This window comes from Vombatus ursinus, unplaced genomic scaffold (assembly GCF_900497805.2).
Source record: "Vombatus ursinus unplaced genomic scaffold, bare-nosed wombat genome assembly UNPS02014807.1, whole genome shotgun sequence".
In the NCBI taxonomy this organism is placed as follows: domain Eukaryota; kingdom Metazoa; phylum Chordata; class Mammalia; order Diprotodontia; family Vombatidae; genus Vombatus; species Vombatus ursinus.
This window is the reverse complement of record NW_020954585.1, coordinates 10,268,273-10,412,451: the sequence shown is the minus strand read 5'-3', so window position 1 is coordinate 10,412,451 and position 144,179 is coordinate 10,268,273. Positions and strand designations below refer to the sequence as shown.

The window sequence follows — 144,179 nt, the reverse complement described above, 5'->3', positions numbered from 1 at the left end:
CTGACTCAAACTCCAAGGCTCTATCCACTGCTCTACCTTTTGGCCTCAAAAGCCAAAGTGAAAGGTGATGAGAACTTGCACTAAGGCTATATGAGTGGAGAGAAGGATATGGATGAGAGACAGAGAAGGAAAATAATACATCAGAGAAGCAGATGTCCCAGATTCCCAATTCCCATTCACAATGGCCTGAACCAAAAATCTCATAAGGCTGCCTCTCAATCCGGAAGGGACACTGGTGGTGGGGCTATCTAATCAATCCCCTCATCTTATAGACAAAGAAACTGAGGTCCAGAGCAATGAAATTCTTTGCCAAATTATTTATCATGCAAATTAGAACCCAGATTATTTGAATCTAATTCCTCTGACTCCAAAGCTATCATGCTGTATGCTCAACTAGGATGACTATGAGCTTTTCCGTTAAGACTATATGAGCTCCTTGAGAGCAAGGACTGTCTTTTACCTCTCTTTGTATACCCTTCGCTTAGCACAGTGCCTGGCACACAGTAGATGCTTAATAAATGCTTAGTGAATAACCTATACCAAATTACTTGCCTTCTCAATAAGGAGGAAGAAGAGGGAAGGAGGGATAAAATTTGGAATTAAAAAATTTTTTAAATATATAAAAATTCTTTTTACATTTAATTGGGAATTTTTTTAAATGCTTACTGATTGACTGGCCTGAATTAAATAGGAGTAAACATACTGACCTCACTGACTGGCTCTGGCCAGAAGTTCTAAGCTGAGTTCTAAGTTCTTGGTCACTCAAGTAGTAGTGGTCAGGGAAAAAATATCTTTCTTCTGGGTAGGAGCTTAGGGAGATTGTTAGCTGTAGGTGAAGTTGCTTTCTAAATCCAGATTGTTAGGAGGATCAAATGAGCCTGCATTTGTAAATTGCTTTGGAAGTCATAAAGTAATACTTAAATGCAAGCAAGTGTTATTAAACTATGGCTAGTTTTTCTGCCATGTTTACAAAAGGGGACCCAAACTGTGTGGCCTTTGGCCAGATGTTATGCATTGAGTCACCCACAGATTTCACCTGTTGTGTTTGAATTCAAACTTGTGAATTCAAATTTGTGAGAGGAATTTTGCTGTTTTTGTTTGTTTGTTTTTTTAAAGAAAAAATTTGTCAGCTTCCCACTCAATCTAACCACTTGCTACAGAAGGTCAAGTACTGCTTCAGGAATGGGATGCTGCTTCCCACTGAGATCAGTCACAGCAACAGAAGAGAAAAGAAGGTGGTAGGAGAAGATTCAATTTCCATAGTTGTCTCTGCCTTGCTGGGACTTCATTTGGAGCCAGTTCTGGGCTAAACTTATAGCTGAGTCATAAGACCCTGGTCACTCAGTAGCATTGATTAGGAAAGAGTTTCTTTGTCTTCTGGGCATGGGGATGGGGCCTTTGCCCAAATCTGACCCTGTCCCCTTATTTTTTTATACATGGCACGATGAATAGAGAGTCAGCCTTGAAACCAGGAGCGCTTGGATGCTAGTCTGGCCTCTGATACATGATGGCCCATGACCCTGGAATGTCACAACCTCTCAGTGGGCTAGGCAACTCTGAGACTATAAATCACAGAGATGTTGACCTGCTCTGGTAGAGGGAGTTTCTTCACTCTGGAGTTCTCTATACCATTTTAAATCACAGGTTCAGTCCCCAATCCCATCCCACATTCTCTGGTGAGAAGGAAGGAAGAAAGGAATGAGGGAGGGAAGGAGAGAGGGAGAGAGGGAAGGAAGGAAGGTAGTAAGGGAGGGAGAGAGGAAGAAAGGAAAGAAGGAAGAAGGGAAGAAAAGAAGGAAGAAAGGAGGGAGGGAGGGAGGAAGAAGGAAGGAAGGAAAGAAAGAAGGGAGGAAGGAAGAAAAGGGAAGAAAAAAAGGAAGGGGAGGAAAGAAGGAAGGGAGGGAGGGAGGAAAGAAAGAAGGAAACAAGCATTTATTAAGTGTCTATTGTGTGCCAGGCACTTTAAGCGCTTTACAAGTATTATCTCATATGACCCTCCCACCAACCCTGTAAGGTAGGTATTATTATTTTCATTTTACAGTTTAGGAAACTGAGGCAAACAGAGGTTAAGTGACTTGTCTAAGACTGCCTGAGACTGAATTTAACCTCAGGTCTTCTAGACCCAGTGCCCTATCTACAGCATCACTTAGCTGCCTTCAGGACCTACCATCACCTCAGGGGTCATAAATACTTCCACTGTGGGCTTTCTAAGAAGACTACTCCTTGCCCCCAGCTGTGGACAAGAAGAGAAAACCAGGGCTGGTCTTCTCTCAGAGATAAAGAACATTTGGTGGGTCCATCTCCCTCTGCTGTCCTAGAGATTCCTCAAAGACAACTAGGATAGGAGTACTGGACTTCAGTTTTAAAAAAGCCCCCAGACAGCAGCCTGCCTCCCTTCCTTTGTTGAAATGTTTTCCTCTAGGGAATCTGTACAGATAGGAGTCTTCTGGGCCTTCTGAGACTAGGCAAATCTGGGCTGCTGCCAAACACATCATGCTTCTTTTCTGTTCTCCTCCTTTGTTCTCACAATAAATTCTCCAAATTATCTTTCATTCACTCATCCATCAAACACTTATTAAGCACCTACTAGATACTGTTCATTATGCCAGGAGCTGGAGGAGATAAAGACAGATGTTCTGTCCATTGGGATGAAATAAGAATGATAATAATAATACCTAGCATTTCTATAATACTTTTGAAGGCATTCTTACAAACATTACTTTATTTGATCCTCACAACAACTCTAGGAGGTAGGTACTATTTTTATCCACATTTTACAGATAAGGAAACTGAGTCAGAGAGAGAGTAAGTGACTTGCCAAGGGTCACATAGCTAGTGACATCTAAGATGTGATTTGAACTCAGGTTTTCTTGATCTTAAGTTCATGCTCTATCCATTGCACCACCTGGTTGCTTCAATGAAAAAATCCTATTTCCATCCTGACCATTCCCCTCCTTAAGCTGCTTCCTCTTCCATTATGTTTAATGGCTTCCCAAACAACAAGCCCTACCCATAGGGCAAAAGCTGATAGGATACCAGCTGTAGAGCTGAGAAGGACCTCCAAAGCCATCTAGTCTAACACCTCCATTTTATAGATGAAGAAACTGAGCTCAAGGACATATAGGTAATAAATATCAAAGGTGGGATTTGAACCCAGGTCCTCTAACTCTAGTGCTTTCCCATTGAGCTCCTTGGTAGTTGTTCTACCACAGTAGGATAGTGGAAAGAGAATTGGAGTTTGGATCATAAAATGGAGATTCACACATTCTGGCTCTACCACTAGAGATACTTATTGGTCATGTGACCTTTGGGTTCTCAGTTTTCTCCTCGTAAAATGGGAATGATAATAACATTAGCACTGCCTACCTCACAGAGTTGTTGCCAAGGACCACATGAGTAATGCACATTAAGTGCTTCGTAAATTCTGAGGGCAGATTTGTTATTTTCTTACATCAATAGGTCAAGGATTTGCCATTGCCACGTGTAGACATTCCCTCCACAAAGACAGATCACCCTTCTAGGAATAAGATGGTCTCTAAGAGTTGCTGTGATTGAAAAATTCATCACCTCATAGTTAACCTGATGATAAACTTCTTAGAACTTAGCCAGGCTGGTCCTCAGACAACAGACATATAGTCTCTTCTTTACTTTAAACCTGCCCACCTACCTACAGCAGGAAGGTGGTGCAGTGGATAGAGCATTCAGCATGAAGTTTAACTTCAGGCACTTAACTGTGTGACCCTGGGAAAGTTGCTTAACCTTACTTTCCTCAACTGTAAAATGTGGATAATAACAGCAGAGGGTTGTTATGAGCTGTGTGACCCTGGACAAGTCACTTTGTCTTTCCACAACTGTAAAAATGGTGATAATAACACCACTTACCTCACAGGATTATTGTGAGGACCACTTAAAGAAATAATATTTATAAAAGCACTTAGGATATAGTAGGCACTATATAAATGCTTATTCCCTTTCCCTTCCCAGCTTGGTATTATCCTGCCCTCTGCACCATAGCCTTTGAGAACCCAGATTTGTATCAATATATCAAATAATAGTTTGGTGAGGTGCAAGTTTTAATTTGATTTTAATGGAATTTACCATAAATCCTCTTCATAAAAGTGAACAGTAAGTCCAGTAAACAGAATTATTATTATTAATATTATTACTACTACTATTCCTACTACTACTACTCCTACTACTACTACTAGTCCTATCATTTCATTGGTGGAGTAACTCCCCCTACCAATGTAGAAATTTGTAATCTGAGAGAATTGCCGGAGGATACTGAGTTCAGTGACTTGCCCAGGGTCGTACAGCCAATATGTATCAGAAGTAGGTCTTGAACCCACATCCTTCTGACTGAGGCCACCTCACTATGCAATACTGCTTCAATAAACCATAGGTGATAATAAATAATAGGTCGTAGTTGTAGAGTACGTTAAGGTTTCCTCACAACAACCCAATAAGGTAACTAATACAAGTTGTATCATCCTTATTTTGCAGGTAAAGACAGTGAGGCAAGATTGGAACCCATATCTTTCCTGATGCCAAGTCTAGTATTCTTTCCACTAAATTGCATTATCTCTTGATTTGAAACTTCTTGTTGCTTTAAATTGTGACAAAATAGTTAAACAAATGTACTACAGATCATCAGCTGCTAGAACTCTCTCCTCAGGAAGCCTGGTAGCCCTCAATTCTCAGGAACATCTGGTGATGCCCCTCAGTCTGTGAGGTCTCGCCACACTGCAATCACCCTACAATAGCAAAACTAGCACTTCCCCTACACCACCTGGGTTTAGATGGCCTACTCATTCATTCAGTTTATGCCCCTGTGGCTAGCATCTGGAATATGTCACTGGGCTCTAGGAATGGGCTGACCTGTGTCCAGAATAATCCCTATGAATGGGAGCTGCCACAGAGCTGAGTAAGCCCAGTCCTGACTTCGGCATTAAAAGCCACTGAGAAAGAACAGGAGCACTCTCTGAAAGACAAGAAGTTCTGGTTGATCTAATTTGCATCCATCTGACCTTTGCAAAATGCCCTGAAAGGAAGAGCTGAGATTTATCCCCTCTGCAAACCTCCCAGTCCACACTCACCTGGGCTGATTTTAATGTCCGTCTGTGGAAATGCTTGGATAGAGAGGAAAACCAAAGAGACAGCAGCAACCCACAGCTCCCACCTCACCATCTTCCCTGACCCTGGAGAAAGGAGTCAACAGAATGAAAGAGAAGCCAATTCAGTGGCAGACCCTTCTTAGAGATCCCCTGCTCTGGGCCTCAGACTGAGCGAGCTGGTTGGACAGCAGCCCCTCTCCCCTCCCCTCCCCTCCCTTCACTGAAACTGCAACCTGCCAGAGTGACAAGTTGGGAAGGCAGGGGGAAGGGAGAAGAAGGGAGGGGAAAGGAAGGAAAGGGAGAGGAGGGGAACAAAAGAGTAGGGGGATCCTGCCTTGTAATACTATGCATTAGATATCAACTTAGACAGCAAAATATTTTGTTTTACCAGCAGCAGTGGCCCCCATTCTTTTTCTCTGGAGTTGGGATATCACTGCATATACATATAAAACACACATACATATAAAACGAAATCTTATTTTTGCAAGCCATAAAGTGCTATATAAATGCTGCTAAAAATAAAAATCTGCTATTAACAACAATAATAAGCATTAATATATAGGGTATCCCAAAAATTTTAGTGCAGTTTTAAGCTTCAATAGCTTAAAATTGCACTAAGACTTTTGGAATACCCCGTATACGCAATGTATGGTATAGTTGAAATGAATGCTGGACTGGAGGTTAGAAATACCAAGGTTCAAATCCTGCCACAGGAACTGTGTGACCATAGGCATGTCTCTGAGGCTCAGTTTCCCCATCTGTAAAATGGGGATAACAAGAGCACCTACTTCATAGAATTGTTGTGAGGATCAAATCAGAGATTGTATATATGTGTCCGCCAACCTTATTTCACTATATAAATGTCAGCTATGGCTATATAAAATAGGTCTCAGCTCCTGCTGAATTGTCACTTTCTTGGGCCTCAGTTTCCTCATATGAAAATGGTAAGATTGGGCCAAATGATCTCTGAGACATCTGCTGGGATGTGTGTAAAATTTTACAAGATGATTTCTAAAGTCTCCTTCAGCTCCAAAATTTATAATTCTAAACTGGTGGCTATATCCAAGACAGGAAGAGACCCAGGTTGTTTTTTTTTAAAGAGCATTCTCTTTAAATCTTAGGGGAGTATAACAGGCTTTAAAGTTATTTCCAAAGTAGTAGTAGCCTGATATTAGTTAGGCACTATGGTACAATGGAAAGAGTACTGGATTTGGTATCAAAGGACCTGGGTTCAAATTGTGATTCTTATTAGTTACTCCTCATCCATAAAATGAGAGGGAGAGAGATTCATTGACCTCTTAGGTTCTTTCCAGTTCTAAATCTATGTTTTCCTAGTGGAACCTGGGAGCCCTCAAAACTATTTATGAGATTTATTATTCAAATTATAAAATTTCAGAGCTGCAAGAAAGCTCTCTATACTGAGGATTTACAAGGCCCAGGTTTTCCATTAACTAATGATATAACCTCAGACAGGGCAAAAGGACACTGCCCAACTCTCTGCCTTCATTTTCTTTATCTGGAGCATGAAGGAGTTGGATTCATGGTATTTAAGGCTTCTTACAACTCTATAAGATTTATAATCTATGACTAGATTTTTATCTAGGCTACCTAGGGGCAGTTAAGTGGCAAAGTTGATAGAACACTGGACTTAAAGTCAGGAAGACATGAGTTCAAATCTAGCCTCAGATATACATTAGCTGTGTGACCTGGGCAAGTCACTTAACCTCTGTCTGCCTTAGTTTCCCAATCTGTAAAATGGGAATCGTAATAGCACCTACCTCCCAAGGTTGTTAGAAGGCAGCTAGATGGCTCAATGGATACAGCCTGGAATCAAGAGGACCTGAGTTCAAATCCAGCCTCAGACATTTACTAGTTATGTAACCCTGGGCAAGTCACTTAACCTCTTCCTTAATCCACTGGAAAAGGAAATGGCAAACCACTCCAGTAACCAAGAAAACCCCATGAATGGAATGGCCCACAAATGGTCACGAAGAGTTGGACATTACTGAACGAATGAACAGCAAACAACCCAGGGTTGTTGAGAGAATCAAATGAGATAATTTTTGTAAAGTGCTTAGAATAGTGTCTGGTACATAGTAGGTGCTATATAAATGCTTATTCCCTTCCCCAATCTCTTTAGGTTTAAGGGAATTGACTCATCAAAGGTTTTACAATTACGGTCTCCTGCCTTGTAGTTCAGGGATCTGTAGCCCACTAAGTCTTCTGCTAGAAAGAGAGCAGGGACTGTTTCATTTTTTGCATTGTTATCTCTAGTAACTAGCACTGTGCTAGTAGGTGCTCCGCAAATGCTTGTTGATTGATTCTGCAGACTGAAATGCATCCTGGGAGATTGCTCTGGGTCCAGTTTGGGCTTTTGGAAGAAGGTCTTTGCCTTTTACTTGGGTGGTGGGAAGGTTAGGATGAGGAAGTGGTTGATTCACGTAGGTTGTTTTCCCTTAACCGTGGAATGGGTATGGATGGTGTTGGGGAGCCTATGGGAATCAGAGGGATTCTATCACAACGTCCTGACTCATAGCAGATGGTTTTCAGGTATGTGTGATAAAAAGGGGAGGGGAACAGAAGAAGGAAAATAAGACCCCAAAATCTCTTGTCCCAATATCAGCTCTTTCTCCCGTGGCATAATGGAAAGGGCACTGAATTTGGAGTCAGAAGTCCTAAGTCTGAATCCCAGTTCTGCCCCTTATTACCTTCATGACTTTGGACAAATCACTTCACCTCATCTATAAAATGAGAGGGTTGGGGGCCTGATAATTTTCAAAGGTCCCTTCCAGTTCTAAATCTACAATTTTAGGATTCTTCCACACATCTTCCTCTTCCTGCTAAAAAGTCCAATCTAAGAATCTTTCTGGTCCTCCTAACAACCAACCCTTCTACCTGGTGTTCATGCCTTGTAAATCTGGCACTAAAGTCACTAGCTATGTCTGTGAAATATGCCAACTTCATTTATGGAAGTTCAGTTCACTTCTGCCCACACAACCTGCTCTCTTTACTAAGACTAGTGTTGAAAATAAGCCAAGGATTGAATCAGGCTGTGAACACTAGCTCCTGTTCCAATCTCAGACTGAGGGTATACCTCACTTTACACAATGCACATGTTATTGAAAAGCCGTACATACATCAAATTTCTCTAAATCAAATCTCATATTAAATACACTGGGGAAATGTGTGAGAAAACTTTTTTTACAGTATTTAAATCTAACCCTGGTGGCTGAGAGACCAGTTTGTTGCTCAGAGACCAGATTTGTTGAATGCTTAACTTAAGACTACAGGTTATGGGGATCCCAAAAAAACTTCCAGGGGAGCCAATGCCAAAGAACAAGATGATTCCTTGAATTCTGGATATTAGTTTTCTGTAAAATTTTCTTGTCCTCCACCCTTGACAAGTGAAGAAAAGGAGCACATTTGTCAATTCTGGCCCATCCTAAAGTTAAAAGATTCACCCTCCCCCCTCTTGCAGCACTGCTCAAGTTTCAGACCCAAAAGAGTTGCTTCTGAAGGCCTGGGAACCATCAGCAAAGGCTCACTTCAGGAGAGTCCTGGTAATCTAAATTAAGATAACATCAAAGCTGATAGAGCTGATAAGGGGTATTGGCAAACTTTTCTTTAGGTCCCAGATAGAGAGCAAAAGGCCAGGGATGAATAGTTTAGGGTGGTGGTCCCTGAAATTCCAGAGTTTCATGAAAGTTGGAACTAGGAAGAAGTTCCTTGGATCAATCAGGCCCCCAACTTAGCAAAACCCATTGCTCCATAGGACTCCATGTCAGGTACATGCAGGGAGGAACTCTGAGCCCATAGATGAATTAAATGTTTCTTAAATTGAATTAAGGAAGGTGGGGAGTGGGGGTGGGGATGGGGATAGAAAGAGGGCTCTTTGAACACTGAGGCAGTGAGGAAGCTCAAGCACCTTCTTCCAACCATCAAAACTGCGGTAAATACAGAAATTACTTCAAAAACCTCTCACCACAGTCCCTAACACTCTCCCTTTGCATTGAACTCCTCTTCACCTTAGTCATTCCACTTCTCCCTGGTCACCATGGTCTTCTCCCACTGGCAGTATTGCAAAAGTGCTTGGATTTTGCTAATTACAAATTAGTGGGACCATGAGGCTGAGCACCTTGGGCCATAGTTTCCGTGGAAGCCAATTCATTTTCCCTGCACCTTGCCAGTGTCTCTCTCATCTCTGACAGGTTCTCTTCCTTCTAGAATACACTTTGTATTTGTATATGGGTAATTAGTCATTCTGATCTTCCATAAAGAGATTAAAATATCCATCGCACAAAGGATGACAGATTTAAACCTGGAAGCAAACTTAAATGTCACCTAGCCTAAGCTCCTCATTTTACTGATGAAGAAACTGAGGCCCAGAGGCTTGCCCAAAGTCAAACACAGAAGGGCAAGGATAGCTGAGACTCCTGAGGAAGGGGTCTTATCTAAGCTTAGCTGTCCTCTATCATCTCAGAATAGCAAGGAATGTGACAAGTAAAGCAAAAGACCAACACCAAACACCAAGGAAGGGAAAGAGCTCATCATGAGGAAATCCTCTCAGAAAAAGCAGTGGAGATTGAAAAAAAAATGAGTAAAAAAAAAAAGAGGCTTCAACACAATGAATAAATGTTCTAGCATAAAACAAACCATGCAAAACCCCTAGATCAGAGGGAATAATAATAATGAACATTTATGAAACACATACTATATGCCAGGCACTGTGCTAAGTGCTTTATAATTATTATTTCATTTGATCCCCACAACAACTGTGAGAGGTACTTAGTATTATCCCCATTTTACAGTGGAAGAAATTGAGGCAAACAGAGGTTAATGACTTGTCTGGGCCACACAGCTAGTAAGTGTCTAAGACCATATTTGAACTCAAATCTTTTTGACTCCAAACCCTGAACTCTAACCACTGTACCATCTAGCTAACAACCAAAAGAGATGCACTCTCCATCCATGGAGTCCTCAGTGGGGCAAGTCACAGTGTAAAGATGGCCATGTTTGAGTCATGCCATCCACAACTAGTCCCAAAAATGGCACCAAAATGGCTGTCAAGATACCTAGGTGACCATGATATAAATCTCTGAAAGGGACTGACTCCATGTTACTGAGGAACAAGTGATTTGATAAGAAGGAATGGAAGAAGATGCAGGCCAACACTACCAAAACAATTAGCATCTGGGGAGAGGCCATCGCTGCCACCAGCACCTAGACCTCTAAGGCCAACAAGAAGAACTCACTTTGATGTAGTATCAGAAGAAGAATGGTGTAGTAGATAGGTAGTTGGCCTCACACTCAGGAAGCCTTAAACTCAAATCCTGCCTCTGACAAATACCAGTTGTATGACCCTGGATAAGCCCTTTAACTTTTCAACGCTCTAGGCAATTCTCTAATGCCATGAGCATATGGAAGTATATTGAGCTGCATCCATAGAGAGAGTTTTCTCAGGAATTCCCTACATCAGTGAAATCTCAGATCCAGGACCCATTTGTGCTTTGAAATTTACAAATTACATCAATTCATTTGATCTATACAACCACTTTATGATGTTGTTGTTCAGTTGTTTCAGTCATGTTCATCTTCATGACTCCATTTGGGGCTTTCTTGGCAAAGATATTGGAATGGTTTGCCATTTCTTTTTCCAGCTCCTTTTCCAGATAAGGAAACTGAGGCAAATAGGGTTAAGTGACTTGCCTAGGATCACACAGCTAGTAAGTATCTGAGGCCAAATTTGAACTCAGGTCTTCCTAACTCCAGGCCTGGCACTCTACTACTCCACCTAGATACATGGGATATTATTATTGTAGCAGTACAGAACTATGGAACAAAGTCAGTCCTGAGGTAACCTGGTCTCTGAAGAGAGAGGCTTGGGCCTAGCCACTAGGCTCTTCTCCCTCCCCCAACTCTCCAGTACCCTCCTGCCCTGCAGCCTCAGGGAAAAACACTTTAACATTTAGATTTGCCTCATGTCTAAGGTGTCCCCAAAAGGAAATAGAAAGGCATTCAATGTACACTATAGATCAGGTATAGGACAGCTATTTACATACTTCACATAAAAGAAATGCCTAAAATAAAAAACTCAAAAGCAAACATGAAGCAGTAATGTATCTCACATATTGTAGGACGTCGAGATGGAAAACATCAAGACATGAATATTTAGTGGCACTGATGATTAAGCATTTCACCTTCTTCCCTCCCCCAACCCCCTCCCCCAGCTTAGCACTACCCAAAATTCTCCCTCAAGGTAGATGCCTTCTGGTTAACCAGGCCAGGGGTTGGGCTCTTCTCGGTGGTCATCTTCTCTTTTAAATGTTGTAGGAGCTACAGGTGGGGGGAGAGGAAGGGGGGAGGGGGAGGGAAAATCAGAGTAGAGCTGGGACCACCTAAGGAACCCAGGAACTGCTAAACTTTTGACACAGCCATTCCAGAAAAGTCCATCTATCAGGATCAATGTTTGGGCACCTATGCTTATGGCAAGAAACACAAAGCAGAAGAGACATATCCCTGAAGGCTCAAGATCTCACCATTTCTGAGAGAGACAGACGGATGGAGAAAGAGAGAGAAGAGAGAAAAGAGAGAGACACAGAGACACAGAAACATCTAGAAAGGGAAAGACAGAGAAAGAAACAGTGACACATAGAGACAGAGAAAGAGAGACAGCCAGAGAGAGAGAGAGACAGAGACAGAGAGAGAGATGGAGAGAGAGACACAGGGAAAGAAAGAGGGGGATGAAGAGAGGAAGAGGGACAGAGAGGACAGAGACATTCAGACAGATTTATATGTGATGTGTTACGGAACTAATACTGCTATTATGGAGGGGAGGGAACCAAGGTTTACTGAGTCATCCCATGGAACTAAGTACTTCAGTGTTGAGTCAAAACATTGGAAGTGGCCCCAAAATCCACCAAATGTGATGTGCGTGTGTATGAGTTGGGGGGGAATGGAGATGCTTTCCTGTTTGCCTCCATATATTATCATCCTCTATTATGTTATCATCCTCATTTTATAGATGAGGAAGCTTGGGCTCTGAGATTTGCTGAGAGGTGTCCACCTACTAAGGCTCTGAGGTTGGATTTGAACCCAGATTTTCCTTGATTCCAAGTCTAGTACTATGAAGGTCCTCAGGCCCAAGATCTCTAAACTTAAGAGTCACTTAGGGGCCTATCAAATACGCTGGCCCTAAAGTCACCACCAAATGTATAATTGCCAAGACTACCAAGTTTACCAGTCTCAAGGTTGCCAGAACTACTGACCCTACTCTTACCAAAGCTACTAGCTCTAAAGTGGCAAATCCAAGATTACTGGTGCTAAATCCCAGATTACTGGTGCTAAATCCCCAAGGGAGAAAGGCTGCCCGTTCCAAGCCTACAAAATACAAAATTTTGTCCTTCAGGACAAAAGCCCTTGTTTGAACCTGAAACTAGTTTTTTCTTGCCATTTTTTTTTGTACAAATAAAAGAATGAAAATGGTGGAGCATGAAAAAAGGAAGTAGTAACCAGGACTTCCTCCTTCCTCTCTCCATAATGGAACAACCACAAACATTTCCCAAATGGTTTAGAAGATCAGTCAGAGAAATAGTGAAAAATAAGGTTGGAAATGGGAGCTCTTAAAGATGAATTAAAAAAAAAGGCAAATAGGAAAACAGAACTCTTAGAATGTGAGATGATAGATTTCTCTGAGAGAGGGGTTTCTCCAAAGTCTCATAGGCATGATTCAAACCCAGACCTTCTGACTTGAGTGTTTGGTCCCACTGCCTCATGCTTCCTTTTTCGATCTGATGTCATCCTTGATGAGCTCTCCAGGAATCCTCCCTGCTTCCTTGCCTCATTTCTCACAGAAGCCTGCCATCACCTCCAAGTTAACCTGCTGGTTAAGCCCTCCTCCTGAATCAGAAGCTGAAAACATGAATTTAAAAACACAGAGATGGTGGGTGAAATAGGTACCACCCTTCAGAGAAAAGAGCAGCCTCTGAGGGTGGGGAGGTGCTTCTCCCAACATTAAAGGATGTGGTCAGCAGAGGGCAACGGTACTATCTTAACTCAGGCCCCCTCCAAGCTGGTTTACCCTTGAACACTCAAAAGGGGCAGGTTAATTTCTTCTAAAGTTAGTTTAGATCTGAGTATGTCCTTAAACAACTTCCAGTGACAGTTTCCTCATCTGTAAAATGAGGATAATAATATCACCTACCTCCCAGGATTGTTAGAAGGATCAAATGAGACAATAATTCTTAACCACTTAGCACAGTGCCTGGCCCATAATAAGTGCTAATAGAAATATTAGCTATTATTCTTATTGTCACTATTATCACAGATTATCAGGCCTAGCCTTGTCAATTCAATTAGCATTTTTTATTTTAATTTTTATTGATATCTTTTGTTTTTACATCACATCCTTTCCCTTCTCCTTTCCCCATCTAGCAAGCTATCCCATGTAACCAAAATCCAGAAAGAGGGAGACAGAGACAGAGAGAAATACAAAGAGAGAGAGAGAGAGAGAGAAAGGAGTCAACCCCATTACATAGTTTCTACTTCTATCCTTCACATAAACTCCTAAATTTTACAAAGGTAAAATTATTCTCTTCTTGACATTATAGTAATCCTGCCACCATTTTTATTTTATGGAGCAGCAGTGTGAAACAGACTGGGTCATCTAGGATCTTAAGGAATACTGCCTTTATGTTTTTAAAATCTTTTCATTCCATGATCCAACCTTCCTGCAAGTGTAGCTAAAATAATGTTTGGCCATTTTCATGTAAATGTGATACCTAATTCAAAAGAAAAAAGAAACCAGCAGTTTACCATCCCAAGGAGTGGAAAATTGAATTTGGCTTCCATTGATTACTTCCATAATGCCTTACTTGGGAGCCATGAAGTAAAGCAGCAAAACTGGACTCTGTCTCAGGTTACTTTCATAAATGGAGGCTGAAGATGCCACTAAGGAACCAGTTTAAGACCTTAGGAAATCTAGGCATAGAATCACAGAATTTTGCAACGGAATGGATTTTAGAGATAATCTAGACACTACCCTGGTGCTTTAGGACCTCTGTATCTCCTAAATTCCCTGTCTTTCTCATGCTATTGAGTCTTAATCTCACAGGAGGGATTAACTTCTTATTCCAGTGAAGACTTGAAGCTCCTTTGGCAAAAGATTCTATTCTGAAGAAGCAGACCCAGGATAAATGAAAAATAGTATTTAAAAAATTAGAAATCAGATGAAATGAAAAGACCAATCTTGTTTCCAAGGGACTGATGATGAAATATATTTCCCTCCTCTCAGTAAAGTGATGGTTACCTATCAATACAGGATGGTATTAACATTATTGGGTTGTTTTGTTGTATTGGTTAACATTACTTAACTTCTTTTGTATCACAGGAGATTTCTATGAGTGAGTTTTGTTGAGAAGTCATTGTGGTATAAAAAACATAACACATCAATAAAATATTTTAAAAGGTGCTGCATATCATCCAAAGAGTCAACAGCCGGCACAATGAAACCACTGGGCCTCAATTTCTTTATCTGTAAAAGTAATTCTGAGTTTCCTTCCTTAGGAATGAGGAGCAGTGGATGGAGAGCCTTAGAGTTAGGAACAAGTGGACCAAAGTCCTACTTCTGATCTTTACTGCCTAGATAAGTCATTTAATCAGTGTGCCAGGCAATTCCCTGAGACTATAAATTGAACAAAGGGCAGCTAGGTAGAGCAGTGGATAGAGTGCCAGGCCTGGAGTCAGAATCTTCCTGAGTTCAAATCTGGCTTCAGACACTTGCTAGCTGTGTGGCCCTGGGCAAGTCATTTAACCCTGTTTGCCTCAGTTTCCTCATCTGTAAAATGAGCTGGAGAAGGAAATGGTAAACAATTCCAGTTTCTCTGCCAAGAAAATCTCAGATGGGATCATGAAGAGTCATACATGACTGCCACAACTGAACAACAACAAAAATAAACTGAACAATGGTTGCTGACCTGTATTGACAGAGGCAGTTTTTTAAACCACAGATCACAGATCTGGACCAAAACAAAACAAAAATGTTCCTTTCAGTCCTGAGATTCCATATCACTCACAATCATCTGCATTCTGAAAGAACTAGGAATAAAGACAGTATACATGAACAGAATATTGGACTATAGAATCTTTTTTTATTTATGGAATAAAACAAGCATTTTCATAACATAGTATAATAAAAATGATTGCACATGAAGCTGCAAATCTACTGCGTACAAGTTGCTACTCCTTTTAAATATATAATAAAGTTATCATATAAATTTTTTTCTTTTTTTCTTCCCTTTGCCCCCCACCCTAGTGATGGCTACCATTAGACACAAATATGCATATATATGTAAAATCATTCTATGCATAATTCTTTTTATCAGTTCTTTCTCTGATGCAGATATCATCATCCTTCGTATGTCTTTTGTAATTAATATTTATAATAGTCAAAATTACTTATTCACTCAAAGTTGCTCTTAAGACAATACTGCTGTTACTGTATACAGCGTTCTCTTGGTTCTGCTTATTTTGCTTTTCACCATTTCATACAAGTTTATCCACATTTTTCTAAGATCATCGAGCTCATCATTCCTTGTAGCACAGTAATATTCCACTGCAATCATATACTACAACTTGTTCAGCCATTCTCCAATTGAGAGGCATCCCCAAAACGTCCAGTTCTTTGCCACCACAAAGAGAGTTGCTGTAAATATTTCAGAAGATGTAAGTTCTTTTCCTTTTTCCCTAATCATTTTGGGAAATAGATCTAGTGGTTTTGCTGGGTCAAAGGCAGTTTAATAACTCTTTGGCCGTAGTTCCAGATTGCTCTCCAAAATGGTTGGATCAATTCACAATTCCACCAACAATGAATTAGTGTCCCAATTTTTCCACATCCCCTCCAACATTTGTTGACTATAGAATCTGGACTATAGAATCTTAAAGATGGAGAGATCTTAGAGGCCATCAAGCCAACCACTCACTCCCACATAGGAATACCCTTTATAAACATGGTAAGTGGTCATTCATCTTATGCTGGAATACTTTCAGGGATGAAAATTCATTATGTCATGAAGTAGTCCATTCCATTGGGAATAATTATTAGAAAGTTTGTGTTTATAAGTGAGTCCAAAATTTGATCCCCTATAATCAACCCATTGATTCTAGTTTGGCTTTGCAAAAACCTGAAGATGATTACTCTGTCTACTCTTGGTCTTCTCTTCTCTAGATTCAACATTTCCTGTTCCTCCAACCCTTCTTCATATGATAGAATTTCAAGACCCCTCTCCATTCCAATTATCTGACTCTGAACATAACCCAATTTCACCACATCCAGGGCTGTTGTGGAGACAACTTGAACCAGCTCATGAGTGCTGATGGTTAAATTTTCAATGTGAGAACTTACACTTTGGATATGAGTGAACACTACCAGTCAAGATATGATTTATTATCTTGTTGACTGTCTAGCCTTAAAAAAGTGATGGAGAAAATGCTAATAATGCAAATGAAACTTATTAGTGTATCATATATATATGTATATATATATTTCCCCACAGAAAACTGGTTGTTAAACATTTGTCAGCACATCCCTGATCACATCTCTCTTAAAATATTGTACTAAGAACTAAACAAACCTCAAGTGTGGTCTGAGCATTTTAAAATATAGTAAGTTGACTGTCTCCCTTGTTTTAGACATTGCATTTTATTTACAAATTGTTATATTTTATTAACATAGCCTAAGATCACATTTTATTGGCAAGTGAACTCCCTTCACTGAAGCCAATCACAACCCACTTGTAATGAATAGAAATTTGCTCCCCACATCCTAGCTAGATCATGAGTAGAATAATTGTCCAGGTTGCACTGCAACAGATAGAATAGAGTAAGGTGATACTAAAGGTAGAGAGACCTATTAAAAACTATTACAATAGTGAAAGTGATGAAAACTGAACTTGGGTAGTTTTGGAATGAAAAGGGAAGGATGAATACGAGTAATATTGAAAAGGTGGGAGTGATGTGACTTGGAAACTGATTGGATGAGGGGGTGACATACAGAGTAGAATCCAAGATGACTGAGGTTTCAAACTTAGGTGTCCAGAACAAAAGTGGTACCATCAAAAGAAACTGGGAAGTTAGGGAGAGAAGCAAGTTTAGAGAATTACACTTAGGGCACATTGGGTTTGAGGGACTAGCGAGATACCCAGGTAAAGCTATCTTTAAAAATCATTTATTTATTTATTTTTAGTTTTCAACGCTCACTTTTACAAGATTTTGAGTTTTAAATTTTCCCCCTCCCTCCATACCCTTCTCCTCAAGGCAGCATGCAATCTGATATAGGCTATGTGTGTACAATCATATTAAACATATTTCCACATTAGTCATGTTGTTGAAAGAAGAATCAGAACAAAAGGGAAAAACCATGAGGAAGAAAAAAAGAGAGAGAAAATAGTATGCTTCAACCTGCATTCAGACTCCATAGTACTTTCTCTGAATGTGGATAGCATTTTTCATCATGAGTCTCTTGGAATTGTTTTAGATCATTGCACTGCTGTGAAGAGCTAAGTCTATCAAAGTTGGTCATCACACTTCACTCAGTATTGGTAAAGCTATAAGAAATTCAAAATGCAGTTCTAGAGAGAGGACAGAACTAGAAATATACATACACACACATACATACACACATATATATATATGTGTGTGAGTGTGTATGTACACACACATATATATCTGTGGACGACCTATGTAGAAGTCATAACCAAAGCCATGGAATTAGATGAGATTTTCAAGGGAAGAAGTGGAAAGGGAAGAGAAGAGGGTCAAGGACAGAGCAAAGACTTGGGCAATGTCCACCTTGAAGGAGGCAGAAAAGTAATAAGAGAGGTAGGAAGAGAACCATGAAGTGTAGTATCTTAGAAACCAAGGAATGTGAATGTATGACACGGAATTCTTAAGAGTGTCAAGTGCTACAGAAAGATCAAGCAGAATGAGGACTGAAAAAAGGCCACTGGATCTAGCATTAAGTATTAGAGTGACCTTTGGGAGAGCAGCTTCAATATAGTGGTGAAATAGATAGATAGATAGATAGATAGATAGATAGATAGATAGATAGATAGATAGATAGATAGATAGATAGACTGACAGAGTATTTAGTCAGTCAACAAGAATTTCTTAAGAGTCTCTGGTCCCTGCCTCAAAGAAGCTCACGGTCTAATGGGAGAGACTATGCAAAGAACTATACACATACAAGACGTATAGTTGTTGTTGTTCATCCTTCATTTTCGAAGAGAAAGATCATCACAGGATGATGTCTTTACTTGTGTGGGAATTGGATTTAAGTGAGTTACACAAGACATCAGCTTCACTCTCTCTTCCAGAGCCACCTAAGTCCAGTGGCAAAACAAAAGTCAAGATAACTGGAGGGATACAGTGGATGACCTTGGTGTCTTTGATGTCTGACCAAGCTCTAAGTGCTCCACAGCGCCTACTTCAGCCACCTTCATGACCATTAAAACAAATTGTTCTCATCTGCCCATTCCACTGGGGTGAAGTCTTCACATGCTTGGGGGTAGATATTCCCCTAACTCACCAATAAGTTTGAGGTCCATTAGTTTCTCTCAACCTGGTTTAGCCCATCTACCAAGATGGCTACATCTTCTTGGAGCCACAGGTGAGAGTTCAGTGCCAGGTGGACACCAAAGGTGGATGAGCAGCCCTGAAAAGGGTTCATCAAGCCCTCACACCAAAAGTGTCAGTCCTCTTTGAAACCCCATACACCGTACAAGACATATACAGAGTATATGGGAGATAATGTCACATGGAAGGCACCAGCAGTAGGATAGAATAAGAAAGACCTCCTCCAGGAGATGGGATTTGAGCTGAGTCTTGAAGGAATGTAGGGAAGACAGGAGACAGAGACAAGGAGAGAGAGCACTCCAGGCATGGGGGACAGTGACAGAAAAGGCAGAATTGAAGTGTTGTGTGGGAGGAATAGCATGCAGAACACTTGTTCAATCACAGAGTACTTGGAGTACTCTTGTACTGTGTACAGTAGTAAGAAAACTTGAAAGGTAGAAGAGGGCTAGTTATAAAGGACTTTAAACACCAAGTAGGATTTTATAGTTGATCCTGGAAATAATAGGAAGTTACTGGAATGCATTGAATGTGGGATGTGACTGATGCGACTGAAGGGACCTATATTTTAGGAAGATCATTTTGGCATCTTAATTAAGAATGGACTGGAGTGGAGAAAATCTTGAAATAGCTAACTAACCAGCAACCAGCAAGTTATTGTAATGGGCCAGGTGTGAGGTGATTAGGGCTTGCACCAGAGTAGTAGCCATATCAGAGAAGAGAAAGCATCTGTGAATGATGTTTATGAAGACCAAAACAGTAGGACTTAGCAACAGATTGGATATATTAAGTGATAGGTGAGTGAAGAGTCAAGGATAACATCCAGGTTGAAAGCCTGGATGACAGAGACGATAACGGTGCCTTTGATAACAGAGAAAGTCTGGAAGAAGAGAAAGTTTGGAGAAAAGATAATGAGTTTTGTTTTGGATATATTGAGTTTAAGATGTCCATAGGACAGCCAGTTCAAGATGTCTAAAAGGCAATTAGTATTTCGAGCTTGGAGGTCAGAAGAGAGGTGGATAAATAGATTAGAGAAACATCTATGTATCATTATTTCTCTTTTCATATTGAGGTTAAAAACAAATGAGGGTTTTTTCTCAAATTTGTACTGGATATTTTTAGGGCCTGCCACCCTAAACGAGATGATGGTTAAACTTCTGGGCTCTAAGCTAAAAAAGAGATAATAGAGCCTCTTATATAAGTCTCTTATGAGGAAGACACATAATCAGTCAAAGACCTTTCCAAATTCAGAAGGAGAAAGCTGAGAAAAGCTCCATAATCAAATGTCCAACAAAGCCATACCTAACAGTGACTATGAAACCAATGGGGCACCATCCAGAGATATCATGCAAGAGCACAGAAAAGCAAGCCCAGAGAGAACAGTATGATGACATCATCAAAAGATAACAGTGGCCCTAGAACATGAGAATTGCCTCTCCAAATGTGCACTCTGGCCACGGGCTCCCTACATGTGTGTCCCTCCAAATACTTTCCTTTGGTATGTCCATTCTTCCCACTGATGGTATATGTATTTGTGAGAGAGGGTGACCCAAGTCATATGAGGAAAATGTTCTAATGCTACTTTTCTTCATTAAATGCCTTTTCTTTGAACTTGTTCTCTAACTAGTTGGTTGGATGTTGTCCTTCATTCTCAAAGAGGACCAAAATAATATCACCACATTGGGGTCAAGGTACAGTGTGTCTGACTGTGGCTGATCAGACCACTACAAGCTCAGAAGGCTCTACCACAAGTTGGGTGCAAACAGTCCATATGAATATTTGGCATGGAGATGTCTCTAAATTTGTGCATCTCGTGTTTCTTTTGATCTACTGCAATTCTGCTTTGCTCATATTACGGGGCATTGGAACATATTATGGCTGTTAGAACAAATTGTTCTCTCATCTGTCCATTTTATCTTCACAAGCTTGAGGTAAACACCCTCCTAACTCACCTACAGGTTTGAGACCTGTTGGGGTGTGGCCACTGTGCATGCTACAGTTTCTTGGAGCCACAGGCAAAAGATGAGTATCAGATAGACACCAACGGTGGATTGGCAAGCCAGAGGTGCTAGATCTCCTTGAACACTCCATATACTTCAAGGAGTGGCTTAATGATTAGAGTGCCTGACTTAGAGTTAGGAAGACTTGAGTTTGAATCCTGCCTCAAATACTTTCTAGCTGTGTGACCCTGGGTAAGTCACTTGTCCTCTCTCAGCCTTAGTTTCTTCACCTGTAAAATAATCACTGGAAGGATCAAATGAGATAATTTAAGTGGAGTGCTTAATAAATCTTAAAGTGTTATATAAATGCTATCATTATTATCATTATTATCTATGCAACACGGACCATGCCTTGAAGCTTACAATCTAACAGAGTAGTGGGAAAATGCATACACAAATAGCTGTGAAACAAGAGAGTAAAATAGATGTAAAGGAGAGATCTAGGCAAAGTGGTGTGATAAATTCAAAAGGAGAGATCACTTTTACCTGGGATGGTAAGGGAAGTGGCACCTAAGTTGGACCTCAAAGGTAAGGATTTCAACAGAGAGGAGTGTAAGGTCCATTTTAGCTTGGGAGATAGGATGAGAAAAGCTACATTCTCAAAGTCAGGACAAGAATAGGAAGTAGAGAGAGGTAGAGAACATTCCATTTTAGCTACAACATTGAGTACGTGAAGGGAAATAGTTATAACAAGGCAGAAAAGGTAAATTCGAGCCAGACTGTGAGGGACTTTGAATACCAGCATCAGGCATTGATACAATATTCAATTGTTGTTATTTTTCTGTCGTGTCTGACTCTTCATGATCCCATTTGGGGTTTTCTTGGCCAAGATACTACAGTGGTTTGCCATTTCCTGCTCCAGCTCATTTTACACATGAGGGAACTGAGGCAAACAGGGCTGTTATCCGTCATAGAGCTAATAAGTGTTTGAGGCTGGATTTGAACTCAAGTAGATGAATCTTCTTGACTTCAGGCCCAACACTCTATTCACTGTGCCACCTAGCTGACCCACAAAATTTAATAGGCAATGACAAACCACTGGTGGAAGCTTTTTGAGTAAAGGAGTGACAAGAAGAGAGAAATTTGTTAGGAGGATTGATCAGGCAGAATTATGGAGGACAGACTGGAGAAGGGAGAGAACAGAGGCAGTTAAATTGGTGAGGAAGTAATTCCAAAAGTGAAGAAAAGATGAAGACCTGACCAAGAGTAGTTGTATTACAAGTTGAAAGGAAGGAACCTAGCTCGATATTTCTTTTCAGGCTTCTTCTCATTTTTATAAAATTGTTACCAATGATCAGGTGAACTTTGCTGTATCCCTAGATACTCCCACCACCAACTCCCCTAAACCCCAAAGAAAGCAACAACTTTGAGTGCATGGCACAAATAAATAGATTTTTAATTTCAACAAACATACACTCTCCATACTACCAGACAATATGTTCTGAAAAATGTACAGAAACATTCAAAAGAGTAAACTCTTATATATAGAGAGTTCTACTCCATAACTAGGCTACCTAACAGAGGGTCTGTTGGGGAAGAATGACTTTGATTCACACACAAACACAGAAAGACCCACAAGAGTCTGTCAGGGAAAGAGATTGAGTCCAATGGAGGTTTGGGAACATTTCAATCCATGACATTTCAGTCCTTGGAAACTCTAAACATTTCTTCATTGGTTTTCTCTGGATCACTCTATGAGTCCACTCCAAAGAATTATTTTGCTATATCATATTCCACATACTTTACATATAGATATGTGAATATTAGATGAGTATGTCTCTGACAAACAGCATGTAGATGTGTGACAATTCATTCAGAGAAGGCAAGAGATCTGAGGCCCAGCATGCCATCTTCCACACAAGAAGATTTAGGTGCACACATTCACACATGTGTGCATTTAGACAAGAACATAAGCATACATACCAAGAGTTCCAGGGTAATAAGCTAACACAAGGACAGATCCATTAAGCCAGAAGTTATTTTACCACATTATATATATATTGGATTTTTTTCCCCAAACAGTCTAATCTACTCATCACATTCACCAAGAGAACACATAGAATTGGGTGTGCACTCACTGTCAACAGACAGTGACTATGATAAAAGTTTCCCATTGGACAATAGCCTTACCACACTCTTACCTAACACCAAGCAAACCAGTCAGGCAGAGGTTGGGCAGCCTTCTTCTTATTAATTCAAAAGTGCCCTTGGCATTGAAAATGAAGTCATGGGGCAAAGGTTAGAGGGGGTAGCAACATCAGAGGGTGTGTGCAATAGGTCCCAGAGAAGAAACAATGGACACAGTTCACATCATCTGGAAATGGGACACAGGAATGTCTTTTGAGGCATCTTATCAAAGGTAGTCATTTTGAGACCAGTAGTTATGTCCATTACTCTTAATTCCCCAGTGATTATATATGCGTGTGTCTACTCATATGTATAGTATGTGCATGTGTATATGCCAGCCTTTTTTCCCTCTCAATTTTTGGGGGGGAAAATAAAATACCCAGGAACTTTCACGTCACCTCAAGAGAGGCAGGGGAGACCCGGTCACACTCGGCTCGGGACCGTAGGCTATGCCACTGTTCCACTGCTGTCCGGTGGGTGTTCAGCATCCGCCGCCAATGGTTGGATTCTGAGGAACCAGTAGAGTACTGGCCAATGACAATTCGCCCAATAAAGTCATTGCTGCTCTTCATATTGTGGCCATACACTGGAAAGACAGAATGGGGGAAAGGAGGGATATAAAGGTTGTGAGGAAGGGACAGCAAGCCAAGGGCAAGGGAAAGAGAGTGTTGGGGAGGAAGTGGAAAGTTTGGTAGGATAAGGATAAGATTTAAAAAAAAGATTAAAAAATAGAAATAAGATATCAGTGAGAAGACTATATTTCCCTTAAAATCAGGAACTATCCTCTCCTTCAAATTCAATATTTTTTATCTTTTTTTTAGGTTATGCATGTACAATCATGTTAAACGTATTTCTACATTAGTCATGTTGTGAAAGAAGAATCAGAACAAAGGGGAAAAACAATGAGGAGGAAAAAACAAAAACAAAAAAAGAGAAATAGTATGCTTTGATCTACATTCAGACTCCATAGTTTTTTCTCTGGATGTGGATAGCATTTTCCATCATAAGTTCTTTGGAACTATCTTAGATCATTGTATTGGTGAGAAGAGCCAAGTCTATTAAAGTTAGTCACCTTACAATGTTGTTGTTACTATGTACAACATAGGTTTGGCTCACCTCACTCAGCATCAATTCATGTAAGCCTATCCAGGTTTTTCTGAAATCTACCTGCTCATCATTTCTCATAGCACAATTGTATTCCATTACATTCATATATTAAAACTTGTTCTGCCATTCCCCTATTGATGGGCATCCCCTCAATTTCCAATTCTTTGCCACGACAAAAAGAGCTGCTATAAACATTTCGGTACATGTGGAGTCATTTTCCCTTTTTTTGTGATCTCTTTAGGATACAGACCTAGTAGCGGTATTGCTGGATCAAAGGGTATGCACAGTTTTATAACCCTTTGGGCATAGTTCCAAATTATTCTCCATAATGGTTGGCTCCATTCACAACACCTAACTCAATTTTTTAAATGATAATTTGATAACAATACTGTATTTTAAAAATCAAATCCAAGAATTCTTAACCAGGGTCAGTGAATGTTTTTTAAAACATATTTTGATAACAGCATTTTGATATAATTGGATATTATAATCACATGTATTTTATTTTATGCATTGAAAAACACTACTCTGAGAAGGGGTCCATAGACTCTACTAGACTGTCAAAGGCTCTACCAGACAAAAAAGGTTAGGTACTCTCAATCTAATCTATGTCATTGTTTCATCTATAAAGGTTTCTGTTGTCCCACATTATTCCATCAGACTATAACCTTCTTGAAGGTAAGGTCCCAAGTCTATTTAACTCATGTTGACAATGTGTGAGATGCAGCAAGTTCCTAATAATTCATTTTTGACCATGAAGAATCACAAAATCATGGAATTTTAGAGCTGGAAGGAAATATCTTGGTGTAGGAGAATGAGTGCTGATTCTGCAGTCAAAGGAACTCGATTCAAAAGCAAGCTCTGCCACTTATGTGGCCAGGTCTCTTACTCTCTCTGGGACTCAGTTTCCTCATATATAAAATTAGATGACTTCCAAGATTTTTTTCACCTCTAAAGCTAAAATCTTATAACCTCAGTGATCATAGGGTTCAGCTCATATCTACTGTAACAAATTATCAGCATTTCTATATATTACTAACAAAGCTCAATAGCAAGAGAAAGAAAGAGAAATTCCATTTAAAATTACTGTATTTGGCAGTCTACCTGTCAAAACAAAACCAGGAACTATCTATGTGAACATAATTATAAAACGCTTTTCATACAAATAAAATCAGATCTAAATAACTGGAAAAATATCAGTTGCTCATGGGTAGGCTGAGCTAATATAATAAAAATGGTAATTCTACTTAAATTAATTTACTTATTCAGCACCATGCCAATCAAACTACCAAAAATTATTTTGTAGAGCTAGAAAAAAGAACAACAAAATTCATCTGGAAGAACAAAAAGTCCAGAATATCAAAAAAACTAATGAAAAGAAATGCAAGGGAAGGTAGCCTAGCTGTACCAGATCTTAAATTGTATAATAAAGCAGCAATCATCAAAACTACTTGGTACTACTGGCTAAGAAATACAGTGGTGGATCAGTGGAACAGGTTAGGTATGCAAGACACAATAGTCAATGACTATACTAATCTACTATTTGATAAATCCAAAGACTCCAGCTTCTGGGATAAGAAATCACTATTTAACAAAAACTGCTGGGAAAATTGGAAAAATGTATGGCAAAAAACTGGGCATAGACCAACATTTTATACCCTATACCAAGATAAAGTCAAAATGGGTACAAGATTTAGATATAAAGACTGATACTATAAGCAAACTAGAAGAGCAAGAAATAGTTTACCTTTTAGATCAATGGAGAAGGGAAGAATTTATGACCAAACAAGAGAACACTATGAAATGCAAAATGGATAATGTTGATTATATTAAATTGAAAAGTTTTAGCATAGACAAAGTCAATGCATCCAAGATTAGGAGGGAAGCAGAAAAGTGGGAAAGAATTTTTACAACCAGTGTCTCTGATAAAGGCCTCATTTCTAAAATATATAGAGAACTGAGTCAAATTTATAAGAATACAAGTCATTCCCCAATTGATAAATGGTAAAAGGATATGAACAGGCAGTTCTCAGAGGTAGAAACTAAAGCTATCTATAGTCATAAGAAAAAATATCCTAAATCACTACTGATTAGAGAAATGCAAATCTAAACAATTCTGAGGTACCACATCACACCTATTATGACAAAATAGGACAATGATAAATATTGGAGAAGACGTGAGAAAATTGGAACACTAATGCATTGTTAGTGGAGTTGTGAAATGATCAAACCATTTTGGAGAGCAATTTGAAAATATACCCAAAGAGCTATAAAATTGTGCATACCTTTTGACCCAGCAATACCACTTCTAGGTTTGTATTCCAAAGTGATCATAAAAATGGGAAAAGGACCCGCATGTACAAAAATATTTATAACAGCTCTTTTTGTGTTGGCCAAGAATTGGAAAGTGAAGGCATGCCCATCAATTGGGAAATACAAGTTGTGGTATATGAATGTAATAGAATACTATTGTGCTATAAGAAATGATGAGCAAGCAGACTTCAAAAAGAAAAAAACCTGGAAAGACTTATATGAACTGATGCTGAATGAAAATGAGCAGAACCAGGAGAACATTGTACACAGTAACAGCCACATTGTGCAATGACTGACTTTGATAGACTTGGTCTTCACAGCAATGCAAGAATCTAAGACAACTCCAAAAGACTCAGGATGGAAATTGGTATCTACATCTAGAGACATAATTATGGAGTCTAAATGCAGATGGAAGCTTACTATTTGCTCTCCTTTTCCTTTGTTGTTTTGTTTTATTGCTTCATTCTTGTGGTTCCTCCCATTAGTTCTAATTATTCTTTACATCATGACTAATGGGAAAATATGCTTAATATGAATGTATAAATAGAGCCTATATCAGATTGCATGCTATCTTGGCTGGGGGGAGAGGAGTAGGAGGAGGAGAAAATTTAAAAGTCAAAATCTTACGGAAGTGAATGTTGAAAACTAAAAATAAATAAATTATCAAAAAAAGTAAAAAAAAAAACCCACATATATTTAGTAGTTTCCTGTTAGGAGCTACTACCATTTCTCCAACCTTTTGAAGGGAGGCCAGCACAAGACATTTTCATAGGAAGATTTTCACTGTTAATATCCACAGACATTTAATTTTCATCTTGACCGCCTAATGAGATCATTAGCTTGATTTATCCTTGGAGTCATGTTAGCCCATTCTCTCTCTGTACTGTGGCATTCCTCATGATCTGCTACTCTCATGGGCACCCAGACTGTCTGGGTTATTAATGAGGGGCCATAGAATGTGATGTATCACGGATTTACCCAGCATGAGCCAGGCAAGTGCAGGATTGATCCCAGGAGGAATTCTGATGATCAAATAAGCCAGTCAAAATATGCAAAAAAAAAAACCCCAGAGCTCAGATAGTAATGAAACCCTAGCCTCCCCTTGAGATCCACATCAAGTCTATGAAATTATAAAAACAGAGAAATGAAAATAACTAAAAACCAAACCCACCACCCACTTCCACCCCCACCAAGAGGTTTATAAAATAATCAAAACAAACAAAAAATAAATATCTGAAGCTAATCCCACAAAAATCATTAGCATGGTTTTGTTATGATCTTCTCAATTAGAGCAGTGGACTGAAATTATTGACTGCCCATCTCCTGGAGAACATTAGATCACAGGAGTCTAGACTTACAGCTAGAAGGAACCTCAGAGGTCATCAAATCCAATCCCCTCTATTTGTGAATGGGGAAACCAAGGCCCTGGCATTTAAATGCCTTGTCCAAAGCCAAATAGCTAGTGAGTGGTTTGAGGTCACATGTGAACCCAGGTCTTCCTAAGTCCAAGTCCAGGGCATTACCCACTACATTACAATATGTTGTTGTAGGTCATCAGAAAATATGAATGAGCTTTATTTTTTTAAAGAAAATATACTGTACAAAAATCCAAACTTATACAATAGATTTGGTGGGGAGGGGGCAACAAGGAGAAGGGAGAGATTTGGAGGATGAGGGAAGAGATATGATTTCATTAGTATTAGGAATTCACAGTAAGGAAACTCCCTCTGCCAGTGTAGATGGGCCTCAAGGCTCTGTGTCAGTAGCAGGATTTGAAATCAGGTCTTTCTGACTCTAGAGAGAGCTTTCCATCCACAACCATAGTCTGCCTCTCAACAAGGGAGATATTGTTGTTCGTCCTTCATAGTTGAAGAGGATACCATGATGTTGGAGTCTAGGTACAGTGTGTCCAACTGTGGTTGATCAGACCAATAAGGCTCTACCATAGGTTGGGCACAAATATTCCATTTGAACATTTGGGATGGAGATGTCTCTAAATTTGCACATCTCATGTTTCTTTTGAACTACTGCAGTTCTGCTTTACTCATAGAGCACAGCACCTTTTTTGATGCAGGCATGCCATGCTGAGTGGTCATGTGCCAGCATCTCCCATGTCTCTCAATTGTTACTAAAGTTCTTTAGAGAGACGTTGAGAGTGTCCTTGAACCACTTCTTCTGATCTCAGTGTGAGTACTTGCCTTCTGTGAGTTCTCCATAAAATGGCTTAAGAATGCATTGCTTTACTACAGGTATTGTATAAACAGCCTCCCTACTGCCTTGAGGAGAAAATTATTCCATTTACAAAAATTCTATTTTCACAGAGCTTTTTGCTAACAAATCTATCACATAAAATGAGGTAGGATTTTACAGCTGTTGGTTGGTAATTCTAGAAAGCAATTGTTTTGGAAACAATCTGGAAATACCAGTGGACTACAAGCTGAACACAAGTCAGTGTGATATGGCAGCCAAAAACTCACACCATCTTGGGCTGTGTTGATAGGCAAAGCTTTCAGGAATAGGGAAGTAATCCTGTCACTGTATTCTACCTCCTTTAGACCTCCTCTTGAATAATGTGTTCAATTATGGATATCACAGTTTAAGAAGGACATTGGTTATCTGGAATTATACCCAAAGAGTTACTAAATTGCCCATACCCTTTGACTCAGCAACATCACTATTAAGTCTGTTTCCCAAGAAGATAAGGGAAAAAGGAAAAGAACTTCTATGCCCTAAAATATTTATAGCAGCTCTCTTTGTGGCGGCAAAGAACTAGAAATTGCCGGGAAACCTGTCAATTGGAGAATGGCTAAACAAATTGTGGTATATGATTATGATGAATCCCACTGTGCTATAAGAAATGACGTGCTCGATGATTTCAGAAAAACATGGAAAGACTTGCACAAAATAATGAAGAGTGAAATGAGCAGAACCAAGAGAATGTTTTATATAGTAACTGCAATATTGTTTTAAGCACAACTGTGAGTGACTAAGTCATTTTTGCTATTTACTATTATATATTTTACTATTTACTATTATAAATAGCCAAATTATCTACAAAGGATCTATGAAGGAAGACACTATCTGCATCCAGAGAAAGAACTGATAAATAGAAGCATGTATAGTATGGTGTTATGTGTGTGTGTGTGTGTAATGGTAACCATCTACAGTGAAGGGAGGGAAGAAAAAAAAGAAAATTATAGGATAACTATTATATACTTAAAAAAAGAGGCAAGTTGTACATAATAGACATGCAGTTTCATGTGCAATTCTTTTTTCTATTCTACTTTGTTACAGAAATGCTTGTTTTATTTCTTAAGTTCAGAATTTTTTTTAAAAAAAGAACATTGGCAAACTGAGTGTCATGAGTAGCTCAGCTAGAATGATGAAGGGCCTTGAGTCCATGAGGATAAAGTGGAGGATGTGGGAATAGAGAAGATCTGGGGGGAGGGGTGCGACTTGAGAGCTGTCTTCAAGTATTTAAAAAGCTCTGATGTGAAGAAAGGATTAGACTTACTCTGTTTGGCCTCAGAGGGCAGAACCAGTAACAATGGTGAGTGGGAGTTGAAAAGAGGTAAATTTAGGCTAGAATGCCAAGAGAAACTTCCTAATAGCTTGAGCTGCCCAAACATTGAAGGGGCTGCCTCAAAATGTGAGGATTCCCTCTCCTTGGAGTTTTTCATGCTGAGACTGCACAATGATTCATCAGGCATGTTACAGCAGGGATTCCTTTTGAGTATGAGTTGATTAGACAGATGTCTAGGTAGGTCCAACTCTAAAATTCTGTGATTCTGTAACATCAAAGTAATCCCTCCTTATCCTCCTCTTCATATCACTTTCCTACCACTGATCTTGAATCCAAAATCAAATTCTGTACCCAGTCTTAGATTCTTTGAGATTTTTCTCTTCTCTTTGGGCAAACTCCCCAAGTTCCTCTGGGTTTCCAAAGCTCAAGAGGTAGCCTGGTATAGTGGATAGAGTGGAGGAGGCCTGGAGTCAGGAAGACCAGAACTCAAATCCTGCCTCAGATGTGTACTAGCTGTGTTACCCTGGACGAGTCACTTAAAAGCTGCTTGTCTTAGTTTCTTCAACTGTAACATGGGGATAAGGGCAGCTAGGTGACATAGTGAATACATGCTGGGTCTGGAGTCAGGAAGACTCATCTTGCTGAATTCAAATCCAGCCTCAGACACTTACTGTATGGCCTTGGGCAAGTCACTTAACCCTCTTTGCCTCACTTTCTTCATCTGGAAAATAAGCTGGAAAAAGAAATGGCAAACCACCCACTGCAGTATCTTTGCCAAGACAACCCCATATGGGGTCACAAAGAGTTGGACACAACTGAAATGACTGAACAACAACAAAAATGGGGATAATAATAGCAGCTATTTCCCAGGGTTGTTACGAGGATCATAGGAGATAATATTTGTAAAGCACACATAACACTTACAATCCTGGATCATAGTAGGTGCTATATAAATGATGATGAATGTGAAGACCTGTACCTAAAATAAGGCCAAGGGTTTTTATATCCTATAGGTCTTGGAAATTGGGCTACAAGAAATGCAGTCCATGGTTTTCCTTCTTCCATCAAAAACTACAATTTAATAGCCTATGAAAGAGTGAATGCTGGATGACTTATACACTCACTAACTGGCTTCAAACTAGGAGTCTGCTGAGCTATGTCTAGGTGAATTACAGTTCATTGGTAGGCATACAGGCAAATATACACACTCACACATTCCTCTCCCAATAACTTAAAATATAAACTGTAATGAGCTGAAATCGACTAATATGAACAGTTTTCCATTCTAATGGCTTGCCTGGAAGAATACTGCCATTAGCAAATCACTAAATTGAAAGAGGGCAGTAATAATGATTGGCCACTCTCAAATGTGTTATCTCATTTCATTTTTTCAACAAATCTGTGAGCTGAGTAGTTATTAAGCTCTCTTAAAAAGGGAAAGAAACTGCACTTTCTACTACAACTTCTATCCTTCTGCTAGTCTGGACAATCTGCCATCACCTATACATACCACATACATTCTCATTTCGGTGCCTTTCCTCATGCTGTTCCTATGCTTTTAATACCCTCCCTAACTCTCTGGCTGTTGAAAGTTTTTTACCCATATTTTAAAATCCAGCTCCAATGCTGCTTACTATAAGAAACCTTTCCTGATTCCTTCAGGTATTACTTTTTCCTATTCCTTGAAATCAGTGAAGGAGACAGACGTACCTGAGTATTTTAAGTTCTGAGGAAACATATTTTCTTCAGATAAACATACGTCTGAGAGCGAGGAAAACAGTTGAGTAGGGAGAGTTATACTTTTCTTCTCTCCCAATTGGCAACAACAATATAAATAAGAGAGATTCTACTTTAAAGAGGGGTTACCACAATCTTAGATATCTCTTGACAATACAGAGAATTCTGATAAGACTGAGAAATGCATTTCCCATTGGAACATACCTGGCCTTTAGTAACATCTCTGATCCCAAGGATTGCAAGCTTCCCAACTTCCTTTCTACTATGGCAGGCCACTGATTGTCTATGCACTCTAAACAAGCTTAAAAAGCTATAAAAAGCCAATCTCTACCCTAAGAAGCTGAAGCTGCTATCAGCCCAAGCAATCTTCCTCAGTGCACTAATAAATTTCCTTCCAGTCTGGCTTCTTGCTTTTTGACTCCCCTCATCCCCCAGACTTACAGACCTCATGGCAGGGAGATTTTCCCCCTCCATGGAAATTTCCACAACAAATCTCACATCTTTCTGATGCACATATCATGCACTGATTAGTATTCTAGTTATTGGTGTCAATGCTGTATCTCCCTATTAGACAATATGGGAAGGCAGGATCTTATCTAACCTTTGTTGCTCCCATAACTTTCGGCACAGTGCTCTGCAATTAACAGCCAACATGTATGTTTAAAGCCCCTACAAAGTGCCAGACACTATGGTACAGGCACTGGGAATACAAAAATTAAACAATCTCTGCCCTCAAGGAGTTTACAATCAAGAGAGACAACATATACATAAACAAGTACATATAGAATGCATAAAAATAAGGTAATTTTGGGAGGGAGGGAAGTAGCAAATGAGAAGGGATCAGAGAAGGTTTCCTGGAGAAGGTGATGCTTGTATTGAACTTTGAAAAAAGAGAAGGAGGCCAGGAGATAGTGTATCCCAAGCATACAGGCCATCAGATACAAAGGCAGAGAGATGGTAGATAGAACAGCAAGAACAGTTTGGAAGGACCACAGAGTGTGGGAATGAGAGTAATCATATAATAAGGTTGGAAAAATAAATTGGGAGTAGGTTGTAAAGGGCTTTAAATGCCAACCAAAGAGTTGATATTTTCTCCATGTAATAAGAAGCTACTGAAGTCTGTAGAGTCAGAGAATGACATGGTCCAACTAATGCTTTAGGAAAATTATTTTTTTCTTTCTTTTTCTTTCTAAAATTTTTTAAAATGTTATTTATTTATTTATAGTTTTCAACATTCACTTTATAAGATTTTGAGTTCTAAATTTTCTCCCCCTCCACTCCCACCTCCCCAAGATGGCATGCAATCTGAAATAGGCTATACATATAAGATCATATTAAACATATTTAGGAAAATAATTTAGCACACCGTTTATGTGTGGACCTAGATGGACCTAGAGCCAGGATAATCTGAGTTCAAACTCAGCCTCAGACATTTACTAGCTGTGTGACCTTAGGCAAGTTACTTACAAATTACTGTCTACTTCAGTTTCCTCATCTGTATAATGAGGATAATAACAGCACTTACCTCATGGGATTGTTGTGCAGATCAAATGAGATAATATTTGTAAAGTTCTTGGCATATCTTAAAATTTGTTATGAATCCTAGGTTTTATTTCTATATGGACCTTAGACAACATTGAGTACAACCCCCCTCCTCATCTTATAGGTGATGAAATGCTCAGGATATTTTCTCTGGCTGTACCCCATTCCTGGAATGTTCTCCTCATTTCAATCTACTGGCTTTCCTGGTTTCTTTTAAGTCCCAAATAAGATGCCTTCTCCAACCTCTCTTAATTCTAGTACCTTCCTTCTTTTAACTATTTCCTACTTATCCTGCATATTGTTTTATATATTTGTTCGCTTGTTGTTACCCCCAATAGATTGTGAGTTCTGCCTTTTACCTTTTTGTATCCCTAGCATTAAGTACAATGCCTAGCACCTTGCTGTTGTTGTTCAGTCATGTCTGATTTTTCATGACTCCATTTGGGGCAGTCATTTAATGTTGATTGTCCTTACAATATTACTGTTACCATATACAGTGTTCTCCTGGTTCTGCTCATTTCACTTTTCATCAGTTCATATAAGTTTTCCCAGGTTTTTCTGAAACTATCCTGCTCATTGTTTCTTATAGCACAATCGTATTCCGTCATAATCAAGACACCACAACTTGTTCAACCATTCCCCAATTGATGGACATCCCCTCAATTTCCAATTCTTTGCCACAATAAAATGAACTGCTATAAATATTTTCGTACTAATAGGTCCTTTTTCCTTTCCTTTGATGTCTTTGGGATATAGAACTATTAGTGGTATTGCTAGATCAAAGGATATGCACAGTTTGATTGTCCTTTGGGCATAGTTCCAAATTGTTCTCCAGAATGGTTTGACTAGTTTACAACTCCACCAACAGTGCATTAGTGTCCCAATTTTTCCACATCCCCTCTAGTATTTGTTATTTTCCATTTCTGTCACGTTAGGCAATTTGATAGGTGTCAGGTGGGTACCTCAAGAGTTGTTTTAATTTGGGGGCAGCTAGGTGGCACAGTGGATAGAGTACCGGCCCTGAAGTCAGGAAGACCTGAGTTCAAATCTGGCCTCAGACCAAATACTTGACACTTACTGGCTGTGTGACCCTGGGCAAGTCACTTAACCCCAATTGCCTAAAAAATTTAAAAAAAAAGAGTTGTTTTAATTTGCATTCCAATTATAATCAGTAGTGATTTAGAGCATCTTTTCATGTGACTATTAATAGCTTTGATTTCTTCTTCTTCTGAAACCTGACTGTTCATAACCTTTGACCATTTATCAACTGGGGAGTAGCTTTTATTTTTACAAATTTTGCTCTGTTCTATCACATTATTTAGACATAATGATCACAAACTTGGTCATTAGGTTTCCCAAGCCATAGAACCTGGAGTAGTATTTACAGATTAAAGGAGATTGCTATAGATTGGGAAAATGACAGCCAAATAGTAAGGAAAGAAACAGAAAAGCTATTAAAAAAAACTAGAACTAAAAAAGTCTGAAAGCCATGGTAGCCGGGAGTACCAAGTAAGAGAGTTGCAAAATCCTCTATAAATTTGAATGGTTCCTAAGGGCAATATTACTGTATAATAATTGATTTTTACATGATGATCATAAGGCAAGAAAGGATAAATTATGCTCAAGATATTCTATTTAAGAAGTCAGGGAAAAGTCTCTGCCTGATGAGGAACCCATTGCTGCCAGCCAGAGATACTATCTATATGTATTATCTCCTCCAATAGAAGGAATGTTCTACCTTAGGTAAACAGGATGCAACTGTTTGATTTTTGTCTTTGTATCACATAATAGGCACTGAATAAATTCTTGTTGATTGATTTTTTAAAAGGCAGAAAATTAGTCATAATTTAAAGTGATTTCCATAAAAACATTTAAGATTTTATGTTTTTGGGCTCGAAGAGGAAAACATCAGTTATATGGAAAGTTAATTTGAATGGAATAACTAATTAGAATGGAAGTACCTTATAGAAAGGGACTGTGTTACTCTCTGTATCTTGTAGCATCATAGGTACTTAATAATTGCTTGTTGGGTTGAATTGAATTTCTATAATGGTGTGAATTAAATGAGGAATGATTATTGAATGAAAAAGGAAAAGATTAGTTTTATTTTATAAAAATGTAAAGAGAAATTATATTACTTAGTAATGTCAATGATTTCCCATCATCCCAAAGGCTACCTCCTCAGAACCTAACATTCATCTAAGTCCATGTGGATATGCTTCCACAAGTCCTTTTCAATCCTTATTCTTGCTTTGGAAGAAAGAATATAAATGCTGAGGGGGGTTGACCCAGCTGAGTTGGTATGGATGGGATGCAATCTGCATTGTTGGAGGGGATACACATATTGATAAGACTGATAGTCTCCTTCTGATGACGGTGACGTCTTCAGCAATTGCCACACAAACTATCAACAGTGTTCAAGAAAAAAAAAAGTTTTTGATTTTTGGTCTCTAACCAAGTTGCCACTTAAGAATTATATCATGTATCTGTTTCTATGGTGCTCATCACCATGGCATTTCAGAGCTCAGACAAACATTCTTGGCAAAACAAATGCAAACACATGAAGAAAATGTTTCCCTGGATTCTTGGCCCTAGAAACCGACATTTGAGAGAACTTTTCTAATCACAGATTCTATATTCCATGAGCAAGAGTCATAAGAGAATTGAAGCTTTCACAGATTTAAATGTGTTTTTAAAAAAAAAAAAGCCAGTTCTTGAATGTAACGGCTGAACTGCTTTTGGTTGCTAATTGACAGTTAAGGAAATAAAATTAGAAGAGTTGGAATGTGGGTGTAATAAACATTCCAAATAAATCTAAGACCTTCGAAGACTTCAGCAGATTGTACTGGTTACACATATCTTATGTTTCATTCACTGTGTGATATTCTATACTCAGATATGCCTTTAAATGCCCACTCCCTAAGCCAGCTTCTTTTTTGAACTTTATCCAGCAGTGACAGTCAGCTTCAAAGATACAATGTGGGATACAGATTTGCCATAAACTACTTCTAAAATCTCTCTTCTTATGTGTTATTTTGGGCTAGTATCGGTCTTCCTCTAGTTTAGACCCAAAGCTACTTCAGAAATCAAATGAAAGAATGAATGCATATACAGTTTGCACCACCTGATCATGGACAGTTAATGGCAAATTGCAGCAGAAGTACACCCAGCAATACCACTAGTAGGTCCAGACCCCATGAGAGATCAAAGTGAAGAAGAAAAGTCCTCATATATATAAAATTATTTATAGTATTTCTTTTTCTAATGGCAAAGAATTGGAAACTGAAGGGGTTGCCCATCAATTATAGAAAGGCTGAACAAGTTATGGTATGTGAATGTGATGGAATACTATGGTGCTATAAGAAATAGGAATGGCTTCAGAAAAACCTGGGAAGAGTTTTATTAACCGTTACAAACTGAAAGGAAGAGAACCAGGAGAACAATGTATATTATAACAGCAACATTGTAAAGATAACTTTGAATGACTTGGTGACTCTGAGCAAAACAATGACTAACCACAGTTCCAAAGGACTCATGCTGAAAAATGCTATCCACCTCCAGATAGAGAGTTAATGGACTCAAGAGTGCAGATTGAAGCATATTTTCTTTTCTTTCTTTTTTTTGGACATGATTAATGCAGAGTTTTATTTTGCATGACTATACATATTTGTAACAAATTTTGTTTTTCTTGCCTTCTCAATGAGTAGGGAAGTGGGAAGGGGGGCAGAGAGTTCACAACTAAAAATAAAATAAAACTGAATTTTAAAAATACATGTCAAATTAGATGTGCTTGCAGATAGCCCAAGAGGTCAGTTTAGGGACCCTGAACTCCCCAACTTCTTATGTAGAAGAGTGGAGATTTTTAATTCCTCGGGCAGTAGGGTCCCAGAATCTTAGTCTTTGAGCCAGAGAAGCTTTGGGAGTTGCCTCATGGGTAATTTCAAGTTCAGGAATTCCAGGACTAGAACTTCTTGAAAGAAGGAGGGTATGGGTGAGAAAGGCAGACAGACAGACAGACACAAAGAGAGATAGAGACAGAGACAGAGACAGAGAGAGAAGAGAAGAGAGGTGGGAAGGAGGGAGGAAGGGAGAGAGAGAGAGACAGACAGAGAAAGAGAGACAGAGAGAGAGAGAGACACAGAGAGAGAGAGAATCTTGATTCATTATTCTTGGACACTGTTTTCTCTTAATTTTCTTCCTACCTGTCTGAATGGTCCTTCTCAGTCACCTTTGCTGACAAGTCATCCAGGTTACATCTTCTAACCGTGGGTGTCTACCAAGATTTGGTCCTGGGTTCCCTCGTCTTCTTCCTCTATACCATTTTGCTTGGTGATCTCATCAGTTCCCATAGATTCAATTATCATTTCTATGTAGGTGATTCTCAGATATACTTGTCCAGCCCTAACCTCTCTCCTGACCTCCAGTCTCATATTACCAACCACCTATTGGACATCTTAAATTGGATGTTTCAGATATTTCAAACTTGATATGTCTAAGACTGAATTCATCTTCCACCTCAAATCCTCCCCTCTTTCTAACTTCTCCATTACCTTCAAGAGTACCTCCACCCTGCCAGTTACCCAAGTTCACAATCTAGGTGTCATCCTCAACTCCATACATCTTTCACCTCTTATATCCAATCTGTTGCCAAATCCTGTTGTTTCTACATCTCTTATGTGACATAGCACACATATGCTATGATACTGTTGATATCATAGCACTGAATTAACTCCAGTCTTTCCCCACTCCAAGAGCAGGTCTGACCACCTCATTCCTTCAAATTCAACAAACTCCAGTGACTTCCTATTACCTCCAGGGTATAATATAAAATCCTCTGTTTGGATTTTAAAGCCCTTCATAACCTGGCACCTTCCTACCTTTCCAATCTTCTTACATCTTACTCCCCCCTCCACAGACTCTATGATCTGGTGACATTGGCCCTATCGCTGCTCTTGTCACTCCATCTCCAACCCTAAGCATTTTCACTGGCTATCCTCCAAGCATGGAAGTCTGTCTCTCTTCATTTCTGCCTCCTGGCTTCTGGGGCTTCCTTCTGAGTCTCAAGTAAAGTCCCACTTTCTGCAAGAAGCTTTTTGTATTCCTTCTTAATTATAGTTCTCACCCTCTGAGATGATTTTCAGTTTATCCTTCATTCTCAAGGAGACCAATGACATCATGAGGGTGATATAATGACTTGTGCATGAATCAGATTTAATTGAAGTGAGGCAGAGTTGCACAAAGTTGTAAGCCTCACTGTCTCCTCCAGAGTCACTGAAGTCCAGTGGCAAGACAAAGGTCAAGATGACTGGCGATGGCCCAGGAGGTAGTGGGTGACCTGTTTATATCTTGTTTATCCATAATTGATTGCACGTTGTCTCCCCCATTAGACTATGAGCTCCTTAAGGACATGGACTGGCTTTTGCCTTTTTTTGTATTCCCAGTACTTAGCACACTGGCTAGCACATAGTAGACACTTAACACTCAAAGGACTGACTGTTCTATGAGATTAAAAAGGCAGATACTACCCCCATTTTACAGATAATAAAACTAGATTCAAAGAGATTAAATTACTTGCTAAATGTTTTATGGCTGTAGATGGCATATTTAAGTAGAATCCAATCCTTGGCTCTGCCCACTGCATGATGCTACTTTATACATACCATCTCCCTTCCTTCTTCCTCTCCCCTTCTACCATTCTTCCCAATTCCTTTCTACACTCTGCTCCAAACTCCCTCCCTCCAGGATGATCTCTTGATGAATAATTATTTCCCACCACAAAATATGATCAGTCCTTTATTCATCTCAGCATTCTTGTCCCTGATTTTTAATCTATTTGTGGGAAAATATTCCCTTTTTCTAACCAGAGTATAAGTGTAGCAGGGACACTATGTCTTCTCCTTCCTGGCATGCAGTAACACTGGTAAAGTACTTGGCTCCCTGATACTCCCTACACTATCTTGTCATTTCTAACTTCACACTATCTCTTATATATGTTCTCTTTTCTCTGCTAACACAGCCATTAATGCTAATTTACATTCTCATCACCTTTGTTGGAACTCTTGCAATAACCTTCTAACTGAACTCTCTGCCTCAAGCCTCTCTCCATTCCAATTCATCCTGCCTGGGTGGTTTTGCTAAAGCTTAGATCAGACCACTGAGCAACAGTACCTCCAACTCAAGAAATTCTAAGCAGAGGCTCCCAAACTTATTTGGCCTACCGTCTCCTTAAAAAAAAAAAAATTATTCAGTGCCCCACCTGGATATCTACTTTCTTCAATCCTTTAACTTTTTTTTTAATTGTGTCATTTCAAACTACTACAGGCCCCTGGATTGTTCCAGCACCCCCCAGGAGGCAGTTTCCACTTTGGGAACCTATGTAATCTAATGGCTCTCTTATTACCTCCAAGGTCAAACACAAAGTGCTTTGTTTGGCATTTAAAACTCATCACAATCTGACTCCTTTTTAGTCTTTTTTGGGGGGGAGGTGAGGAAATTGGGGTTAAGTGACTTGCCCTGAGTCACACAACTAGTAAGTGTTATGTGTCTGAGGTGGGATTTGAACTCAGGTTCTCCTGACTTCAAGGCCGGTGCTCTATCCACTGTGCCACCTAGCTGCCCCTCTAATCTTTTTATATTTACTATTCGAATGCAATAATCCTGCTAGACTGGCCTTCTTTCAGTTCCTCAAATACAACATGCTGTCTCCTGTGCCCATGCCTTTGTAAATGGCTGCTCCACCATGGCTGGGATGTTCTCCCTCCTAATAAAAAGCCATTCTGAGTCTTCCTTCAAGACTCAGTTCAAATCTCATCTTCTTTAGGAGGACTTTCCCAATATTCCTGGTTGCTAGTGCCTTTCCTCTGAGATTACTTTCATACATACATACATACATACAAACATGCATGCATACATGCATAGATTGGGCAGCTAGATGGCACAGTGGATAGAGCACTGGCCTTGGAGTCAGGAGGACCTGAGTTCAAATCCCACCTCAGACACATAACACTTACTAGTTGTGTGACTCTGGGCAAGTCACTTAACCCTAGTTGCCTCAGGTTTCCATCTGTAAAATAAACTAGAAAAGGAAATGGCAAACCATTCTAGTATCTTTGCCAAGAAAACCCCAAATAAATCAAGAAGGGTTGGACACAACTGAAATGACTAAACAACAACAAATATATATATATATATATATATGCACACACATATATGTACATATGCATATGTATGTATAAACACAGACATATATAAATGTATATCTTATATACATACTTTATATATACACAGATATATTCCTATTTATGTATATGCTGTCTCCCCATTAGAATGTGAATGCCTTGAAGGCACGCTTTTCTTTGTATCCCCAGTGTTTGCAAAGTACATCTGGACATGCTCCAAACCCCCAGAACACATGGAATATAGTGTGGGAATTGGGTAAACCAGACTGACTCCATCTTGTGACTCAAATTTGGGTCTAGCTCAGTTCCCTTTCTATTCAATTATGCGTCTAGTCTAATTTCTATCTCGTGAGAAAATTTTATTCAATTTTGGGAATTGTGAGAAAACTTTATTGCATTGTTTGAACCTAGCCCGGCATGGCTACAAGGTTGGACCACCTCTACCTGCTGCTTAGAGACCCTTAACTAAGGACTTAAGTAATGCTGACCAGAAACTCAGTCAGTCCTAAATATTAATGCAAGGAATTTTCACACAATTATATATCTCAAGCAACCCATATGCCTTAACTGAAAACTGGCCCCAGGCTGGTCAATTGCTTATTGTTTCCATGTTCCTTTGATTATTCACAGACACTTGGGAAGAGCAAGATACCTCTTTTTCTGATTTCAGAGAATTGTACCTGTTCACTCTCCCCCTCTCAACTCAGAAAGTTCTTAATCTTTCCTCCAATTAGAAATCAGATTACCTAATCTTGCATCCTGGTTTTTCAGTAGTTTTTCGGTGGCATCTGACTCTTTGTGACCCTATTTAGGGTTTTCTTTGCAAAGATACTGGAGTGGTTTGCCATTTCCTTCTCTATCTCATTTTACAGATGAGGAAACTGAGACAAACAGGATAAAATGACTTGCCTAGGGTCACACAGCTAGTAAGTATTGAAGTCTGGATTTGAACTCAGGTCTTCCTGACTGCAGGCCCAGTGTTCTATCCATTAAACCACCTAGGTGCCTTCTGGTTTATATCCAGTTAACTGTCTGCTTTTAATTGACAATGTGGCCAGCTGGCCTCCTTTGTATTCCATACAAAAGGGGACTCAGCATAAACGTCTTTCTGCTATCTCTTGTAATAAAAATAAGTTACTACTCAAATCTTTTGGAATCATGACTGCTAGTTGACATAATGCATGAAAATCTGTCTCCTTCTGAATCCAGTGAGAAGCTTGAGGAAGCCTGGTCCTGATTTGTTATGTAACTAGTATGCATTGCTTAATAATATGCTCAGAAGCTTGAATTTTTGTTTCCTCAGTTAATTTCAGATGTCACCTGTCACAACAGTATTTAATAAATGTCGACAGACTATACTGGGTGTCAAGGAGAGCAGCTCCAGATAATTTTAATAACCACACCCAAACGGCCCAAAGAAGCACAGGGGACCCAAGGTACCACTGAGAGTAAAAACTAGAGGCTATTCTGTAGAGGATGCTGATGGAGGAAAGCACAAAACTCAAGTACAGAGGTGGGGAGAGGGAAATAGATTTACCCCAACCCAACCAGATATTGAGAACTAAAACCTGACTAGAAGATGAGACGGACAACGTGCTTCTTGAGCAAGCTTCCATGTGGTCAGAAATCAATTGAAACTGTAGTGGCAGAGAGTAACCCTCATACAGTGCTGTGTTAAAGCTGGACACAAAGAAGCTCCATGTCTCCAGTCAAGACAAGTGACTTCTTGAATATTCTCCTGCCCCATCCCCAGTCTCCTATAGTCTCGATAGACCTCTGAAGACTGAAGAGCTAGTCTTTGAGACACTGCTTGCTAGGCACCATGAAAAATGATAATTCATAATGAAATAATCTTTCATTCTTTTCAAAACATTTTCCCCACTAAATTGTGAGAGATGGCCTGTCTTTCATCTTTCTCTGTATCTCCAATGCCTGACACGTCATAGGTTCTTAATAAATGTTTCTTTATTGATGGATTGATTAATGTTTATTGACTGACTGACTTCTCATGTAAAAGGAAAGTGTAAGGGATGTTATTATCCTCCTTTGGCAGAAAGGAATCTAATATAGAGAGCTGCAGTGTATTAGCTGCCCAAGGTCACATAGCCAAGACAACAGCAAAATGTCAGTCAGTCAACAAGCATTTATTAAGCACCTACTATATGCCAGGCACTGTGCTAAGCACTAAGGATACAAAAAAATGCAAAAGACAATACCTAATACAGTATACTGCATAAAATACATAGGGAGGAGAAACTAAGCAGAACCACCTCACCTAAATAATTGGCTTTCCTTTATGAAGGTCACATTTGCCAAGAAAAACAAAACAAAACAAAAAGCCACAGAAAGAACTACGGAAAAGCTGATTTTTCAAACCTCCTAAGAGTCTCATCCAGTGAGCACTTTAAGGCCTTCTTAGTCCATTAAGCTCATGTGTTCTAGCTGTGTACCCCGGATATCCTGAAAACCAGACTCTGCTCAAAGAGCAACATATTTTTGTTTGAACAAGTCTTTATGGCAGAGCCATTTGGACAGCGAGCAGAACTGTCAGGATTTTTTTTCTTTTTTTTTTCTATCCCATTTTCAAGATCAAACAGCCATCTCCGGCTCCTAAAGTACCCATACAAAAGCCAGAGCGCAGGTGTTGAAATAATAGGCAAGATAAAACAAAGACCTTTTGAAGACAATTATGGCATCATGATGTGGGGCTAAATATAAGTAACCAAGAACGTGGCTGCCCTCAGCAGGTTGAGAAAAGCTAAATCTGAAATAGGATTAGAGGTCGTTAACAGGACCATCTTATGTTCCTATTATCACTTAAACTGCATTTGAGATGCATGTTGGCCACACTCACAGGTTATTGAAACACATTTACAGTGTAAAGCAAAGTCCACTGTGATAATTTCCAAAGGACTGTATGAATCCTTTGTTATGCTGAGCAGCAGCACATGCCACAGTGAAAAGAGCCAAGGAGACCTGTTTATGCACCAGCTTTGACAGTGACTCCTGGCTCAGTCAACTGTTTCCAGGTGTGAACGTGGCCAAGTCAGTTTCCTCCTCTGAGGGGATGGATTAATTGATCTCCAAGATCCTTTCTACTTACTAAGCTATTACAGCAATATTAGATAAATCTATATTAATGAAATTTTAATTAAATTTCTAATTTCTCTATCTTCTCTCTTGTATGTCCTCTCTTATCTCTATGTTTCTTGCGTGTACTCTCCATTCACACAGCCACAATCCTTGTTCAGGTTCCCATGGACTATTTAAAGAGACTCAATTGATTGTCCTGCCTCAAGTCTCACCTCACACTAATACATCCCCTATTCAGCCATCAAAATTATTTTCCTAAAGCATGAATTCCCCCCCCAAGTCAATAAACCCTAATTCTTCCTATTGCCTCTAGAATCAAATATAAACTCCTGTGTTAGCATTTAAAGCTCCTTATGACCTGACCCCTTCTTACCTTCTCAATCTTCTCTTTATACTTTACTCCTCTCCTTCACACTTCCCTGTCCAGCTACACTGGCCCTTTTGCTATTCCTCACATACAACACTGCATTGCTTGCTCCTATGTTTTCTTCCTACCCCATGCCTGGAAGGCTTCCCCCACTTTACTCCTACCTCTCAGATTCCCTGGCTTCCTTTAAGACTCAGCTCAAATCCCAACTTTTCTAAGGGGCCTTTCCCACTATCCTGCTAATGCCTTCCCTTCTCATACCTTCCACACCAAGACTTTCCCCATAAGAAATTAAATAGGAATTTGGGGGGGAGTTTTGCAGAAGCCACAAATGACATGTGCAGGCCAGCAGATGACACAGAGACTATGACCAAACAATTAACTCAAATTTTACAATAAGGTATTATAAACACCTCATAAAAGAAAAAGGAAAAATTCAGACTTCTCTGATATTAAGGGAGGGCTAAAAAGTTCTACACAGATTTCCCAGATGGTGGTGGGGACAGAGGTAGGGTACCATGATGTGGAAGGGGAAACTGTATATATCTTAGTCATTTATATGTTGACTTTTCTATTAGAACGAGAGCTCCTTGAGAGCAGGGACTGTTTTTGCTGTTCTTCATACTTGAAGCACTTAGCAAAGTGCCTGGCTATAATAAGAATGAAATTGGGCAATGCTGATACAATCTCTCACCTAGAAGAGACTAGGGAGCCTACTTTAAAAAAGTCATTTTGATGCACAGTGGAAGTGCCTTGGGGAGATAAGGAGCATGCAGAGACATCCTACAACTTGTCATTGTCTTCTAGCCATATATGAAGAGGAATCTTTTAGATTAGATGCATAGCCAGAACAAGAAGCATTCAAAAGCTAGTCACCCAGAACCCATTCCTCTTTTTGGGCTGATATCTTCCTATCTGGCAGCATTTAGGTGAAAGAAGAGAATCAATACTTAAAAAAAGAGGCCCTCCCCATCAGGAGCCACAGGCAGGAGGCCTGAATATGGGCCTCCATTCTTTGTTTTTCTTGTTTTAGATAAAGGAGAATGGCAATTGAGATCTGGGTGTGGAGCTCAGGCCAGGTTTTGAAGCCAGTTCAGCATAGGAATGAACAGGAACCTAAAGCATCCAGCCTATTGCTAGCTAATATAGGTGCTCATCCAGCAGGGATGCTGAACTGGGTCATGAACTTCATGGAACCAATGCTATATAGTCTACACTCCTCAAAGAAGGAATGGTATAGAGGAGAGTGTGCCTCCCTGGTGTTGGGAGACAGGAAGAATGTTTATACTTCTGTTCTTGCTAACTCCTAGAATTCTTTTTGTAAAAACTAATCAAGGCTAACTGACTAAATGAAACTGGAACACTAGTCACTGATGGTTAATTGTAGTGGGAACACACCAGAATGAGGATTAAGCTGATACCTCAACCCCTCAGGGTTGCCTTAGAACCCTGTGGGGGTGATACATAGCTGGGCCTTGCTCTAAGAGTGTGGGGCCAGAGGATTTCCTACACACACATTTAATAAATGCCTCTTACAGACTAACTAGAAATGAAGAGATTTTCTGTTACAGTTAAAACTGTCCCTAGATTATGAAGAATCTGGTCAGTTATCTCAAGTCCCACACCTAGGAAGCAATATCTAAAGAAGAATCAGGTAATAGTAATAGTTGACATTTATATACATATTAAATTCACTGAGGTACCAAAGTGATTTTTCCTAAAACTCAGGTCTATGTCATTCCCTTGCTCTACTAGGTCCCATAGCTCCCTATTACCTCTAGAATCAAATAGAAGATATTCTGTTTGGCATTTTAAGCTTTTCACAACCTGGTCTCAACCTCCCTTGGCAGCCTTAGTATATATTACTGCCCTTTATGAATTCTATGCCCCAACCAAATGGCTCTTCTTGCTGTACACCTCACATGACACTATAAATCTCCCATTTCCATGCCTTTGCACAAACTGTTCCTCATGTATTAAACTACTCCCTCATCACATACGTGTTCAAGTCAATAAACCTTTATTCAGCACCTGCTACATGCCAGGCACTATGTCAAGCACTGGGGATACAAAGAAATGCAAAAAAAAAAAAAAAAAGTCCCTGCTCTCAAGAAGCTCCTAGCCTAATAAATAAGGGGAAATATATCTAAACAACTGTAGGCAAAGAAGGGATAGCTAGGTGGCACAATGGATACAGTGCCCAGCCTGGAGTCAGGAAGATTCATCTTAGTAAGTTCAAATCTGGCCTCAGACACTAGCTGTGTGACCCTGGGCAAGTCACTTAACCCGCTTTGCCTCAGTTTCCTCATCTGGAAAATGAACTGGAGAAGGAAATGGCAACCCACTCTAGCATCTTTGCCAAGAAAACCCCAAATTGGGTCATGAAGAGTTGGACATATCTGAAACGACCAAACAACAACAAAAATGGACAAACAAGATACAGACAGGATAAATTGAAGATAATCAGCAGAGGGAAGGTACTATAATCAAGAAGGATTGGGAATATTGTTCAGTGGATAGAGCTCTGGGCCTGAAGTTCAAATACAGTCTAGGACACTTACTACTTGTGTGTGACCCTGGGCAAGTCACCAAACCTCAGTTTCTTCATCTGTAAAATGGCACCTACTTCCCAGGGTTGTTTTGAGGATTGAATGAGATAATGTAAAGCACAAAGCACAGCACCTGGCACGTAGTAAATACTATATAATTGTTAACTATTGTTATAAAGTCTAGATTTTCTAGTTTCTTTCAAACCTCAGCTCAAGTAGCACTTCTTATCTGAGGCCTTTTCTGGTCCCTTCAGATGCTAAGGTCTCTTCCTACTGGAAATTAATAATGAGAGCAAATAATGATGATTGTTAGCATTTATACAGCATGTTAAGGTTTGTAAATCACTTTACAAATATTTCATTACATCTCCACCACAAGCCTGGGAGGTAAATGTTATTATTATCCTAATTTTATAGATAAGGTAACTGAGGCAGAGGTTAAGTAACTTCCAAGGTTATATAGCTAGTAAATATCTGAGGCCAGATTCTGGACTCCAGGTCTGGTGTTCTATCTACTTCACCTAACTAAAAATTACCTTGTATTTATGTTGTATATATACATACATACACACACATATACATATATACATATACATATACACATATACATAGATTGTTGTTGTTCAGTTATGTCTGACTCATCATGATCCCATTTGGGGTTTTCTTGGCAAAGATGCTAGAATGGTTTGCCATTCCCTTCCCCAGCTCATTTTACAGATCAGGAAACTGAGGTAAACAGGGTTAAGTGACTTGCCCAGGGACACACAGCTAATAATAATCTGTCTGAGGCCAGATATGAACTCATGAAGAGGAGCCTTTCTGACTCCAGGCACAACACTTTATTCACTGCGCCACCTAGCTGCCCATCATTTTATATGTGTATGTATGTGTGTATGTATGTATATGTGTGTATATGTATATATGTGGATGTATATGTGTGTGCATATGTATGTGTGTATGTATTATATACATACATATATACACGTATATACACACATTTTATGGATGAGGAAAAAGAACAGAAAGGTTAAGTGACCCAGGTCACAGAGCCACTGAACTCACCACTTATGACTCTAAAATTCCTTTTCCATTATGCTACAATAGACTCTCAGTAGTTGAGCCAATTTAATCCAATTCTCTTTTTTAAAAAATCATATATTAAGGACCTTCTCAGGCTAAGACGTTCTACTTGGTTGTTATTGTTCATTCTTCCTTTTTGAAGACCAGTGATATCATGGGTGATGTCTTGACTCAATTTGCACATGATATGGATTTAAGTGAGGCAGAGTTGCACAAAGTCTCTCTTTCTCAGTCTTACTCTCTCTCCTTGAGTCATTGAAGTTCAGTGGTAGAACAAAAGTCAGCATGACTGGAGATGACCTGGAATTCAGTGGATGACTCTGGTGTCTTTGATGTCTGATCAAGCTCTAAGTACTCCACAGTACCTGCTTTAGCTTCCTTCACGGCCATTGGAACAAACTGTTCTGATCTGCCCATTCTTACGGAGAAAATCTTCACATGCTTGGAGTAGACATCCCCCTAACTCACTGATGGGTTTGAAGCCTGTCAGTTACCCTCAAACTAGTTTAGCCCATCTGCTGAGATGGATGATTTTACCAAGATATGGCATACTACAGGTTCTTAGAGCCATAGGTAATAATTAGGTGAATCAGGCAGACACCAAAGGTGGATGAGCAACCCTGAAAAGTGCTCAGCAGCTCTCACACCAGAGGTGTTAGTCCTCCTGAAACACCTCATACATCCCATTGTTCTAGGTTCTGAACATGAAAAGATATGAACAAAATAGTTCCTGCCCTCAAGAAGTTTACATTCTATTGGGGGAAAATAATAAACCAAATGTATATAGTATTTTAAGGTATTTTCCTGAAAACAACACTATTTGCAAGGGGTTAAGGGGAGCACTAGATCTATGATGCAATGATTTCTTCAGTAGAGGAAACTCTTGAGAGAAAATTTTATCTACCAATGCAAATAAGCAATTTCCCTGTAATTTATATAGTCTCACAGAGTTGCTAGTGGACACTAAAAAGTTGTGATTTGCCCAGGGCATCACAGCCAATAGGTGCCAGAGACTGGATTTAAATCCAGGTATTTCTGATTCCAAAGCCTGTCTCTATCCCATGTGACCACACTATCTCTCCACTGCAAGTAGAGTAATCTCCTTCTTTTTCAGACAAGGACACTGTAGATCAAAGAAGTCAGATCACACAATCACTAATGTTCAATTAATTCTTTAGAAAAAAATTTGACTCTTACATTTATAGTCAATTTACAAACCCCCTATCTCCCTGCCCCAAACCCAAGGAATTCCCCACCTTCCCCTCCCTCAATTCCAAGTTCCATGTTATCTTTTTTTTATAATGTTCTTTTCCTTCCAAAATGGTTAATATGCATTTTAACCTCTTTTCCCCTGGATGATATGTTTTAGGATCAGATACATAGTATGACCTGTTCTAGAGCCCAATTCCTCCAGAGGAGGCCCTTATTCTAGATTTCTAGAGAATCTTACTCCAATAAGACTTGACTAACATTTTTACTTTACTATTTTATGAGTCTGAATCAACCTATCTATATCAATGAAAAGGACATCAAAACCAAAATGGAAGATTATGGGGCATCAGCTCAATCTGCCCACAAAGCTCCATAAAGGAACTTAATAAATGAGTGAGGAAAGGTTCCTCTTCATGAGTTCATGTATCTTCATGAGTTCAGTATGCTATTTCCTGGTAAAACCATCCATCTCAGCAGATGGCTAAACTAGTTTGAGGGTAACTGATAGACCTAATTTCCAGAAATTGACCATGTTAACAAATAAAGGTCATGAGGCAGCAGGGTTCTGCATAGTAGAAAGAGTACTAATTAAGCTCAAATACTGTTTCTGCTACTTATTCCCTTACATTATTTTGGTCAAGTGACTTAGCCTTCATGAGTCTTGATTTCCTCATCTGTAAAATGAGAAGGTTGAACTGGGATTCGTTCCAGCTCTGGGTGAAGCAGTGAATGCTAGACTTAGAGTCAGGAAGATGTGAGTTCAAATCTAGCTTCAGACATTTACTAGCTGGTGACCCTGGGCAAGCCCCTCAACCTCTCTCAGCCTCACTTTCCTCATTTGTAAAATGAAGGTTGTAAGGATAAAATAAGATATCTTTGCAAAGTACTTTGCAAACCTGAAAGTGCTAATATAAATATTATTATTATAAATGTTATTATTATTATTTTTATAATACCATAATAAGAGCAAAGATAGAGAATAGACACAATTATTCCATTCATGCAGCTCATATGCTGTTGTTGTTTTTAAACTAGTAAATAATATATTTCTTGAACTTTCACCAAAAGCTACATGCTATGCAAATTAATTATATTCTATCCTGGCTAAAAGAAGGGACCAGATCCTGTTTCAGGGTTTTCTACAGGCCTGAATTTTATTGAGTTGGCACCAGCTAGGCCCCAACATTTAAGGATTGAGCCTTCCGGGCCATGAATTTCAGCTACCCTGCTTGTGTAAAGTCAAGTCTGTCAGGACAACAGCCAGAAGGGAAGAGAAGATGCTTTCAGGCGATTGTTTTGTTTCAAACTGATGAAATCTCAGCTGCGCCCTTTATCTGCAACCAACTGTATAACAAGAGGTGACGTGGGCAGCTCAATACAAAGTCTGTTTCCTCTTTAGCCAGACTTAAAAGGCTGTCTCTTCTGGTTCTATTTTTTCCATTTAAAAATACTGGTTGCAGGACATGTGTTTAACAAATCCTTAACTTTCCACCTGTATCTCCCAGGGGAAACCTTCCCTGAATATCCTTTGGTTCAAATCCATTGAAAGCATTAATCAGACATTCACATGGAAGGAAAAGCCCCAGGAGAACCTCAGTCAGTTGGCTGGGGCTCACCCAAAGCTCAGTAAGACTCAGCATTGCCAATTTTAACCAGAAGCATCTTTTAAAATTGATGCTTCTCACTTCTTAAAGCTTCTGGTTGCCACAAGGAGCCACTTAGAAAGCAGGTTTGAAGGTGCCTAGGGGATTAGGCACTCCAATACTCTATCTCTGGTCTAGTCTTTTCTCCTGGGTGGTTTCCTTCTGCTTAAGCAACATGGTACAGTTTGGGGAGGGTGGGAGTGAGTGGAATTGGGTTTGAATCCAGATATACACCCCAGATAACCTAAGACATTTAACCTCTCTGGGTTTCAATTTTCTACCTGGAAAGTGAATGGGGCTGGATTAGATAGGTCATAACTAGATTGAATATAACAACTTCTGGCAAGGTATTGGTTGCCACAAATTCCAGGGTCTTTGTGGACAGCCAACATCATTCCAGAGGTTGTTAACACCCATATTGATAAGTCATAGGATTTAGAGATGAAAGGGCCCTTAGAAATAGTTCTACTTCAACATCCTCCTTTTTACAACTGATGAAACAGAAAGCCAGAGAGAAATGACTCACCTGGGGCCACATAGGAATTAAGAAAAATTCATTACTAAAACCCAGGTCTTTTGCTTGCAGATTTAGAACATGCTTTTGCAAGGGAACCATATTGCTGCTCTCCCCATTGTACCCTGCTGCAGGTACCAACATAACAAAAGAAAGAAAATGTAGGGACCAAATTCATGTAATTCCTTGCTAGTATTGTGAGCCATTAAATCACATCCTTCCCTTGACCCCAATTCTGCCAAAGGCCCTTATGCTTCTTACATTAGCACACATGTGAAATCATTAAATTCCACCTCCTCTAAGAAGCTTTCACTGATCACCTAACCCAGAAGTTTCATGGAATTTCCATCTAGAAAGGATTTCACAAATCAGATCATCCAACCCCCTCATTCCACCAGTGAATAAGCTAAGGTCTAGAAAGGTGAATTAACTCCTCTTTACCCCTCTTTTAGAGTCTTCATCTGCTTGAGCAAAAATCCCTTCTCCATAAGCATCTCTTCCCACATTCTCATTCCTAGCCGAATTCTTCTCTAGTTGCTAGCCTCCTCTAACCTCACCCTTCCCACTATGACCACTGGAACAAACACTCCATCTTCCAAATCACCCTCTTTCCACCATCTGGAAGTCAACAAAGCCTCCCCATCTCCTGAAGACATCCTGTGCCAGCCACCCTCTTTAGTGCTGACTGCCCCTTCTCTAATGCCATCCCTAACCCCACTCCCATCCTCCAACACACAATGCCAAGAGGAGTTCATATACTTCTTTCCCAGTAAATGTTGGCTGTTTGATTATAAGTTCAAGATCACAGAGGTAGAATAGTTTGGGATGAGATAAGTTCTAAAGTGTGAACATCTCCCAGTGCCACTTCCAGACCCTCCCTCTGTTCATAATCTGGCAACCTTCAGAGAAGTAAAAGTATAAAAAGACTAGAAGGGTGTTTTCACTACCTTCAACCTACTCTAAGATCTATATTGTTCCTCCCACATGATCCACTGCATCCGTGGCCAATCCTAGTCATCCTGACTTTTGTCTTGCCATTAGACTAAATACAGTGGGTGTCAAGGAGAATAGCTCCAGATAATTTTAATAACCCCACCTAAATGGCCCCAAAGAAGCACAGGGGGCCCAAGGTACCACTGAGAGTAAAAACTAGAGGCTCTTCTGTAGGGGGTGCTGATGAAAGAGGAAAACACAAGACTCAAGTATAGAGGTAGGGAGAGGGAAACAGATTTACCCCAACCCAACCAGATATTAAAAACTGAAACCTGACTGGAAGATGAGAAGGGCAACATGCTTCTTGAGCAAGCTTCCATGAGGTCAGAAATCAATTGAAACTGTAGTGGCAGGGAGTAACCCTTATACAGTGCTGTGTTAAAGCTGGATACAAAGAGGCTCCATGTCTCCAGTCAAGACAAGTGATCTCTAGAGTATCTTCCTGCCCCGTTCCCAATCTCCTATAGTCTTGATAGGTCTCTGAAGAAAGACTGAGGAGCTTGACTTTGAGACACTGTTTTCTAGGCGCTGCAAAAAAATGATAACTTATAGTTAGACACTTTCATCCTTTCCAAAATATTTTCCCCATTAAATTGTGATTTCCTGGATAATATGACCAGTTTTTCACCTTTTTTTGTATCTCTAGTCCTTAACACAGTGCTTAATGTATCATAAATGCTTAATAAATGTTTTTGATTGATTGACTGATTAAGATTTATTGACGGTGGAGCAATTAGAGTGTGGTAAAACATTGAAGAAGCCAAAGTCATCCGTTGCATCTCGGGCCACTGAATTTCAATGACTGGAGACTTTGTGCAACTCTGCTTCACCTAAATCCAATTCACAAGCAAGTCAAGACATCACCCCATGATGTCATCAGTCCCTCTTTGAAAATGAAGGATGAACAACAACAACACAACACTCCATCTTCCAACTTTGTGCCTTTTCAATAGCACATGCTAGGAATGCTTTCTCTCTTCATTTCCTCCTGGCTTCCCTAGTTTCCTTCAAGACAGCTTAACTTTCCTGGTTCTTTCTGCTGTTAATATCTCTTATCTAAGATTACCTTCTGTCTATATCTTGTACACATAGAGTTGTTTATATGTGAACTCCTTAAGAACAGGAACCATGTTTTTGCCTTTCTTTCTATCTTTAGTACTTAACATAGTGCCTGGTACATATTAAATAAATGCTTATTGAAACAAACACCTCAAACTCAACATATCCAAAACTTAATTTATCATTTCTACCCTGATAACTGCTTTATTTTTGATGAGGGCACCACTAACATCCAAGTCATTCAACCTTAAATTCTCAGATTCATATTCCCTGTTCCTCACCCCACCCCCATTCCAGGAAGTTGCCAAGTATCAAATCTTCCACAATATTTCTTGCATTCATCTCTTCCTTTCTAATCAACTACAATCATTCTAGTTTAGGCCTTCATCTCTTCACCTCCAAACTGTTGTAATAGTCCATAAACCAGTCTTGTCACCCATCTATTTACCCTTTCCAAACATTTCATGCTCCACACCATTGCCTAAGAAAACTTCTTAATATATTTATTGCTATTATGATGCCACTTCTTTACTCAAAAACTATCAGTGGCTCCCCATTCCTGCTGCCATTCAAGTTCTCCACAATCTGGCTCCAAGCCTGCAATTCCAGTGTTATTTCATGGTACTCAATTCATCCAAACTGATGTCTCCATTCGCTGGCTCCAACCTCTCCAAAATCCGGAGCTTTGCTCATGCTATTTTCCCTATTTGTAATGGACTCTACATTCATGCACACATACACACAGACACAATGCATACCTCTATACCTACCTCAATCTAGTAAATTCCTTCCTTTATTTCCAAGGCCCAACTCAGGGACCATTTTCTTCCCAAAGCTTTCTCTGAGCTCTGTACTCCACATGAAATTGAATTGTCCTCAAATCTCACAAGTCCTATGCATTCATTATTCAATCTCCCTTACATCTTATTTGTACACACATCTTTCCCCCACTAGAATCCAGGATAGCAGGATTGGTAATATATCTCTCTTCATATTCTCGAGCATAGTACACATAAAATGTTTGTCAAATTGAAGCACATTGAGAAAGCTAAAGGAATAGGAAAGGTAAAACTATAAAGATATCCTGGTGAAGCTTGGGGACGGAGAAAAAGTACAGGCTGTGGCTGAGGTTGCTCCTTCACACCTAGAAACTCCACCCACAGCTCCAAAAAGTGCTCTAGCATCATGTAAAAACAAGAAAAAATAATTATCTTTCTACTCAATGGATTTTTATCTCTCTGCAATATACTAGGGTTGGGTATCATTTTTTTTTTTAATCTTGAATCCTACAAATCCTTTATATCCTCACCTTTAAAAAAAAGAGATTAAACTAAATTAAAAAACTCCATGGCCCCACTCAACCTCTGTGGGTCCCACCTACTTGACCCTTGTTGTCTTCTTCCCAAGTCACAGCTTCTGTTGCTGCTGACTTCCCTCCCCCCCCACCCCGTCTTACTCAACCTTTGTGCCTCCCTTCTCCTCTCCTTGCTCCAACAAAACAATGTACAATACTTGCCTCTCAGTTCACAGCTGTTGCTAGTCCCCATTTACTCCCTTTACGCCTTCCTCTCTCCATGAACTACTTCTTCCCTGTGCCTCCCTCCCAGGCCACAGATGATGTTGTAGCCCACCCACTCTCATCTTCCATGCCCCTATTCAACCCCTGTGCCTCCCTCTTAGGTCATAGTTATGCAGTTACTGTGAGGGACTGTCTGATGTTAGCTACTGCCAAGTGGAGGTTGTGGAAAGATTGGGTAGAAACAAGATATTAGGAAGTAACCGGAGCTCACGCTCCCGAGGCAGGGGCTATGCTAGGCGGAGTTGTGGTGAACTGGGATGGGAACTGGATATGGAGAAGTAACCGGAGCTCACGCTCCTGAGGCAGTGGGCAGTGCTATGTGGAGCTGTGATAAGCTAGGGAAGGAACAGAATACAAGGAAGTAGCTGGAGCACAGTGCTCCTGAGGCAGGGGGCTGTGCCACGTGGGAGTAGGACGGCAGAGAATGAGTTCCTTTGTCTAGTCCTCTTCCCTAGGTGCAACATTAACCCCAGACGTCTCCTTCCTGACTTCCTGGGTCACGTACTTTCCCTTTGTATAGCACTAACCCCAGACACCTCCTTCCAAATATCTAGGCCCCACTTGCTGTGCCACGTATGCTCCCTTTGTCTGGGCACTATGCTAGACATCCTCTTCTGATATATGATCTTCGACGAGTCACTATAGGCGGGCTGAGGAGGAGGGAGGGACGAAGTAGGTACTTAAAAGAACTGTAGGGATCAGGGCGGGGTCGGCTTTTGCTCCTGCTCGTGCACGGTACTTTCCTGCCTGGCTTTGCTGTGATGATTATTGAATAAAGTTCAGGTTTTTGCACCTTCTGATAGGCTCGTCTCTGGTAAATCTGGGTGACCCCGAGGACCGGTGAGTATGACCCTGGTTGCCTGATCTGGCTGTAAGAGAGTGTGCGGTTTGGACCGGCACAAGTTACTACTGCTGCTCACCTGGTATACTTTTTCTCCCTTCCTGCCCCACTTCAACCCATGTGTCTTCCCTTGTGCCTCCATCTCAGGCCACTGCTGCCCACCTATTCTCTTCTTCTATGCCCCCACTAAGCCCCTTCTAATCCCTCCCCAGGCCACCATTGGTGATGCTGCCCACCCACTCTCTTATTCCATGCTCCTGTTTTCCCTTGCTGTCTTCAATACTCGATTCAGGCTGCAGTTACTATGTCAATCTGGTACATATTCTCTCATTCCTGTCCCACTCAAGCCATGTGTCTCCCTTCTAGACCATGACAGCTGCTGATGCTACTGGTCTCCTCCTCACTTCCTCCTTCCTTCCCTCACTGTAGTTACCTTGCTTCTTTCTTGTTTTTGTAGCTTGTCTTACCAGAAAATCTAATCAACCAATTTAGTTCTGATCCTGCAGAAGGCCAAGTAATAATGGAAAACAGAGCAAGTGGCCTTCCTTGCTCCCACTACAGATGCTTGTGAGACCTCTGAATACCCCAGTAAGACTGAGAAGCCTATGAAGTCTAGAGACTGATGCAGAATTCTTGTTGAAATGCAAAGTAATGGTGCCTTACTGACTGTTTCTTCTCAGTCTCCTTTGCCTGATAATCATCCATATCCCATTCCCTAGCTGTGGGTGTACCCCTAATCTGTCACAGACCCTCCCCTAGCTTCTCTCTGTATTCTCTCACTTGGAGATCCTGAAAGCTCCCATGGGTTTAATTATCATCTCTATACAGATGGTTCCCAGAACTACATATCTCTGAGCTCCAATCCTGCTTCACCAATTGCCTACCGGGTATTTCAAATCAAATTCCCAGAGGCACCTCAAATTCAATGTCTAAATCAGAGCTCGTTATCTTTTCACACTTCTGAATTTCTTTTAATGGTGCCACCATTTTTCTCTTCACCCTGTCATCTCTGACCTCTCATTCCTCTGTACTCCATATACCCAATCAATTGTCAAATTTCATGTCATTTCTACCCCTACAATATCTATTGCATCCATCCCCTTCTCTCTACTTACATAGTCATCACCTTTGTTCAAGTAGATCTTCATCAGCTCTCACTTGTATTATTAAAAAGCCATCTCTACTAGTGAAGTGAGAAGAACCAGCAGAACATTGTACACAGTAACAGTAATATTGTAATGATGATCAACTATAAAAGAGACAACTACTGTAATCAATACAATGATCCAAGACAATTCCAAAGGACTCATGATGCTATCCACCTCCAGAGAAAGAACTGATGAAGTCTGAGTGCAGATTAAAGCATAATTTTTGTGCTTTCTTTATTTTTCTTGTTGTTTTGTTTGTTTGTTTGCAACATGGCTAATATGGAAATAAGTTTTGCATGATTTCACATGTATAATTGATATCTCATTGCTTGGCTTCTCAATGTGTGAGGGAAGGGTGGACAAGAGGGAGAGAATTCAGAACTCAAACATTTTTAAAAATAAATGTTAAAAATAGTTTTTTTTAAAAAAGGAAAGAAAAGCCCCTATACTGTGCCTCAAGTCTCTCCTCTCTCCAATCCAACATCCACATAGCTGCCAAACTGGCATTCCTGAATTACACATCTGACCATGTCATTCTCCTGCTCAATTACTTTAGTAATTGAGTGCCCAATTAGCTCTAGGATCAAATATTGTCTGGTATTTAAAACCTTTCATAACCTGGCTCCAACCTATCTTTCCCACCTTATGTATACTTCCCCTCTGCGGAAAGGGCAATATCTACTAGGGTTCTAGTCAGAGAGATTGAGCTTGCTTCTCCTAAGGTCCCACCCCATGTTAGCTAAGATGGATGAGGTTTGAACTTTAAAAGGTATTAAAACCACCCTCAAGATGCAGTTCCCAGGACACTAAGGCTTGAATTACTGACATAGCTTCCCAGTGGTCTAAGTAAAAAAGCCAGCAGAGTCAGGAGTTCTTCCCTTGGCACCTTCCTGTCACCATGGTGAATGCTGAGTCAAGGAAGCTTTGACCAACTGATTCAATGCTGTCACCTTTGCTGAATTCCCTTTTCATGCTATGGTTAAGTAAATTTCCTTTTGTTAGCTATTAGATGGTCTGTGAATATCTCATGTTATTCCAATCTCAAAACTGAATTACAACCAGAGCAGCCTGAATTGGGCCTTACCTTTATAAAACTCTTTGCAGACTGACCAATTTGGTCTTCTTCCTGTCCCTCACACACAACATTCTATGTCTAGTACCAGCATTTTTACCCAGGCTGGTCCCCATGTTTGGAATGCACACACTTCTCACCTCTGCCTCTTTAAATCCCCTAGTTTTCTGGCTCAGCTCAAGCATCACCTTCCACATGAAGCCTTTCCTGATCCCCCACATGCTAGGAACCTCCCTCCCACATAAATGTCCCACCTTCCACTCCCTCCAATTACCTTGCATTTATTTTGTTAAAATTATTTACATAAATGTTCTCTAGGCAATTTTTGTCTTTGTACCCAGGACCAAGGACAGTGCCTGGCACTTAGAGGCACTCAGATGTTTATCCACAGATTATTTACATACATTATCTCATTTGTGTGGTACAAGAATTATTTTGAAAATGAGGAAACTGAGGCCCAAGAAGGTCTAAGAGTAGGGACAATATTCAGGTCTGGAAATCGTTTTATGCTCAGAATGGGTTCAGATATTGAAGTAATTCCATAGTGTGACTGCAGCATTCATTGCTAGGCACTTCCTCTGGATGATTTTGTCTCTAATTAACTCAAATTTCATTCTTTTTACCTACTTACCAGTAATAACCATCCCTGCCTTCAATTTCTTTTGATAGAATAAAGCTCCACTGAATTTCCCTCATGGCTTCTGGGCTAAGAATTTGATATTTTAGGTGTTGAATTTTTTTCCTTCCCTACCTTCTTTTGACTCTAGCTATAGACATCACCTGACTGAAAATTACAAGAAAAGGAATCTTCTTCACACATAAAAGGAAATATTCAGGAAACCAGGAATACCAACCACAGCTTAATTACAACCTTTTACCAAGGAATCTCTATGCCAAAAATTTAAATTGCGGTTCAACCTTACTTTTCTGGTGAAATGTTTGGAAACAAGATAATGGGTTAGATTTCAGCATTTCAGATGGGAGTTTTTTCTGTTATTTAAGAATGAAAAGCCCCAAAATTCTGTGGGTTTGAGTCCAGTAGTAATGTAGATTTGCTCAGATACCCACCAATTCACTCAATTTTTCCCAGACCATACCCCATACCTTTAATATTCTGGCTTTGTCCCAGGGGACTGACAAGCTTCTCTATCACCAGTCATAGGAGATCCTGAAACCCTGACTCTTCTTGTACTAAAAAAGTTCATAGCACTTAGTGTGTGACCACTGAATGGAATGAGGGGAGGGTGTGGACAGAGAAAGGCAACATAGTTAAGGTGATGTCACTGTTAGAGAGGTCACCAGGGTTGAGCGAGGCCCAGCCACAGAGGAGCTCACCAGGGGCACAACCAAGAAATAGGATTGGCTAGGAAGTTCCCAAGGAGTTCATAACCTTTTTGTGTGTCCTCGACCTCTTTGGCAGTCCAGTAAACCCTATAGACCCAATAACGTTTTTAGATGCAAAAATAAAATACGTGGGATTACAAATGAAACCAATTATACTGAAAAACAGTTATTGAAATATTTTTTAAAATCAGTTCATGGATTCTATGGATTCCAGGTTGAGAAACCCTGCTCTAGGAGTATCCCTATTTTAACTAATTTTTCTGGCTATCTAGGTACTCTGTAAGAAGCTAAACCAGTAACTCAGTTGTTCCTAAACTGCTAAAGGAATACAAGTGAAATCAGTTCCTGAGACAAAGCCCTTGTCACCCCATCCTAGTTTTATTTATCTTCTTCTATTTAAATACTCAATAGCCATGATCCATAATGGGTTCACAGGATTCTGAGACAGGAGGTATACTAGAGATCACCTAGCCTAACCCCTTTCATTTTACATTTTACTGAGACTCAGAGGTATTAAATATTTCCCCTCCAAGCACTTATAACTTGCACATAGCCCTTTACTTATATTTACAAGTCTATTTTTCCATGCATTTAGTCCCTATAACTTTCCAACGTTTTGTCCTATCACCCTCATATCCTTTTTTAGGTTCATTCACATGATATCTTTTTGTCAGTCTGAAAGTTTGTTTTTTTTTCAGGGACCTCTTCTTCTTAACTTGATCTATATGGCACAGGGCCTGCAGCAAAAGCTTACTAAATGCTTGTGGCTGACTGGTTCATTCATTAGCTAAAGACCTCTTGGGTGGTAGGCACAGAGGCCAACCAGTACATAAAATAATACCTGATATTTATATATGCTTTACAGTTTGCAAAGCTTTTAGTATACATTCTATCACCTGAGCTTTACAAGAATTTTGTGACATCGGAAGGTACTGCAGATATCATCATTATTCCTTTTTTACAGATGTGGAAACTTAGGCTGAGAGAGGTGCAGTGACTGACTAACCCGTGGTAACATAGTAAGAGATAGAAATGCATATCTTCTCAAAGTCCAGGACTTCATCCACTATGGCACAAGCATCTTAGCGATGCAACTGTGCTCTCAAAAAAAAAAAAAAAAGGTTTACTTGCTTTCCAGGTTCCTTCCATTCGCTGATGGAGTAGCACCGGCCTAAGACTCAGAACACTTATGGGCTTGAATCCCAGCTCCATCTGTGTTCTTGTCATTTGGGATTGTTCTGAGCCTCTAGTGAGGAAATGCATAGGAAAGGCTCTACAAACTTAAGACATTATATCAAGCCAGGGATGATGATGATAAAATTTCCATGTGACTTCTATATGTGCCCCACAAGGGTCTCAAATCAATGCACTAGTTGCTTTATGATCTTATCTGATCCACAGATGGGGGAAGGGACAAACAAATTGTAGGAATGAATGTAATGGACTCTTACTAGTCCATAAAAGACAATGGATTAGAAGAATTAATTCAGAGAAGCACTGGAAGATTTATATGAACTGATACAGTATAGAACAAGTAGAACCAGGTAAACAATATATGCAATCTCTACAACAACATAAGTAGGAAACACTATGACAACAATAAAGCCTAAACACTGTGTCATTATAATGACAAAACAAACCAAAAAACCCAGAAGTTGAATGCTGTATAAATTTTGTTCCCGAAAAAGAGATGAAGGGAAAAGTACTTTCCTTCCTTCATTAGAGAAGAAGGGGACTGTGGGTATAGAAAGCTGCAAATACTGTCAAATGTAGTTGATGAGTTAGTTAGTTTTGTTGAGTTGTTTTCTTTTTTTTTTAATTTCCCTTTCTTTTCATATTTTTTTTTACAAGAGATAACTCAATGAGTACAATATATTTGGAAATGGAGCTGGTTGGTTTTGTTGAATTGCTTTCTTTTTTTAATTTCTTTTTCTTTTTATATTTTGTTACAAGAGATGACTCAATGGGTATGATATGTTTGGAAATGGAAGTGATATAAAAATAAACAATATTACTACAAATTTTTTTAAAAATTAAGATCTTATTTAGGTAGGCCCTGGTCTGGTAGCTGTTAATCAGTTGATTAACAGATCAAGTTAATCTGAAGAGGTCCCTGTTGCCCTGACAGTACTTTCAGATTTATTTTTCTAAAAATTGGCACAGATGAACATGTAAAGGTCATGCAATGGAACAAGACAAACGCTGAATAGCTACCAGAATTAAATGCATGATAAATGGACTTGTAAATACAAGCAAAGTATATATTGTAAATACTACTGTTGAAGCATCATATTCAATAATATAATTTAAAAGAAGCTTATTTGGACAAATAAAAGGTTGGTAGGCCTGGTCTCTTAGCTTAGTTCCTTTTCAAGCTTGGCCCTGCTTAGAAGGAAGGAAATCAGCATTTATTAAATACTTACTACATAGCCAAGCATTGTGCTAAGCATTTTACAAATATTAATTCATTTGATCCTCATAGCAACCCAGGGAGAGAGGTGTTATTATTATTATCCTATTTTACAGTTGAGGAAACTGAGACAAACAGAGGTCAAGTGACTTGCCCAGGTTTAAACAGCTAGCAAGTATCTGAGGCTAGATTTGGACTCAAGTCTCCTGACTCCAGGCCCAGCACTCTATCCACTACATCACCTACCTGCCTCTACTTGAGCAGCATGGCTTCAATATAGGCACAAAATAATATGCAGGAGCATTGGAGTTTGACAAACTGTCCGTGGCTTTTTACAAGGGTGTTTTGGGGCTGACGGCATGCCCATATTCCCATAGGTAAGTAGTAACAACAGCAGCAATAGCTCATGTTCATATGGCCTAGCATTTTTCAGGTTACACACATTGTCCTCTTGATTCTACACACATTGTCCTCTCGATTCTCACAATAATCCTGTGAGGTAAGTCCATTTTACAGATGAGAAAACGGAGGCTTTCAGCAGTTAAATGACTTGTCCAAGGTCACATAGCCACGAGGCAAAATATCATGGCTCGGTGTAAAGGGTACAGAACTAGGGATCATAAGACCCAAGTTCTAATCGTATTATGCCTCTGTCACTCACTGTCTGTGTGACCTTGGGCAAGTATCTGGACCTTATCGCCCTTATTTGTAAAAGGAGGAGGTATGACTTCTAAGGTCTCTTCCACATAAAACCCACGTCTTTTTTTTCTCAATGTTGTAGTTGTTTGACTCCAACTACATCAATATTTTGTAACAGCTTTCTATATAAGCTGTAGCAGCATGTGAAAATGGTAAGATATGCCAGAATGATTTTTCTCTGGGCAGTGAGGCAGGTCAAGGTTTGTGAGGCTGCTCTACCACATCACAGGGAGAATGGATCCTTATATGTCGAGCCCCATCACACATGGTACAGTGGAAAAAACACTGGGTCTGGACTTAGAGGCACTGAGTTCAAATCCTATCTCAGATACTATCTGCATGACCTCAGGCAATTCATTAAACCTTCCTGGGCCTCAATTTTCCTCATCTGTGAAATGGATGGATTGGGCTAGACAGCTCCTGAGGTGTCCTCCAGCTCAGAAGCTATGATCTTGTGATCTCCAAGCTAGAAGCTGGCTCCCACTGAAAACACTGTCCCTGAGCAAGGGCAAAAGTGAAAATGGTGACCTAGGACTCAATCAGAGTCTGAGATAAGGACACCTACCTGTAAATACTAGGCTGGCATTTTCAAGTTCTTCCTGTGGGACCTTGAAACTGAAAGATTCATTGTAGAAAGGATCGATTGTCCCTCTCATAAAGGAAGTCTTCTTGGTCTTCACAAGTTTGAGCCCGTGTACCAACTGGATCTTCACAAAGGGGTCTGGGGAAAGAGGTACAAAGAAGACACAGAAAGTCAGAGCCACAGGGACCCGGGGCGGGGTGTCCTTGAGCCCAACCTTCTCATTTTATGGAGGAGAAAAGGAGAGATGGAGTGAATTGCCTAAGACAGTAATTGCAAAGCCCTTAACACAGTGGTGTTTAATAATAGGTGCTTAGTAAATATTCCTTCTCCCTCCTTTCCTCACCTTCTTCCCAAAATAATTTTGTGTTCAGTCATGTGCAATTCTTCATGAACTCATTTGGGGTTTTCTTGGCAACTGGAATGGTTTGCCATTTCTTTCTCCAGTTCCTTTTTACAGACTTGCCCAGGGTCACACAACTGCTAAGTGTCTGAGGCCAGATATGAACTCATGAGTATGAATCTTCCTGATTTTAAGCCCAGTGCTCTGCCCACTATACCACCTTGCAGCCCAGCTTAATAACAGGAGCTTAATAAATGTTTCTCCTACCTCCTCTCTCTATCCTCTTCCCAAGGTCATGCAGTCAAGACTAGAACTGGGTCTCAGAACTCCCAATTCAGGCTCTTTTGCCAATGGCATAAACTGGGCCTTGGGGTGGAAATGGGATTTGAATAGGTAGAGATGGAAATGGAATACCTTGAGAATGCAGGGGCAGGAGGGAGCAAGTCAATCCTGGGAAACATTTGAGCTGTATTTCATTTCAGCTGAAATACAGCATGCATAGGGAGTAGGGCTAGTGGATTAATCTGATTGGTAGGAGGAATTCGCAAGTGAGAAAACTCATTCTACTGAGGGAGGTTAGGGCTTTGTCTGCAAACTGATAGTCTTGGAGAGTGTGCCTGTAGCACTGAATAGTTAAGTGACTGGTCCAGAGTCATGTCAGCCTGTGTAAGAGGCAAGATTTTAATTTAGCTCTCCATCCACTACCCCTGTCTATCTCTCTAGTAATGAGCAGCAGTACGAAATAAGGTTAGAAAGGTGGGTTGAAGCTAGACTATGCAGGATTTTAAACGCCAGACTAAGGAGTTTGTATTTTATCCCTGAGGCAATAGGGGGCCCCTAAAAGTTTTTGAATAAGGGAATTACATAGTCAGACACATGCTATAGGGAAGTTACTTGGGTAGCTGTGTAGAAGATGGATTGAAGAGAGGAAAGGGAAGAGACTAATATCATAAAACCTAAGTATTAAAATTATCCTGGTGAGAGGTGAAGAGGGGCCAGATCAGAGTGCTGAAAGGGTGAGGAGACAGGAAAAGACTGATATAAGATATATTGTGGAGGTAGAACTGACAAGAGTAATAATTGATTGGATTGGGAAAAGGAAGTAAAGGAAGGAGAAAATTCCAAGATAACTGAGTTTTTGGAGGATGGATTAATTAGGATGATAGTGGCCCCATCCACAAAAATAGGGAGATTAGACGGAAGAGTAAGTTTTGGAGGGAAGATTAGTTCTGATAAAACCCATTATCTCATTTGACCCTGACAGCACTCTGTGAAGTAGGTAGAGCAGGTATTACCCCCATTTTACAGATAAGAAAACCTACCTCCACTGAAGTGAAATGACTTGCCCAAAGTCATATAACTACTTGGAACTGGCTAAGAAGTAGAGTGGTGGATCAGCGGAATAGGTTCCAAGTAGTTTTGATGATTGCTGCTTTATAATACAACTTAAGATTTGGTATGGCTAGGCTACCTTCCCTTGCATTTCTTTTCATTAATTCCCTTGATATTCTGGACCTTTTGTTCCTCCAGGTGAATTTTGTTATTATTTTTTCTAGTTCTATAAAATAATTTTTGGTATTTTGATTGGCACTGAATAAATAAATTAATTTAGGTAGAATTGTCATTTTTATTATATTAGCTTGGCCTACTCTTGAGCTACTGATGTTTTTCCAATTATTTACATCTGACTTTAGTTGTGTGAAAAGTGTTTGGTAATTGTGTTCATATAGTTGCTGGGTTTGTTTTGGCAGGCAGACTCCCAAATATTTTATACTACAATAACTTTAAATGGAATTTCTCTTTCTATCTCTTGCTATTGAACTTTGTTAGTAATATATAGAAATGCTGATGATTTATGTGGGTTTATTTTACATCCTACAACTTTGCTAAAGTTGTTTATTGTTTCAAATAGTTTTTTACTTGATTCTCTAAATATATCATCATATCATCTGCAAAGAGTGATACCTTTGTTCCAGACAGTACTTTTTATGAGGTAGCTGGACTTGAAGCCGAGGAAGATGTGAGTTCACATCCCACTTCAGATGTTTACTAGCTGTGTTACTATGGGTTTCCTCATCTGTACAGTGAAAGTATTGGATTCATGTAACTTTAAGGTCCCATCCAATTCCAAATTCATTTGCCTATGTAACCTACGACTCAGGTTCAAATCCTGCCTGAGGCACTTACTAGATGTTACCCAGAGCAAGAGGGCAGCTTAGTGGTGCAATGGATAGATTGCTGGACTTAGAATCAGTAAGATTCATTCTCACAAGTTCAAATATGGCTTCAGACACTCAGGAGCTATGTGACCCTAGGCAAGTCACTTAACTCTGTTCACCTCAGTTCTCTCATCTGGAAAATGAGCTGAAGAAGGAAATGACAAGCCATTTCAATATCTTTGCCAAGAAAACCCCCAATGGGGTCACAAAGAGTCAGACATGGCTGAAATAACTCAACAACAACCCGGTGCAAGATATTTAAACCCTCTGAGCTTGAGAGAAGAATAATAACACCTATTCCAACAGATTAGAACTGGAAGGGAGCTTAAGAGATCATTGAGCTCAGCCAAACATGCCCATTTTACAGATGAAGAAATTAAAGCTCAGAGAGGTACAATGGCTGCTCAATCTCACAGAGATAAGTAAGCAACAGGAATAGGATTTAAATGGAGGTCCTTTGACTCTAATCTAGCATTCTTTATTTAAGGGTTAGCTCTTAATATTTCCACTATATTACATTAAGAGAAGAGAAAGGGGAAAAAAAGCACTTATATAGCACCTACTATGTAGCAGGCACTGTGCTAAACACTTTACAAATATAACTTAATTTGATCCTCACAACAATCCTGAAAGACAGGCACTATCATCATACCAATTTTACAGTTAAGGAAACTGAGGCAGACAGAAGAGACTTGCCCAGGGTCACACAGCTAATAAATATCTGAAGTTGAATTTGAACTCAGGTCTTCCTGACTAAAGGCCCAGCACTCTATCCACCTAGCAGCTAACTACATTAGAGTCAGTATTAAAGGCAAAGATAAGTTTGGGTATTGCCACTTTTGCCTGAAGAGCCAATGCCCTCAGTGCTTTACAAGGGATGGATACCTCAATTATACCATTTCTGCTCACATAGAAAAAGCCATTTCCTGATGAAATGAAACTAGGTTATATATCCATTCAAACTGCAAAGTTTGCTCTAAAATATGATCTCTGATATGATTTTTAAAGTTAAATATTATAAAATATAAATATCAAAAAGAGGTTTATTTTTGACAACCAAGGAGGGAAAAAATTAATTCTCAAGTTTTAGAGACTGAACTGAGAAGATGTCCTTAGGTTATTTGGCATAGCAGAAAGAGCTGTGGATTTTAGGGTAGATGAAGTGAGTTTAAATTTAAGTGGCATTAATTCTTATTCTCAGAGAGGTGCCATGGGAAGAATAATGGATCTGGATTCAGAAAACCTGGATTTGAATCCCAGCTCTGTTACTTGCCACATGTGTGACTTTAGGCAAGTTATTTAACACTCTGGGTCTCAGTTTCCTCATTTAAAAAAGGGAAGAGATTAACTTAGATGACCTCCAAGGTCTCTTGCAAAAGAAGACCCCAAACAGGGTCACAAAGAGACACAACTGAAAATGAGTAAACAAAACTATATAGTTGTAAATTATCATCATTATTAATGAAAATGATATATCTGCAAACTGTAAAGTTCCATATAAATCCCAATAATGATGATGATGATAATGATTGTAATTCAAGATATGTATTCCCTACTGTTCAAATTTCCTGGGTTTTGAACATGATTGCCCCCTGCTGTCATTATTCCTAAATTGCAAAAGTAGCATTTTGAGATATCAATCTATAAGCATTTATTAAGTGTCTACTATATGCTAGACACTGTGCTAGTCAATGAATTCACAAATACAAAATTCCTTTAGAAGTTAAATGTACATATGGAAATGTTTTATATGGTTACACATGTATAACCTATACCAGATTACTTATCATCTCAGGGAGAGGGTGGGGAGGGAGGGAGGGATAGAATTCTGAACTCAAAAACTTTTAAAAAATGTTAAAAATTGTTTTTACATGTAATTTGGGAAAAAATAAAATATTATTAAAAAATAAGGTGAGACATGGCACTTATAAAAAGAAGAAGACTGGAAAGGTAGGAGAGAGCTAGGTTATAAAGGGCTTTAAAATCCAAAGAGAATAGAAATATGCATAATATGCTTTTACACACATACCTACATGCCTACACACACAACACAGACATATATACATATATACACATACACACATATGTACATATATGTCAAATGGTAGACTTCTCTAGTTGCAGAGAAGGGAGGGAAAAATTTGGAACTTAAAATGTAACAAAAAAAAATTTAAAAAGAAGTTGAATCATCAAAATCATATGGGTATAGAGGTAGAGCATTGGACCTGGAGTTAACAAGACCTGAGTCCAAATCCTGCTTCTGTGACCCTGGATAAGTCACTTAACTTTTGTCTGCCTTAGTTCCCTAAACTGTAAAATGGGGATGATTATAGAACCTACCTCACAGGATTGTTGTATCAAATGAGATAATATTTGTAAAGCACTTAGCACAGTGCCTGACATATAATAGGTGTTTAATAAATCTTTTTTCCTTTCTTCATGAACTGACAGCATTTGTCAAATGTGGTCTCAGACATATTTCTAGTAATAGGTCTCCAGTTGGGTCACCAAGATAGTATTCACTAGCTTCCCTAAGTGAGAGAAATATGAGGGGAAAAAAGTTCCCTCTACCATTCAACATTTTGTAAACATTTATTGTTGACAAAGCTCTTTGCCAGATGTGAAGATTAAACAAAACAAAGATTCTGGGTCCATTTCCCTGACCTGCCACTCTCCCCGAGTATTTTGAAAAACCCTCCTTGACCAACCAAGGAGAAGTGAACCTGTAGCCTCCCACTCCCAGGTACTCCCTTCACCTGAGGAAAACTCTGCACTTTGTCAACAGACTTATCTTTACCTGAGCCTTGGCTCATGTCAGTCTGAAGAAGCTGCTTGGCTCTTATCACATCAACATTCAATCTTCCAGCACTTGGGAGATAATTCAGTGACAGCAACAGCTCTCCCAGCTCCACTTCATTCTACGGAGAAAGAAGATGGTAAGGAGTTAAAAAATGACAGCCACAGTGCTTTCTGAAAGTGAATAAGTCAGCAATCTCAGCCACATTTTTTAGAGTCAAAAAAATCCACCAAACTACAATAATACTATATTTTATCCTGGAAGAAGAGAAATTGTAATCATGTCTTACATTGTTAGGACGGATCAGGTATTTGGAGTTGGTAGGGACCTTAGATCATCTAACTCAGCCTACTCATTTTGTAGATAGGATTTGCCCAATATCTCCCAGCTAGTAAAAGACAGAACTAGGATTCAAACTCTGGTTTCAAACTCCAAAACTCAACCTCTTTCTACTGCACTTTCCCACTTTCTCTCTTTCATTGGGTCCTCCTAACAGGTCTAAGAGGCATCATAAAATCACAGAATTTTGGACGGCAGTGGCCAATTAGTCTAAAACACAATAAAAAAGAAATCCCCTTGACTAATATGATGGAAAAGGAAAATAATAAATGTTGGAGAGGATGCAGGAAAATTGGGACACTAATGTACTGTTGGCAGAGTCATGAGCCGACCCAACCATTCTGGAGAGCAAATTGGAACTATGTCCAAAGGGCTATAAGACCATGCATACCCTTTCACCCAGCAATACCACTATTAGGTCTATATCCCAAAGAGATCAAAGAAAGGTGAAAAGGATGTATTTGCACAAAAATATTTATAGCAGCTCTTTTTGTGGTGGCAAAGAATTGGCAATTGAGGGGATGCCCATCAAATGGGGAATGGCTGAACAAGTCGTGGTATATGAATGTAACAGAATATTACTGTGCTATAAGAAATGATGAGCAGGCAAATTTCAGAAAAACTTGGAAAGATTTATATGAATGGCAAGTCATTTAACCTCCATCTGACTCAGTTTCTTCAATTGTAAAATGTAGGTAACAACACTACCTGCTCCCCAGGGTTGTTGTGAGGATCAAATAAGATAATATTTGTAAAGTGATTAGCACTGTCCCTGCACATAGTAGGCACTTAAATCCTTGATCTCTCTCACCTCTGGCACAATGCTTAGCACACACTAGATACCTAACACATACCTGCTGAACTAATAAATGTAAAGGTATTTCTTTGTAAAGGAAAAAGAAAATCATAGACCAGTTTCCCAAACTGTTTCCAACACTCCCTCAGCAGAAGCAGTGACTCAGAGGCTTAAAAATACATAAATAAATTGATCATGCCCAGGAGACCACCAAGTCACTCCTCTGATTCTAATAGCAAAAAGGAGAAATGGTTTCCTTTTTCACTCAGCAGATAATAACATCCTGTGTCTGGAAGGACCATCAGTGGGTTCACAGCCTGAACACAGTGTAGCATAGATAAGAGGTATCCTAAAGGGGAGACAGCTGTGGTTTAAATCAGTAGGCTTTTTCCAAAGCCCTTGGCTTCTCAAAGTTCTTTTCTACCACCCCCCCTTTGCCCTGCCAACCCATGCACTCCCAGTCTTGGAAGCTTTAAATGCCATTGATGGCATGAACACTACGAGAATTCCAAGGCTTAATTCTCTCAACTCAGCTTCCTCAAGATCACTTGGACAATCTCACAGCTACTACAACCAGGGACAAGATCAGAAGGTAACACTTTTCACAGAAAGTGTCCCTGAAAAATAGCTCATGTCCAGGACAGAAGTGCCACTGAATTCTTCTGGAGCCTCAAGGAGGCATTGACTGTGCTTGCAAGCCACAGAAAATTTTGTCCCTCGAGGGCTCATACATCAGACTAACAACCAAGCAGGTCTCCTTTTTTAAAAATTTAACCAGATTTCATCTTGAGATGCAATTTGTGGGGAGAGGGTGAAAGGGAAGCACGGGGAGGAAGGCAAAGGGGGAAAATGTCTAATTCAATCAATGTGGTTGATATAACATTGAAGAAATTTAATTCTATAAACCTAGCATTGTTTGGGGGTTATTTCTTTCAGAGATGGGGCCAACTGAAGGATAATTTAGTCTAGTGAGAAATTAGACTACATTTCAGTATAATTGCATTAGGACATGGGAGGGGGAGAAAGAGAAAATAAAAAGTACCCAGTATGTCTTAGAAAAAATTTAATTGTACATGCAATTACTGCTTTTCAATCCAGATGTCAGCATAATGCTCTCTCATCATTCCCCACATCTGGTTTCATACCCCAGGATCCCTGTCTGTGAAACAGTCTGTAGAGAACAGTTTGAATTTAGGCAATTTAGGATAAAAGATTCCTTTATTATATTCCTTTATTACAAGAAAGGGTCTACTACCTCTACCTAACCCCAGCTATAAAATCCTGTCACCAACATTGCCTTTTCAAAGTGGCCCTATAAGATTTAGCCCCAAATAACCAACTATTATGACTAAATCTTCATTAGGTAGAGACAAAATTGACAGCCTCCCATCTACCCCAGAAACCTTCAGAAGTAAGGTGGTTGGGGGCAGCTAGGTGGTGCAGTGGATAGAGCACTGGCTCTAGAGTCAGGAGTACCTGAGTTCAAGGCCTCAAACACTTGATACTTACTAGCTATGTGACCCTGGGCAAGTCACTTAACCTTGACTGCCTCACCAAAAAAAAAAAAAAAAAAAGAAGTAAGGTGGTCAATAGAGGTAGAAGAATAAATACCTACTAAAACTAGTACCTTGATTCTATAGCTGGAGAAGGGGTTATATACTGGGGCATATTTGTCCAGTTCTCTCAGTTGTAAAGTGGGAATAACAACAATAATCCTACCTACTTCAGAGGGGCTACTTCGAGGATGGCATCATCTCCTGCTCCCTTGTCATTTTTAGGCTCATTACCTTGCCATCCACACTCATGCCGGGAAGAACTTCCACAATTTGGCTATTTCTTCTGATTGGCCACTGCCTCTACAGACTACTGTGTCAGGAAAACCCCAGCCTCTACTCTTCACTTCACTCACCAGACATCTGCTTCACAGTCTCACCAATTACCTTGCCACCACAGATATAACCTTTTCATCACTCTTCCCCCAATTCTGGAACTGTGCACTAGGATCAAATCAACTCTATCATTGTTCATGAATGGAGTGTATCAATCTGCTGGCCTGTAGCCCCAGTCACCAACCTGGCAAACTGCTACCTAAATGTCCCCTTCCTGGTCACCACTCTCCTGTGTTGTCTCGCCCATTAGACTGTAAGCTCCTTTGTAGAACAGGGACTGCCTTTGCTTTTGTATTTGTATCCCCAGGACTTAGCACAATGTTTGTAATAAGTGGGAATAAAGTAATAAGTGATTAATAAATGCTTTTTCATTCATTGTTGTTAATGTGATCTCATGTTACCTATTTTTTTTGTACTTTTGGAACTGGGGAGAGGAAATAGTAACCATGACTTCAAGAGAATTTGCTCAGTCAACTTTGGGGAATGAGAGGATTGTTAAGAGGTTCCAAGGGCTCTGAGATATGAGGAAGGCCCCCAGTTCCTTTATTGTGCCCAAGGAAACAAATTGTGGATTTCTAATGTTCAGGAACACAACTCCCAAGTATTACTTTTGAAAGCTAACCATTTGTCATTCTCATTACCCTTTTCAAGCAAGCTTAATTTTGCCTTTCTCAGGCACAGAAACAAAGAAAATACTCTTCCATCCTATTATCTGTGGACCCTGCTTTTCATTATACATGAATCTATAATGTGGCATCTGGTGATTTCCCAGTGAAGCATCTCATTGGCATGTCCATACTTTCCTGCCCAGGCTGATGACCTATAATCAGCAACATACTCCAATTCAAAGTCCTTGAGTTAAAATTCAGACCCAGGAATAGGTGGACATGTCAACTTCCCATGATGCTTCTCAATGACACACGTGCATGCCCTTGATATTATGTCAATCACCAGAAACTCAACTTCAGCCTCCTCTCCCCAAGCAATGCCCCCACCTCTTATGGGATACCAAAACCTAAGTAAAGCCACGAAGCTGACACTCTGAACATCTCGTAACCCCTAGACCTCTGGATCACACAACTGGAAAAATCATCACACTACATTCAATCAAAGAACAAGCAAGCATTTGGAAAAGAAAGCCTCTTTGGGCCTCTTCTCCAAAGCTTTAGCTTACAATGTATCTGCCTCAATGGAATGGACCAGGTTCCTTCCTACATTTTTCTTACTACCTACCCATCCCTGGATGGGATACACATGGCCTCTCAAGAGGTAACTTCAGAAGGTCCAGGGAAGAGCTGCTACTTATCCCTGGAAGATCTGAAATGCAGCTCTGTGAATTATTCCTTTCTCCATCTTGATTTAGTCAGGCAGGAGTAGATCTCACATGGACACACACATAGATCTTTGCAAAGAGATTTCAAAAAAATCGATAGGGCTTCTAAGAGCTTATTTGACCTATTAAAAATTCTTTATTCTACTTTCCCTTCCCCCCAAGTCTCCATTTACAAAGTCTGGAATGTGGCTCTGTGTCTAACTTTAGCCTCAGTGGTTTTGACAACAGATTTCTGAAAGCACATGCATGTTGTTTTAAAAGGAATGGAGTATAGAGGGAGGGCAAGAGAATCAAAGGGGAAAGACCTTAACAGAGCTCAGCCAAAACCTGGCTGGATGCTGGGGGTGACCCTTTCAGCTCAATGAATCTCCCAGAACTTTTCAGGTGCCATTAGGACCTAAATAAGGCCCACAAAAAAGAAAGAACAGTTAGGACTACTTGTAACAGGAATTACAGTAACTATGTTGTTCCATGGAAAGACTTACATTAACTGACACAAAATACAGTAAGAAGAATGAGAAAAGCAGAGCAGCATAAGCAAAATGACAACTTTATAGCATTCCATGTCATGAAATTATAATCAAGTTTGGCTCCATAGAAGAAATATGAGAATATCTTCCTCTACTTTTTTGCAGAGGAGGAGGACCACAAATATGGAACACAATATGCAAAAGACTTTACTTCTATTGATCACTTTTCTTTCTTAGTGTTTTTTTTTAATTTCTTTATTAAAAGGGATGGCTTACTTGGAGGGATAGGAATACAGTGGAAAATGTAGGTTTTGTTAAAAAAAAACACAAAAGGTATTAATAAAAGCTTATTTTTAAAAAAAAGATATTAGGCTTTCCAGTGGCTAATTACTTCATCACATGAAGTACTCCCAGGTCACTGAATTACAGAAAGCAGCAAAGGAATATCCACCCTACATCATCAACAATAACCTCCCCTTAGCAAGTTGTTCTAAAAGACAAAGCTCAGGGGTAGTGTGTAAACACAGAACTCAACCCAACTTATGGCACTGCCCTACATATAAACTTTTTTCATGAGGCAGGTATAGATGAAGCCAGGTGACCTAATGCAGCCTTTCAAATATCATCCTTATAATGGCATTTGGAGGAGAGCATAACATGTGCATCACAGGCCTCTGGTGGTACAGTGAGAGGAAAATGCTCTATTCTTAAGAACCAGAGGGTTGATCTGAGCTGTAATGATTACAAGTCTCTAGCATAGGGAGATATTTAATCATTGGGTATTGCTCTAAACATCAACAGATGTTCCATCCAGCCACCCAAAAGCAAAATAATCCTTATGCTGCCCTGAAGTGACAGCATCCATAAAATTATATTCTTCACCATTTCAACAAGTAGGAACACAGATCTAGAACTAAAAGGGAACTCAGAGGCCATATGGTTCAATTTTCTCATTTTACAGATGAGGAAACTGAGGTCTGGAGATGTTAAGTGACTAGAAGGTACAATGGAAAGATTGCTAGACTTGGAGTCAGCAAAACCAGAATTCAAATCCTGCCTCAGACACTAGTTGTGTGACTCTGGGCAAGTCATTTAATCATTCAGTCTCAGTTTTCTCATCTGTAAAATGGGGGTAGTAATAGCACCTATCTCATAGGAGCAGGAAGATCAAATAACATAAAAAGTGCTTTGCATACTTTTAAGCACTATATAAATACTACCGATTAGTTTTGTTGTTGCTGCTGCTATTGTTACCCAACGTGGGATTTGTACCCAAGTCCTCTTGCTCCAGGTCAGTGTACTTTCAACTGTACCGACTAACTACCACCACTTGTCCTAAGTAATGGGCAGGTAGCTTTTTGCCAACTTAGCCTGGTTGAAGTAAAAGAGTGTTAGTTATGTTCTTTTCTTGGTCTGGCATGCATTTCACTCAAGATCTAGAAACTGACAATGCTAAAAGACAGCACAATGATCAACCATGATGCCAGAGGATTGATAATGAATTCCATTACCTACCTCTTGACAGAAGGGTGACAGTTTCAGGGTGCAGAATAGAGACATGCATTTTTGGACACAGCCAATGTGGGAATTTGTTTTGCTTGACTATGCAAATTTTTACAAGGCTTTTCTTTTTCTTTTCAGTGGAGTTGAATGAGGGGAGAAAATCAATTTTTGTTCATTAAAAAAATTAATTTTTATAAAAGCCTACAAATTGCACCTCAAAAGCAATTTCACCCATAAGACATTTCCACAGCATGAACTCTAAGGGCAACATTGAAGTGAGACTCTTAAATATTTCCATCTTCACCCACTATCAGCACAATGTTAGCACCAGGCCTGATTTGAAGAAGAGCCCAATCCTGAATTCCTCCCTACCCAAACAAATCTCTTTCTCCTTTTGTTTCCTTTCAACACCGTTAAGCTCTACTCAATTAAAAAAAAAAAAAGACATCAGAAAAGCCATTTGGTATCAAAAGATTATGGGGAAAGGCATTGACCTCGCACTCCTCTAGAAGTTACTTAATTGTGTGGTGCTGACAGTGGTTTCTCTCCCTTCACCCTGGATTTGGAGTCTCTTCAATCTATGCTTAATGCAGCCAGGAGAGAACTACTTTGAATATGCTCTTTTACAACCTGTAAAGGCTTTGCTATGCCTTTGTTAATGGAAGGAAGGAAGGAAAATGGGAGGAAAGAAAGGGATTCTGGAGGTTGTATAAATCTGAGCTCCAGAGCTGTATTTTCCCTTTGACATCTGAAGAGTCTATGTTCATGGCTCAATGGCTGTCCAGATTAAATCAATCCACTCCAAATCCTCTCAAGAGTCTGGAAAAAAAGTGAGGCATAGCTGCTACCCTAAGTTGGTTTTCCAGTATATTTCACTCCTCTTAGGCATCTGTTAATGGCAAACTACTTAAGGATATGTCTGCCTAATAACAAGAAAAACACACATGTAAAACTTGGCCTTCGATAACACATAGAATTTGCCAGCCATGGCAAATCCAAGCCCAATAACTAAGAGAACTAGGGGTAGGAGAAAAAAGTATTACCATTTCTTTCTTGTGAAAACAGTAGTATCCATGACATGCTAAGTAACTGGGACCCAAAAGTCCCATTGGTAGGCTAATAATAATAACAATACAGCTAGTATTTATATATTTTAAGGTATGCAAAGTGCTTTATAAATCTTATCTTATTTTATCCTCACAACAACCTTGGGAGGTAAGTGCTATTATTATCCCCATTTTGCAGATGCGGAAGTGGGGCAGTCAGAGATCAAGTGACTTGCCCAGGGTCACACAACTAAAAAATGTTTGGGGAAGAATTTGAAAACAGGTCCTTCTGACTCCAGGTTCAGCACTCTATCCACTGTGACATCTATATACTTGAAGGAGGCCAAATACAAGTGTCTATAAGAAGTTCTATATACACCAAAATATCCATAGCAACACAAAACTGGAAATAAAGTAGATGCCCATCAACTGGGGCATGGTTAACCAAATTGTGGCACATGGATGAAATGGAATGTTACTGTACCATAAGAAGCTAAAAATACAAAGGATTCAGAGATGTATGGGCAGACATATGAACTGCTGCAGAGTGGAGTAAACACAACAAGAAAATACACATACAATGTCTGCAACAGTATAAATAGTAAGAAACTAATGTGTAATTAGAATGAATGAATTTGGACACAAAGAAAGGTTGAGAAAATGTACCTCTCTCCCTTCTTTACAGAAATGGGACACTACAGGTGTGGAATACTGCATATGCTGTCAGATACAGGGAGTCATTCCATTAACACGCAATTATTAAGCACCTACTATGTTCCAGAGACTTGGTGTTTTGATTGGTTTTTCTAAATTGCTTTTTTTCCCCTCTTTCTTTTTTAATTTTTCTTTTACAAAGGGATGGCAGTGTACTGAGTAGGAGAGGATGATACGGGGTATTAGGAAAAGAAGATGTGAAAACAAAAGGTAAGAATAAAAAAGATAATTTTTTTTAAAGGAACAGGAAAATACTCACTGCCAGGCAGTTTAAGGAAACCTTCTGAGCTGGTTGACCATGTTTTAGCTACCATAGCCTCTCTGCCTTTTAGGCTACCAGTTGAAATGTTATGCTCTGTTCTCACTGCCTAGCCAAATTCTACATATTCATCCACATTCAGCTTAAAACCTCCCCCTCCATGAATACTTCCCTAGCCACTCCAATCAGAAGGGATCTTATCCCAACTCTGAAGCTGATAAAATATTTCTTATCAATACCATTAGGTCCTGGTGGTGTTTCTCATAATGTTGTATTGAAGTGTTTTTATTTAATCATTTCCAGTCATGTCTGACTCCTCATGACCCCTTTTGGGGTTGTCTTGGTAAAGATATTGGAGTAGTCATTTTACAGATAAGGAAACCGAGGCAAACAGAGTTAAGTGACTTATCCAGGGCCACACAGCTAGTAAGTTTCTGAGGCCAGATTAGAACTCCAGTCTTCCTGACCCAGGGCTGACCCTTTATCCATTGTACCACCCAGCTGTCCATTGAAGTATTCCTTGCCTCTGATTCAATCATCATGTTCTGTATGTTTTTCAATCTTTTATTTTCCTAAGTCTAAGTCTAAGCTCCTTTAGGGCAGGGCCTCCCTCTTATCTATCTTATCTATCTATCTATCTCCCTCTCCAGTGTTGAGCACAGTGCCTCATACACAGTAGATACTTAAAAGATGTGTAACACAAATGCTGCTAAACTCTGAATTCACACAGATAACTGGGTTTAAAGTGGAGGTATTTTTGCATGACACATTAGCTTAAGACCCAAAACCCACTAGGCTAAGAACTTCAATGGTCATCTTTTCAACTCAATTAGCAACAAACTAGCAAAACTCTACAAGGTTTTTTTTTTTACAAGGTAAAACATTTAAATGCAGACATAATTAAGTAAAGATAGTGCAGCTTAGCAGTGGGCAGGTAGGTGGTGCAGTGGATAGAGTTCCAGACCTGGAGTCAGGAAGTTTCCTCTTCCTAAGTTAAAATCCAGTTGCAGACATTTACTAGGTGTGTGATGCTGGACAAGTCACTTAACCCTATTTGCCTTAGTTTCCTTATCTGAAAAATGATCTGGAGAAGGAAAGGGCAAACTACTCCACTGTCTTTGCCAAGAAAACCCCCAATGGGGTTACGAAGAATCAGACATGACTGAAACAACTGAACAACAATAACAGTGCAGTATATTGGACAAAAAGACTGACCTTAAAGTTAGGAATGCCTGGAGTTGGTTCAAGTCTTGCCTCTTTCACAAACTAGGGTGGGTAAAGTCACTTAATTTCTGAGTGCCCTAGGTGAATGTCTAAGACTGAAAATTATACAGGAGTTGCTATTTGGCAACAGTGAAGGGAGTTTCCATATCAAGAGTTTATAACAATGATGAAATCACAGGTGGAAATTCTTATTCCTCCCTTCTGCCCACTCCATACTCAAAAAGGTTCTCCTGGCAAAGTCTCTGGCATGGGCTGACAAAAGGTTGGAAAGACTCATTCAAACTGTAGAGAGTCCACTGGTCTCCACCACCCCAGGTGAATCAAGAGGTCTTCTCTCTCAGGTCTCTTTCAACTTGCCCTCCATAGCTGGCAAAGGAGCTGTGCTACTGCTCTTCTGTCCTGGGTTGCAACCAGGTGGCACTATGGATAGAGTACCAGGCCAGCAGTCAAGAAGACCTGAGTTCAAATGTGGCCTCAGATACTTCTAGCTGTTTGACCCTGGGTAAGTCACTTAACTACTTGCTTGTCTCAGTTTCCTCAGCTGTAAAATGAGGAAAATAAGAGCACGTACTTCACAGGATTGTTGTGACCAAATGAGATTAATAGTTGTAAAGTACTTAGCACAGTGCCTGGCACATAGGAGACGCTTAATAAATGCTTGTTACCTTCCTTGTCTTCCTTCCACAGACACACAGTTTCATGGAAATTGAAATCCTGGGAACTTCAATCAGATCCATCCTTGAGGCCCAGGGCCTCATTTGAAATACAGCCCATATGTACATATTTATTTATAGCAGCTCTTTCTGTAATAGCAAAGAATTGGAAACTAAGGGAGTACCCATCAACTGGGGGATGACTGAACAAATTACGGTATATGAATGTAATAGAATATTACTGTTCCATAAGAAATGATGAAAGGGGTGATTTCAGTGAAATCTGGGAAGACCTGTATAAACTGAGGAAAAGTGAAATTGGCAGAACTAGAAGAACAATTTATACTATAATAACATTGTGAAGAAAAAACAATTTTGAAAGCCTTATCAACCACAATTCCAGAGAAGGGATGATGAAGCATACTAGCCACCTTCTAACAGAGAAGTGATGGACTCAGGATCCAGAATGAGATATATCCTTTCTGAACATGGCCAATACAGGGATTTGTTTCACTGTGCATATTTGTTGTAACAAATTTGATTTTCTTTCCTTTTTCTTTTTTTTAATGGTGGTGGGGAGTGAGAAGGAAAGAAAATCAATTTTTGTTCATTAAAAAAATTAATGAAAAGTTTTAAAAAAGAAATGTAATCCTTTCTCTAAAACATGTCCCAGTTACAAATGTTTATTGACTGATTAAAAATCACTTTCTTTGTGCCCTGTCTCCACTGTGAGAAGCTCACTTTCAAGGGTGGGGGGAGGAGAGGGGAACACTGTCATGTTTCCCAGTGTGTGACTCCAGGACCCTATGAGAGAAGCAGACTATCTGTGTTAGGCACCATCACTCAAAGGCTTAAGTTAGCTTAGCTACTGTGTTGTCAAGGACAATTGGGTTTACATTGCCATTTCAACTCACCCCAGGAAAGCAATTTCCTTGTTTGATTAGAGGCCTAACTGACAGAGCCCTAGTCATCCTGATGGCATGAATGCCGCAGGGGCCTTTGGAAAGTGCTGAATTATACTACCTGCCACTCTGGCTACTAACCTCTGATTTGTCTGTGATCCAGCAGCATCCCTGATAACCATGAGAGCTACATGGAAAAAAAAAAAAACACTCTTCACTATCACCTGGAAGGAGCAGAAGCTTAGAGTCACCCCACATTTGGTCCAAAGGAAATCGTGGTGGCAGCTGTTTTGGTGACTGGATAGGATTTGAATTTCAAGATCTGCTTTTGACCTGTTTGTCCCTTTCCACATACATAGTGCCTCTTTTGTCCAGTTTAATTCTGAAGATGGCCTAAGAAGTCCAAAATGCAGTTCAGACACACATGTGTAAATTGGGTCAACTGACCATCATGGACCATCCAACACTGAAGCATGTGACTAAGAAATGAGCCCAAGCAAAACCCAAGGCTCTTTGATGATCCCAACATAATAAGTGACCTTTTCTTTGCTGTAGGGAACTGTGATATAGGAGTAAAAGCACTAGATTTGAAGTCAGAGTCCCTGTTGAATCCAGGCTTTGCTATTTACCAGTTGTGTGATTTTGGTCAAGTCACTTACCCCTTCTGAGCCCCATTTCCTCCTCTGTAAAGTGAGAGGACTAAATGATTTCTTCCAGCCCTAAATTTTATGATCCTATGATACTGAGATGGAAGTGAGGGACATCTCACTTCCACCTCTTAGAACCCTTAGTTTCTTTCACAGCTCAGCTCAAGCACCATCTTTGTACACAAAGCCTTTCTTAATCCTCCCTGATGCTACTGCTTCCCCATCCAAGACTGTATTCTGTTTCTTTTGGAGGCAACTGAGGTTAAGTGACTTGCCCAGGATCACACAGCTAGTAAGTGTCTGAAGCTACATTTGAACTCAGGTCTTTCTGACTCCAGGACCTGTTCTATACACTGCACTACCTAGCTGCCCCTTGTATTTATTTTAGAAATAGAAATTTTCCTCCAAGGACTGCTTTTATGAATTCCAAAATTTTTGATATGTTTTTACTTTGTATATATATACAGCATGTGCTGTCTTCTCTGAAAGAATGTAAGCTTCTCAAGGGCAGGAATTGCTTCACTTTTTTTTCTTTGTTATCCTCAGTGCCTAAAACAGCATCTGACATGTATGAGGTGACAGACAAGTGCTTGTGGATAAATTGACTGATGGAGATTGGAAGGCTGAAAGAGGAAAAGATGGAAAGTCTGCAGATCCTTTGGGCAAATCATGGAGGTCTTCTCTGCCAGGATCTCTCTGGCCAAATTTCCAGTAGGAGCTTTTTCCCACCAGTCTGGCATCCTACCCTATTATCACCTCCCAGTTTTTGAACAAGGATGCCAAACTTACCATCTCCTCCTCTTCTAAACACCACCACACACTGATCCTGGTTTGACATAATACACCAATTCACCTAACAGAAGCCACTCCACAGCAAAGTTAACTCGTTTTAGTTGTGTCCTACTCTTCATGATCCCTTCTGGGTTTGGTTTGGTTTTATTTTTATCAAAGATTCTGGAGAGGTTTGCCATTCCTTTCTCCAACTCATTTTCCAGATGAGGAAACTGAGGTAAACAGGGTTAAGTAACTTGCCCAGGGTCACACAACTAGTAGGTATCTGAGGCCAGATTTGAACTCAAAAAGATGAGTCTTTCAGATTCCAAGCCCTAGGGCCCTTTCCACTGAGCCACTCAGCTGCCCTCCACAATAAAGAAATGGGTCCATCTCTCTGATGGCCCTTGTCAGTGCTGCTACAATAATCTATTTCTAAGTGGAACATCATAGGTTCATAGACTTATAGCTGGAGGCCCAATCTACTCATTTTACAGATGAAAAAACCAAGGACCATAGAGTTTAGATGATTTATCCAAGATCATATGACAAGTATGTAGCAAAATCAAAAATTTTAATGCAGCTCCACCCAATCAATAAGCATTTATTAAGTACCTACTATATGCCAGGAGCTGTGTTATAAGTAATGGGATTGTTACAAACACTAAAGTGAAGCCATCTCTGCCCTCTAGGAGTATACAATCTAGCCAGGAGACAGATGTACATAAATAGATATATGCAAAAAAATACAAGATAATTTTGGGAGAAAGACACTAGCAGTTGGGGGAGGGGAGTAAGGCGTGGAAATAAGGAAGATTCTTATAGTAGCTGGTACTTGAGCTGGCTCTTGAAAGAAAATAGAGATTCCATGAAGCAGAGGTGAAAAAAAGTACATTCCAGGCATGGGCTGACAGTCAGGGAAAAGGGATGGAGTGATATGTATGAGGAATTCATTGCTAATGAATGTTAAAAGAAGTATCATCTATTATATTTTAAGTGTATTATATATTAATGTTATATATTAGTTATATATTTATATGACATCTCATCTAGTGTTATATAGAATATAATTATATTTGTATGCTATATACTTATATATTCATATTCTAGAGCTGATAAAATATATACATGTGTATCCTATATGATATATAATTACACTCATATCCTATATAATGTAATTTTATACTAGTTATAATATATAATATGTAATATAATTCTATATTCCTATATAATGTAATTCCATATTAACATAATATATAATTATCTATGAGCATCCTATATAATCTGATATAATCCTATACAATTATGAGCATTCTATAAATACAATCATCTATTTATATAATATATAATATAATCAATAGTATCCTATTTAATATATAACATTAATATATCATATATCATATGTAATTAATATATAATATATATCTATTAGTATTCTATAAATTATAATTATCTATTTGTATAATATATATTATCTGTTAGTATCCCATATAATATATAATTACCTAATAGTATCATTAAAATATATAATTATTATATGTGTATATATAAATATATGTATATAAAATATAATTATACATTAGTAGTCTATATTAAGGCTGGAAAGGTAAAATGTGGCCAGGTTGTGAAGGGCTTTAAATACTAAATAAAGGCATTTCTGTTTGATCCTAGAGGTAGGAGGGAGCCACACTGTTAGACCCGCACTTTAGGCAAAGCACTCCAGCAGCCACCTGGAGGATGAAATTGAGGAGACACCTAAGGCCAGAAGACTAACTGGGAAGAGATTCAATAATCTTTTGACCCATACTTCCCTAATTTCCGTGGCTTGGTTTGCTGCTAATTAAAATTTAGGCACCGGGCTCTTTTGTAGATATGAGTCCTCCAGAGCCAAGAGCCCTCCTGGGGCTGAAAGCCAGAATATTCTTTGAACTACCTAAATTGTTTGTCCAGCACAGTAATATCGTTCATTGGCACGAGAGCCACCAGGAAGCCGAGTTTTGCTTGGAGGCTAAGAAATCACAAACTAGGTCCCTGTAAAGAAAAAAAAAAAAAAAAGGCATTTCCCACCAAGGGCTGCTTTCCAAAGCCCTTTCTCTTTGTGTCAAGCCTTCTGGTGTGGTGCTACTACTGAGATAAATTTGCATCTGGTTATTGATATGATTAACCACCAAAAGCAAGGGCAAGATAACCCCCTCCTGGGCAGAATGTAATTCTGAAAAAGTCAAGGCATAGAGGCTGCAAGTCAATGCATAAAAGCCTGCAATGGAAGGCAGCTCCAGGCCAAGCAAAACAATGTTTTTCATTAAAAGACTTGACATTTACCTTGTCTAGCACCTGATCCCTTCACGAGTTGGGGGCAATAATGGAATACCAAACACTGTTCTTTGTTTTTATTTACCAGGTCACCATATTTAGGCCTTGCCTGGAGCACGACATTGTCAGATGGCTCAAAGAGCTCCAGACAAGCTCTGGGAGCCAGTGACACCTTTGCTATAGTTTCAGCAGGTGGCTTTGGGCAGCTTTAACCTACAGCTTCCTTCGGCAAAAACAAACAAACAAAAAAATCTCTTCTGTCATAACAGTCCTGATGGTGTTAAGACGAAGACACTGTGTTTACAGACCTAATAGAATCCTGAGAACAATGCCCTGGGGGCCCCAGTGGGTTTTCCTGGTTTTCCTTCTGGGCCTCCCTCCTCCCATCCATGCCAGAGCTCCTGCGGCAGATTATTTAAATAGGTCTGCCATATAGTGACTTGACACTCCAAAGACCATCCTTGAGTTTGTGGTCGTACATGTTTTCCTACATCTCTGTTTCAATTTAAATTTGATTGTTGTTGTCATCATTCAGTCCTGTTGGGGTTTTCTTGGCAAAGATAGTGATTTGATTTGCCATTTCCTTCTCCAGCTCATTTTACTAATGAGGAAACTAAGGCAAACATGGCTATGTGACTTGCTCAGTGTCACACAGCTATTAAGTGTCTGAGGCCAAATGTGAACTCAGAGCTTCCTGACTCCAGGCTCAGGGCCTTACCCACTGCACCACCTAGCTGCCTTTAAATTTGATTATTGTAAATAGTTTCAAATGAAAATGGGTCTCTGAAATAAAGTGATAGGGCACTATGGTTATGGTGGAAAGAGCACTGTATTTGAAGTTACAAGATCTGAGTTCAAATCCTAGCTCTGCCATTTACTGTCTGATTTGGTCTAATTTGACCAAATCATCTCCTTTCTCTGGGCCCAAGTTTCTCCATATGTAAAATGAGGGGATTAGATTAGAAGCAGCATTATTTTTTGAGGCAATCAGCATTAAGTGATTTGCCAATGGTCACTCAGCCAGTAAGTATCTAAGGCCAAATTTGAACTCAGGTCCTCCTGACTCTTGGGCTGGTGCTCTATCCACTACACCACCTAGCTGCCCCAGAAGCAGGGATTCTTAACCTTTTGTCTGGTGAAGTCTAGACACCCCTTCTCTAAAGGATGTTTTTAAATCCATAAAATGAAATGCAATGGATTACAAAGAAAACCAACTATATTGAAATGTAGTTATCAAAATATATATGTATATTAATTCACAAACCCCCAAGTTAAATATCCCTGGACTTGATGATTCCTTCCTCTAAATTCTGTAACACCAGCATTTTCCCATTTAATCTTTTTAAGATTCACTTGAGGGACAGAAGAGAGGCAGTCAGTCAGCTTTATTTAAATTAATTAACCATGTCACAAATGTTGATACTACACCCTAGCCAGTAATTCCAAAATGAGAGCAGTTTTAAGAAGATCAAAATTCCCAGGATGAGTAACAAGGGTTTGCCCACAATGGAAAGTCCCCAGAGGAAGAACTCTGGGATTCTAACCCATACCATACCTGAAAGCAACCACCCTGTGGCCCCCTTGCTCTATCAGGGAAGCCTAGATTCTGAATGAACCATTCTATTGCCACAGTCATAGTACTGGAATCACTGGTGTTGTTTGGTGGTGGTGGTTATTGCTGTCGCTGTTTTTGCTATTAAAGAACTGGAAGGGGGGAAGCTAGGTGGATAGAGCACCGGCTCTGGAGTCAGGAAGACCTAAGTTCAAATACAACCTTGGACACTGGCTGTGTAACCCTGGGAAAGTTGCTTAACCCTGAGCCTCCAAAGAGGAAAAAAAAATAAAAAAGAACTGGAAGGGACGTTAGAGATCACTGAGTCTAACATTCTCACTTTACCAATGTGGAAACTGAGGCTCAGAGGAGTTAAGTACTATACTTACTCGTGACGGAGCCAGGTTCATAGACTGAAAGCTAGAAAGGATCTTAGATGTTTTCCAAATGAAGAAACAGACCCAGAGAAGTCAAATGACTTGCCCAGGGTCACATACCTGTGTCACCCAGGTGTTGAAGTTAAGATGTGAATTTGGGTCTTCCTGGCTCCAAGTTCAGCACTCCATATTTCATGCCACAGGTGTTCAGACTCACAACCAAGTAGTGTCACCAGAGATCGCCAACAGGTGTGATGTGTGCCTGAAAGTTATTATAAAGGGCCCACAACTTCCCATGTGCACTAAACATCACCATTTTGATCTTTCTTTAGAACTACAAAATATGCAATGTGACTCAGGATAACAAATGGGTAAATATTTAGTCTGAGTCTTATTTTTTAATATACTATATAAAATTTTATTTATTTAAGTAATTTTAGAAGTAAATTTATTTATTTTTATAGAAGATATATAAACATAAATGTTTTATTATTGTGATTGGTCCAGCTAGATGCACAGTGAATAGAGTGCCAGGCCTAGAGTCAGGAAGACCTGAGTTCAAATCTCACCTCAGACACTTACTATGTGTGTGACCTTGGGCAAGTCACTTAACCTCAGTTTCTTCATCTGTAAAATGAGCTGGAGAAGGAAATGGCAAACCACTCCAGTATCTTTGCCAAGAAGACCCCAAATAGGATCACAAAGAGTCAGACACGACTGAACAACAACAGCAACAAAATGGAATATATTTTTATTTTTTTGGTTAAACATTTCCCAATTACATTTTAATCTGGTTCAGGTCTCACTGAAGAGTTTTGCAGACCTTGAATTTGACACCTCCATTTTGGAAGATTTCCTGGGGCTTGCCCAGGGTCACAAAGTTGGTCAAAATTTGAACCCAGGACTTCCTGACTCCAAGGCCAGCCTTAACAACTTATACTACACTGTCCTTCATACCTTCTGCAGACTGAATAATATCACATACACTTGTGCACTCGTGCACACACACACACACCCTTTTCAAATGTAAACAGCCACAGTTGGGATTAATAAAACACAAATTCATTCAAAAGTGCTGCTCAAGCTATATTAACTTCTCAATATTTATGTCTCAATTAATATATACTCATAGAAAAATTGGAAGGCATCATGGTTTAGCAAATGAAGGACTGGCTGGCCCTAGAGTCAGGAAGGCCTTTGTTCAAGTCAGGCTTCTGACACATATTGTCTGTGCATGTACAGGCAGGTCACCCACCCTTTCTATACCCCAGCCTAAGGCTACACATTTGGAGTAGTCGCTGATCTTCATTGCTTGTGGAAATTTCATAGAATCATAGATCCAGAGATGGAAGGGACCTTGAACTTTGTCTAGTTTTACAGAAAGAAGACTTAAATGATTTGGCCAATGTCATAGAGGTGATTAGCATCACCAAGAGCTCCCCACACTGACTAAATCATACGTCTGAACAAAAAATATTACTATTCCAAATAATTGGAATTCCGATTGCAAAGAATAATTGAAGTATGTCATTATACCCAAGAAGGCTAGAAGCCAGTGATGTGGCCTTCAAATAAAATGAAACAAAAATGAAAAGGCCTATGTCAATGCATGGTGCTACTACCCAATGGTCTTGGGTCTTGAATCTAACTGACTCAGCTCACAGCTACTCAAAATTAAAATTCACTGGGTTTGAGAATTCCAGGGGCATAAAATAAAATCAACCAGCCCTCAGAGCTGAGAAGAAAAAGTCTTTACTCCTGATGGGGATTTAGAGTATTTGACTGTTCCTAAAGGCCACACTCATCCTCACAGGATAAAGGTTTGCCATCCCTTGAGGCCTTTCTGTTTCCCAAGTGGGGAAATCATTTCACTTCTTTATGATTGCTTCCTCATCTGCAGAATGAGAAGGTCCAACTTGGTCTCCAAGGTTCCTTCCAGTTTTAAACATTCTACTGTTCTGATATCCTATATTCAGAAAGTGATTCCCAGGACCAAGACGGAAATATCCAGCACTATAAGCATCAAAGACTTTGCTTCTGTATTTTCATCCCTAGCACTTTGCACAGTATTTGGCACACTTTTTGTTGTTGCTGTTCACTGGATTCAGTCATGTCTGTCTCTTCATGACCTCATTTGGTGTTTTCTTGGCAAAGGTACTGGAGTGGTTTTGCCATTTCCTTCTCCAGCTCATTTTCCAGATGAGGAAACTGAGGCTAACAGGGTTAAGTGACTTGCCCGGGGTCACAAAGCTATTAAGTTTCTAAGGCTGGATTTGAACTCATGAAGAGGATTCTTCCTGACTTCAGGCTGGTGCTCTATACACTATTTCACCTACTTGCCCAGACTAGGCACATATTATATGTTTAATGTGTATGTAAATAGTGTGAGTAGCTAGGTAGTGCAAATGGGGTCATGAAGAGTCAGACACAACTAAAACAAACGAACAATAACAATTTGTTTAATAAATGTTTTGAGGTTTTGGTTTTTTTTTTTCATCCAAAGTCTATTACCTCTCAAGAAGGCAACTTTGATGGAGGCAACCTTTCTTTGGATGTATAAATTCTAATGTATTTGGTTTGGATTCTTTTTAAATCCTCATTATTTTGTAATGACATTGCCATTGGTCTGGCTATTTCCCAAACATAGACAGCTATGGATATCACCCTGAACTCTTCTTCCTCAATCTTTTTGATGCTATTCAGTATTCTACCCTAGGCAATAAAAAGTTTCATTTTATATAGAGTAAATCTCAGCCTAACGCCATCTTATGAAACATAAATATCTGCTGGACTTATGTGCAAATATCACTTTTTAACAAAATACATTTCCTGCTGTTTGTACAAAATCCAACACTTCTCCCAATAATCTTCTAAAATCAAGCATACTGAGAATAATTTGGCTGTGGACTACAATACTGCTGTGTTCCTTTGACTTCTCTCCAAGATGGAGTAGCCTGGTTTCCATGCTGGTTACACAAGGCTGGTTTCAGCCTTTATAGATATCACAGTTTTCCTAGTAGAGGTTCTTAGTCCAGAGTCTATGTATTTGTTGTTGTTATTTTTAATATTTTTTAACTGAATTTCAATATAATCAGTTTCCTTAGTAATCCTATGTATTTTACTTTATGCATTTAGCTAACATTTATACAGTGCTTCCTATGTGCCAGACACTTGGCTAAGCACTTTATAATTATTATCTCATTTGATCAAGTAAAAACATTATTATGAGAAATGAGCAAAAGTCTTCACCAGACTACCAAATGGGTCCATGATACAAAAAAGGTTAAAGCTTACTGTCCTCAGGAAAGGGTTTCATGTTTGAGGACCAAGCCGAGATGTCAATGCCCACCCTTAGATGGGTACATAGCATTGTACCTGCATGGTACTTTAAAAAATATTTTTAAAGTGTGTTATCATTACACAATAGAACCGTAAAGTAGGCAATAATATTATTGTCATTTTACTTAGAAGGAACTCCAGGCCCCAAATGTTAAAGGACTTGCTCAGGGTAATACAGCAAATCCATGGGAGAGTACCCAGAAGTCTTATAACTCAATGGCCTTTCCATTCAATTACAGATTTTATCTTCAGACATCAAATCACTATCCTGCCTTTTAGGCAGCTTCTGGGCATTATCATTCATGGCCAATTTCCTTCAAACTCCTTAGGAAAAAACCTACTACCTACATCCAAGGCAGTATTATTTTTCAGCAACAAATGATGCTGAGCCATTACAAGGTATGGATTTATTTCCATCCTTTATTACCAGAGCCCAGTTCACCTTAATCTACCCTAATGAACAAGGTATCTCTTAATGGCTTACTTGACTTGATGTTTTTTTCAAACCACTTTTATATATAATATGTTAAACCAGATCTGATATCCATCCTGAAATTCAGGGGATCATAAAATGTGATTTGTTATTGAGTCATTTCAGTCATGTCTGACTCTTCATAATCCCATTTGGGGTTTTCTTGGCAAAGACACTGGAGTGGTTTGCCATTTCCTTTTCCAGCTCATTTTACAGATGAGGAGCTAAGGCAAACAGGGTTAAGTGATTTGCCCAGGGTCACACAGCTAGTAAGTGTCTGAGGCTACATTTGAACTCAGATCCTCCTGACTCTAAGACTGGTGCTCTGCCCACTGCGCCACCTAGCTGCCCTGTAAAGTATGACAGGATCACTAAACTAGCAATGAATACTCAGCTCAGACTCCCAAACAGCTCCAACCAAAAACGTAATATTCAGAAAGTAGATGGACAAGCAGGACACTATGATGAGAGCCACAGTATCAATCTACGCTGCACCTTTAAAATATCCCTTTGATTATCCTTCCCATGGCTTCTCCATGGCAGAGAATGCAGAACAACTCTAAAATTACTCTCTATGGCTATACTCCACTCAATGCCCCCTAGTGGTCAAAAGTGAAATGCTCCATGTTTTATCCACACGTGACACAACCAGTTGAGCTCATTTTTTTAACCCATTACACTGACTGGCTCGTTGATGAAATTATTGCCTCACTGGACCACAGATTCAGAACTGGAAGGGACCTTAGAGACCATTTCAGTCAGTCCCCTTCATTTTTTGTTGTTGTTATTCACTTGTTTTAGTTACGTCTGACTTTTCATGATCCCATTTGAGATTTTCTTGTCAGAGATACTAGAGTGATTTGCTGTTTCCTTCTCCAGCTCATTTTCCAGATAAGGAAATGAGGCAAACAAGGTTAAGTGACTTGCCCAGATTTTAACTCAGGAAGATGAGTCTTTCTGACCCTAGGCCTGACATTCTATCCACTACATCACCTAGCTGCCCTTTATTTTACAGAGGAGGAAGCTGAAGCTAAGAGGGATTAAGTGACTTGTCCAAAGTGGTAAAGTGGTATAATTGAGATCTGAACTCAGGTCCTCTGGTTCCAAAGCCACCAACTTTCCCACTTTGCCAAACCAAAGTAAGCCAGTTGTATATACTGTTGTATAATCTGTACAGTTTCAATGATGATTTTATTTACAATCTCTCACATAGGCATTCCTGAGAGGGTCCTTATTCAAAACAAATATTTCCTCTACTAAAGGTCACTTTGAAATCAAATTATCTGGAAAAGGAAAAAAATGCAAAATGTCATTATGGCCTCAGTTACTCTTTCAGAATCTCTCTGTTAAAGCTTTCTGGAAAATACTTCGAAGAAGTGGGAAGAAAATGATTGGCACAAAATGTTTGTTCCTAATCGGAATTTAAAAGCCAAATCCCGAGTGATGTGAATTAACCTATTTAACAACCCAAACTCCACAAAGTTACCAGAGGCTATGTTTAACCCAGAATTAAAATTGGATGAGGTCTTCATGATATCTAATCTTTTGAAATCTATCACTATGGAGATATTCCAAAAAATTCACAGGGGCACCAGAATTCCCATAAAACTAACAGTCGCAAGCTCAACCTACAAATGGTAATCCAATCTTCTGGCTAATGCAGTCATCAAAATGCCATCCATGCCATCAATATCAAGAATTTTAGAAGAAAGAAAAATCAACTCCAGTACTTTAATTCAACTCACAAAATGTCACCTTCAGTTTACTGCTCAGATTTTCTTCCAGAAGACATGAAGTCTGGAATTACAAGAAATGTTCTCCACCTCTTCCCTTTGTAATGAGCATTTGTTATTTCACTTAAGTGTAACTACTACTGCCTGATCAACTTGTAAATAGTGAAAAAAGTTTTGATTCAGCTCCAAATAGAAAACTCTACCAGAGAAATAATTACCAGAACTGTAACTGGTCAAACTTCCCTACCTGTTGTTATTCCATCTCACCTCGGAGTATCTGCTAAAATCCCTTATGATTCCAGGAGCTGCTAATCTCCCCCACAAAACCCTCAACCAAACAAGATGTCACAGGACATAAGACAAAGACTTGCTGTTCCAGGGGTTCTTAACCTTTTCTGGATCATGAATCTCTTTTGAAATCTGATGACACCTATGAACCCCCTTCTCAGATGAGAATTTTAAATGCATAAAATAAAAGCTATAGGACTAGTGGGTCAGTCCCTAACATTAAATAAACACCTACTGTCCCTAGCCAGGCACTGTACTAATTGCTAAGAATACAAAGAAAGGAAAAGGACAGATTGACCCTCAAGGAGCTCCCAGTCTAATGGGGGAGACATCGAACAAACAATGTACAAATGAGATAAAAACAGAATAAATTGAGAGTTTTCTCGGAGGGAAGGCACCGTGATTAAGGAGGACTGGGAAAGACTTCTTGAAGAAAGTGGGCTTTTATTTGAGACTTTGAGAAAGCCAGAGAAGCCAGGAAGTAGAGATGAAGAGGGAAAGAGTTCCAGGCATGAAAGTTATGCGAAACTTATGGGAAACAGCAAGGAGACCAGAGTCACTGGACTGAAGAGTATGTTTAGGAAAATAAAGTAATACTGGAAGGGTATGGGTGTGTGTGCGTGTGCGTGTGTGTGTTACAAAGGAAAGTATTATATTAAAATACAGCTATAAAAATATTTTTTTTAAATCAGGGCACAGTCCCGAGGTTAAGAACTCCTGAATTCTAACCCTTCCCTGTTATTTTATGGATAAGTCAACTGTGCCTCAGAGAGGATAAGTGATTCACCCAAGTTCTTAGAAGCATTAAGTAGTAGAGCCAGAATTTGGACTTGACCAGTGCATCAGCATCAGCATCAGCATCATCATCATCATCATCATCATCATCATCATTAACATTTATATAGTGCTTACTATGTGCTAGGCAATGTGCTAACTGCTTTTACAATTATTACATCATTTGATCCTTGAAACAACCCTGGGAGGTTGGTACTATTATTATCCCCATTCTACAAATGAGAAAACTGAGGTAAAAAGAATGACTTGCCCATAGACACACAGCTAGTATGGGTGGAAGGCTGGATTTGAACTCAGGTGTTCCTAACTCCAGGGACAGTGCTCTATCCACTGTGCCACCTAGCTGCTATACTATGTCAGTCAGTCAATTAGCATTTTTTAAGTGTCTATTACATACCAGGCACTGTTTTAAGTACCAGAAATACAAAGAAAGGCAAAAAAGAGTCCCTGCTCTGAAGGAGCTCATCATCTTCCTACATTGTAAGTCTTACCTCTGCAACTAGTATCATGCTCAGTATGCAGTAGGTATGTAAGTATTGTTGCCTAAGTAAAGCACAACCTGACTCTTCCTTTCTCCCAGAAGCTTTCCCAGAAAGAACAGCATCTTCTCCTTAGATTTGTATAATGGGCACTGGTATGTCTCCACTCATTCACTTACACTTGTACCAATACAAGTTCTACATGAAGCCCAGTGTTCTAATTGGCACTGGACACTTGCTCCTTAGAAGGAAAGCTATGGCAAATCTGGACAGCATACTCAAAAGCAAAGACAGCATCTTGCCAACAAAGGTCTGCATAGTCAAAGATACAGTTTTTCCAGTAACAATGTATGCCTGTGAGAGTTGGACTACAAGGAAAGCTGAGCACTGTAGAACGGACACTTTTAAATTGTGGCTCTGGAGAAGACTTCTGAGAGTCCATTGGACAGCAAAGAGATCAAATCAATCAATACTCAAATTAATTCAGACCACTCACTGGAAGGACAAACACTGAAGCTGAAGCTTAAATTCTTTGGCCACATAATGAGAGGACACAACTCATTTTGAAAGACCCTAATGGTGGGAAAGATCGAAGGCAAAAAGAGAAGGGGACAACAGAGAATGAGATGGATACATAGTGTCACGGAAGCAATAAACATGAACTTGGAAAGACTTCGGGAGATGGTGGAGGATAGAAGGGCCTGGTGTGCTGTAGTCCATTGGTTACGAAGAGTTGAACATGACTGAATGAGAGAACAAAAAACAACAACAACAGCAAAAGCAAAAAACAACATAAATGAATAGTAATAATTAATATATCTTTCCTTTTTCACTACCATCTTGATAGTGAAAGGCCTCTGGTTGATGGCTCTCAAGCACTTCACTGAAGGGAAGAAGAAAGTGCTGCAGGGAAATATCTTGAAGTCCATAAACTCTAGGCTCTAGCTAGTGATAAAAAATGACAAACATATGCTGGGCTACCAACAAATTCTAAATATGATCAGGCATAGCAGAGGGTAAGATGGATAGACAGTGTCATAGAAGTAACAAACATGAACTTGGACAGATTTTGAGAGGTAGTAGAGAATAGAAGGGTCTGGCATGCTATGGTCCATTGGGTCACAAAGAGTTGGACACAACTGAACAACAATGAAATTGTATAATGGGCCTGCCAAAAGCCACAGAGAAAATCTGCCTCATTACTCTATGGTCATACCTCATATTTAGACAAACAGGGCTATTCATGTGTCTACCTCTATTACCTATAATCAACTAAATACCCACAAGTTTTTAATCCTGGGTTAGCTTTCCCTTCCTACTCAAAGTGAATCCAGTCAGTCATTCAACAAGTCAGTCAACAAGCCTAGATTAAGGGTCTACTATCACTTATGACTAATATGGAAATATTTTGCATGACTTCACATGTATAATCAATATCACATTGCTTGCCTTCTCAATGGGTAGGGAAGGGGTAGGGAGGGAGAGAGAATTGAGAACTCAAAATTTTCAAAAATGACATAAAACTTTTGCATACAATTAGAAAATATTTAATGAAATAAACGAAAATAAAAATAAAACATACTATTGCTAACCTCTCTCTTCCTCCTCTCCACCCTCCACAGTTACTTGATGCGGTTAAACACTGAAGTTAACCTTAACCTAGGTATCTTAACCTGGGGTCTATGAACTTGATTTTTTTAAAAAAATGTATATTTTGATAACTTTATTTCAATATAATTGGTTTCTTTTTTGATACTGTGTATTTGATTTTATGCATTTAAAAACATTATTCTGGGAAGAGGCACTAAGCCTTCAGCAGACTGACAAAGGGATCTATGCCTTAAATGGAGCATTAGGAAGATAAGGATTTCAGAAAAAAGAAAGCCAATTATAATCACCAATGGTATAGATCATTCATGTTATTCATCCCTTCTAAGATTATCTTCTGTCTATTCCAATAGATTCTAAATTTCTTAAAGGTAGAGACTCTTTCTTTTCACTTCTATTTGCATTCTCAGACTTAGCACAATGTCTGACATCTAGATGCTAAATTAATGTTTATTGACTAACAGGACTGATTGACTCTAAATATTTTACATGTACTTAATTATTTATCTATTGTCTACCCTTTAGAATATAAAATCCTTGAGGGCAGGGGTTGTTTTCCCCACCCTTAGCACAGAGTCAGGCACAAAGTAAGTGCTTATTAAATGCTTATTGGCTTAATTGATCAGTCCCTTTTACGATGCAAATAATAAAGCTAGTCTCTGATTTCTCTTTTTAGGTCTGTAAGCTTCTAAATGGCAACGGTCAGGCTTTTTTCCCTATTCAGGCAATTCAGTATAGTATGGAACATTCTATCAATAAATAATGACTAAGAGTGACTGATGCAGTCAATGAGGAAGCAACTACTTGGTGTGTGCGTGTGATGTAATCCCACACTGCTGTTGTTCAGTAGTGTCTGACTCTTCGAGACCCCATTTGACATTTTCTTGACAAAGATACTGAAGTGGTTTTCCATTTCCTTCTCCAGCTCATTTAACACATGAGGAAAAAGGGTTAAGTGACTTGCCCAGGTTCATACTTGCCCTGATTCCAAGCCCAGTGCTCTAATCATATTACCAGCTAGCTGCCCGATTCCATACTAAATCACAGTAGATAAAAATTTATGTATGGAAGGAACCTCCAGAACTCTAACCCAAGAAGGTAGGTGGCATAGTAGATACAGACTGGACCTAGAATCAGGAAGACTTGAGTTCAAATCTTGCCTCAGATACTTCCTATCTGTGTGACTCTGAGCAAGTTACTTAACTTTTCTCTCAGGTTCAGTTTTCTCATCTGTACAATGGGAATAATAGCACCTACCTCCCAGGACTGCCATGAGAATCAAATGAGATGACATATGTGAAGCACTTTGTAAACCTTAAAGTGCTATATGAATGCTAGCTATTATTGTTAATCTCCCTCTGCCCCTCAATAGCACCCACTATCAAATCTCTGCCCATGACTAGCATGGCACTGAGAAGCATTTCTACACACTTTTTATAGAATCACATAGGAGTTCGAAAAACTGTGTCTTGTGAAACTTCATAGAAAATGGGAGAATGGCAGGTCCCTGGCCTCATTTGCCCTCGCTGTTAGATAATTATGCCACAGCTATCTATATTCCCAAGACAAGAACCTGTAGTCAGCCTGCCTCAATAACCTTAATAATAATCACCCAGGAAAAGACCCCGGTCAGTGTGGGTGCTTCTTAAGTAGTAAGACATCTTTCAGGGAGTCGGGTATCAATTCCCCAGACAACAATAACTAAATCATCATTTATTCTTTCCACATTCTCCAAAGCTGCTTTTTTTTTAAAGACAAAAGTAAATACCATTTTTGTACTCAATATTATCTCTGTTTCTTCTTATAGATCATCAAGCAGACTTCCCTTACAAGTCAAGAATCTTTCACATAGCTAGCAGAAGTCACAGACATGCTTCCTTACCTGAGAACTGGGAACCAGAGCTTTCCACCAGTGCCCCCCCTTCACCAGGTCCACTTCACTTAAAGGCACGGAAACTTTCCCAATGACACAGTGACGTGAGAATTTGTCAAAATCCACTATAGTTAAAAGCAAAGTTCTTCTTTGGGCTTCTAGAAATGGGATCTCAAAGGTGTAGCGCTCTTCAAACACAGGGTTCTGGGTCTTGCGTTTGACACCTGTCTGCTTGGAATTCTTCTGGTCTGGCAAGAGGCAGATCTTCACATAGGGGTTTGAATGAGCCATATCTTGTCGAGAGCCATCATAGGAGATGGGAGGTGGTAAGTCCCTGGCCTCAATCACCCTTACTGTTAGGTAGTTATGCAGCAGATCATATTGGGTGCTGAAATGTAGCATGCCCAGCTGGTACTTGGATAAGATCTCCTCATCAGTCAGTGAGTCCATGTCATCACTGTTAGAGTCAAGGGAATATAATCTGAGCTCGAACTTCCTAAAATAGTCATCAGGGGTGTAGGTCCTTCTCAGCACTGATGGTTGGATGATTTCTTTCTTGGCTCCAATAATCCCAAACTCAATTGGTTTAATATCAATTAGTGGTGAGCTGGGCCGCCTGGACTCAAGACCTAAACAGTAGTCACACAGAACATTGGTGATATCACTTTGTAAATAACACAGGGTTCTTTTATATCTATTTTATTTCACAGGTCCATCAATAAATATTTATTAAGTGCCTACTATGTGCTAGGTACTGTACTAAGGAAGCTGCATGGTGTATTTAGTAATAAGAATACAAGACTGAGATTCTAAAGACACAGGTTCTAATTCTGACTCTCAATAGGTGGCACAGTAGGTAGAGTACTCGACTTGGAATCAGAAAGAATCCTCTTCATGAGTTCAAATCCAATCTCAGACATTTACTAGCTATGCGACTTGGGCAAGTCACTTAACCCTGTTTGCCTCAGTTTCCTGTATGTTAAATGAGCTGGAGAAGGAAATGGCAAACCACTCCAATATCTTTGCCAAGAAAATTCCAAACGGGGTCACAAAGAGTCAGACATGACTGAAAAATAACTGAACAACAACTTTGGGTTGTCATTTCAATTATCTCTACCATACTATTTAATTTCCTTATTTGTAAAGTGAAGTAGTTCGCAGCATGGTACGGTGAGGGAAATGCTGGATTTGTAGTTGGGGACCAGGTTTCAAAGTGTGGTTCTGCCATTTACTGCCTGTTCAACACTAGGTCAATGTTGGGCCTCTTTGGACCTCTCTTTAATCATCTGTAAAATGAAAGAGTTGAACTCTGAGGTCTCTTCCCACTTGAGATCTATGATCCCAAGATTCTAAGATCTCTAAAATGAGGGTTAGATTCAGAGGTGTCAAACTTAAGGACCCCTGGCCACAATCACCTGCAAAACTCCTTAGTGCTGGCCTTAACCAAATTAAAATGTAATTGGGAAATGTTTAACAAAATAAATAAAAATACAATTCAACATAGATAATGTTAATTTGAGGTTTTCTAAGTCAGTATACAGCCAGCAAGGATCTGTTTCTATTTGAGTTTGACACTGGTTGATTAGATGGTCCCTAAAATCTCTTTTGATGTGCAACCAGGTAGCTCAGTGGATACAGCACTGGGCCTCAATACATTTACTAGCTGTGTGACCCTGAGCAAGTCACTTAACCCTGTTTGCCTCAGTTTCCTCATCTGTAAAGTTCCTGAAGAAGGAAATGGCAAAGCAATCCAATAACTCCATCACGAAAACTGCAAATGGAGTCACAAAGAGTCAGACATGACTGAGAAAGACTGAACAACTACCAAAAAAAAAATAATAATAATAAGGTCTCTTTTAGCTCTTTGAATTCAAGAGTTCAAAACCAGCTTTAGGTCAAATTGCAATAGGTAAAATTTGATACACCACTGAATGTTGGAACTCCAAGAGACTTCAAAGGTATTTCCCTTAATTCTGGTACCTTCCTTCTATGATTATCTCCCATTTATACTGTATATATCTTGTTTGTACATAATTGTTAGCATGCAATTCCCCCCACCCCCATATTTGACTGTGTGCTCCTTGAGAACAGGGACTGTTCTTTGCCTTTCTTTACATCCCTAGAATTTAGCACAGTGCTTGGCTAGTCTTGTTAGGCATTTAATAAATGCTTGTTGACAATCTTAGAAATCATTTAGTCATAATCACTTATTTTGCAGTTGAAGAAAATAAATTCTAGAAAGAATAGGTTCCTTTTGACTTTCTTTTCTTTTTTCTCCAACAAAATCTATTGTCAGGAAAGTATCCAAAAACATTTTTCACATCAAAACATGAATAACTGTTAAGTCAGCATGCCACCTCTTCCAATATGTTATGTTTTTTGCCTTATCCCCAGCAGAATAAATTGATATTTTTTGTTCAGTCATTTTTTAGTCATGTCTGACTCTTCCTGACCCCATTTGGGGTCTTCTTGGCAAAGATACTGGAGTGGTTTGCCATTTCCTTCTCCAGCTCATTTTAAAGATGAGGAAACCGAGGTAAACAGGATTAAGTGACTAGCCCAGTCTTCAGCTAGTAAATGTCTGATGCTGGATTTGAACTCAGGAAGATGAGTCTTCCTAACTCCAGGCCCCTTGGTCTATACACCAAACCACTTAGCTGCCCCTTAAATGAGCCTTTACCTTGTTAAAAGAACTGAAGTCTCAGGTAGCCTAGGAAAAGAGGGATGGGGGTGGTGTCTGGTCCCCACTATCTACTTCCTGAAATCATATCGCATGACATACAGCCTACTACATACCCATTCTATACCTTCTAGGTACCTGTGAGATGGGAAAATCATGACAGAGAGCTAGGTATAGTGGAAGGGTCACAGAACACCAGTGTTCAAATTACTATTCCCAACTTCAACACACAATAACAATGTGACCAAGGGCAAGTCAGATAACTTTCCGGAGTCTGTTTCCACATCTGAAAATGGGATTAATAGTTACTGAACTCAACTGTCTCATGAGGTTGTTGGGAAAAAAAAATTCCATAAACCTTAAAGTGGTACATAAATGAAAGCTGCCATTATTACAACTGATAATAATAGTAATCAATTCAGTCAATCTAATTAAACAACTGATCAATTCAATGAGGCAGAGGAAAAAGTCAACCAAATTCATTGGATTTGTAGTTGTGCAGAATCATGTATCAACACAACACTCCCCCCCATTTTTTTTCAGATAAAACAGCTTAGATCAGAGAGGAAAGAAGGAAGGGAGGAAGGGATGAAAGAGGCCAGGAGGGAAGAGAGAGAGGGAAGGAAGGAAGGAAGGAGTGAGGGAGGGAAGGAGAGGGGAAAGGATGGAAGGTGGGAGGAAGCAAAGAAGAAAAGAGAGGGGAAAGGGGGAAGGAGGGAGGGAGAAAAGAAAGGAAGGAAGGAAAAAAGGAGGAAGGGAGGAAAAAAGGAAAGGAGTAGTAAGAGGGAGGAATAGAGGAAGGAAGGACAAAAGAAAGGAGGAAGAGAACAGAGGAAGGAAGAAAGGAGGGAGGAAAGGGGAGGAAAGAAAGAGGGAAGAATAGAGGAAAGAAGGAAGGAAAGAAGGAAAAAAGCATTTACTATTGTCTATTAATTAAGCACCTACTACATGCCAGGTATGGTGCTAAGAGCTTTACAAATATTTTCTCATTTTCCTCACAGTAACCCTAGAAGACAGGTATTATTTTTATCGCCATTTTACAGACAGACAGAGGTTAAGTGACTTTCCCAGGGTCACAAAGTTCGAGACTTTCTGACTCCAGGTGCAGTACTCTAGCCCTTGCACCTGTGAAGATTTGCCTAAGGTCACACAGCTAGTTGGGGCCATTAACTAAAACCAATCAACTCATTAGACACAACTTTAGTGCCACAAACAAACAAAAATCCACTCCACTTCCATCAGCTTTGTTTTCTCATAATCAAGGCCACCTTGAGTGAGCCATCAATGCAGGGTCCAGTCTTTTTCTTCCCAGCCCTTCCTCCTCCAGCAACTCTGCCTCTTTCTTCTTTGTTTGGGAACACTGATGTTCCTAAGTGAATCTGCTCTGTCTGTTCTCCTGGCAATGCATTTGATGGAATTTTAAATGGGGTTTCTCGAGCTATAATTTTCACAGAAGGTGACTGCCTAGAAGCTTACTTGAAATCCTCCGGGTAAGGCTGTATGCAGACTTAGATGTATCTGAAGACGACCGTCTCTGATCTGGGGAGTCATCCTGTGGGGTTGGAGGAGCCTCACTGGCAGTGTGGTCTGAGTTCCCATTCTTATCTTCATTCCGGTTGCTCATCCTAGTGAAGGGGAAGAGACTTCAGGAGTAGCCCAGGAGAAACTGATCGGGTCCTCAGGAACTACTATCTTAATTAGTTAATGACTTGAGAAATGACAACATGGAGGTGTGCTTTGCTGTAAAGAAAAAAATACGAATTGCTCCCTTTTCTTCAGAATTAGAATCATAAGCTCAGAAGAGAGACACACAGGGTTGGAAGCATACTGTGTTTACTTCTCTTCAAACTCCACAGGGGAAGACCTAGGAAAGCCAGAAATGGAGAAATATCTGCCATATAGCCCACCTGCAGATAGTCTTCCCTTTCACCCACCCACCCTTGGTTTTTCTAGATCTTCCTTGGCCCTTGGGATGTTTGCACCGAAGTAAACACAATATGGATACTATCTGCAGATACTACCTTTCCCCTACACTGGGGGAAATGGGAATGGTACAGGATTTGTAGTCCAGAGACCTGGGTTAAAATCCTGGCTCTAATACTTATTAGTTAGTGACCATGGCAAGTCAATTCATCACTTTGAGCCTCAGTTTCCCCATTTACAAATTGGAGGTAATACTTACGCTGACTCTATCACAAGATTGTGAAGTGTTCTGCAAACCTTAAATTGATAAGCATAAGCCAGTATTTCATCCAGCAGCCATTAGATTATGCCCATCTTTACCTAGAACTCTGAATTTCTGACCTATAAGATACTATCCTTTCAAGAAAGACTAGCTTTCTCTATCCTTAATTTTAATTATAATATTTATTTGTGTATATGTTGCACTTCCCCAGAAGAATATAAGTTCTTTGAGGGTAGAGACTGTAGTTGTTTTTTTTTTTTCATTCCCAGTGCCAAGTATAGTCCCTGAGAGTAGGTGCTTAATAAATGTTTGCTGAACTACATAAGTGCTTAATAAATGCTTATTGAATTACTAACTGAATTTCACAAAGTCTTCACTCATTCCCTCAATTAATCCCCCAAGATGTAATAATCTCAGACTCCTCTGAACTACTCCAGCCCTTACTATAAGTTGCCTTGTATTATAATTATCTGGGTACTTGTCTTATTCCTCCTACTAGACTATGAGCTCCTTAAAGGCAGGGACCATGTCTTCTCATAAATCATAAAGCTAGAGGGGACTTCAAAGGTCTTCAAGTCCAAACCCTATATTTTACGGATGAGGAACTGAGGTTAGAGATTAAGTGGCTTGCTCAAGGTCACACTGTAAGGATCAGAACCCAGGTCTTCCTCATGCCAGCCCTCTATCCACCATGGCATAGTGCCTTATTCATTCCTCTATTCCCCCAAAGGGCCTAACACAGGGCCTTGCCCATTAAATGTCACGTGTTGAATATAAAACATAAATAAATGAAGCAGCAGTGTTTCCTGAGGTGGGAGAGATTTCACCATATGTCTTGAGCATGTGTCACAAGTCGTATGTTAAGTTCACATGCATGTGTCTCACATACACACCTGTTGCCCTACCCTGTACAAACTGGTACCTTGTGCCCACTGCTGTCATCACAGCCCCCCATGAGGTGCCAGAGGGCAGGCTTCCTTGAGCTGAGCACAGGCACTGCATGAGAAACAGCACAGCCAGGCCTGCACACTTGACATTTCCATTCCCTGCTTGTTTAAATATATACAACTGCCTACTCAGTAAATAAATCTGGGGATGCACAAACTATAACATCATTTTAAAAAACCACTCATACCTTTCTAGGAGCATTTTTTACAAATTATCAGACATTTAGTTGGGCCCCCAAAATATGTTAAGTATTGACCACTGCTCAGAGGGAAACCAAGTCCTCTCTTATCCTGCCCAGGTGCATTCCTATCTCTTACACTACAGGTTAAACTATAGGTCATTCACCAATTGTTTGTTAAAGAGAGAACAACAAAAATTCCCTGGCCAGGAAAGGTCCAGACCAAAGTTAACAAGCATTTATTAAGCTCTGGGGGTATAAAGAAAGGCAAAAGCAGTTCCTGCCTTCAAGGAGCTTACATTCTAATGGGGATGGGGAGAGGGGACAACATGTAAATACATATAAAATAGATAAAAAGTCATATCAGATTGGAAGGCATTAGTAGCTGGGGGAACTGGGAAAGGCCTTCCCCAAAAGGTTGGATTTGAGCTGTCTTGAAGATAATATTTATAAAGGGTTTAGTATTATGACTGGCACATAGAAGGTACTTAATAAATGCTTGGGGAAGGGGGAATCCAGGAGGTGGAGGTGAGCAAGGAGACCACTTCTTTATCCTGTGACTTTCTCTGGCCTCAGCTCAACTCCACTAGAGTCTCAGGGACATAAGCCACAAGACTGGGTCTCTGAAGCATTCAACAACTGGGTTTTTGTCAGATTTTTCTTTTTTCAACAGAGACTTGCTATGTGCCCACACACAGCCTCTATCTGTGGGCCAGATATCTTTCTGCTTTTACCTCAAAAGATTAGACTTGGCTGTACACAGTAGGGGAAAGGAGGGAAGGCCTCTGTGTAGAGTAGGGGGCTTCCAATTGGGAAGCTCTAGTTCTGGACATATAAAATTCTAGTCTCAACTGCCCACATAAGCATTATTTTTAACACTGCCCTTGGCACAGATGGATGTTTAAAGAATCTGTGCAGGGCTATGGAGAAGTAGGATGTCCTAGAAGATGGACAGCCAGCCTCAGAATCAGGAAGACCAGAGTTCAAGTCCCATTTTGACACATACTGCCCTGGGCAAGTCAGTTAACTCTCATCACTCTAAGCAGATCTTTCAGACTTTAAAATACAGAGAAGGGGTGGCAATCCCCATTGGTAAAGGGAGTTTCCTCACCAGAGTTCCCAAATGCTATTTGAATCACATTTCCAGTTTCTACCCCTACACTGGGCTACAAACCTCCAAAAACCAAGCCATAATGTACATAATAATTGCACTGTCTACCTCAGAGAGTTGTTAGAAAAGAAAACACTTTGTAAACCAAAAAGCATTATATAAATGTGAGTTTTATAATTGATTACTTTTTAAAGAAAGAATAACAATAATAATAGCCGACATTTATATAGCACTTTTTTGTTGCTGTTTACAAAACGTTTTATATGCATTATTTTATTGGATCCTCAAAATGACCCAAGTAGGTAGATGTTTTTGTTATTATCTCCATTTTACAGATAAGAAAATCAAGGCTCAGAGTGGTTAAATGATGTGCCTAGAGTCCTAATAAGTGTCTAATGTGAGATTTAAACCCAGTTCTTCCCTGATTTCAAGACTGGCAATCCGCCCTATACATGATGGCTTTCAATTGCATAATTAAAGGATTCCTACTCCCACCCCTCCTCCCTGATCTGAAGGCTGGCAGAGTCAAACAGAGCCTCTATGAACCCTGCAGCTTTGCTACCTGCCCACCCTAGCCCTCTGACCACATTCCTAGTCTAGCCATGGGGAAGTAGATCGACACGAGGATCAGAAAATTCAAAACCACTTTCCAAAAATATCTGAGTGGCTGACAGATGGAGATATGTTGTATGAAGGCGCAGGAGGAGAACGAATTGGAAATAAAATGAAAGATGCTGAAGAGACCATAAACAGTGCTGGAGGGTAGGTTTCAGGCTGGAGGTGCTTGTCTCTGTCACCCTATTTCTAATGCAATTAGAGCTTGGGCTGGAGAAACTATGAGCATCCCAGGGGCTACCTGTAGTGCTGACTTCTGTAAGTAGTATTAGGACTATAAACTCTTTACAGAATGTGATTGTTTACAGTCTTCCTTTGCTGCCTGGAACTCACTTGACCAAAAATTCCTATACTTTGAGCATTAAAACCTCCTTAGAGGTCCATGCCTCTTAGTGCCTAAAACGGGCTGAAGATCACAGGTCTAGAGCTAGAAGCAACCTTAGAAGTCAGCTAGGTCAACTCCCACCCCAATTTACAGATAAGGAAACTTAGGCCCAGAGAGTTTAAGTGTCTAGGATCACACGGGTAGTAAAAGAGGATCAATCTAAACTCAGTCCCAATGATGTGCTAAACACCAGGAAGGGTAGAATACAAGCTAACATAAGCATCGTGACAAAGACTTTCATTAGCCTCTTGAACTCCAATTATTCCTCCTTTTGAGGGACCCTGACTCTTTCAGGCAAGGGAGAACATATCTCAGGGGCTATTTCCAATAATGCTTAAAAATCTCATACACACACACACTCACACTCACTCTCACACACATGCCAAGCACTATGCCACGTGAACCAAAGGAAGCCAGGGCAACTCCACTTACAACCAGGGTGGAGTCTGGGCAGGGAAAGGTCCCAAGATTTCAACTTCATCTTCACTTGACTGGCAGCAGCTACACTCGTAACACTTTTGACAACAGTGGCGACAGGTCCATCTACACAGCAGCAGATCAGAGATTCTAGAAAGAAAGCCCTGAGGAGAAGTGGAAAGGGATGGGGGAAGGGGAAGGTAGGGAGGAGGAGATAAGAAAAAAAACAAAAACAAACCCACTAATATTAACACCTGTCAATCACTGATGATCGATGGTGATGATCACTGATGAGAAACAAAGACATTCAGGAGGTCTGTCCCTACTGCAAACACTTAGAACAAAATGTTTTCCCATTTCTATTTACCAACTGCAGGCAGCATGACAGCAAACAGAATCTTACTGAAGCTATAGAGAGAGAGAGACAGAGACAGAGAGACAGACAGAGAGAGAGAGAGAGAAAGCCATTGCAGGTATTTTCTTTTGTAGTTTATTTGATTGCCTTCTTTGATGTGTGGGTGGTTTACACAACATTGTGGGAAACAGACTATATGTTCCTGAAGCTAAATGCATATTATTTCATCTTCTTTTAAAAAGCAAAAACAAAAACCAAAAAACCGATTCCAGTGGCATGACAGTGAATAAGAAAAAGAATATTAAATGGCAGGGGTGGGGGAAGAACCCCTTCATGTAAACTATTTACTCTGGATGGGGTCCTCTCCCTCAAGCTGCCTTCTACAAGAACATCTCTAATTGCGCAGTTATCAATGTCTGACTGTTTAATACTCTCTCTCTCTACCTAGTACCCTAGATAAGACGCCCAAATGAAAGACAACCCCTTCTTGATTAGAAACCAGACAGAACGAATCATCCAATTAACTCACCTCATTTAATGGCTCCAACTGTCCTTTTAGGTATCCATTATGAAGCAAGGGATGGGGGTGGGGTGAGGGAAGAAAAGGAAAGAGACAAGGACCAGTTTAGCAATGCTCAGACAACTCAAAAATCCCCACATCTTTCTACTTACCATCTCGGGGGACAGAATAAAACTTCCTAACAAGGGGTTGCTATATCCAGGGCTGCTACTCCCCTCATGACAAACCACATCTAATAAATAAATGGGAAACTTTAGCCTTTCAATTGGATTTGCACCGTATGGTGTATGAATCAGAGCGGGTGGATAGACAGTTGAGCTATCCAATGCAGCCACACTTTGGGGAAAATAGCAAACCTTCCTATACAGAAATATCCAAGAAGCCAACCAAAATGTATCATTAGCTCACGCAGCAGGCAAACACATCCTGGAGGCCATTTGGTCCCCCCATCCTCCCAGAGGCCTATCCTTCCAACTTTGGCTTCTAAGGTAGAGATGGTAGGAAGTTTAATCTTTCTGATACTCTCTGAAGCCAGCTTCTGTGGAGCTCAAACTCATGCTATATTTTCCCCTCCTCTCCACCATTCTCTGCCTCAGACATGCCCAAAGCAATATCCCTTAGCCTCTTCCTCTCCCACCCTGTTGGCTCTCTAACTGTGCCCATGAGACAGGGGAGGAAATAAGCAGCAGACTGGGAATGTTTAATGGGGCCAAGTTTGGCAGGAAGGGGAAGAATGAATAAGATCTGTAACAAGCCTGGTTTCCTAGAGCTAGTCCAGCCTGGCTCCTAAGCTAGACACTGAGTTTATCAGAGTTGTTAGGAGGGAGAACAAACCACATCTGAAGCTGGATAGCAGCATAGAATGGGGTTTAGTATCAAGATATATGCATTCAAATCCTGTCTCTGAAACCTGTTGCCTGTGTGACCTTAGTTAAGTCATTTCTTTTCTTTGGGCCTCAGTTTCTTCATCCATAAAATGAAGGGACTAGATGACCTCAAAAATACCTTCTAAATTTAGATTTATTATCAAAAACAGAAATAGGACTCTGAGTAAACTTAACAGACATTACTATGGTTAACAGATGGGCATCAGGGACAGACTTCTTGAATGTCATTATTTCTCATCAATGATTGACATCAGCGATTGACTGATGGTAATATTGGGGGGGGCCTTTGCCTGTCTACCTAACAAATAGGGGTGAGGATAGAGGAATATTTATATTTATATTCTTCCTATATTTATATTCCTCCTATATACTTTCCATATACCTCATGAGGTTATTATGAGGATCAAATGAGATAATGTGAAAGTACTTTGTAAAGCATAAGGCACCATACAAAAAATAAGCTACTATGTCCTATCTTTATTTTTAGCTATCAGGGAAAACTTCTCTATTGATGCTATAATCTTCAAGGAAATAATGAGACAAAAAGACACACATAGAAGAAGTTTGGTTTCCTAAATTCCTCACAATGGAACACCATCCCCTGACCGTGTAACCTAGCTACAAAATGTATGTTTTGGTATCAGGGAAGGGAAAGATGATGAATGAAATGTATGCGGGGAGGTTCCAACCAAACTTCAAATATACTTCCTGTGGGTTTCTCTAAGAAGAACCTACAGTTCATATCTATGTGTGGTCAAAGAAAGATTCATTCAAAGCCAGAAAATGCTGCCTGAGGAGTGGTCTGGAACCTATGGAAAAGGAATGAGATAAAGAATGTTCTAAAGGGAAACTAGATATTTTGAAGGAAAAGCAGAAGCCTGGGGCCCTCCAAAGACTAGGTGCTTAATAAATGTTTGCTGTTGTTAATGATGATAATGGAGATAAAGAGACCTAACTGAAAAGGGCCTTGAGACATTGTAAATGTGAAGAAGCCTAGGCTGGGGGGAAGGAAAAAAGGTTGATCACACATATGAAATCTATGAAATAAGGTCAAATATCAAAGACAGTACCTCAGCAGGAAAATCTATGGTTGAACCCCAATGGGTGCATGACTAGGGAGAGGAGAACTGGGCACTGAACCACCGATGCATGTGGAGATTTTATGTGAACTTTAAAATGCCAGATTTAGAGATGATGTAAAAAGAAAAAGAGAGAGAAATTGACTACGAATCAAGAAAATTTTTACAGTATCAGCTCCAAATAACCGACTCTGTGACCTTGGGAAAGTCGCTCACCCTCTCTGGGTCTCAGTTTCTTCTACTGTAGTTCTCCATTGTAACATTCTATAGTTCTCTGCATTCCTCAGAGTGCCAGAAAGCTTTAGGCACCCTCATGACCTTGAAGCTTGAAGCCCTAATTCAGCAGTCTTGGGGATAAAGGCCAATGAACCAAGCACAGATCCTTTAAAAGGCCTGATTTGAAATTATCTCAGTTAAAGGCCAACTGCCAGGTCTCCTAACCTTCTCACCTCACCTTACCTCCTTTCTTTTTTTTTCTTTTTCCTTTTTTTTTTGTGTGTGGTTTTTGGTTTTTGCTAGGCAATGGGGACCTTACCTCTAAGTTCTCCTCTCATTACTACCACTCAATGCACTGTCCTTCCTCACCAATCTACATTTCATGTCCAATCATCAAGTCATTTTCGTCTCTCCAGCTCTCCTCCTTCAGCAGCCAAGCCTAAGGAGAAGGGAGATGTCCTTGTCCCTCTCGCCAAACAGCTGCATGTCTCCGCTCGGGCGGCCAATTAGCCTGAGCTGTAACCACGGTAACTGCAGCTGGCCGACTACCCGCCGGCTTGCCCCGGGCGGTTCTCCTTAGAGCCCCACCCTCTCCTCCCCTTCCCCTACCGCCACCCCCCAGGCTCCGATTGAGGCCTTGGGGAAAGGATACCCCTTCCCCACTGCTCCACAGCTAAAGCCCAGAACTCGCAGCTGCTGCCACTGCTGGAGGCTAAAGACAAGGCACGGCAGATCCACGAATGGTCCTGTGGGTGCCAGGAGCTTCCCTGCCCCGCCCATATCGCACCACGCCCCACCCCAGTCCAATCTCACCCAGACTGGACAAACCCAGAGTCTCCTTGCAGTAACCTGGGCCTCATACCCTGAACTATCCTTCTCACCCTAACTATCCTTCTCACCTCTACATTATTCTGCATCCTCCCTCCACCCAGTCCTGCGCTCCCCACTGCCCTTCCACGTCTGCTTTGCCCCAGCCTCAATAGCGGCTGTTGGTCTCAACCACAGAGCTCCCGGGCAGCTCAAGAGCCCGCGCAAACAGGTTGCCTCTTTGAAACCTTTTATTCCCAAACTGCCACTGTCTCTCCCTTTTTCCCTCCTCCCCTGTTCTTTTGGCAAGTTTCTTGCGCGTGAGGCTGAGCGCCAGCCCCACGGCAAACCGATGAGCCCAACAGGGCGCAGCTGGCCAGCTCCGGGCTACTGGTCCTGGTCCTCATCGAATCGTCCCCATTCCTCCTCCGCTGCTGCCAACGCCATTCCCACCCCAGCCCTGGCCCCGGCCCCGACACGTCCCCTCCTGCCACAGCCTTACCTGTATATACGCCATTTTCACTCGCTCTCACTCCAGCCCGGGCATGGCGCTGCTACATCCACTTTGCCCTCTACAACAAGGGAGGTGAAGAAAGGGAAAGGGGGGAGGAGGAAAAAAACCAACCCAATCGCCCCAGACGTGACTTGCTTGGCTGATCAGTGGCGCCCATGCCCACCGCTCAGCTGGCCGCCCCGTCTCTTCCTCTTCATGGTCCTGCCCCCAGGCTCTCGGACCTGGGTGGGTGCCTTATAGACGGAGAGAGAGCCAGAGGAGGGGGCCCGCCTGACCTGCGCCCCAGCAGCACCCTACTCCCTCCTCTCTTTCCCCCGCCCCCAGGCGCTTCTGCCTTCTTCCTTTCCCTGCGCTCTGATCTCGGCCGCCAGCGGCGCCAGGAGCCTCAGGCGCCTTCTAGCTTCTGGCTCCCGCCTCTCACTGGCTCCGCGATGCTCCCGGCCGGCCACGAAGAGGCCCCTGAGCTTGGTCCACACTGCGGGCACCTGGTAACTGAGTCCAGGGCAGCCCTAGAGTCAGCTAGCAGCCAAGCTCAAGGGTCCACAGCCGGTCTCATCTGAAGACAGAAGGAGCAGAGCTTCGGGGTGGGGATAGGGAAAGGGGATGCAGAGGGAATAGCCGGGGCGGGGGCGAGAGGGGGAGAGTAAGTGATGCACAGGGTAGTGTCGTTCTGTCCCAGGAGCCTGCACCTGTCGCAGAGCATAACAGAAACTCAGCCTCGAAGTTACTGCCTAGGAATTGTCTAAGTGACATTTAGGGGTTGTGGCCCAAGATGATGAATTCGCTCAGTCCCCCTTTCCCTGACTTAGGGGACAAAAAAAAGTACATCTATTCTGTATTCATCTGAAACCTCTCAGAGCAGAGAGAACCCAAGAGAGTTGACATAGGGACTGCGAGGCGCTAATAGACCAGGTGGTATGGAGGAGGCACCATAAGGAAAGCCTCAGAGCAGGAGTAAAGGGAGGGACCAAAAGTCGAAAGAGAAGAGGAAAGGATGTGGGCCACGCGGGGGCCCCAAAGTGACTGGCGCTCCCCAAGTCCCAGAGTTAGTGTTCCCAGTGCGCAACAGGTTGGGCGCAAAGAGGTCCAACAACGCCACCCAGCGGGCGCAATGCTACACTGCTTCAGAAAGGAGCGGCCAGCCCTTCAACCTGTTGCCGCCACAGTGTGAGTGATTTGAAGTTACAAAGTAGCCTTGTGCCTCGCAGGAGCCATAGACAGAAACGGGAAAAGAAAAAGGAGAGGGCTGGGAGATATTTGAAAGGTGGGTCAGGGTGAGGAATACAGAAGTTGACCACAGCAAAATTGTGGCAAAAGTCCGAAGGTGCCCATAGTGCCACTTTCACCCTCCCCTGCCCCATTAAATATATGTACGCATGTGTGTATGTATGTATGTATGAATGTGTGAATGTATGTGTGTGTGTGTGTGTAAACCTGCCAGATGTCACAGTGTCTTAAATCTCATCATCAGTTTGTTGACTTATTTTGGATTCAAGTCTCACCCAATAGCTCTTTCAAACTACACCTAGTGCAAAGTCACTAACATCTTAAATTAGCTTTCCCAAACTAATTTCTTCACAAACCACTTTGGTATTTGAAATATATTGATGAAACCCATAAATGCTGTTCCAGAGGTGCTGGGGGCATGGAATTCCCTCCCTCTCTCCCTGTAAAGTAGATGGGCATAAGCTTAGAATTGAGAAAACTGAGTCTTTTTATTCTCCCAAACTATTGCAGATAATGCATATTTTTGATATATACATTATTTTGCATTTTAGAGGGGAAAATTTCATTAGTATTGAAGTTTTCTCACAGAAACCTTATTAGTGTCCCATGGAACAACTAGAATTCTGTGAAAAACAATTTGAGAAATGCTGCCATTAGTAAGAAAATTAGTTTAGCATCTCAGGCACTGGTGGAGCCTGGAGAGGGGAGAAGGGTGGGTGGGACAGAATCCAAGAATCCCTGGCACTTGCTCGTGAGGGTGTTAGAAAGGTGAGACAGAGAACACTGGAGACAAATGCCTCATTCACAGTTTTGCTTAGGGCTTATTCTCTATGTACTTAGGGTGAGGAGTTAGGTTGGAGTTCTTGATAATGGATAGAAGTAAAGCTAATCCTAAATAGAATTGTGAAATAAATTGTTTGTCTTTGGGATTGCCCAGGCTCCTGTCTGTCCCCTGGTGAATCCTCATCAGGCCATGCAGCACTCTCCCCTTTTGATCTTATGTGAGCACATGTCTCTAGGCAGAGGATACTAGATTCACAGACTCTAGGAGATAGAAGGAACCTTTCTCCACTGCACCCTGCTCCACTTTCATAATGATTGTATGTCTCCCTTGGGATGACTCAACTCTCTGGTCAACTCAATGATTGCTGGGTCCCTGCCTGAACCCAATATATCATCACAAGATCCAGCCATTATTCGCACTCTTCACTTCCAGTTAGCTCTCTGTGCTGCTCCACCTCCATACTGGCCGCCTGCCTCTTCCTCACCCACCTCCATTTGCATACTTTCCTCCCACTCTCCCTTTTCAGCTCCCCCGTATGTTTTGTCTTCCCCTATTAGGATGTAGGCTTTTTAAGAATAGGGACCCATCAAAAAGGACCTACGTGTAAAACAAATATTTATGGCAGCTCTGTTTGTAAAGCAAAGCATTGAAAATTGAGGGGATACCCATCAACTGAGGAATGGCTGAAAAAGTTGTAGCATATGAATGTTATGGAATATGTAAAGATACTATTAGGAGATACCCTGTTTTCCAGAGCTAAGGCCCAGCAAGCAAGCTGTGCCCTAAGCTTAGCATAACAACAATCCTTTGAGTTCACCTTCTGGACCTGATAGTCCCTGAGCTTGAGCAAGCATCAACAGGTCCAGACATGAAGCTTTGCTATGAACTGACTTTTTGTCACTAGACAACCTTGCCTCACTGTTGCTGTTGTGCCTCAACACTGTTGCTACATTAAATTGTGTGATTCTTTATCTAGCCACAAGTATATAAATCAAGGTTCAGCCCCACTGCCTTGGGTCCCCCCAACTAGGGGTGGGGCCCCAGCACATGTGTCCTTGCTCACAAGCCATTTCTCTCATTTTGAAATTAAATTTCTGTTTGATTCCTGACTCTTCTGTCTCTAGCATGTTCTGTTGGCTCCAACCATCCACAGGTTAGAGGCTAGTTCAGTTCGGTTGACATTAATTGGTCAGAATTAGGACTGAACCTGGAACCGGGTCATTGGACTCTCCCATACCAGCAGGAACAGACTAGGTGCCACAGAAGATTTATTTCTTCAAAGTCCGACACTCACCCCCCCATCTGGAGAGTCCTGTGCCCTTCTCCCTGCCCCAACAGAGGAAAACTCCAGGGCCCCTCTAGTGACCTGATTCATCTCAGATCGCTCTGGCAAGGATATCCTTTCTTAAACTGTAACTTCTTGTCTCTGTTTTTAAACTGCACTCCTTGGTAACTATGTACCTCTGCCTAACTGGTTAAAATTAGAATTTTAATTGCATGCTTTGTTAAAACTGTTTGCGAATGTTTGTATATCTGTCTTGTCATTTTGTCTGTGTTTGTCTTTGTAAAACATAAAATGTCTGTGTTGTGTTTGTGTTGTGAGCTAGATTCTGTTACCTTGAAAGATTTAAAATTCAGTCAGAAAGAAAAACTTCTAAGGGATGTAGCCAAAGAATTTAGAACACTGGGAAAGATAATGAACTTTTATACCTGAAGTAATTGTCCCAGTAAACAGGACTAACTCCCACTTTAGACTTTCTGCAGGAGATTAGGTTATAAGAAAAAAAATCTGCAGGACACTTTTTTTCTGTCATTTCAGCTTTGGTTATGCTGGAATTACAGAAATAAAGTCAGATAATCAAAATGTGTAGAACTACTAAAAAAAACACCTTCATAGATTAAGAAGTTTGAAGATTAATCATTTTAAGATTGCAGAGGAGAACTCCTGGGATTTGGGGTAATTCCAGGAATTCACTCCCTTCTGAAAATATCTTAGTAAATTTTGGGGTATAAAATCAGGATTAGATTTTGTAGAAGTCTTAAAAGTAAATGGCAAGGTTAATAGCTTCATTGTTCTTGGGTAATGAAGGATGGCAGGTAGTTTGGAAGTAATCCCAGAGTAAAGAAAGAAAAAAAATGGGTAAACAGTTTACACTTTATAACAGCCCCTTGTTAACCCTTCCCACTGTTGCTACACTACACTGTTTTATTCTTTATCTAACCACAAGTATATAAATCAAGATTCAGCCCCATTGCCTTGGGTCCCTGCAACTAGTGGTGGAGCCCCAGCACATGTGTCCTTGCTCACAAGTCATTTCCCTCACTTTGAAATTAAACTTCTGTTTGATTCCTGACTCTCCTGTCTCTAGCCTGCTCTGTTTGGCTCCAGCCACCTACTGGTTAGAGGCCAGTTCAATCTGGTTGACAAATTCTATTGTGCTATAAAAAATGATGACTAGGCGAATTTCAGAAAAACCTGGAAAGGCTTATATGAACTGATGCAAAATGAAGTGAGCAGAACCAAGAGAACATTGTACACAGTAGCAGCAACAGTATGATGATCAACTATAAATGATTTAGCTCTTCTCAGCAATATAATGATCCAAGACAATTTCAAAGGACATATGATAGAAAATGTTATCCATATCCAGAGAAAGAACTAATGGAGTCTGAATACAGATCAAAGCATACTATTTTCACTTTCTTTATTTTTTTCATAGTTCTTTTCTTTTGGCCTGTTTCTTCTTTCACAACATGATTAATCTGGAAATGTGTTTTACATGATTGCACATACATGACCTATATTAAATTGCTAATCTCAGAAACAGGGGAGGCAAGGGAGGGAGAGAGATAATTTGAAACTCACATTTTTTTAAATATGAATGTTAAGAATTGTCTTTACCTCTAATTGGGAAAAAATAAAATACTATTTTAAAATGAATAAACTACATGGTTAAAAAAAAGAATAGGGACCATCTTATTTCCTTCTTTTTGTATCCTCAGCTCTTTGCACAGTAAGTATCCCCAGCCTGGAATATTAGTAAGCACTTAATTTTTGCCCCATCCATCTATCTATCCCCTTTTTTCTATTTATCCCTCTACCTACATCTCTATCCATTGATCTCTCTACCCATCTCTCTATCTCTATCTATCCATCTATGCATCTAGCTCTATCTATCCATCAGTCTCTCTACTTATCTCTATCTATCCATCCATCCATCCGTCTGTCCATCTAGTTCTCCACCTATTGATTGTTCTCTTTCTCTCTATCCAGTCATCCATCCATATATTTATTGCCCTATCCATCCATCTATTTATCCATCCATTCATATACCTCTCTCTCTCTCTCTCTCTCTCTCTCTCTCTCTCTCTCCCCCTCCCCATCTCTTCCAAACTGAACAGAAACACCCTTTGCAATATTCCCAACAAGTGGTTATCTAGCTTTTCTTTGGAGACTAAGCAAGGAAGAACCCATAATTTCTTAATATTCCACCTTTGGACAGCTCTAATTGTTAGGAAGTATTTTTCCTCACATCAAATCTAAATCTACCTATTCACAACTTTCACCCATCACTCCTAGCTTTACCCTCTGAGGCCAAGCAGAACTAATCAAATCCCTTTTCCTAACCTGGGCACTCTGAAGCAGGTCCTTCTTAAAGTGGAATATTCTGACCCCACTTTAGCCAAGCCCCTTTGTTTTCCTATCCACCATGAAAAGCCCTTACTGTGAGTCCTAACCAACAAGACTGGTTTGTGTTTCAAAGAGACAACTAATCTCCCCATCCTCCAGAAGTCTATAAAGTCAAGTCCTTCTTGACCTTGCCACATAATTAAGGCAGAAAGAGAGATAGGTACATTTCCTTAAAGTGGGTCAGCTACATATTCATGATGCCAGGTCCCTAGAAAGAGAATCCACAGGTTCAGTCCTTCTCAATTCCTGGAAAAGCATCAATAATGTCACTATGCCCTTAGGCCTAAGTGCTTCTTAGGGAATTTAAAATTTGAAGACTGGGAGTACAATGAACTCAATACTCTTGCAATATTCCCTCACCAGTCACCACAAGTGGACTCCAGCCTTGGTACCAAGCTAGAGAAGCTTTTAAAGAAAAAAAAAAACAATCTGGAGAATTGGTCGTGAGGGTCACAGAGAATTAGTAAAGGCTGATAACATATTTAGGCAGATAGGGGCACAATAGATGCAGACAGGATCTGGAATCAGGAAGATCTGAGTTCAAATCTGGCCTCAAACACTTGCTAGCTGTGTAATCCTGGGCAAATCATAACTTCTGCTTTTCCCAGGGTTGTTGTGAAGATCAAATTAGATTATAATTATAAAGTGCCTGGCACACAGTAAGTGCTATAGAAATATTAGCTATATTTGCCACTGAAGTTACTGAATATAACTCATATTGGCTAACCACCAGAGGGAGCCTTATGAAATAGCTAAGAAACTAGAGAAGAACCAAAAGGCCCTCAATGGGTAATATCCACAGAAACTCATCTAATAATATGTTGACAATGAAGTGTCTAACAACAGATATGCTTACAGAAACAGAGGAGTTTGTGTATGTGATATAGGTCATTGCTACCAAAATCTATAGAAAGCTCAGATTTATTAACTGATAAAGACTTTGCAAGAAAATGATAGAAACTGTACAATATATCACTGGAGTTTGTAAAAATTTAGCATTTACTAAATCCCTAGAAAGATGATCAAATGCCCTGAATTGCACACAAGAGTAATTTACTAATTCTTCACAAACTAACAGATGAGAAATCATCATTCTAGAAACACAAATCTCAAAATATCTTTGAGAATTCAGAATTCAGCTAAGTGACCCAGAGTTCTGGACTTGGAGTTAGAATATGTGAGTTCAAATGCCATTTTAGACATTTACTAGCTGTGTGAGACTAAGCAAGTCACAACTTCTCAGTCTCAGTTTTCTCACCTGTAAACTGGGGATAATAATAGCACCTACTTCACAGAGTTAATGCAAGGATCAAACAAGATAGCATACATAAAGCACTTTGCAAGCTTTAAAGCATTACATAAATATAAGCTGTTGTAATTATTAACAAATAAACTACTGTAACTGGAGTATTATCACATATGAAATTGCTACCTATAATCTCCCAGACAAAGCACTGAGCCACAAAAGTGAAAGAACATTTTAATAGATGTTTTCATACTAGACATTCATACCATTTAAACTATATGGAATGAAAAACTCTCAACATATAGACCTAGGAGAAGAAATTAAAACCAATTGGCAATAGGAAGTAGTATATGTCATCCCTGTCAGTCTGTCAGATCAGTTAAGTATTTATTATTTACTCTGTGCCAGAGACTGTGCTAAGCAATGGGGATACAAAGAAAGGATTGTTCTGAGGATACTTTCAGCAAACCTGCAGAAGATAAGCCTGCATCCTAATATTTTCATTCAGTTATAAAACAATCTTTTATCTACCTATGGAGTAGTTTGCCTAACATTAAACATAAAAGAATAGCAAGATAGCAACTTGATCCAGGACTATTTCTGAGTTCCACCAAACATAAAACTGAGAAGAATTAAACAATAATAATAACAACCACAACAGATATTTACATAGAATATTAAAGTTTCTAGAGGGAGACAGCATTAAGGTAGGAGTGTGGGCCTGGTTTTCAATGAAAATAAAATGAAATGAAAATGACTTCACCTCCTTCTTTGACTTTCTGTTCTCATCAAGTTATTTGCATACCAAGGCAGAGAAGATCTTGGGAATTTCAAACTCTAAGTCAGATGATTGATTTTTTTCAGTTGTCTAGGACAAAGAACAATGAGCTCATCCCCAGAAATAGATGTTACAAGAAAATATTTAACCTTGGCCTGGCAATATCCCTAGCTTTTGTTAAAAGTCTACAGTAGTTCAAATCCTCTATGATGAAAGAGCTTTCATTTTGCCCTAATTAGGGAGAGGCTTTCTAGTCACTACACCCCCAGAAGACTATAGCTGAAGGGGCTATCAAATGCACCTGAAAAGTTGAAGCCCAGAAGCCAGTAGGAAGAAACAATGATGTCCAGCAGCAATCACAGGTTCTAGCAAAGTAACAAGCCCATTAAAGAACAAAGAAATCCGTATTAAGAAAGATGGAGAATACCAAAGATAGAATACCCAGAATGGAGCAACAGTGGCATTCTATAACAACCAATTACTAGCCCCAAAGGGAACATCACTCAGCATGGAACAGGCCCAGAAACAACAGGTTAATGAGATTGCCCTGTATCTTCAGAAAAGTGAGTTGTCCTTCCACCCATATGTCCCAATCACATGTATTCATTCTACATGTGCCTCTCCATATGTTTGCCCTAGCCACATGTATTCCCAATATATATATATATATATATATATATATATATATAGTCTCCATCATGCATGCATCGACTCTATATTTCTACCCTTCCTATAGATTGTATGTGTATTTGTGAGGGGAATATGACCCAGATTTATGAGGTGATTTTCCATTGTTATTTTTCTTACTATGCTATTTCATTAAATTCCTTTGCTTTGAACTAGTTGTAACCTTTCAATGCCTATTAAAAGTAAACACATTGGTAGGAGGTCATAAGCTACAGTTTTGAGTGAGTGCAAATCCACAAAGTAGTGCCAATTTGTATAGCTTTTCTTCTTTTTTAAGCAATAAGGAGTGCCTTAGTTGCTTCATTTATAAAGCACTTTATATAGATTTTCTCATTTGAGCCTTGCAACAACCTTGTGAGGTGAGTATTACAGTTATTTTTATCACCTTTTTAGAGATGACATTTTACTGAGATACAAAGACATTAACTTATTTGCCCATGGTCAAGTGTGTTAAAGTCAAAATTGGAACCTAAGTCTTCTGAACTCCAAGTCTATCACACTTGGTGTTGCTATCCTTGGGCCACAGTTTTCAAAGAATGTAAGTTGAAGTTCACTCAAAGAGCAATAGAGGGGGCAGCTAAGTAGCACAGTGGATAGAGCACCAGCCCTGGATTCAGGAGGACCTGAGTTCAAATCCGGCCTCAGACACATAACACTTACCAGCTGTGTGACTCTGGACAAGTCACTTAACCCCATTGCCTAGCCAAAAAAAAAAAAAAGAGCAATAGAGAGAGTGAGAGACATATGGTGGACATGAGTAGCTTTCAGCATATTACAAAAGAAAAATGGTAAGGAGAACAAGCATCAGGGACATTATCAGAAAAGTGTATACTCAGAAAAGGAAGTAAACTGATAATACTGGGACAGTGAGGAATAACCAATTGATAAATAGTCCACATGCTCCACTGGTACACACACAATGTAAAGAGACTAGACAAAGCCCCCAGAACATTGGGTGGATCCTCTTGTGGAGGATTTGTGAGAGGATGTGGATAAGAGTCACATCAGATAAAATGATAGGACAGTTTCTGACTTCTACAGTTGGATAGTGTACCTACAAATCAACTGCACCAAAATAAGAAGTTTCTGAAGCCGCTAAAGGTCATGGTGACTCATTCCTCTCCCCTGGTACCGATCAAAGATTTACCTTGCAAGCTCACCACAGAATATTCTTCAGACATAGCCAACCTGCAATCTTAGAACTAAAGCCCAATTGAGGACAGCGAAGAGACATACTAGTATTTTTCTCTTTGACTACATTAGGAACATAGTTAAAAGTGGTCATGTGAACCACAGTCTTTATATTACTAATTTTAATTAACAAGAATGCTAATGTCAAACGCAATTTCTGACATCAATATGATGATTCCGGCTGCTTGACAGATGTGCTATTTCAGCACTAAACAGTCTGACAACACTTGTCTCCTAAGTCAATTTAATTATATCACTCCCCCAGCATGCCATGCTAATCCAGTTTTAAATGACCCTTTAACCCTAGGCAGCATCACAGAACACACAGGCAGACAATGGCTCTGCAGTGATCACAAAAGGCTTTTGGAAATAATAAAGGCCACTCCCTATTAAGAATAGTACTGATAGATGATAAGATTGAACAATATATCCCAAGCCCTCCTAACTTCACATTATTCCTGGGTTATATTTCTGACAGTTCGGTCTTCTTGTGATTTCCCAAACTCATCTATTTCATCTCTCCCTCATGCCTGGAATGTACTCTTAGAATCCTTCCTTCCTTAGCTCATGTATAACCTCCTCAGGAAGCCATTCTTGATTCCCTTATAGTTAATACTCTCTCCTTTATCAAAGAATTGTGTATGTACTTATCTGTGGATATATTGTACACCTTTCCCAATAGAATATAAGCTTCTTGAAGGCAAGGATTACTTTTCATTTTATCTGTCTTCAGAGCCTACCTAGCACAGTGCCTGGCACATAGTTAAAACCTAATGAAAGTTTGTTATATTGGAGTGGATTTCTACCTACATTTGCCCACCTTCCATAAGATAGGGACTGAATGCCCACCTTCCTTTTGCCTGCTAGCCAAAACTAAAAATACTTAGCAGGTTCCAGAGGAGCTGAGAGTGGACACAAGGTTACCATCATCATTGGCAAAATGACTTTATTAAATACCTTATTTCATGTGGGATTATGTTAAGGTGCTATACTAAGAGACTTTCATAGCTCCAGGCTCTACCCACTAAGTGTTTACACCACTCTGTCAAATTAGAAGAACTGAGTATCAATAGCAAAGATTACCCTGGATTAGATTATGGAATTTCTTGTCCCAGAGATCTTCAATACACAGTATTACTTAGGCTAGAAGGATTGGGAATGGGAAAGCAGGAAGAGGGTCTCCTGGAGACAGGAGGATGAACAATATAACCTCAAGAGGTCCCTGGCAACTAAAAAACGCAAATCTTAATAAGGAGCTTGACTCACCCCTGTAGTATTGACTTGCACAGGTCCTTGAATCCCAGAGATCTCTCCACCTTGCATATCTGAGTGATGACACCACTATTCCGTCTTGAAGAGATATAGGGGAATCTGTTGGTCCAACCTGTGAAACTTGTGCAATCTCCCCTAGCCAACTGCTTTTCCTTCTTGGAACTCCTAGGCTTAAGAATTTACAAAGAGAATGTCCTTAACTAAGGCTGGTAGCTATGCTTAGCTAAATCTTCTCTAGCCAGTGAATCAGTGCAGGGGAGCAGAAAAGAGTAACTAATTATTTAGTCTAGAGAAGGAAAAGCTGAGGGTGACTTAATAACAGTCTTCAAGAATATGAAGGGTGATTATGAGGAGGCTGGTGACCAGCTGTTTTCTGTCTTCACTGAGGCTAGAAAAAAAGAGAATGGGAGTTCAGTTACAGAAAGAAAGGTCTAAGGAAACATGAAGAAGAATCTCTCCTACTGTTAAATGTCATAGGATCATAGGATTTTGAGATGAAAGGGGTCTCAAAGATCAGCTAGTCCAACTCCTACACTCTACTGATTAGGAAACTGAGGCCCTGAAGAATTTATACAACTAATAAAAGTGGCAGAGCTGAACTTCAACCCAGGTCAACCAACCTCAAATTCAGTGTTGTTTCCATTGTGCTACATTTAGATAGTGATGCACATTTCCAAGGGAGAAAAAATTGACCAAGGTGGAGTTCATTCCAATCCAGGGATCTCTAAGATGAGGAAAGACAATTATTGATAATTTGGGGTCTTTTAATCAATCTTCTCTGAAAGGAGGGAGGAGGTCTTAATACTCTAAAACAGTGGTCTCCAAAGTGACCTGGATCCAAGGGTTGCGTGATCAGCCAATCAGAGGTGGGAAGATGGTTTGCATCCCATACTCCCTGTGAAAACCAATCATGGGGCTTGTTGCTACCGTACCCTTCCAATGTTCTCCCTCTCTGCTCCCTCCCTATGTAAACTCCCAACCTCTCCCTTTCAGAGCAGAGCAAAATAGTTATAATCTAACCATTATCCAGGCACCCACAATAGCACCTGCCCTCATACTTTTGGGAAAATGGACATGCCCCCAGCGAAGCATACCTGCTCCCTGTCTCCAACACTGCTGGGGCTTTGGCAGGCTCTCCTTAGGGAGCAGATTCTTCCCTCTGGGGCAGTGACCAATGAGTAAGAGTGCTCTCTCCCTTTCATTTTTAGATAGGATAGAATAAGTCTCACAGGATGAACTGGCATAGATGAGTTATCATCCATATAAGTGACTTTTTTACTTTATCTTTACCTCCCTCACCAAAACCCAGCCCCTTTCTCTATGGTGACCCTATGCTCTCCCTAACCCACTCCTCATATGCAACCAGTTGCCAAATCCAGTTATTTCTATCTCGACAACATCTCTCACCTTTATCCTCCTCTCCACTTAGACTGCCACCATACTAATTCAGCCCCCTTTAGCCTCTCCTCTGAACTCTTACAATAAATTCCCAAATGGTCTCACTGCCTCAATTCTCGCCCTTCTCAAATCCATGCTCCACACAGTTGCCGAAGTGACTTTTCTGAAGCACAGGTCTGACCAAGTCACTCCCCTCCTCAACAAACTCCAGTAGCTCCTAGTGACTATAAGACCAAATATTATTTGTCTTTATTTTCTCCTTTTGAAATTCCTGCTTTTGGACTTCTGCTTCTGGGAGCCAAGATGGCAGAGTAAGAAGTAAGTTGCTCTCACCCTCCCTCATTGACCTCTGAAAGCCTAGAAAATATCAACCCAGGAAAAACCCTGAGCCAGCAAAAAGACAGAGCACAGCAGTCTTGTAACCCAGGAAGCTTGGGGGATTAAGGGGAAAGGCCTCTCTTGCTCTGGGTGAGGGGGAGCAGTACAGGACTGGAGGAGTCCCAGCAAGCCAGTGGCAAACCCTACCTCAGCATACCAGGGGGAGATCCTGAGACCCTGGTTGGTGGAGCAGGCAAGTGTCAACACCAGGACTCCCCCCTTTCCTGTCCCCTCCCAGCCTCAATACAGGCAGGGGAACTGGTAGACACTAGCTTGGAAAACCACCACAGGTGACAGTGTTCTCTAGCAGCGAAATCACCCAGCGTCTCAACACAACTCTGGGAAGCACAACTCCAGAAGGCAAAGCTCCACACTGACAGAAATCCACCAGCATCAAAACATTCCTGTGCAAGGCCCAGGTGAGCAGGAAAAGAAGCTTGGGTAAGTGTCCCTTTAGCTCCAACACGAGAACTCAACCTTTTTCTTTTTTCTTTTTCCTTTTTTAAGTCAGAAAATAGGCAAACACCATGAACAAAAAGCAGAAACGGAAAATGACCAAAGATTCCTATTTTGGGGAAAGGGAAGATTAAGGCACAAATTCCGAAAAGGACAACATCGTTAATATACCCGCATCTGAAATCTCAAAGGGAATCTGAACTGGTCTCAAGCCCAAAAAGCCTTCTTGGAAGAGCTCTAGAAGGATTTTGAAAGTCAAATAAGAGAGGTAGAAGAAAAATTGGGAAAAGAAATGAGAGGTATGCAAGAGAGAGTCAATAGCCTGGAAAAGGAAGGACAAAAAAATTAACTGTAGAAAACAAGTCCTTAAAAAGTAAAATTGGCTAAATGGAAAAGGAGGCACAAAAACTCACTGAAAAGAGGAACTCCTTAAAAAGTAAAATGGGGGGATCAAAAAAAATAAAAATAAAAAGTAAAATAGGCCAAATGGAAAAGGAGGTACAAAATCTAATAGAAGAAAACAACGTGTTAAAAATTAGAATGGGGCAAGTGGAAGCTAATGTCTCTATGAGAGAACAAGAATCACACAGAAAAAAAAAGAATGAAAAAATACAAGAAAATGTAAAATACCTCACTGGGAAAACAACTGACCTAGAAAACAGATCCATGAGAGACAATTTAAAAATTATTGGTCTAACTGAAAACCATGATGAAAAAAAGAGCCTGGACAACATCCGTCAGGAAATTATCAAAGAAAACTGCCCTGAGGTCCTAGGACCAGAGAGTAAATTCACTAACAATGAAGAAGAAATCACAACAATAATTAGGAGCTATTTTGCCCAACTGTATGCCAATAAATTTGACAATCTTAGTGAAATGGATGCATATTTACAAAAATATAAATTGCTCAGATTAAGGAAAGAGGAAATAAAATACTTAACCCCATTTCAAAAAAAGAAATTGAACAATCCATCAATGAACTCCCTAAGAAAAAATCTCCAGGGCCAGATGGATTTACAAGTGAATTTTATCAAACATTTAAAGAACAACTAATTCCAATACTATATAAACTATTTGGGGAAAATAGGTGAAGAAGGAGTCCTACCAAATTCTTTTTATGATACAAATATGGTGCTGATACCTAAACCAGGAAGAGCCAAAACAGAGAAAGAAAATTATAGACCAATTTCCCTAATGAATATAGATGCAAAAATTTTAAATAAAATATTAGCAACAACTTATCTCAAGGATAATACACTATGACCAGGTAGGTCATTTATACTAGGAATGCAGGGCTGATTCAATATTAGGAAAACTATCAGCACAGTTGACCATATCAACAACAAAACTAACAGAAATCATAGGATTATCTCAATAGTTGCAGAAAATCCATTTGACAAAATACAACACCCATTCCTATTAAAAACTCTTGAGAGCATAGGAATAAATGGGTTCTTCCTTAAAATGATAGATAGCATCTATCAAAACCCATCAGCAAGCATTATATTTAATGGGGATAAGCTAGAAGCATTTCCTATAAGATCAGGGGTGAAACAAGGATGTCCATTATCACCACCATTATTCAATATTGTGCTAGAAATGTTAGCTGTAGCAATTAGAGAAGAAAAATAAATTGAAGGAATTAGAAGAGGCAAAGAAGAAACAAAGCTATCACTCTATGCAGATGATATGATGGTATATTTAGAGAATCAAGTAAAAAAATTACTTGAAATAATACATAAATAAATTTAGCAAAGTTGCAGAATATAAAATAAACCCACACAAATCATTGGCATTTCTATATATTACTAACAAAGCCCAGGAGCAAGAGATAGAAGGAGAAATTCCATTTAAAATTACTGTAGACATTATAAAATATTTGGGAGTCTACCTGCCAAAACAAAACCAGGAACTATATGAACACAATTACAAAACACTTTTCACACAAATAAATTCAGTTCTAAATAATTGGAAAAATATCAATTGTTCATGAGTAGACCAAGCTAATATAATAAAAATGATATCTCTACCTATATTAATTTACTTATTCAGTGCCATACCAATCAAACTACAAAAAAATTATTTTATAGAGCTAGAAAAAACAATAACAAAATTCATCTGGAAGAACAAAAAGTCCAGAATATCAAAGGACCTAATGAAAAGAAATGCAAGGGAAGGTAGCCTAGCTGTACCTGATCTTAAATTATATTATAAAGCAGCAATCATCAAAACTACTTGGTACTGGCTAAGAAACAGAATGGTGGATCAGAGGAACAGGTTAGGTATGCAAGACACAACAGTCAATGACTATACTAATCTACTGTTTGATAAATCCAAAGACTCCAGTTTCTGGAATATGAAATCACTATTTGATAAATCCAAAGACTCCAGCTTCTCTGGAATATGAAATCACTATTTAGCAAAAACTGTCGGGAAAACTGGGAAAATGTATGGCAAAAACCAACATCTTACACCTTACACCAAGTCAAAATCCTTACAAAAAAGGATTTAGATATAAAGATTGATACTATAAGCAAACTAGAAGAGCAAGGAACAGTTTACCTTTCAGATCTATGGAGAAGGGAAGAATTTATGACCAAACAAGAAAACATTATGAAATGAAAAATGGATAATTTTGATTATATTGAATTGAAAAGTTTTGCACAGACAAAGCCAATGCATCCAAGATTAATAGGGAAGCAGAAAACTGGGAAATAATTTTTACAACCAGTGTCTCTGATATAGGCCTCATTTCTAAAATATATAGAGAACTGAGTCAAATTTATAAGAATACAAGTCATTCCCCAATTGATAAATTGTAAAAGGATATGAACAGGCAGTTCTCAGAGGAAGAAACTAAAGCTATCTATAGTCATATGAAAATATGTTCTAAATCACTATTGATTAGAGAAATGCAAATCAAAACAACTCTGAGGTACCACATCACACTTATCATAACAAAAGAGGACAATGATAAATGTTGGAGAAGATGTAGGAAAATTGGAACACTAATACATTGTTGGTGGAGTTGTGCAATGATCTAACTTTTTTGGAGAGCAATATGCCCAAAGGGCTATAAAATTGTGCATCCATTTGACCCACCAATACTTCCAGGTCTGTATTCCAAAGAGATCATAAAAATGGAAAGAGACCCACATGTACAAAAATATTTATAGCAGCTCTTATTGTAGTGGCAAAGAATTGGAAATTGAGGGGATGCCCATCAGTTGGGGAATGGCTGAACAAGTTGTGGTATATAAATGTAATGGAATACTATTGTGCTGTAAGAAATGATGAGCAGGCAGACTTCAAAAAAACTTGGAAAGACTTACATGAACTGATGTAGAGTGAAATGAACTGAACCAGGAGGACACTGTACACAGTAACAGTCACATTACGGGATGACTGACTTTGATAGACTTGGCTCTTCACAACAACATAAGAATCTAAGACAGCCCCAAAAGACTCATGATGGAAATCACTATCCACACCCAGAGAAAGAACTATGGAGTCTGAATACAGATGGAAGCATACTATTTGCTCTTCTTTTCCTTTGTTGTTTTGTATTATTGCTTCATTCTTGTGGTTCTTCCCATTAGTTCTAATTGCTCTTTACATCATGACTAATGGGAAAATATGCTTAACGTGAATGTATATGTAGAACTTATATCAGATTGTACACTGTTTTGGGTTGGGAGGAGAAGTGGGTGGGGGAGAAAATTTAAAACTCAAAATCTTTTGGAAGTGAATGTTGTAAACTAAAATAAATTAATTTTAAAATATTCTTACTTTTGTATATGTTTTATAATACACATAATGATTAGCACTTTAGTATACATGTACTCCAAAAATATACTCAAATGAATCTGTGATAATCATAAATGTGGATATTCCTTCTAATAATGCAGAACACAATTCATCCATGTCTGCCATCTTCTGAGACTATTGTCCATTTTCTCCCAAAAGTTCACCATAGGGAGCTCACCCACAGACATTTAAACAATTTATAAATAAGTAAATATATACAGCTTAGAAATGCATGCTCAAAACATTTGCACTGTTAAGGCTGTATGATCATACAAGTTTGGAGATCATTGCTGTAGAGAACACTTTATATTTCATGATTGTGCAGATGCTGTCTTCTTCCCCAAGTATTGTTCCTGAAGTATGGAAATAGGGGAAGCTTTAGAGTCATAGACTCAGGCAAAAGCCAAGTTCATCCCACCTGAGATCAGTTCTCATCGGGGGTTGTCACCATTAGCAGTCTGATAGGCTCAGGACAGTATTCCATCCGTAAAGTGAGGGGAAATCAGGGTTCCTTCCTTTAATTTTTTAAAAAACTTTTTTTAAATTCACAAATTAACACACTGTTGGAGCTCCCTTTCCCTATGTCCCCCAATCTCTTAGAAACACAAAGATACACCTCCCTGGATTGATTTAGAATGGGTGGACCCCAAGGGAGACAGCCAAATTCACACATGAGGGAAGAACAGAGGAAGATCCCAGGATAATACAGGCCTAGAATTCACTGATTTGCACAATTCTGCTTGAGCTTCCTTCCTATAAACCATATAGTCTCTCAGCAAAGCTGAAACGAGCAGCCAGAATTAGATTACAGGAATCAGAGGGGTCCCTAACACAATCAATTAGAATAGCTGCCTTTGATGTTACCTTCAGGTGATGACAACACATTGGAGCTATGTAGCTACTGCTACTCATCGGTCCTATCTGCCACCACCTGCCAGGACCCCATCCAAGAATCATGGTGGAAATAATCAAGAGCTATTCATGACTATGGCTCTTCTGGGAAACCCAGGGGGGAGGACTAGCCCTGAATGGTCCTAATCAACTAATCAATATTTGCTATTGCAATTATTACATTTCTAGACAGTAAAACTCCATGAAGGCAGGGAATATGCCATATCTGAATTTTCCATCTCCTCCCATGCCTAACACAGTATTCTGCACACAGTTAAGTACTTAATAAAGGTTTACTGAATGGAGAGCACTAATATCCTAACCCAAATATTTGATAGAACAAGAACAATGTGGATAATTCCTGCAAGAATAATGAAGCCTTTACTACGTATCCATATTATCTAAGTGGCATAAAAATCAAGAAATATTCTCATTCCCACAGTGCTTCACTATACATATAGTGAAGAACATTCTCAACAAAAAGGTCAGACAAAAGATGGCTACAGTCCATCTGTCTTGCCAGCAGTGTTTTATTATTATTTCATTATCATCAAAAAGCAGCACAGAATAACTACCTACTATGGAGCAGGGAAGGAGGTAAGGGAGGGTAGAGACCAGAACCAATGTAAGGAAAAACATTATCCCTACCCACGAATTTTTAGATTGTTTTATCATCAATTTCCCATTGTTATTCATAATTTATTAATATGTACTTATTAGGCAAGATGATATAAAAGTCTCAGCTCTAGGCATTTTTACTGGCTGATCCCCATGCCTGGAATGGTCTCCCTCCTCTTCACCACCTCCTAGCTTCCTTCAAGTCCCAGCTAAAATCCCACTTTCCACAGGAAGTCTTTGCCAATCTTCCTTAATTTTAGTGCCCTCTGCTCTCTTGCATTGTTTGTACATAGTTGTCTACATATTGTCTCCCCCGTTAAACTCTGTGCTACAGGAGGGCAGGGACTGTCTTTTGCATTTTTTATATACCCAGGACTTAAAATAGTGCCTGACACATAGTAGACACTTAATAAATGTTTATTGAGTGACTGACTAACTGACTAAAGAGAGGAAGATGGAATCCTGAACTTAAAGCCAGGAAGACCTAGGTTCAAATCCTGCCTGTAACAATACCTAAAATAACAGCTAGGATTTATATTGTGTTTTAAGATTTGCAAGGTACATTACATATATGACCTCATTTGATCCTCACAACTGTAAAGTAGATACTATTATTATCCCCATTTACAGTTGAGGAAATTAAAGCACACAGAGCTTAAGTGACTCGCCCAGCATCATATAGCTAGTGTCTGAGGCTGCATTTGAACCCAGGTGTTACTGATTCCAAATCCAGCACTCTATCTACTTTGCACTACTTAACAGTGTTGTGACCATATTACTTGCTTTCTCAGAGCCTCAGTTTCCTCATCCCTAAAATAGAGTTAAGAAACCTACTTCAGAAGATTGTGGAGAGGCTTAAATAAGCTAATGTGTTAAAATGCTTTGTAAACTTACAAATAAATGCTAGCTACCATGTCAGCTACACTATTATTATTAATATCAACACTACCTAGAAATATTACATTCCTGCTCCCATAGAATGTGCAGTAATATAATTTTAGAACTAGTGAAATATGGACATAAATGACATCATTCCCAAAATACACAACTGCGCCTATCCTCTCTATGTCTTGCCCTCCCCTCCTTAAAAAAAAAAATAGCATTGAAGGTGGTAAGAGAGAAATGAGAATGAACAGAAAGGGAGGGGGAAGCTACTGTTTGGATGTTTGGTAAAGTAAAAAAAATTACCTTTTGACTTGTGCTAAAGCGGTAGAGTCAGACAGACAATGAATTTTATGTTCTCTGACCTGCACATCGTGGTCACTGCAAGCACAGTAATTCTTTGTAAAATCAACGTATAGGCCACACTTCAAAGAATCTATTAAACATTACAGAAAAATAAGCCCATTTGGAAACTTTTATTGGCCATTACTTTGTTTCAAAATGTTTCAAACTCAACCATAATTTGAAATTAAGGGTCCAACTGATAGGGCACTAATGATGGACCCCTGAAATACCCTGGACTTTTCCACATAGCCCAGGTCCCTGTTCCCAGGTCCCTAACGTTCTCTTGTGGCACCCAGCCCTTCTGGCTCCTCTTCTGTTACCTCCCAGTTGCCTCAAGCTATTGGCCACACCATAAAAAGGTCAGTCTTATCTACCAAATTGCTTAGATTCCTTAAGAGTATGGCCCAGTTGTATTCTCATTACAAAGGCTCAGATTCTTAAAATCTGGTCAATAGTGCGGATTCTTAAAATCTTGCCCATCTCAATCAGTGTTTTAATAAACCTTGTCTCTTACTGAAAGAAGGCTTGAGTCTAATTCATTCGAGGCAGGACCTGCATCTTCTGCCCTTGAATTTCAAGGCTCCCAGCACCCCTAGACCTCAACACAACCTTCCTTTCCAGTCTTTTTCCACATTATTTGCCCTCACATACTCTATGTCCCAGCTAAACTGATCTGTTTATTCTGCCTTAAATTTGACATTTCACATTCTGCCTCCTAGCATTCACATAGGCCTACAGATTCCCATGACCTCCATGACCTTATCTCTCTCTGTCTTTTAGAATCCTTCTTTTCTTAAAAGGCTCAGCTCAGGTGTCACCTCCTCTATGAAGCCTTCCTTGATTCCTCCTCAAATTTTTCTAGAGTATTTGGTCTAAATCTCTTTTGTCCCTGTAATAGCTAAGCATTTATATATCACTTAGAGGTTTGCAAATATCACCACATTTTATCTTTAGAACACCCACACCCACACCCACTTCCGGAAGTAAATGCTATTATTAGTCCTATTTTGTAGATGAGGAAATTGAGGTATATTTAAGTGACTTACCCAGGATCACAGGCTAGTACTGAGGCTGGTTTGAAACTCAAGTCTCTCCCTTCTCATTTCTACTACTGTCTTCCCTGGCTTCCTTTAAGTCCCAACTAAAATCCTGTATTCTATAGGAAGTCTTTCCCAGCTCATCTTAATTCTAATGCCTTCTGTATCTTATTTCCTAATTATGCTGTATATAGCATGTTTGTATATATTTCTTTGCTTGCTGTCTCCCTTCTTAGACTGTGAGCTCCTTGAGGCAGCAACATCTTTTGCCTTTTTTGTATGCCAAGGGTTTAGCACAGTGCCTGGTACATAGTAGGCACTTCGTACTTTTTTTTTTGACTGACCGACTAACTCTGTGCATAGCTCTACCATACCACTTAGCTGCCTATTATCAGTGTAAGTACTTATATAAAGAACTAACTGCCACTCCAGAAGACCTGTGATGAAGTATGATATCCACCCTCTGACAGAGGGATGATGGAATATATCTAGAATGAGATACAAGTTTTTGGACACGGCCAATTTGGCCATTAGTTGTCCTGTGCTTGTTATTCAAAAATTGGTAAATACATACTTACTGCAAGCCTCTTAAGTGCAGGAACTATGTATCATTTTTTTAAAATGTACTCTATATACAATTACTTGTATACTTTGAATATTAAATAAAAGTCAGTTGAATCAAGGCTTAATTAAGTACCCTTGGCTGATGATCAAGATTTTGTTACAATCAGTCAAACTAGACTATAGAATAAAAGAAACAGAGACTGGCAAACAGGAATATGTAGTGGTCAAGTGAAAACAGAGATAGTCAATAATTATTTATGAAAGACCTACTAGATGCCAAGCCCCCTTGATACAAAGGTGAAAGAGTCACTCCTCTCAAGGAGCTCACAATCCAATGGGGGAGAAAAAATCTATGGACAAACAAGCTATTACATAGGATAAATGGCAGATAATCAGCAGATGGGGAGGCAATAGCATTAAAGGGGATAAAAGCAGAAACAAAGGATCATAGACTTTAAGCTGATTAAGGTTGTTTAACCTAGCCTTCTTATTTTATAGAAGAGGAAGTCAAGGTCTAGAAAGCTTAAACAACCTGCCCAAGGAAGCACAAATGTTAAGTAGCCTGCATCACCTTTGAACTCAGAGATGCCTCTAAAGTGTTCTCTTCACTACTTTGGTCAATGAAATACCCAAGAGACTAGTACAGTGCAGGATATGGAGATTAGATTAGATTGTTCCCTTTCAGCTCTTAAATTCTCATTTTACAGATATGGTAACTAGGGTCCACAGTGGTTAAGGGACTTATTCAAGTTCACCTAGGCAGTTAATGGCAGAGTCAGGGCTAGAAACTAGATCCTGTTACTCTCAATTCAATATTTTTTCTGGTGCACCATGCTGCTGTTTTCCTAATGGGGTTCCCTGATATTTCTCAGGTTCTCTTCAAGTCATCACTCCCTGATTTTGGTCAGTCTGTCCTGGGATTGAATGAGAGGAATTGTCACCATCATGTCATCCTCCACTCAGCCATACTGGTTTGGCAGTTTTGAGAAATTTACAGAGAACAAGGACCTCAGCAAACTGCTTTGCCTGCAAAGTGCCTAAACAAAAGGGAACTTTGTGATTCCTTCTTCTCTGTCCCTTGAAGACTTAACTCTGCTTATACTATTAGCTGAACCCCAGTGAGCTGGCCCTTCTGTTAGAGGAAGCCAGGGCTGAGCACACGTGTAAGTGGTATTTTTCCCCATTTAATCCATTTGTAGGCTTCAATTGTTTTCCCTAGCTAAGCATCTGTCAACCAAAAAGGGTTTTCTGATGGGCGAGGCTGCCATGGAAGCTATGACGTAAGGAGCCCACATGTTTTCTGAGAACTCTCTACTTTAGCTTTTCAGTAAATGAGCATGCAAGCTCTTTCTATGTTATTATGCACTAAATGAGGCCTTCATCTTTGAAAACACATCTTTCAAGTCATTAAACTAACATCTGAGTCATGGTATGCCTGTGTCTCTCAGATGAAGGTGTTTGTGTTTGAAAGACAATAAATGTAGTTGAGGATACTAGAATGTAAGAGCATTTTTTTTAAGTCATCAGGACTCCATTATGTAAATACCCTTGGGAACAATGTTTAAAACCTTAAAATTCAGTAAATAACTCTATTGAGGAATTGCTTAAGGGACTGATATGTCTTGTGACATTCCTTAAGTCAGGGGACCTTTGGGGTGGGGAATAATTTTATGACTTATCCAAAATCAGGTGACTTATAAGCAGCTGAATCTTAGCTTCACAAAATGGTGGATAAAGGCAAAATGGAGTCAATTATGTTCTTTTTAATGTAACAAGTGGGAGGAAAGGAGAGAAATTTGGAACTCAAATTTTTAAAAAATGAATGTTTAAAAAATTTACATGTAATTGGGAAATATTTAATAAAACAAATAAAAATATATTTTAAAGATTCTTATTAATTTATTTATTTTTAGTTTTCAACATTCACTTCCACAACATTTTGAGTTCCAAATTTTCTCCCCATCTCATCCCTCCCCCCACCCCAAAATGGCATGCATTCTGAATACCCCTTCCCCTAATCTGCCCTACTTTCTATGTCTCTCCCCTTCTCTTATCCCCTTCCCCTTCAATTTTCTTGTAGGGCAGGATAAATTTCTATACCCCATTTCCTGTATATCTTATTTCCCAGTTGCTTGTGAAAACTATTTTTTTTAACATTTGTTTTTAAAACTTTGGGTTCCAAATTTTCTCCCTTCCTCCCTCCCCGCCCACCCTCACTGAGAAGGTAAGCAACTCAATACGGGTTATACATGTGTAGTCATGCAAAACACTTCCATAATAGTCATATTGTGAAAAACTAACTATATTTCCCTTACTCCTATACCACCCCCCCATTTATTCTATCCTCTCTTTTGACCCTGTCCCTCCTCAAAAGTGTTTGCTTCTGACTATCCCCTCCCCCAATCTGCCCTCCCTCTATCTTCTATCATCCCCCTGCTCTCCTGTCCCCTTCCCCCCCCCCCATTTTCCTGCAGGGTAAAATAGATTTCCATACCCAATTGAGTGTGTATGTTATTCTCTCCTTAACCCAAATCTAATGAGAGTAAGATTCACTCATTCCCTCTCACCTTCCCTCACTTCCCCTCTACTGTAAAAGCCTTTTCTTGTCTGTTTTATGTGAGATAATTTACCCCATTCCACTTCTCCCTTTCTCCTTCTCCCAGTATAGTCCTCTCTTACCCATTCATTTTATTCTCTAGATATCACCCATTCATCTTCAACTCACCCTGTGCCCTCTATCTGTCTTTATACACAAACATAATTTTTTCGCTCCAACTATCCTAATACTGACAAAGGTCTCATGAATTACAAATATCATCTTTCCATGCAGGAATGTACATAGTTCAACCTTAATAAATCCCTTATGATTTCTCTTTCCTCTTTACCTCTTCATGTTTCTCGAGTCTTGTATTTGAAAGTCAAATTTTCTATTCAGCTCTAGTCTTTTCATCAAGAATGCTTGAAAGTCCTCTATTTCACTGAATGTCCATTTTTTCCCCTAAAGGATTATACTCAGTTTTGCTGGGTAGGTGATTCTTTGTTGTAATTCTATCTCCTTTGCCCTCTGGAATATTATATTCCAAGCCCTGCAGTCCCTTAATGTAGAAGCTGCCAAATCTTGTGTTATCCTGATTGTGTTTCCACAATACTTGAATTGTTTCTTTCTGGATGCTTACAATATTTTCTCCTTGACCTGGGAACTCTGGAATTTGGCTACAATATTCCTAGGAGTTTTCCTTTGGGTATCTCTTTCAGGAGGTGATCAGTTGATTCTTTCAATTTCTATTTCGTCCTCTGGTTCTAAAATATCAGGGCACTTTTCCCTGATAATTTCTTGAAAGATGATATCTAGATTCTTTTTTTGATCATGGCTTTCAGATAGTCCAATAATTTTTAAATTTTCTCTCCTAGATCTATTTTCCAGGTCAGTTGTTTTTCAAATGAGATATTTCACATTGTTTTCTATTTTTTCATTTATTGGTTTTGTTTTACCAGTGCCTTGATTTCTCATAAAGTCACTAGCTTCCAATTATTCTGTTCTAATTTTTAAGGAAGTATTTTCTTTAGTGAACTTTTGGACTTCCTTTTCCATTTGGCCAATTTTGCTTTTTAAGTCATTCTCCTCATTGGCATTTTGGACCTCTTTTGCCACTTGGGTTAGGCTATTTTTTAAGGTGTTATTTTCTTCAGTATTTTTGGGGGTCTCCTTTAGCAAGATGTTGATTTGTTCTTCCTGATTTTCTTGCATCTCTCTCATTTCTCTTCCCAATTTTTTCTCTACTTCTCTAACTTGCTTCTCAAAATCCTTTTTGAACTCTTCCATGGTCTGGGACCAATTCATATTTTTCTTGGAGGCTTTGGATGTAGGAGCTTTGGCTTCGTTGTCTTCTTCTGGTTGTATGTTTTGATCTTCTTTGTCACCAAAGAAAGATTCTATGGTCTGACTTTTTTTTGCACTGTTTGCTCATGATCCCAGCCAATTACCTGAGTTATAAACTCTTTGTTAAGGTAAGGGTCTACTTCAGCATGGAGAATGTACTGTCCCAAGCTTCAGGGGTTTTGTGTAGCTGTTTTCAGAGATACTTCTAAGGAACTGTAAATTTTAATTTCTTCCAAAGTGGATCAAGGTGCAATCAAGGGCAAGGTGTTTACTCCTTTCCTGGCCTGTGCTCTGGTCTGTGAGTGACCACAAGCACTTTTTTCTGCCTTGGAACTGTGAGGAGGATTTTCTCCCCTACCAAGCTCCACCAAGCCAGCACTCCTCCTTGTCCCAGGACCACCACCCAGAACTGTGACCCAGATCTAAGCATGGGCACAGCAAGAGAATCCTGCACCAGCAAAGAGGTCCCTGTAATCCCCCTCTGATCAGCCATTCGATTCCTCCTCAGTCTGTGGGTTGGAAGCTCCAGAAGCAGCCGCTGCCCCAGGGCTACACAGGGATGGGGGCTAGGACCAAGCTTCTCTCTCACATACTTTTCCTACCGACCTTCTATGTTGTCTTTGGTGTTCATGGGTTGAGAAGTCAGGAAACCGCCACAACTGCCCATGATTCAGTCCTCTGAGGACTGCTCCAGGTTCACTGAGGCCTGGTTTTTGCCTGTGTGACCCATGCTGAACTGTATTCCTCTCCCTACCCAGCACAATATACCTTTCTGATCAACCATCCAGATTGTCTTGGGCTGGGAATTTGTTTTACTCTCTCTTTTTGTGGGTTCTGCTGCTTTAGAATTTGATTAGAGCCATTTTTACAGATATTTGGAGGGGTTTGGGGGAGAGCTCAAGCAAGTCACTGCTTTTACTCTGCCATCTTGGCTCTACCCCCAAAAAAATATTTGTAAAAGAGTCAGTTATGAGTTATAAGCAGGACACAGCTTTGAGAAGTGTGCAATTTGGCAGCAGAGAATAGAGCCAACTATAGAAGAACAAAACTCTTTTTTTTCTTTTTTTTTTTTGGTGAGGCAATCAGGGTTAAGTGACTTGCCCAAGGTCACACAGATAGTATGTGTCAAGTGTTTGGTCTGAGGCCGGATTTGAATTCAGGTCCTCCTGACTGCAGGGCTGGTGCTTTATTCACTGCGCCACCTAGCTGCCCCTAGAACACAAGTCTTAAGAGAGAATCATTCTTTGCCTTGAGGTGATAGGGGAGAGGGGAAGGGTCTTTCTCTTCTACCTAAAATTTGCCAGGACGTCTTACAACAGTGTTACTCACCCAGTAGGAAATACCACACTCAACAGGAAATAGCTCATCAGTCTAGGCAGGAGATAGCCATGAGGAGCATAAGTGATTGAATAGAGAAAAGAGTCATCTCTGACACTGGGAGTTGAATTGTAGAGAACATTGGGCTCAAGCAAACCCAGATGAGTGACAAGAAGTATGAGAACACCAAGAAGTATGAGAAGGCAAAGGATAGCAGAGTCCCAAAATGCCCTCATGTGAGCTAGCCAGATATGTTACCTATATATTTGCCTTTCTACTAATGTACTCTATGTCAGTCAGCTAGTCAACAAGCTTTTAATATGCTTGGCTTACTATGTGCTAAACACTGTGCTAAGGGCAAGGAATATAAATACAAGTAAAAAGAATGCTCAAGGAATTTACATTCTAATAGGAAAAGACAATGCATAAAAGGAGCTCAAAAGGGGAAAAGAGGCGGAAAGGGAAAGGGTTCTAGTTGGGGACATGATGGAGAAGTTCAGATTGCAGTCTGATGAGAAAATGTATATGTATTTCCAGTCTTCTCACTAACGCTATGTGTAGCTGTGGGACAGTATATCCTAGGTTTATGGATTAGAATGATTGGTTGCTATTGATCTTACAATGCCATTTTAATAAATGCTTTTGTTTAAGCTAATTGTGTCTTTTTTGTTGTTATTGTTGTTCAGTCAAGTCCAGTTTTTTGTGACCCCATTTGGGCTTTTTTTTGATGAAGACACTGCAGTGGATTGTCATTTCTTTCTCCAGCTCACTTTACAGATAGGAAACTGACGGGTAAGTGACTTGCCCAGGGTCACATAGCTACTAAGTGTCTGAGGCCAGATCTCAAGTTATGAGGATGTCTTCCTGATTCCAAGCCCAGTGCTCTAATATCTAGCTGCCCTAATTGTATCTATTGATTTGTTATTAAAGACAAGGGTACTAATGGAAGCTCAGGAGCTACAGTTTTAAGAATGTTGACTCCAGGAGCCTGAAGTAGCTATCCCTTTAGGGGACCAAATCATTGAGTGCAATTTGTAAAGGGTAGTCCAGAGGGGACTCTACCAGAGTAATGAAAATAAATCCAAACTTATATCAAACAATACAAAAGAAAAAATAATAAAAAGCAATTTCCAAAAGGGATAGAGTGCTAATAGAGAGAGGTGAAGGGGAATAGGGGAGAGATCAGGAAAGGCCTTATACAGGAAGTAGTAGCAGAACTGTGCTTTGAAGGAAGTCAGGAATTCCCTAACTCAGATAAGGATCAAGTACAATCCAGAAAGGGGGGCAAAGACACAGATGGAATGTTGTGCAAGGGGGAATCACTAATAGGACAGTTTGACTAGAAGTTCAGTCATGTTTCTGACTTCACCCTCAGTCCCTTGGCTCTAAGAATCTAGTATTCTGGCTCTCTGCTCCAAAAAGGGTCAAAGACCCCTTTCCACCCAGATTTTGAAAGTCAGCACTTAGCAACCAATGCACTACAGAAGCCCAGAGGTCAGAATTGGGCCAACACTTTGAAAGTTTGCCAATCCTGCATCTATCATGAATAATAATTATAAATCTACAATCTGTTGATAAGTTCAGTTCTATCAGTGAAGTAAACAAATTTCACTGGACAATGTGACATCATTTTCAACATCCTGTACAAGGGCTTTCTAAATGTCTCCTGGGAGGAAAAGAGATTCATGCAAGAAGTTAATAATGCACAGGATATACCCTAGAAGAGAAAAGTATAGGGAAATGCTATCTGAATGTAGTGGGTGCGGGCACCCTTCACCCAGTTCACAGGGTGGATCAGCTAGTTAGATAAGAAAGATATAAGTTACATAACTACTCAGAAGGATAACTCACCCCTACAGATTTGTTTACCTTTAACAGTCAGAGAAAGGGAAAGGCAGAGGAGAGGAACAAGCATTTATTAAGTACCTACTACATGCCAAGCATTTACTACATAAATATTATCTCATTTGAACCTCACAACAACCCTGGGTGGCAGGTGCTATTATTATCCTTATAATCCAGTTGAAAAAACTGAGGCAAACCCAAGTTAAGTGATTTACCCAGGGCCACTAAGTGTCCAAGGCTGGATTTGAATATAGGTCTTCCTGACTCTAGGCCCAGAGCGCTATCCCCAACACAACCTAAGCAAAAGCACTTAATGAAATTCCCCCCATAAAAATGGGACACACCTTCCCACAAATACACTCCATTTGTAGGAAGAGTAGATATACAGAGGAGAGTCTCAAATATGGGGAATATCTATCTCCAGGGTACAAGTACATATGGGACAACTCATACCTCCCATGCTGCATGCAGGGCATGGATATAATCTGGTGATCATGCTACTTCTGTCAGGCCTGCTCCCACCTGGTCTCCAATGGACACATGGGCTCCTCCAAACACTACTCTGCTGTTCATTGCTATGTTGAACAAGTTGCCATTGGACACATCTCCACTTTATGCATAATGTGTGCCATCCTTGGCTTTGCCAAATACTGCTCTCCAGGACACAGTCTCCACCATGCACTGCCTGCCCATTCATGGTCCTACTTGGCAGTTCATGATCGCACAAATTTTCTCTGCTTTTAGACTCTGGCTTCAGCTGCTATGTTCTCTTAGTTCAAAGCCACAGGGACACATATATACATATATGTATATAAATACACATGTGTGTATGCATATATGTGTATATAAGTATATATGTGTGTATACATATAGATAAAACATTTACACACATATATATTTATATCTATGTTTATATGTTCATATATTTATATAAATAAATTGAGTCAATGGGCTGTTTTCCTAAAGAAGGTATCAATGTAGATAACCCATTCCCTCAGTTTGAAGACCAGAACTAGCCCTAGTCAAATGACTTTCTTGGCTTTTTCACTCACAGAATTGTCCATCTATTCCTTTCCACAGAGTCTTGACTAGGAAAAATGTTGTCTCCAGTAGGAGACAGCTTGTCTCACATAAAAAGTCTTTAAGATACAGATCAGTGTTTTCTCCCAGCTAGCTAATGTTTTCAGGTTAAATCTTTTTTTGGGGGGGACCCCACTTCCTGGTCGAGTGTTTCTGTCATGCTTCACCCTAGCTTATGATAGGCATTCTCTATGGCTCCTGATTTTAACCTCTGAAGTCTGGATGTTATATCTGGACATTATCCATCCAAGGTTTGTTTGGCTAATTAAAAAAAAAAAAACATACAGATCATCAGTTCAGGGGTTTCTGTTTCCCAACCCCAAAACACTGTCATTCTCCCATGTAGATGAGTAAAAAAACAGAGACAAAGCTCAACCCAAGGACAAAGTCATTGTCTCTTAAACATGCTTGGTCAGATTCCTGGTCTTTCCTATGTAGACACAGTCAGATGAAGAGAGCCTAAAGGAGCTCACCCTTAGACTACTTCTTGTCCATAACTCCTGAAATGCTTCAGCTCTTAGTATATAGCTAAGAGTGCTTAGTAAATGCATATTTAGTAAGGCTAGAATATAGCAGGTGCTTAGCAAATGCTTATTGACTGACTAGTTAAAACCATCACGATTCTTTTTAGGAGACTTGCCCAGAAGTCCAGTTGATAAAACACTCCTCTTCCTCATTTCTCCAGCTGATACTTATACTAACAGTCCCCACCCCCTTCCTCTTTTCTCTCACTTAAAACTCTGCCTCATTGCAGTCATGGTGAAGGAACGTCATGAAACACTTGCTTCCTTTCTCAAAGGACAACAGCACACTCCACTTGTAAAAAGGTGACAATTGACTGAAGTCTACAATTCACAAGATGAAACATTGCAAGAGAAGTGTTCATATTCAGAGGCTGGTGGGAGCCTCTGTTAGTTAGTGTCTTGGCAATACCAGTTCAGATGTTTTCTTTTCAGGATCAGTCAGGATATTTTATTTTCAATGGCACCAATTCATCTATAACCAGATGTCTAAGTAGTTGAGGCACAGTGTCGACTCTGGATAAGGTTGCCTGATATGAATAAAAATAGGAAGGAACTGTGAATTTTGAGATTACAAAACACTGGGACAAAGTTCCATTTGTTTTTCTCAAAGAAACCACCTGTGTTCAATATGCAGAAAAAGAGGAAAACTGGGGAGTGGAGCCAAGATGGCAGAGTAAAAGCAGTGACTTGCTTGAGCTCTCCCCCAAACCCCTCCAAATACCTGTAAAAATGGCTCTAAATAAATTCTAGAGCAGCAGAACCCACAAAAAGAGAGAGTGAAACAAATTTCCAGCCCAAGACAACCTGGATAGTTGATTGGAAAGGTCTATTGCACCAGGCTGGGAGAGGGGCACAGTTCAGTGTGGGCCACACAGGCAAAAACCAGGCCTCAGTGAACCTGGAGCAGTCTTCAGGGGATTGAATCAAGGGGAGCTGTGGTGGTGGTTTCCTGACTTCTCAACCCATGAACGCCAAAGACAATTTAGAAGGTCAGTAGGAAAAGTCTGTCTGACTACAGTGAGAGAGCTTGATCTGTCCCCAGTCTCAGTGCAACCCCAAGGCAGTGACTGCTTCAGAGCTCTCGGCATACAGAGGGAGGGGAAATCAAGTGGCTGATCATAGTGGAATTGCAGGGATCTCTTTGCTGGTGCTGAGGCAGCTTTGCCCTTGCTTGGATCTGGTTCACAGTTGTGGGAGGTGAACCTGGGACAAGGAGGAGCGGTGGCATGGTGGAGTTTGTGGTGGCAGTTCCAAGGCAGAAAAGAGTGCTTGTGGTAACTCATAGACCAGAGCACAGGCCAGGAAAGGAGTAAACACTTCTCCTTAGGTCATACCACCTTGGAAGAAATGAAAATTTACAGTTCCTTAGAAGTATCTCTGAAAACAGCTACACAAAACCCCTGAAGCTTGGGACAGTACATTCTCCATGCTGGAAGCAGACCCCTACCTTAACAAAGAGTTTAAAACTCAAGTAATTGGCTGGGATCATGAGCAAACAGTGCAAAAAAAAGTCAGACCATAGAATCTTTCTTTGGTGACAAAGAAGATCAAAACATACAACCAGAAGAAGACAACGAAGCCAAAGCTCCTACATCCAAAGCCTCCAAGAAAAATATGAATTGGTCCCAGACCATGGAAGAGCTCAAAAAGGATTTTGAGAAGCAAGTAAGAGAAGCAGAGGAAAAATTGGGAAGAGAAATGAGAGAGATGCAAGAAAATCAGGAAGAACAAGTCAACATCTTGCTAAAGGAGACCCCCAAAAATACTGAAGAAAATAACACCTTAAAAAATAGCCTAACCCAAGTGGCAAAAGAGGTCCAAAATGCCAATGAGGAGAATGACTTAAAAAGCATAATTGGCCAAATGGAAAAGAAAGTCCAAAAATTCACTGAAGAAAATAATTCCTTAAAAATTAGAATGGAGCAAATGGAAGCTGATGACTTCATGAGAAATCAAGAAATTGTAAAACAACCAAAAGAATGAAAAAATAGAAGACAATGTGAAATATCTCATTTGAAAAACAACTGACCTAGAAATAGATCCAGGAAAGATAATTTTAAAATTATTGAACTACGTGAAAGCCATGATCAAAAAAAGAGCTTAGACATCATCTTTCAAGAAATTATCAAGGAAAACTGCCCTGATATTTTAGAACCAGAGGACGAAATAGAAATTGAAAGAATCAACTGATCACCTCCTGAAAGAGATACCCAAAGGAAAACTCCTAGGAATATTGTAGCCAAATTCCAGAGTTCCCAGGTCAAGGAGAAAATATTGTAAGCAGCCAGAAAGAAACAATTCAAGTACTGTGAAAACACAATCAGGATAACACAAGATTTAGCAGCCTCTATATTAAGGGACTGTAGGGCTTGGAATATAATATTCCGGAGGTCAAAGGACATAGGATTACAGTCAAGAATCACCTACCCAGCAAAACTGAGTATAATTCTTCAGGGGAAAAAAATGGTCATTCCGTGAAATAGAGGACTTTCAAGCATTCTTGATGAAAAGACCAGAATTGAATAGAAAATTCCACTTTCAGATACAAGACTCAAAAGAAGCATAAAAAGGTAAAGAGGAAAGAGAAATCATAAGGGATTTATTAGGGTTGAACTGTTTACATTCCTGCATGGAAAGATGATATTTGTAACTCATGAGACCTTTGCCAATATTAGGGTAGTGGGAGGGAAAAAAGTATAGTATAGTATAGTATAGTAAAGTATAGTATAGATAGATAGATAGAGGGCACGGGGTGAGTTGAAGATGAATGGGTGATATCTAAAAAAAAATTAAGGGGTGAGAGATGATTATACTGGGAGAAGGAGAAAGGGAGAGGTAGAATGGGGTAAATTACCTCACATAAAACAGACAATAAAAGGCTTTTACAGTGGAGGGGAAGTGGTAGAAGGTGAGAGGGAATGAGTAAATCTTATTCTCATCAGATTTGGCTTAAGGAGGCAATAACATACACACTCAATTGGGTATGGAAATCTATCTTACCCTACAGAGAAACAGGGGGAAATGAGATAAGAGGGGGGGAATGATAGAAGGGAGGGCCAATTGGGGGAGGGGGTAATCAGAAGCAAACACTTTTGAGGAGGGATAGAGTTGAAAGAGAGAATAGAATAAATGGGGGGGTGGGATAGGATGGAGGGAAATACAGTTAGTTTTTCACAGCATGACTACTATGGAAGTGTTTTGCATGACTATATATGTAAAACTTGTAATGTGTTGCCTGCCTTCTCAATGAGGGTGGGTGGAGAGGGAGGAAGGGAGAAAATTTGGAACCCAAAGTTTTAAAAAGAAATGTTAAAAATTGTTTTCACATGCAACTGGGAAATAAGATATACAGGCAATAGGGTATAGAAATCTATCCTGCCCTACAGGAAAATAGAAGGAAAAGGGGATAAGATAAGGGGGGGAGCAATAGAAGGGAGGGCAGATTAGGGGAAGGGGTATTCAAAATGCATGACATCTTGGGGAGGGGGAGGGGCGAGATAGGGAGAAAATTTGGAACTCAAAATGTTGTGGAAGTGAATGTTGAAAACTAAAAATAATAAATTAATAAAATAAAAGAAAGTGGGAAAAGGGGAAAAAAGAGTAAAACTCACCCAAGAAAATATGTGAATTCACTGAAAATGGGGGGAAAAACCCACAAAAACAATTAATGATTCCTAGACATAAAAAAAACTTAGCTTTAAGTAGTGAGATTACACTACCATGACTTAGCATTGAGTTCAGCTCAGTTATTTCCTACTTATATGTGCTTTAAATATGCATTCTTTGGGCATGTTTCACACAGCCAGAAAGAACAATTAGAAAATCCATTAATGTGTCTGTTTTACACTTTCATTGCCAAGGTTTATCTTTTTCTAAGATATTCTTCCTTGATTAAAGAGATCAGGTGCTTGTAGAGGATTTAACTACACTGGATGAAAAGGAATATCTGGGTGGTGATCTGTATCACTGAAGAGAGTGTCCACATCAGTAAGAGAACAGATTTGTGGGGAAGAGAATGGTGCCCAGTAATTCTTAAGCACCTGTTATTTTCTTCCAGGATCTTCCCATCTAGTTGAGGAGACAAGACATCACCATGTGAAATAATAAGTAAGTTAACCACACTAGAGCCCACTGCTGCCCAGGTACCTGTTCCTGCTCAGTGATAAGGCTCAGTCCTGAAAGTTACATGTTTGCCCTATTGTTATGCATGCCACTCAATACCAAAGGCCATGCTGAGGTAAAAACAAGCTTTCTATGGCTTTCAGAAAGCTGGCTACCTCTATCTCCTTTTTTTGAGTGTCTAGTTTAATGTGTGATTCTTTAGATTAGACTTTTGGCTTAACCTCAGCTCACCAAAAAAAATACCCTCTTCCTTTCTCTCCTACTTTTCAAAGGAGTCAATCACATAAGCATAACAAAACTGTATATAATTCTATGTAGCAACAGAAAAAATTGGGGAGGCAGAACCTACAGGCCTGCAGAGAAGGCCTATAGGCAAGTCAAAACCAGGAGTTTAAGTTCCACAGTTAGGGTCTTCAGATTCAAACTTCCCTATTGTCTGCAGGCAAGTCCAAGAAAACCCCTAAAATTAAGGAGCACCATTCAGGTGATCAGATTTAAACCTTTCCACCATGTGTAGAAAAGCTTAAAGACATCAGAGGCATTGAGGTGAGAACATTTGAGCCAACAGTCACTGCTGGTTTTCCATTCAGGAGAATAGATAGCAGACTGTGAAATACTTGTCTTGCCTATTCACTGCCCAAGAGAATTCATGTTAAATCCCAAGTTTTCCTGTTTTTTCAAGTTTGGTAACATTTTCTGTTTAATTAGTACCAATGATGATTTAGATAAAGATTTGATTAATTATAAGTTCTCTGACTTGCATGCTTAATTATTTATGAACAGAGAAACATAAAAGAGGGAGGAATAGTGGTTAGCACATCACAAAGAAAGAAGGAGGCATAAAATGTATATCCTCTTTGTCTGCATTTTTGCCAGAATCTGGCTGGGGGCTCAGGAACTATATGAGAGAGAATCTTTTTGATTGTTATATTTTATAAACTCCTCAAATCAGGATAAAGAAAACATGAATCTTGGGTTTCCTTTTAGGCAAATTGCAAATTGAAAGTAGTTTGGTTATCTAGTAGGTCCCTGGCTGTCTGAGGTACTGTTCCCCATTGTTATCCTCTCTTCTTTTTTACAGACACCTTGTGGTAGGGGTAGAACTGAGGGGTGGTAGGTAGAGAGTAGATCCTACTTGATATGAGCACAAGGGGAAAAGAATAAGGCCCACATTACAGGTGTAGAAGCCAAGGGTGTCAGGGAGGAAACCCTCCTTTCCCATAGGAGACAAAAGAAAGGAAAAAAAAATTACACATTTACTGAGTGCCTACTATGTGGCAGGCACTCTGGTAAGCACTTTACAAATATTATCTCATTTGATTCTTACAACAACACTATGAAGTAGGTTGAGAAAACTGAAGCAGCTCAGTTTAGTGACTTGTCCAGGGTCACAGGGCTAGTATCTGAGGTTTGATTTGAACTCAGGTTCAGTATACTGATATACCAGGCTCAGTATACTATGCCACCTAGCAGATTCTAATCAGGCAAAGCAACAAGCATTTATTAAACATTTACTGTGTGCCAGGAACTATGCTACCTGCTAGGAATTCAAATACACAGATAAAGAAAAATAGTACTGACCCTCAAAGAGCTTTCACTCTAATGCTGGAAGACAACACACCAAAGGGAGTTTAAAAAGGGGGAGCGTAGAAAGATACCCACATGAAGGAATGGTGTCAAAATCTGAGAAGTCAGAAACTGAGCAAAAAAGAGAATAAGGACTGGCTAGCTTGGGCCCCTCCCCAAAATAAAAAGTGAGGCAGAATTCACCAATAGGAGAAGGGGGCCAGCAGGAATGTTCCAGGACGAAGAGGTCTCAGATGCTAAGGGAATTTCCAGACTGAAATAGTGGCTGAGGCATGGTGGTGAAGTCCAGATGGTGATAATGAATTCTGTTTTTAAAATATTCACTTTAAAATGTCTACTGGAAGGGGCAGCTAGGTGACACAGTGGATGCAGCTCTGGCCTGGGAGTCAGGAGGACCTGAGTTCAAATCCAGCCTCAGACATTTAACACTTAGTAGTTTTGTGACCCTGGGCAAGTCACTTCACCCCGATTGCCTTACCAAAAAAAAAAACCCA

At 39.9% G+C, this 144,179-nt stretch overlaps 2 protein-coding genes across 2 annotated transcripts in view; both read right to left on the bottom strand.

The window, feature by feature from the left end:
* Positions 1-5,187, bottom strand: part of LOC114052356 (C-type lectin domain family 19 member A-like) — a 23,733-nt gene extending 18,546 nt beyond the window's left edge. The window contains exon 1 of the mRNA XM_027874916.1: positions 5,097-5,187. Within this exon, the coding sequence (XP_027730717.1) occupies positions 5,097-5,187 (91 nt within the window). The remainder of the gene's footprint in view (positions 1-5,096) is intronic.
* Positions 5,188-23,197: 18,010 nt separating this feature from the next.
* Positions 23,198-104,607, bottom strand: LOC114052355 (synaptotagmin-17-like). The gene is made up of 7 exons (XM_027874915.1): positions 104,585-104,607; positions 103,716-103,864; positions 99,338-99,486; positions 95,191-95,810; positions 67,807-67,927; positions 62,433-62,588; positions 23,198-23,450 (listed from the first exon to the last, which is right to left on the bottom strand). Exons 3-7 carry the CDS (start codon positions 99,483-99,485, stop codon positions 23,254-23,256), a joined length of 1,242 nt encoding a protein of 413 aa, XP_027730716.1. The 5' UTR covers position 99,486; positions 103,716-103,864; positions 104,585-104,607; the 3' UTR covers positions 23,198-23,253.
* Positions 104,608-144,179: the final 39,572 nt, after the last annotated feature.

What these genes read in the sequence shown, in the direction of transcription:
- LOC114052355 (XM_027874915.1), bottom strand. Translation starts at nt 99,485, where the DNA reads ATGAGCAACCGGAATGAAGATAAGAATGGGAACTCAGACCACACTGCC. An exon ending in CTCTGGTTCCCAGTTCTCAG is followed by an intron (nt 67,928 to 95,190) that starts GTAAGGAAGCAT and finishes CTTTCTCCGTAG; the next exon opens with AATGAAGTGGAGCTGGGAGA. An exon ending in TGACATGAGCCAAGGCTCAG is followed by an intron (nt 62,589 to 67,806) that starts GTAAAGATAAGT and finishes CTCTTTCCCCAG; the next exon opens with ACCCCTTTGTGAAGATCCAG.